Source organism: Eublepharis macularius, chromosome 9 (assembly GCF_028583425.1).
Source record: "Eublepharis macularius isolate TG4126 chromosome 9, MPM_Emac_v1.0, whole genome shotgun sequence".
Taxonomy (NCBI): Eukaryota; Metazoa; Chordata; class Lepidosauria; order Squamata; family Eublepharidae; genus Eublepharis; species Eublepharis macularius.
In genome coordinates, this window is record NC_072798.1 from 43,811,048 (window position 1) to 43,922,185 (window position 111,138).

The window sequence follows — 111,138 nt, forward strand, 5'->3', positions numbered from 1 at the left end:
GTCAGATCTTATGGTGAATGGTTTATCAAGGCCAGTATTGTCTACTGTGACCAGCAGCAGTCTCTTGTGATTTAAAAAACTGGTTCTATGACATGAAGCAGAGAGTAGGAATAAATGGACAGTTCTCACAAAGGAGAGAAGAAAGCAGCGGGGTTCCGTAAGGATCGGTGCTATTTAATTTGTTGATAAAAGGTGTGGAACTGGGGGAAAGCAGTGTACTGGTGTGGCCAACTTTGCAGATGACACAAAATAATTCAGGATGGTGAAAAACCAAGGCTGATTGTGAAGAGCTCCAGGAGGATCTCCACAAATTGGGTGAGTGGGCAATAATGTGGCAAATGAAGTTCAATGCAGGCAAGTGTAAGGAGAGGCACATTGAAACAAAAAATTCCAACCCAAGAATATGCTAATAAGTCTGAACTTGCTGAGACTGAGAGGGAAAGATACACTGGGGTCAGAGTGGATAAAGGTAAAGGCAAAGGTAGTCAAGCACCGAGTCATTACTGACCCATGGGGGGGGGGACGTCACATCACATTTTCTTGGCAGACTTAGGGCCAAGCTACAAGTGATGAATGACACTTGAACGGCAAGTGGATTGAGTGGAGGGCAAGTGAACAGAGGAATACACTCGCCATTCAAGTGCCATTCATCACTTGTAGTTTGGCCCTTAGTGGATAGCACAATTGAAAGTGTCAACTCAGTGTGCTGCAATGGTCAAAAAAAGCAAACCATGCTGGGGATTGTTAGGAAACAGACTGAAAATAAAATAGCTGATATTATAATGCCCCTGTGTAGATCTGTAGTGCAGTCTCATTTGGAATGAAGTGGAAAATGTAGATATGTAGGAGGCACAATATTTGCCCAACAAAATATAAAGCATTATAATGTAAGCAAATGTTGAACTGTCTACCAAATGAGTGACATTTGTGTCATGGATGCTAACACTGGAATTAAGAGCAAGATCAGCAAAACTTTGTCAGGATCTGTGAATGAAGGTTGGGGCGACCACAAACGGTCTCTGCAAATGAAAATAATGATGTGCAAGGAAAGTGGGAAGAGTCAACACAGACTTCAGGAGGAGATTTTCCCTGTTCGCCTTGAGCATGCCAGAAAAAAAAGTGACATATTTGGGGCATACCTTAAATGAAGAGGAGATTTACATAAAGAAATAGAGAACGGCCTAAACATTTTCTTGAGGTGTGATTTTATTTAGGTATTATTCCTATCATGTAAACTTTTCTTAGGAATTTAGCACAACCACTGCATACCTTGAATAACCAAAGAAAGAATTCCAGTAATCACCAGAATGGGACTTGGCCCTTTTGCACGTTAATAAAAAATCGTGAGTGTCCTGCATACCCACATTAAGATCCCATGCATCTTGGAAGGTGCTTCTGGATAATACCAATAGTAAGCCCAAGAAGTGTCCTTTCTGATATATCTGATATATCCTGTGCGTCTCTGAGTGTTTCCATTATTTTATTCCTTCCTTTTAAACAGATTTAAAATACAAGGCACAAGATATAGTAATGCAATCTTCTGTTGTGTATAGCACTTTTTGGATTCTTGCGTACAGCTTTCATAAAATCCTGAAAGAAGCTTAGAACTAAATTTTATATCATGCGTATAACTGGAAATCCCAGTTTAATTCAGGAGACCTGCAGAAAGTAACTCAAGCCGCATGGCCTGTATCCACCACTCTGCTCAGCAGAGTCTGAAATTCAATTAATGGTCTCTCTTGCTAGAGGATCAGCCACTTAATTTGGACGGAGGTATAAGTTGGAGGACGGTTTCAAATGACGCTGAGTAGAGTGGTAGAATACATACTAGGGTTGCCAGCTCCAGGCTGGGAAATTCCTGGAGATTTTGAAGGTGAAGCCTGGAGAGTGAAGGAGGGACCTGAGCAAAGTATAATGCCATAGAGTCCACCCTCCAAAGCAGCCATTTTCTCCAGAGGAACTGATCTTCATCTCCTGAAGATCTGTTGTAATTCCAGGAGATCCCCAGGTACCACCTGAAGGTTAGCAATCATAATACAGACCAACATATCCCCCCAAAGACTTTACAAAGTGACTAAAACTAGGCTAAAAGGTGTGGAACCAAGGAAGAATTGAGACCGAGATTACGCAATTCAGTCAAACAGATAGAGACACTGTAAGACAGAAGTGAAACCTCAGTCTCAGGGGACTCGGGGCCAGTAGCTTCTTTCTTTGGCATGAGCTTTTCCGATTTACTCAAGAGGTCAAGGACTACACAGAGAATTTCAGGGCTACAGCCATGAAGGGCAAAATTAAATAAACTGCCCTCCATCAACATTGTTCTCTATTCTTTCTTTTTGCCAGCTAATCCTCAAACTGGCTTATTGCTGCAAAGAAATCAACATGCAGTGACCTCAATGGCAGACCATGGAATAACCTGCAGGAATGATGTTTATCAATGTTTTGCTTTAAGCACTGCCCAAAGACCCAAAGCCAACTAAAGGAAAAATGCTGCTTCAGCAGATTAGCAGTCCAGGTTTGTTACTGGTGTGGTCTTAGATCCTTGTGTCAACATTCATTTCTGTGTCCTTTTCTGAATTCATTTTATTGCTGTTCTCCCATGCATGACTGTTGTGTTCATTTGCCCTGTGTCCTGGGGGCCGTTTGGGGCATGTTGGGAGGTACCGAAACCAGTTAGCAGCACAGAACTTGGAACCTATTCCAAATGGAAGATCATAGATATCTGAGGTATACAGTGCCTCACTGGACTCCTCCTTATAACTTTCTTTCCATGCCGAGAGTCCCCGCTCTTCCTGGCTCCCTGCCCAAAAAAATTGAGAAGAATGGTTAACAAAGGAAAGGTAATATTGCTTACAAAACCATTTTGTTTCATCTGCATGAATTGTCCTCCAGTACCACAAAAAGCATGACCTTGTATTCTCAGTGCAATTGTTTTAGACTACAGGAGACAAAGCCATTCACAAAAACACATTAACTCTCAGAAGTAATTATAACAATATTATGAAAAATAACATGACCCTCATATTCTTTCCTTTTTGAATATATGTAAAATAGTTTATATGAGTGTAATTATATAATATACTGCTGGCTCTGCATAAATGAAGCTCCATCATTCTAGTTGCCTATGTCAAGTCAATCAGCTGTTTTTGATTGTCACTTTCTGACATAAGAAATTAAGAAGTGCAGTATTGCTCTTAGCATCAGTTTGGTTTGTTCTAATCAAAAACCTCCTGGATTCTCAAAAGTGGCAGCCACAGCCTCTCTTCCTTTAGCTCCATCGCCATGAACACTTTAAATGTTACTCTAGACACATGGCTGACTCTTTTGTGAGAAGCTCCCACATGTCTGGAATAACAGTGAAATGAGCCAACCAACTGAATGGGGGGGCGGGATTTAATATGGGTCTTTCCCACAGAATTTGCACCCATTTCACTGCAAGGATTAGCTGCCAGCTCACTATGGATTAGCTGCCATCCGTGTGGTTGAATTACTTAAGGAGACTTCACTTGTATGACTTCAGTCACTCACAAAAAAAGCCACCCCAGTAGCTAACATAATGCTTTAAGACCCAATGTTACGGCCCATAGCAGATGACAGTTTAAGTCTATTTTTAAATTACAACACATCAATAGAGATCTCAGGCCTATTTGGATGACGCTCAGTTACTGTACAACTTGTATTTCTGCACTTTATGCAACAGATGCTAGCCAAGAAAGTTGGACATTATAGTAACTCCTACCTGGAATAGTGTTATCAAGGAAAAAGCCGAGGAATCCCCCAACAAACATTCCTGTAGTAAGTAGCACCTGGATTACTTGGTCCAGCTGCAGAATTCCTAGGAGAATCCATTTGATATTTATTTTTTTTAAAAAAAACATGAGACAGAAGAAAGTTCTTTGAAATCAGTACATGATATTCATCTTGCATTTGGAATAGTTTTAGCAAGATTCATATAGATCATATCACATGCAGCAATAGTAGAAATTGACACTGCATAGCAGTGATCAAAGCCTAGAATTGTACCAAGAGAATTACATCACAAAACTTCCATGTTCAAAGGAAAGACAGAAAATTATAGGAATAGTCCTGCTGAATCAGACAAATGAGTCAACCAGCTACATTAAAATTATACACTGGGACATCAGCGACAGCGTGATGTTACTTCCAGTAAAATCCCAGAAATGACATCATGTTTCTCTAGGAATCACTGGAAATTGGTGGTAAAACTGTTGTGATTTTGCCTGGAAGTGACATTCGTCCTCTCTACGAATCACCAAAAACGCTATGGAGTAACCATAGAGTTTCCGGAAATTCATAGAGAGGTCTTCCCAGTATGTGATGTCACATCATAAGCTCAACAGACATTTTTTTTTGTCCCACCACCACTCCAAGCAGTGGAAAGAAATGAGAGGTGAAGCCAGGGAATCTCCTGTTCCCACTGGGGGACTGGCAACACTATTGGAAACGTAACTGCAATAACCTCTCTGGACCCCCTCAATACACATTCTCCAATTCAATCAACCATCTCTCATAACAGAAATAAACAATACTAATTCATATTGTTTCATGACTAATATCTGGTAATTTGAAGGCTGCACGCTGCTTTTTTTTTTTTGCTCATGGCAAAATCTAGGCCTCTTGTATTATCAATATGTATAATTCTCAACGTGGCCCCATCTCTGGATACTTAAATCAGGAGATTGGGGCCATGAACAGATACAGTCTTTCTACTAACCTGAGAAAAGCCCCTGGTTTGCAGAAAAATCTGAAATTTTAAAAACAATTAGATGGGGGGAGGGGTTTAAACCCACCAAAATGATCGTAGAACCTGTAGCTTTAATAAATGAATGCTCTCGGTGGCTGTTGCTAGACAACCACTATATTACTGCCAGCCTTCAAGTCCTGTTTTCTGGCAGTAAAAGGCAGGGGGAGGGGGAAGAAGAGGGTCCTTTCCAGGGCTGTTTTCATATTTGAGGGGGGACTCATTGGAACCAGGCCCAGGAACAACCAGCAGCAGCTACAGGAAACTTGCTACCATGTGATTTGTGTGGCTCTCCCAGTATTGGCTGCTTGCTATTGTTTAACAGCAACCACCCCATGAAAGTCAGTGTGGTGTAGTGGTTAGAGTTTGAGATTAGGATCTGAGAGACTAAGGTTCAAATCTTCTCTCTGTCCATTAAAGCTCATTTGTTGATCTTGGGCCATTACACATTCTCAGCCTAACTTACCTCTAGTATTGCTGTGAAGCTAAAATGAAGGGGAAGAGAATGATGTAAGCTGCTTTGGCTCCCCATTGGGGAGAAAGGGGGGTATATAAGTAAATACATAATTAATATAGCTAAAGATGGGGGGAAGACAAAAGTTAAGTTGGTTGGTAGGTGGGAAAGAGAGGAGGAAGCAGGGAAAGCTGAGGATATGCAGGGTGCCAGGAAGAGGAGAAAAGAAATAGCATGGGGAGGTCGGATACAGAAGAAAATGAGATATCCCCCGCACATCCTTGCAGGTTTCCCACTGTATAACTAGTCCCAGTCTGGCTAGGTTGGCTGGCAGTCAGGAAGGAACCAGGGAAAGGGGAGAGGCTATGGGGGCTTTCAGGAAGGGGAAAGAGGCAAAAGTGTAGGAGGCAAAAATGTGGGATGCGATTCCCCCCTATAAATCCTTGCATGTCCCTTACTTGTTCTAATTAATTTCAACATGCCCCCTGCCAAATATCATCCCAAAAAGTGCATTGCTTTAGAATCACCATACCCTACCATCATTACAAGATACTTGTTTAGCTTCCCCTTCACAAACTCTACTGTAAATAATGATTATAACTAAGACAGAATGTTCTCCAATAGCTAAACTCAGCCTGTGGTTTAAAACCCATCTGACCCATTCCATAGTTCTAGTGTGCACTGATGTGCTGTATATGCAAGGATCTGCATGAAGGTACCCAGGGCTTTTTTTCAGCAGGAACGCGGTGGAACGGAGTTCCGGCACCTCTTGAAAATGGTCACATGGCTGGTGGCCCCACCCTCTGATCTCCAGACAGAAGGGAGTTTAGATTGCCCTCTGTGCAGCGGCGCGGAGGGCAATCTATTTTTTTTTTAATTTCTTATTGGTGAGTACATAATTAATACACACATTCCCCATCTTACCTAAATTATATCAACCCCCACCCTTTCCCTCCCCCCTCCTTGTAGACTTCCAACAGCTTTCCAACCCTTAACCTATCTTATTACTTAACTTGCTGTTTCCCAAAGTATGGGTCGGGACCCACTGGTGGGTCGCGAGCGGATATTGGGTGGACCCTGAAACTGATAGGGCGACAGTCGCAACACGTTGGCCGGGCCGTGTCGTTCGGCTGGCAACCGAAGGGTTACTAATAATTTAATTTCTCGCGGTGTGGTGTGGAGTGTGATCGTTCATCATGGGCGTGGGGCGGGGGCGAGGTGGCCGAAGGCAACTCGCAAGCCCGAGCGTCAGTCGTCACTGTAGTATTCGTCGTCGCATATTGTGTGTTTATTATCTTCTTAAAACTAAATAACGGACAAGTGGTTGAAACGGATAGCAAAAAGTACGCGGCCAGCAGCGGATTGTGTACAGAGCGATGAAAAAATAGAAGACGTATTTCGGATGACAAAAGTGACACTGAGCCTGACCTACTAGCTCCCTCTACGAGTTCACATGAAACGAAACGTCGAAAAGTTGTGAGAAAATATGATGTCGAATACCTGAAACTAGGATTCACGTGGAATCAAGATACGGTGGATCCATGCCCTCAATGCGTTATTTGCTGCGAAATATTGGCGAACGAAAGTATGCGTCCAAGTAAGCTGACATGTCATATAGAAACGAAACATTCCCATTTAAAAAATAAGCGAGTGGATTTTTTTCAAAGAAAATTATTGGATATGAAATCTTCAAAGAATATTGTTTCACATTTCATAAATATTAATGAAAATGCTACTTAAGCCTCATATCTTATTAGCTTAAGAATCGCCTGAGCAGGTAAACCTCATACCATTGGCGAGAATTTAGTGTTGCCATCGATTAAAGATGCTGTTGGAGTGATGTTTGGAGAAAAAGAAGTAAAGGAAATCGAACGTATACCACTTTCCAATAATACTGTTGCACGAAGAATTGATGAGATGTCCGAATGGGCAGAGGATGAGTTAATCCATAGAGTAGTTGGTAGTAAATATTTTACACTACAACTGGATGAGTCTACCAATGTGCAAAGCCTATCTCAGTTACTTGTTTTCGTGCGTTATATATGACAAAACAACACGCATGAAGATATCTTGTTCTGCAAAACAATTATTCGTGGAACAGACGAGTAAATTTTCAAAGAAATTTATTCTTATACAAAAGAAAAAGGGTTGGAATGGAAGAACTGTGTCGGCATATGCACTGATGGAGCTCGAGCTATGTGCGGCAAAAATAGCAGTGTGGTCACGAGGGTTCTTGAACGAAGTCCCAATGCTTCGTGGACACACTGTAGCCTTCATAGAGAAGCACTGGTTTCAAAACCATTGCCTGATGATTTAAAAACAGTATTAAATACCGCTGTGAAAATTGTAAATTATATTAAAACAAGACCCTTACAAACACGTTTATTTCAAAAGCTGTGCGAAGAGATGGGTAGTCTCCATAAATCTCTTCTTCTGCATACAGAGGTACGTTGGTTATCCAGAGGGAAAGTACTGACAAGATTAGTGGAATTACGCAATGAAGTTAGAGTTTACCTGGAAGGAAAAAATGAATATCTTGAATTTCTACTGGATGAAGAATTCATCCTCAAGCTCACATACATGGCGGATATTTTCTCAAAGTTAAACGAACTCAATTTGTAACTGCAAGGATCAAACGGATCCAATATTTTTGCAGTTCACGGTAAAATTCGAGCGTTCATGAAAAAACTTATGTTGTGGAAGAGATGTATTGAGGAAGGCAAGTATGATTGTTTTGAAACATTTGAAACTTTCATTATAGAAAACGAAGTGTAGCCAGATATCAATGTAGTGTCTGCAATTTCCACTCATTTAACAGAGTTGAAAAATAACTTTGACGCCTACTTCGGGGAAGAGATGAAAAAGTTCGACATGATGAGCTGGATTTGTAACCTGTTTCAAGACAACATACCAGCTGTAATGTCAACAAAAGCAAATGAAGAACTTATTGATTTATCAGAAGATACATTGCTGAAAAACACTTTTAATCGCAAGCAATTAACGAAATTCTGGCTTTCAGTTGCTGACACCTATCCCTGCCTGTTTGATGAAGCCATGAAAGTCCTCCTCCCCTTCACTACCTCATACTTATGTGAAGTGGGATTTTCAGCCATGGTTCATATTAAAACTAAATACCAAAATAAATTGGATGTAACTAATTCATTGCGATTAAAAGTGACTAAAATTGAAGTCGACGCTAAAGCTGTAATGGCAAGAAATAGGAAACAAATACATCCTTCTCATTGAAATATCACATCTTATATTTAGTAAGTAAAAATTTCAATTATAACTGGATGTTTTTCTTTTTTTCTTAATTGAACAGTCCTTCACATAGTTACGATATGTATTAACGAGAAAATGCTGCAGCAGCAATATAACGCTGCTTCTTTTTCTTCATGTTAGGCACGGGTGCGTTATATATGGTTATTGTATTAGGTGGGTCCCGAACTTTGAATTTTTTTTTAAATGGGTCGCGGTCCAGACAACTTTGGGAAACACTGATCCAATCGGTTCAAAATCCCTTCTTGAGTTGCTGAAGCTTGGGCATGAGGGTCTTATGCCAGAAATTGACTCCAGAGCCGCTGCAGAGATCTTGGCTACCCATCTACGAGTGGGACCTCAAGGGTGGATGGTGGATCGTTGCATAGACCTCCCCTCACACCCGAGATCAATGTACTTTCGAGGTCTTGAGCGTACTTGCTTGTTCTCCGCCTGAGAACAGGGGGCTATGGTCAGTTTGCACCCTTCCAGCCCCTACAAACAGCGGCACGGACAGCTCAGCTCCCTGAGCTGCGTTAGACCTCCATGGATCCCAAACCGGAAGTCAGCGCGGAGGGCAATCTAAACTCCCCTCTGTCTGGAGATCAGGGGGCGGGGCCACCAGCCATGTGACCATTTTCGCCAAAGGCAATTTAAACTTTAAAAAACTCCCCCCTTGTCCAGCTGACCCAAAGTGATGTCATTGTGCGGTCCTGAGTTCCACCACCTTTTCCCAGAAAAAAGCCCTGAAGGTACCAATTAAACAGATGGTTTGTATACTCAGTTTTGATAATTATATTTTCAGTCAGGAAGGGAATCAAGTGTAAATATACATTACTAAAGCAGTAGCAGTTGCCAGCTCCAAGAAATATGCGATTTGGAGGATGGAACCTGGGGAGGGCAGAGTTTGGGGAGAAGATGGAGCTCAGCAGGCTATAATGCAATAAAATCCACCCTCAAAAGCAGGGGAACTGATTTCTGTCAACTGGAGAGTAGTTGTGATTCCAGGAGATCTCCAGCCCCCACCTGCCCCCCAGGAGGTTGGCAACTCTAATTTCATGACAGAATCAAAAACAGGCAAACATATTCCTGCATTAACACCCTAGGCTGGAGAACATAACTGTTAACATTTTATTAATTCATATATATAACAAGCAATTCTTACGTCAGCATAACCAGATCTGTAAAACGGGATTGTCCTCTTTTTTAGGGAATGTTTTTTCTAATTACTACTCTATCTTAATCTTTTAATCAGATGAAAGACGATACGCAGTATAAAACCCAGTCTCCCTGTGTACCTGTTTTCAACGCGTCTGTATTATTCTTTACCCAATGGGGAATCGCCAAGCCCGCATATATAGAAAATCCAAAGATGAACAGGTTTCTTGAAGAGTTCATGTCTGCATACTGAATTTAAAAGAGGATATTAGACAATCACAATCAGATCTACAAATGAACTGATCTCAAATGATATTTGTAACTACACAACAGTGGCTGTGAACAACAGCCTGTTCTCATGATCATCTCAATCAGTGACAGCTATAGCAGCAGGAGCCAATCCAAGGTAAGATGGCTATGAGCGTACACAAGCATCCACAAAATCCAGCCCTTGTGTGGTTTTGTGCTTACCACTGCACATGGGTTTTGATATTTGCAGTGACATTCCAAAAGCCAACTTTGGCTGGCACATGCACATGCAGTATGTGTTGCTGTATCTTACTGTGGCTGAAAGTCAGCATGGGCTGATACGATTCTGTGTAAAGTTCTAGAATGCATCAACATAAACCCTGAGAATAAGAGTTAGGAGGATATGTACAAAATCTGCACACACTGAAGGTGCCGCGTGATTGTTTCAGCACATGCCCAACTTGCAATTCTGGCTGTACTTACCACCTCAATATTCAGATTCCTTTCAGCTGCTTTCAAGATGGGCACATGCTGAAGGGGTGGGGGGGAGGAAACAGTGGATGAGCACATGATTTACATGCAGAAAGTCTTAGGTTGAATCCCAAATACCTCTAGTTAAAAGGATCTCAGCTAGCAGGGCTGGGAAAGGTACCTGAAGAAACCTTGGAAAGCCATATACATAAATACATGCAGACAATGTTCTGCTTAATTCTCTTTTATGGAGTGGCTGCTTCTAGTCCATCCGACTGTAAATATAAACAAGTGAATGAAAGACATCTGAATTAAAGATGTGATTCACACATGAGACTACATCACAATGTGTCATCACTTAATTGCTGTCAAAGCTCTCTGGATTTTTTCATCTTCTTTTCCCAATTCATTTCAGTTAATTCAAACTTTACATAAGTGCTCATCATCAACCATTATTAGGAGGGATGCTTTTCAGACAAGACTTCTATATACTGATATTGGTATATATGTGTGTGTGTGTATTCCTTTCCTACTCTTAAGAGACTCAGTTGGAAGTGCTGAAATCAACAAGAATTTTTCCCCCTTTTGTTAATTGCTTCATCAACTGGAAATTTCTTATAACACATCTTGTCCCAAAGACAAAATTTCCTGACTGTTTTAAATTACTGCCTGAAAAATAAAGGAGTATAAAGATACTTCAGAACTATATGAATTTCTAATAATGATTATAGGAAAAGATTGGAATACAGAATATCTATTCTATCTGCAGTATATCTATTCATACATTCAGTTACAAATTCCTGACCTCCAAATAGATAGCAAAATGTATCACAAAAAATAATTTTGCAAAAGCAATAGGAACAGCTCTTGAAGTCTTGCAAGGATTTGGATGGCATTTTGGGTTGCCTTAGCAACCTGTCCAGATACTGTGAGTTCCACCTCCCTTTGAGCAAGAGGGCACATTACATTGCCCTCAGCCAAGGGATGATGTGTCAGGTTGGACTCTGATGCTTGGCCAAGCATACTGTTCTCTGCAGACAGGCCCTGTGACACAACAAAAACTGCATACCTTGAGATTTGTCAGTTGGCATGGCATCCAAAGCACCATCCAGAGTTTCACAAGGTCGTCTTGCGAGACTCTCTCAGCAACACTTTGGTTTCTGTACCAGATACTGAGGCCTCCTTGTAAGATGGAAGCGGGAGGGGAGTGAAAGAGGAGGAAGGGCTGAAGGAAGGGGAGAACTCTGCATGATTCTTTGTAGGTCACCCCATTGTGTGCATATAAGGGTATGATGGGATATTGCTACAGTTTTATTCTGAATAAAAAGGAGACTTTGTATTTGCAAAAATTCATCTTAAGCAACATTGATATAATAAACTAATAGAAGCACAGGTAATCCCACCTTTCTTTTGGGGTTTCTGAAAAGTGGAAGTGCTACTCTAGGCCATTTACCTTTGCATATAATATTTGCAAGTATCCCATGCACTATATATTTAAAATCTACACTCGAACAGAGATGAATATATTTTTATTCAACAAAAAAGATTATTTGATAAAACATCCATTTTGTGGTAACAATTTTACTGAACTAAAAGAATTTTAATTTAGACGATCACAGATTATCTTTTACTCTTATCTCATAATCTGTTGATAAAGGCCATTTAACTCATTACTCAGAAATATTACAAGATACAGGTTTTAAGCTCCTTTTCCATTTAGGCCGAATCCACACTTCCCTACCTTCCGCTTTTCATGTGCATTAATCGCACTGGATTCTATCCCGCAATGTCCCAGTCTGTGTTCACATCCCTTCTCTTACTGCCGCTGCCTCACACTATACTTCGTCCACATCCCTGGTAGAATCGCGCAATATGGGGCGGGTTTAGAGCCGACGTCGCCAATGATGTCAACATGTTCTTTTTTTCCCCATTTTTTCATCAGATTTCTGCTATAGCGTTTTTTTGCTAAATTGCTATGGCGAGGCCACACCCCTATGATGCCTGTGATTGGTTAATGTTATTCTATGCCTTCTTCTTTGAAATCCATTGGGCCATTATTCGGGCGGGCTAATTTGAACTGATATTTAAGGTGGGGGTGATCCAAACTCTCCAAACGGGCAGACTAATTATTTGACGCTTGAATGTACTGTTAGAATGACAGATTTCCACTATAACGGTAATTTCAACAGTTAAAAAAAATTAATTTTAACAGTCACCAATATTTCCGACTGTTCGGCATCCTAAAAATGACACGGAAATGGAAATGATGCCACCCCTTGATGTCTTCACGGGGATTTTGGAGCACCCCGATTAAGATTTATGGCCGGGATTGTGCAACAATGCTGGGAAAGTCCCCTTTTTAAAAAAAAAAAAGGGAAAGGGCGGGCAGGCAGGCATGCTGCAGAGAGAGTGGAAAAGCTTGATAATTGCACGGCAAAGAGGGATGGTGTTCCAGAAAGGCTGCAAACACGGAAGTGGGGTGGTTTGAAGGGGGCGGTCTCCTTGTGAAATGCTTCTATTTGTCCACATCCACGGTGAGAACCGCGCAAGAGAAGCATTTGAACGCATGACAAATTCGTCTGAGGCGCAACGTGAAAGACGCGAGAGAATGGCGGGATTGAGGTAAGAGTACGTGAACAGTCCTCTGAGAAGCGGATAATGGGCGGGAAAAAAGCAGAAAACTTGAGACGTGTGGATTCGGCCTTACACTGATCTGTTATTTCATTTTTATAGCAGAGTTACTGTTTAAGCGTAATGAGTTTGTTTTGTTTTTGTTAATCTTGTGCCCTGAAACAGCCATTTTTGATATAGTTAAACTGACTTTTAGATTTGTTTACTGACTGTTTACTGAAGAGCCCCGTGGCACAGAGTGGTAAGCTGCAGTACTGCAGCCCAAGCTCTGCTCACGACCTGAGTTTGATCCTGGCGGAAGCTGGGTTCAGCTAGCTGGCTTAAGGTTGACTCAGCTTTCCATCTGTCCAAGGTCGGTAAAATAAGTACCCAGGTTCCTGGGGGTAAAGTGTAGATGACTGGGAAAGACAATGGCAAACCACCCCGTAAAAAGTCTGCCGAGAAAATGTCGTGATGCGATGTCCCCCCCATAGGTCAGTAATGACTCGGTGCTTGCACAGGAGACTACCTTCCCCTTTTTTATTACCTGTAGATTGGACACCCCCACAGCAGTGATAACTCCAAACATCACAAGGAACATCCCTCCAATGATAGGAGTTGGAATGCTAGCGAACACTGCTCCAACTTTGCCGAACATGCCAGTCAAAAGCATGACACAGCCACCAGCCACAATCACAATTCTACTCCCAACCTGTGTCAAGAGGAACGAGAACAGATTACAAGCCAAAAAAAACTCCTTGAAGAAATATCTCTGAATGCTTATCTACATTAAGTTTTATGAGCTAGGCTACGTGCTCTTTTTTCCTGACAGGGTAATCTAGGCTTATTTGTGCCAGACCACATCAAGTCAATATAGCTGGTTGTTCTATGGATTTACCTGTTAAATTTTACACAGCGTTGCATTCTATGACTCCATTCCATTAACACAGAGCCTTCCTCTACATAAAAAGCCTTTTACTAACATGCTTTTTCTGATGGAGCAATTCTTCCTGCCCTGGCGGAAGGCTCCATGCACGGGGGAGGGTGCTGCTACTAGCAGAATGGAGTCATAGAATCCAGCCCAGTGCTTTTTCTTTACACTTTTTTGGTTTTGTTTTTTAAAGGTCCCAGTACTCATATATAAGGTTGCACCAATTTCTACCAATTCTTCCCCTGACACAGGCAAGCCTCCTAAAAAGGTACAAATACTCATTATTCCTTTCTCTTTCCTTTTATTGTTCAGCTCATATGACCAAAGGTCTTAAGCATAAAACCAGTACATCACAACAAGATAAAACAACATGACAAAACAAGCAAAAACAAATGGGGAACAATAGAATAGATGTATCTCAAAAGCTAAAATACATTAGATAGAATAAATAAACCTATACAATTTTTCAGATAAACAGCAGAATAAATTCATTTTAATTACATTTTGAGGAGACCACGATGGCCAAATATTTTGCAACAGATCAAGTTATTTCTGGATCAAAGTCTGCTAGCAATGAAGACACCACCCAGGACTCAAGAGGAAGCAGATATTGAAACAAAATGGGAGCAATCCAAAGGGTCTGGGGATAGTCCATTGATCCCAGTGCCACAAAAGATGGTCTACTGCCTCTATTGTGCCAGTTACACAGTCACAGAAGCAGCCTGAGAGAGGCCAAGGGACTCAAACCTCTCATCTATACACCCCTGCCAAGCACTTGTCTTCTTTTAAAAGGTGTAGAAGTTCCCCTCGGACATTAGGTACAGAAAAAGGGATCTTCAATCTCAGATTAAAGGCAGCAATCCAAGCTCTAGGCTTGAATGAATGCTGTGCAAGCTTTACTCTGAGAGCAGTTTTTGCAACACAACTAGGCACTCCTGCTATCCGCTGCAGGAACTGAAGACATGTATAATCCAACGAGATTCCATTTATCCAAATGGCTGCCTCGAATGTATTCAGTACTGGGGAATACCATCATTGCAAAAAAGAAAAGAAAAAAGTCCTGAGAGAAACTTACGCAGTAAGACCTGTCACTCATCCACTTTGTTCTTCTTTAAATCATGATAGCATATTAGACACAAATCTTTCCATAAGATCAAAAACACTCATTAAAATTTATCAAACTGGTCATACTACTACAATAATTGTTATCAGTTTCTGGCAACCTACTACAAAGGTAAGTGTGGTTTATTATAGAGGGAAACTATGATCCACAGAATTTTTTAATGAATCTATAAGTAACACAAAAGTTGTTCAAGAGTCTTAAGTCTCTAATAGTGCGATCCTATGCAGAGTTACAGAGTTGCTTAGACTGGAGCAACTCTGCATAGGATTGTACTGTAAATCTTACAGTTTTGCAAATTTGTTCCAAGGAACCCTAAAGTTGTTTATCAGGACTAGAAAATCAGTAATATGCAGATGAACTTCCTGAAAGACAACATGCCCCGGCCCTGCTCTCTGCCTGCCATGTGCAAACTAGATGTGTACACCACAACATATTTCAGAATCTTCTGCAAAATGCAGGGGTTCCAGGGCAGGTGTACAAATATTCACTATGAAAAGGGTTTCCTGGAGGAAAAAAAGTTTGAAATAATAAACTGATCTAATCCATATATGGTCATTCTTGCCTTATACCAGTAATTTCAAAACGAGTTTGGCTCTGGTTTGGGAATTACTACAATTACAATGTCCAATGATTACACATACTGAAGTAAGACTTACCCGGGTGATCCCCAAAGCACCAACGTTTTCACTGTAAGAAGTAGTGCCATTTCCTGTTCCCCAAGCCCCTGCTAGAAGACAGCCAATCCCTTCAACTCCAATTCCACGGTTGATAGCATGCTTTGGAGGGGGTGGAGCACCAGACAAACGTGCGCAGGCATAATAATCTCCGACTGACTCCACCATGGAAGAGATCACTCCAGCGATGATGCCAAATACTCCAGCCACACTAATAGTGGGAACTCCCCATTGACCTAAATATCACAAAAACCAAGAAACGTTCACACCAAACAATGATAAACTGCATAAACTCTTTGGAAATTGTTGGGGCAATTGCACTTTGATTTTGCTGATTAAGCTGCTTTAACTGAAGGAGCACACAATAAACATAATACTGGTAGCGTTGCCAGGTCCAAGTCTGGAAATTCCTGGAGATTTTGGGAGTGGAGCCTGGAAAGGGCAGAGTTTGGGGAGGAGAGGGCCTCAGAATGGTACAATGCCATCGAGTCCACACTCCGAAGCAGTCATTTTCTCCTGGGGAACTAATCTCTGCCACCTGGAGATCAGTTGTAATTCTGGGAGATCTCCAGCCACCACCTGGAGACTGGCAACCCTAAATACAGGAAAGTCAAGTGATATACAGGCAATCCCTAAGCAGGGCCAGTGCTAGAATTTCTGGTGCCTGAGGCAGCTTCAGGGCTGTTGTTCCGCCATGTGCGCACATATGCAGGGCATGCCGCTGGGATGGCACGCATGCATCCTCCCAGTCCTCCGGATCAGTTGCTCTGTACGCCACCCTGGCCACCTGCCATGCCTAGCCCGCAGTTGTGTGCCGGCGGCAGCAGCAGCAGCACAGGGCAACTGAGCGGGAGGGCTGGGAGGCTGCCCGCTCAGTTGGCCCGCGCTGCCAACACCAGTATGCGCTCCTAGCCAGGCGCAGCAGCTGCAGGCCAGGCGCAACAGGCAGCTGGGGCACCACACGTGCGTCCTCCCAGCCTTCTGTCTCAGTCGCTCCACACGCTGCCCTGGCCGCCTGCAGCACCTGGCCCGCAGCTGTGTGTTGGCAGTGGCGGCAGTAGCACGAGGCAATTGAGCTCCATGGCGTGCACCCCCACCCCCGGCGCTCCCTCCGGCGCCTTAGTGCTTGAGGCGGCTGCCGGTGCAACCGCAATGGATGCGCTGTCCCTGTCCCTAGGCAAACTTAAACTCTTCTAAGTCCTTTGTGGTCAATAGACTTCTACACTTGCTCCATGATAGCGACTGCCAAGAGATAAGCCTTTACTATTCACTGACATCTGATACTGGAATTCTGTGCTGAGAACTAGAGATGGTTAATTTAGCCCCCAAAGCAGACAATGTGGGCCCAGATCTGGACTGGGGATATGGCATTGGATTCAGTAGCATGATAATACCTGGGTAAGGAAATCGAAACCAAGGTGCCTCAGACAGAGCATTGCCTTTGCTATCTGTCCGAGCTGCGTAACCGTAATCTTTAGGATCCGAAGGGAAAACATTGGAGACGGTGAGAGCAAAACATACCAGCCATGTAATGGAGAGGCCAAGCAGCACCTAACCAATTACAGAAGACAGGAAATCTTTGTTAGTAACTCAGTTCATTCCACTTGGCAAAACACTGTTCTGTGGGTCAAGAATGTTCCCACTGAATTCACAAGGCACATCAAAGGTGTGGCATTCCCATTCAGTCTTTGCAATTATATGGGAGTTTAGTATTATTGGAAATACTGAGAAGTCTTGCCTGTGGGTGGAGACTATGTTCTTTCTACAGGACACTTGAAATAGCTTTATTACCCCCATTTTTTGCCCTTGACCCAAGGCTGTTTAACAAATATGTTGTACACACGTCTGTCAAAGATCAACATTACTTGGCAACAAACTGAGCCTAATAATGTTGCTGAGCAAGTAAGAATGGAAGGATGCAGTAGAAGCATCTATTGCTGTAGCTAGGCAGGGGAAGACCTGGTGAATCCCACAGAGCAAGACATGATATAACCTGAATAATAACTAAGTGTAGGGCTACTCATAAAATACACAGGGCTAGAGCCTCATGTTCATTCCCATAATGTGCAATTCACTGGCGTCTGAGCTACACTGGCTATAAGTTATGCCATGACTGGAGCAGGGACAGGGAAATGTTCAGCATTCTGACATTAAGGAAGCAGAAAAACATAGATAATATGGAATCCCAGGGCTATGCCTGTGCCTACATAAATCTGCAGGCTGGTTAAATATTATCTGCATACCAATGCTCAACTGGTCTGCCCAATCTGCTCCACACTATGGGCCAATAGACCTTGGCCACATAATGATGTGCAGGGAGTCCTGTTTGCGGGCAGGCAGGACCATCGGTGAGATTGATCCACCAGGGTCATGCTGCTCAGAGATTCTCCAACTCCAGTCCTTTCCTGTGATATACCTTATTTCTGCTACGTTGCACTTCAAAGACTAGAATGTTCAAGGAATGCAGGGAGTGGGACTAAGAACAGGATTATGCTATAACAAATGAGGCACACAGAGAGAGCAGAAATCCCCCTCAAAAATGGGAATGGGAATAAGCAGCACTCTCCGTTTTGAAATATACTTTAGACTCCTGCCAACTGCAAACTTATTTTAAATCCTCATTATGAGCCTGATAAACTGAATTTTCTCTGCATGTAGCAAGTGAGTCTTCTTGCAATGAGTGATCTGGTTACTCAATACAAAGGGAAGCAACTTACAGGGAAGATCTGGAAGAGGTAGATCTTTGAGAAGTGGCATTTCCTGCTTCTCTTGTAAGTCGGCACTGGAACAGGCACATTCTTCAGGTACTGAGAGAATAGTACTATGAAGAAAATGGTTCTAAGGTGGCAAGGAAAGAAAGAAAAACATCCTCCATATGTCTTATGTTGACAGTGACACACATCCAGATTCAGAATCTAAGGCAGTCTTTACACAAGTGATTAGTACCAGTGTGAATGCTGGTTTAACTTCATGTGCTTGCAAGTACACAATAATATGCAACACACATTATTCAGAGCTCATACGAAGATGCTCTTGTACTTTTATCCCCTACAGTTTTCTAGGATTGTTCATAGATGCAGAGGAGTTAGCCGTGTTAGTCTGTGGTAGCAAAATCAAAAAGAGTCCAGTAGCACCTTTAAGACTAACAAATTTTATTGTAGCATAAGCTTTCGAGAATCATGCATCTGACGAAGAGAACTTGATTCTCGAAAGCTTATGCTACAATAAAATTGGTTAGTCTTAAAGGTGCTACTACTGGACTCTCTAGGATTGTTCTTCAACAGTTCCTTTGCCGTCCAATTTTATTACTCTTTATTATCTGTAATATGATGGTTCATGTAATATGATGTTTCATGACATTGTTCTCCAGTCTTGTCATTCTGCTTTATTGTCTATATTATATTGTGTTTTCAGTGCATTGTTCTCTAATTCTGCAGGTTGTATGGATTATACTGTTCTTACTGCATAGTTTTGTAATCTGGTTTCAGTCTCGGCAAGCAAGTCAGACTACAAATGAAGGAAATAAATCCATAAACAGACCCTGATGAAAAATCCATTTCAAAACTAATGACAAAGGGAACAGATTTCATCTGTTCATACCACCACCACCCTTTCTGTTCACCATTTCTCATTCCAATTGTCATCTCATCCTCCTCCATCTCCAGTCCCTTGGCAGCAACATACAGTGATGGCCAAACCATGGACACTGGGCTGACTCCAATGGGAAATCTCATGGAAGGAGTCGGAAGAGTGGGTCTTGCATGCTTTCCCCTTCTCCCAAGCTGCCTATTGTTTGCTCTGAAAATCCTCTCTGAGGGTAAGGAGAGCCTGGACAAATAAAATGCACCACAGTGCAAGTGGCTGCAGAGGTGGTGGTGGGGAATCAGGTAGACCACCTCCTCCCTACTCTACTGGACGCTTGCATTGGCAGGGGAGGCCCGAGGAGACCATGTTACCTTATTCCCCTTGTTGCTGCAGCCCCACCACCCTCTGTAATACTGTGGGGCCTCCACTTCTGACCTTCTGACAGGATCTTCAGAAGGCTGCCAGGAGAAGGCAGGGAAAGATCCACTCTGCTCCCTACTCTTGCCAGTTTTTCTTCTGGTTCTCAAATAGTGTCTCAGTAGTAGAGCACTTGCTTGGGGTGTTTTTTTTCTTTTCATATTTGTGCATGGAAAGACAGTGATATGCAGCAATATGGTGGAGTGATCCTTATATCAAAACTGTTTAACAAAGTCAGACTTTCTGTAAACTAGGGGAATTGGTTGCGTTACAGGATTCAGCGTCCCGTGGTACAGATTTGGCTACCCAAGCAACAGCCAATACTTGTTAGATATAGACATATTCGCACACGTATACACATTAGTCATTGAATTATACATGTATACACAAATACACATTAGTCATTGAATTTTTCTCTGATTATCTCAACATGTATAAAATGGATCCGTAGGAAATTTAGACTCTTGTGTTCCTTCATTTTATTATTATTTTGTTATTTTAAAAGGAAGGCAACTTACATGGCTGCTATGCCCCAGTGTGCTCCTGCCTCATCCCCTGCTGATTCAAAGAGAGGCAGCGCCACCAACGAGATGGTCGGGGCAATTGTCAGAGGGCCAATGAACCGCATCAGAAATCCAATGAGACCGGAAAAGCCGACAAAGATTTGGAAGCAGGAAGCGACCATGATTGCGCCCTGCAACTGAAACAAAGAAGCGGAGCTTTAAACTGGGTTGATTTTAAGTTTGAGTTCTTATCTCTAAGCTGAAAGGTAGATACAAGGGCAGTTTTAGGGGCCCAACTGAAATTAAAATCAATCAAATGAGTTCAGTAGGATCTTTCATAAGCACCACCCCTCTTTCCAGCCACTGTCTTGCTCCTTCTCCTTCAACACTGAAGTCTTTTTAAAACACAGTGAATTTGGGTCACTGCACTGGTGAAAATACTCTAATACTTTTCTTAAGGAATCAAATCAGAAATAGATCCTGCATACCTGATGAAATGCTAGCAACTTCTGTGTATCAAGAAATTCCAAACATAATCTAGTGAAACTCGGGGCAGCAGTCTCCTCTCACAAATCTTTCTTTTTTCAGGGCACTCTTTCTACGTTCACTCATCTGCAGAAGGATCCTGAGAGTCTGCCTCAGAGCAGACTGTTGTAGAGGATGTCTGTGGACACTCTAGGACTCATCGTCAGTTAATCTGGGACAATAGCCCAGCCCACTGGGCCTCACTGTTGTCGGGCCTGAGCTGAGAGCCTTCTTCAGCAGCTGCACTTTTCAGGGGGAGAACTGTAGTGATGGGCAAGTGGTCTTTCAGGGCAGCATCTCTACCATTACTAATACATCCATTGAGGAAGCCCTGATATACTTCTGAGGAGTCCAAAGGTTTCCTGAAACATCTTTGAAAAAAACCAAAACAATAATTTTGGTAGAATATTAAACCACTTCGAGTGCTTTCAGAACAGTTCAGTTTTGCCCTCAATGATGTTAAAAGAAGTCTTCATGTGTTTCTTTTACAGGCATGCTTCCCAGACTCACGGGGTTGGCAAACTGTCCCCTGTGAAGCGCAAGAGTATGCCTGCCACCAGGCATGATGACGTCACTTCCAGAAGTGACATCGTCACACCTGATAACGGTGTGTGTGGGTTTAATGCGCACACAAGGAAGCCACCCCTGGTAAGTGCCAGGTCCCCCCACCACTAGGAGGGTAAGGGGACTTGGCAACCCTGTACCCATGCACAGCAGCTCATGATGCTTCATTAATACATCAGTGCAACTCCCACCTGGACCACTTGTGTGCTAAATGAGCATGTACTTAGAAGCTGCCTTCTCAAAGACTTGGCAAAACTACAAAATATAAATTAAAAAATAATAAACAGCTTAAATAATACAACTGGACGACACACATGAAGCTGCCTTATACTGAATCAGACTATTGGTCCATCCAGATCAGTATTGTCTACTCAGACTGGCAGCGGCTCTCCAGAGACTTATGTCAAGGTCTTTCACATCACCTCCAACCTGATCCTTTTAATTGTTGATGCCAGGAATTAAACCCGGGACCTTCTGCATGCAAAGCAGAGGTTCTTCCACTGAACCAACAGGTATCTCCAAGCAACAATGACATGTTTGCACTACCCATTTGCCTTCCCAGCTTCCTCCAGGAGACTGTTCCAGAGAAAATAGCTGATCAAAATTTAGTGTAGGGGGGATGGTGAGAAAGAGCTCCTTGGATGTACAGAATTGCTACATGGGGTCACATAGGCCTAGACCATTTGTATGAAGTGGTGGTCCTTGTCATGGGCTATTTGAATCAGCCGACTGAAAAATTAAGAGATTTACTAGTATATTTAGAAATGCAACCCCCACATGGGGAAGCAGTGTGACCACATAAACATCTTTGCATTTCACATACTTTTCTGATTCCAGTGGCTATCCATGCTACAAATGTAATTATCTGAAGCAAAGTATTCATTTCTGCTGAAAGAAATTAGTATTATGAGAAGATCAAGCCGAACAGATGGCTGGGTGCACTCAAACAAAATCACCGAGTTAAAAAAGGTTGTAATTCCTAAAACGGATACAATGAAACAAGGAGCAGAAAAAAGGCACAGCATGAGACTTTTGTCTGGGCCACTTATGAATGGTTATCATTTGCGCAGTAGCTATATTAGTGGTCCCTCCCAAGTGATGTCAGGCTTGAAATATTGCTGGCAAACACCAAACCGGGGAAACAATACGCAACAGTTACTGTATGATCGTGTATAAACTATTTATACAGTGCAAAGTGCAAAGTGCAAGATAACATACAGTCAATAAATAAATACAATAAATGTATATAATAATAAATCCAAAGTCTGTCTGACCATTTTCTATAAGTTAAGTAAGCTACAATGAGCCAATCAATAACCGAAAAGCAGAGTACTGGAGGTGCGTGTGCAAGTAGGTGGTCAACAGTTCAAGATGGAGATAAAGATGCTGCACCACGCGCCCGCTTAAGATAAGAATACAGGAGCATATTTCCTGTATTAGAAATAAAGTACAGGAAGCTCCTCTAGTATCTCATTATTGGATGAAACATAATGACATCAAATACTTTTAAAATTTCTGTGTTAGAATCAATCCAAGACGTTTTTGTCTCTGACTGTTCTAAGAAATTGTTACAGCTGGAGACAAAATGGATTTTTGAATTGAACTCCCTGGCGCCAGAAGGGCTCGACCATGAGATGGATTTTTCCTGCTTTTTAGGTTGAAGTGACCCAGAATAGTTCAACATTAAGTTGTGTGTTTTTCCTTTAAGGAATAGAGAGGCAATTAAGGATGGGATTATCCAGGTTTATTTAAAGGGTATTTGTTACAGCATCTTATAGTCTGTTATCCATACTGTCCAGTAGAGTACTATGGGAGCAGGAGCGTTGGTGTTGAGTGAGTAAGTAGGATTTGTTAAAGAACGCATTTAATAATGATTGTATATAACTTTGTACTTTTTGTAATTTTTGTGAAGCACTTTTAACAAAATATTTATGACATTTTATACTGTATTTATTGATATATTTTAATCTAGTCTTTCATAAATTTGCCCAGGAAGAAGTAACATCATGAAACGGGAACGGGAAAGTTGCAAGCACAAGCCCGTCGACTACATGCCCCTTGGCATCTTTATTTCCATCTTGGACTGTTGACTACCTACCTGCACACGCACCTCCAGTACTCTGCTTTTCGGTTATTGATTGGCTCATTGTAGCTTACTTAACTTATAGAAAATGGTCAGACAGACTTTGGATTTATTATTATATACATTTATTGTATTTATTTATTGACTGTATGTTATCTTGCACTTTGCACTATATAAATAGTTTATACACTATCATACAGTAACTGTTGCGTATTGTATCCCCGGTTTGGTGTTTGCTAGCGTATCTTGTGTACCGGTGGACCTCCCTTTGTTGCTCTTGAAATATTGCTGGAGCAATGTGGAATGGAGCCAAGGGGAGACAGTGCCGTACAGAGGTTGAAGCGTTAGACGAAGAATGGGGAGATTCCACTTGGAAGCCTATTAAATCAGGAATGTCACAGGATGATTCAAGGCCAGTCACTTTCCTTCAGCTTAAACCACTTAAACAGTTGTCATGAGCATAAAAAGAGGAGACACTCATGTAGGTCACCCTGGCCTCCTTGGAGGGAGGGCAAAATAAAAATGTAATAGATAAAAGAGTGGTAACCACAACATGTTACCCAAATAGGGGGTCTCCTTGTGAGTTGGGGAAATTAGCATACAAGAAGACGCAGCAAGAGGGGGTAATTAGGGATCTCTCCACCAGTGTATACCAGGATGGTTTCCTCAAAGGACTCTCTAATAACAGGCGAGTGTTCAACAGGAATGGCTTTTATTAAATGGAAATAACAAGGAAAACACTCATAGAACACACACAGCCCATACACACAGATATAACGAGGAAAGTAGTGGGGAAAAGGGAGCGAAATTCAGGGTCAAGTGATATTTACCAGTCTAGGAGATAGAGGATGTCCGTAGGGAGCAGCAGTTTGAGCTGCCAGCACTTAGCAGCAGGAAAAAGAAGGCTCAAAACAGACACACATCTGAGGGTGTACAAGTGGATCCAAGGAATACACACAGAGATATGGCAGAGGGCAGCCCAATTATAGTGTGAAATGTACCCTGTGGCAGGATGGCGTTTTCTGCCCCAAGAACAGTAACTTAATGGCTGTCTCTGGAAGTGAGACAATAAATTGCGAGAGGCTTGATTGAACATATCTGGGCAGAACTATAGGTAAAACAGGTGATTGAGGACCGTGATCGGCAGAAGGGAAGAGTTATCAGGACTCTGATTAACTCTGCTGAGGAACAGGGAAAAGGGAAGATCAGAAGGGTGTGGATGAAATTAACTCAGGAACTCCTGGAAGACATCTTTTGTCTTTAAATCTGTGGACATCTCTGAGGTGTGGGCAGCAGTGGCACCAGGGTTTTTGGCGCTTGCGGCCAGCTGGCCAGCTGAACACCTGCGCACCCGCACACACACTGGCCTGTGTGATGACATCATGTGTGACATCATCGGGGATGCACAGGCACGCTGCCAGCCCAATTATTGTGGCGGGCGGCTGAGACGGCGCGCAGGTGGCCTCCAAGCTCTCCCGCTTGGTTTCCCTGGGCTGCTGCAGACACCTGCCCACTGCAGCTGAGCCCGGCCGGGGAAGTGTTCTGGCGGCGATGTCAGCTCAGGGCGGGAGGGCTAGGAGGCTGCAGGTCCATGGCACACGCTCCCACCCCCCACGCCTCCTCCGGTGCCCTCTCCAGCACCCCGCACCCTGAGGCCACCGCCTACCTGGCCTCAATGGGCGCACCAACCCTGAGTGTGGGGCAGCTAGTCAGTCTTGCCTATGACTCACATTCCTGTAATTTTCCAACTCAACCGAGATGGGAACCATTTTTGCCTGGCCAGGCAGCGTGTCTCATGTTCAGAGCACATGAGGGGAGGCGGTTTATGATATTGCCATATTCATAAACTGCCCTTTCAGTGTGAGGTGGGGTATGATTGCTAGCAATTCCCCCCCCACACCCCCAATGAAGGAGACACGTACTGTGTGCAACTTCGTTCTACTTACATGGAGAGGCAAAAAGAATGGAGGTTCCATGCGAGGAGTAGGAGAGAGAGTTAGGGAAGAGGACGAGGGGCCAGAGTCATCAATTAGAAAAAAAATGAGTTATGGGCCCAAAATAAAAAGAAGCCAGATTTAAGAACAAAAATCTCTTTTCTTTCTAGGGTCAAGGCTGCTTCTCCACAGACAAGAGCAAGGGAAGGGAAGGCTTATAACTAAGATCATAATTAATTAAATGTAAAACCATAATGCAATATAAAATACATAGTAGCTAAGCAAATAATTAAAAAATAAACACAGCAACAAATGAAATGCTAATAAATCAAGATCAACCAAATAGACAAAATAAATTAAAAACAAAACTGAAATAAACAATGAATCATTAAAGCAATAAGCTCGGTACACAGCAATCAAATAACCAGTGAATGTAACTATGTACAGTTCCTAGGAAGGTTTGCAGTCTCCCTCCCAAATTCCAAGATAAGCGGTAGCGCAAACAATTTATGCTGGGGGAAAATCTTTTAATAATAATAATAACCACATTTGATTTATGTACCACCCTTCAGGACAATTTAATCCTCACTTAGAGTGGTTTACAAAGTATGTTATAATTATCCCTACAACAATCACCCTGTGAGATGGGTGGGGCTGAGAGCTGCAGAGAGCTGTGACTGACCCAAGGTCATCCAGGTGGCTTCAAGTAGAGGAGGGGGTTATCAAACCCAGCTCTCCAGATTAGAGTTACATGCTCTTAACCACTACACTAAACTGGATTTTAAGCTCCATCCCCTCCCATGGGTTCAGAGGGTGTCTGATGGCACAAGCTGTTTCTGCTGAGGTGTCCAGGAGTCTTTTGAATCTCACCCTCCCGCCTCCTGTGTCCTGAAGTGGCTGGGGCATGTGGCAGACTCCCCCCTTTGTAATCCAGGCTGGCACCTGGGGAATCAATGGGAAGTGTCGACAGCTGTTAGCGGCTGGCAGCAGCTGGCCAGTGGGGCTTGCTGGAAGGGCTGGAACACTAGCCTTGAAGCAGAAGGTGAGCATAGAGGAGGACAAGTGCAGGGCACTTGAGTTGCACAGGATCTACAGGCCGATGAGACTTAGCTGAGCACCTGCAGGTTTGGGTCTGGTTGAGCAAAGAACTTTGGGATTGGGAGGTGGCAAGTGGCAGCGAGTGGAACAGGGGCTGGAGGTCATGGGTCCCCGTCTGAGTGCCTGCAGGTAGGGAGTGAAGCTGGAAAAAGTTCACAGAGGGGTTCCATGCAGCATAGGTTGCATGACTTCATGACGATCCTTTGGAAGCAGTCAAAAACATTCAGGTTGCTAGTATCCTTTAAGGTTAAAACAGCAGCAGCAGCAGCAAGACTCAGTGAAAAGGCCAAAGCAGAAAGGTGCCACTGAGGGTCATGCCTCCTGCAAGGCATGCTGGCCATGCAAATTAGGCAACGTGTCCCAAAACATGGAGGAAAAAGGGTGAAAATGCTGCAAAGAAAAAGTTCTTCAATAAAAGCAAAATTGGAATGCAAAAAGTCATGGGAAAAGCTATTTAAAAAGTGAGGCACAGACATGGATCACCATGACTACTTGAACAAAGGAAAAATAAGGAGAGCCCTAGAAAAATGGGGCTGCTGTTACCCAGGGGCAGGCCTGGCCCCCAGAACCAAGCGAGGCAGCATGGCCAACAGCCTCACCTAGTGAGAACTCCAGATCTAGCTAGATATGGGATTCTGCATGGGGCCTCTTTCCCTTAGAGTCACAGGCTGGTATCCAAAGGAGGTTGCTGATGTATCCCTGTCCTCTCTGTGAGAGCAAGGGGAGATTAAAAGCTGGTATATCCAAATATGATTTCGCCTCCTATCTCATTTGGTTCTGGATGCTGGTCCCACCTTAGAGGGGCTCTTCTATGGAGTCCTGGGGAGCTCTGCCCCCCCCAATAAAAGTGAAAAATAGAAACAGGAAGAGAGGAGGAGGGACAGCAGAGGCAGGAGCCTAGGCTGACCCAAGCTTCCTGCATCAAACCACCTCACTCAAGGTCTCCAGCCTGATGAGTTGGCATTTCACCTGCTGGGTGAGAAAGTAAAAAGAAAACCAAAAATGAACTATCAAAATAAGCTCTCTGGATGGGTTGGGGGAAAAAATTGATGGCCAGCTACAAAAGTCACTACTAACTCTGTGAGGTAGGCCAAAAAGAGGGGGGGAAACAAAGGATACAAACGCCAACCTATTGGGCAAGAGAGCAGAGTGCCCTGAAAAGAAGGGCCAGAACTGTATCTGAAAGGCAAATTGTTATGCACAACACAAAGCAAGCACACACAGGAAACAACTAGTCTTCTGAGGCAAACAAACAAAAAAATTAAAGGGTATGACGCTTCCTTCTTCCCCTCCCTCTCTAGGTGGGAGTTGAAGGAAGGAGTCGAGACCTGGTTTAATAGGCCATGAACGTGTCGGCTAAATTAATCTGTGGCAGGGCAAATGTGGGACTCGAGAGACCTGCCACATCACAATGGAAGACACCTGTGGTGGCTGAGCTGGTGCCAGTTGGATGGAAGGAGTCAGGGCTTCGCGGTCCAAAGGTAGCTCTGGAGGTCACTTTCCCCCGTCCACTCTTTCAATTGCAGGAAGTGGAAGTATGTATGATGAATGCCTCCCTTATTGTGGAGTTTGATCTCGTAAACAGCAGGGCTGATTTTTCTAGTGCTGGGGACGGAGCCGAGCTATTTGGCTGTGAGGCCAAGTTCTTTTTCAGAAAACTTTCTGTACATGACCAGTTGACCTTCTTCCCATTGGTGGGGGTTCCATACTCAACCTAACCGTTTTTCTACTGAGTGCTGGGTGGAGCCTAGCTGAAGGGCAACTCTTTTGTGAATGGAGGAGATCTCAGTGATGAGAGAGCGCACCCCCTCATCATTAACAACTATAGCTTCGAGGTGTGAGGGTAGGCTGGTATCAAGCCAGAACGTTTCAGGGAAGAGCATTTTACATCCTGTCATGAACAAGTGAGGAGAGAAACCATGGACAGCTTTAGTACCTCAGAGGACCATAAGAATGATGGGCAGTTTCTTGTCCTAATATTTACCAGAGGAACGAACCATCTTGCACAGAGTCTCTTTAAGAGTGCAGGTTGTATGCTCGATGTGGCCAGAGGACTGAGGGTGCCTGGTAATATGGAAGTGTTGTTAAATACCAAGGGCTTTGCAAAGTTCCTGAGTAACCTCCAATTAAGTGGGGGCCCATGTTGGAATCTAAGTACTGTGTGATGCCCCACAAACTCCATTATTAAGAGAAGGCAGGCCATTGTGGTGGCTGTGTTATAGCAGCAGGGAAAAGCTTCTACCCATTTACTGAAGGGATCAATGATGGTGAGGCAGTATTTATTGCCTCGGATGGTGGGCGGATCTATGAAGTCTATTTGAATGCGGGACCATTGACCTTCTATTCTCTGGTGCTGAAGGAGCGCTTTAGTAACAGTTTGGTTGGCATTCAACATGGCGCAGGGGAGACAGTTGTCTACCTGCTCTATATCCTGGTGCAGGCCTGACCACCAATGAGCGTCTATCCAAAGTTAACTCTTTCTCTCTGTGACCTTGTTTGTGGACGAACTGAATCAAATCACCTCGGATCTCAAGGGGCACAATCCAGTGGAGGTTCTGAGCATGAGCTACAGCCCAGAAAATTCCATCCTTCTCCTGTATTGTATATTGACCTGTTGAATCTCTGCCTGCTGTGTCTCCCATTTGCAAAGTGGCGAGATCTAGGCAGGGTGTGGAGAGAAGTCTTGTCTATAACTCACATTCCAATAATTTTCCAACTCAGCTGATTTGGGAACTGCTGATCAGGCAGCATGTCTCCTGTTCAGGGAAGATGAAGGAAAGGGTTGATGATATTGCCATATTCATAAACTGCCCTTTCAGTGTAAGGTAGGGTACAGGCCCAGTGCGTCCATGGAGGCGATACCAGCAGCCGCCTCGAGCGCTGAACTCTAGAGGAGGCGCTGTGCCGGCCCCCGACACCCCCCCCCCCCCGACCCGGAAGCGGGCCACATCCCCGCTCGCCTCTCTGCCCCTTTGCTGCTGCCGCCTGCCTCAGCTCGGCTCCTGGCAAGCTGGGCGCCCAGGCGGTGCAGCAGCGAGCAGGGAAGCGGGCCGCCTCCCTGCCCCTTCGCCACTGCCACCCACCTCAGGTGAGGGGGACACTCCTGTGTGATGATGTCACAAGTGACATCATCATGCAGGGCTAGAGCGTGCGTGCACAAAGCGCACGTATGGGGCAAGGGGCACAAGTAGGTATCTTGCCTCAGGCACCAGAAACCCTGGCGCCGGCCCTGGTAGGGTATGACTGCTAATAAACACTCCTGCAATAGAAAAACTGGTTCCACATCCAGGCACCATCTAATCAGCATATAGCTAATCCAAAGAAGATTTGGATGCCAAATGTATCTCTGCTATATCTTTCAGATAAGAGGAAAATACTGACGATCTCACTGCTTCATCAAGAAAGAATCCCTGCAACATTCCCCAGGATTACCTCTCGCATTCGTTTCTGCCAGACCTCAATGAATTCTGGGGAAGTAGCATCCACCTGAGTCACATTTTGGGTCCATGCAGGGCATTTCCATTCAGGGAGAGAGAGCATAGCCAGTGAAGGAGTTAAGAAAGCAAAAGTCCCTCCTTGTAGAATAGGAAGCCTGCATTGGGTAGGAGGGGAAGAAAAGAAGACACATTGGCTTTTATGGACTACTTCATTGCTCTTGGTTTTCAAGACAGGACAAATTGCACCCTGAAACAAGTAAAACAATAATAGAAAATATAACAGTTGATACCACGTCTCTAAAGTTTGCTGACATGGCAATGGAACAGCATAGATCACCTGATGGGTGATCTTCTCTTTGTTGCACCAGCAATACCACAGCCATTGTGAAGTAAATGAAAAGATACGAGGGGAGATAACAAAAACAGAACAGTGAGAGCGAGTGACAACCCCATCTATTTGGATCTACATCGATAAATATAACAAAGAAAAATAATATATGTAAAAAAGAACCATGCTACAGATTATTTTATTTTTTTTTGGTAAAAATTTTTATTGGATTAGAAACATTCCATATCATTTACAATCACATTCCCTGAAATTTTCCAATTCTAACCCCCTCCCTTTCCCCCCCCCCTTTTTATTGACTTCCAACAGTTTTCCAACCCCTCATTCTATTTTCCCTTTACTCATATCAACTTTGATACATTTGTTAAAATATACTTTCAAATTCTTCTAAGCTTATCTATCATAATTGTGCTATTTCTATGCTCTATCTTATTCTTTCTAGTCTCTTCAGTACGGGACAAACAATTTTCCCCTCATTATGCATATCTTCTAATACTTCTATAAACATTGCATACATTCATGATAAATCAATCAATTTGACTTATATTCTATATGTTGCTCTTTACTTCCTTTTACATATCCTTTCTATCTTAATTATCTTATTTCACCATTGTAAAGCTATCTAACAAAAATAGTCAATATATATCCATTTAACATAAGTCAGTCTACTAAATCCACATTCCGTATGCTAGTCTATATTCATACTCCCTTGTACAATTATTATTTGCTTTCAGAGAAAATATTTAATGTAATTTCTATCCTTATAGTTCTTATAGTAATAGCACTACTAATACTCTATGTAATAATTAAATATGATATTTGCTTAGAATTATTCTGTTAACTCTCCACCCCAGTATAGTCACTTCCCTCTTCTTATATTATATTTCAGTAATTTTCAAACTGCCACAGTTCTCCTCCCACCTCCCATTTTTTCGCCAGATATTGTTTCAGCTTCTCCCAGTCCTTGTTAAACTGCCCTGGGTCAAGGTCTCTCAGTTTTCTTGTCATTTTATCCATCTCCGCCATGTACAGCAATTTGTAGGTCCAATCCTCGATAGTTGGCACTTCTTGTACTTTCCACTTCTGCGCATACAAAAGTCTGGCTGCTGCTGTCATGTAGAATAACAATGTCCTGTATTGTGCTGGAATGTCCTCCATTCCCAAGTTCAGTAGCAGGAGTTCTAGGTTCTTATTAACTTGAAATTGTAAAATCTCCCTCATTACTTTTACTATTTCCCCCCAGTACTGCCTAGCTACCTCACACGTCCACCACATATGATACAAAGATCCCTCATGCTTTCTACACTTCCAGCATTTATTAGACATATTCAGATTCCCTAGCGCAATTTTCTTTGGTGTCAGATACCAACGGTAGATCATTTTATAGACATTCTCTTTAATATTAGTACATGTCGTAATCTTCAAGGTATTTTTCCACAAGTATTCCCATGCCTCCATTGTTATTTCTTTGTTAAAGTTTATAGCCCACTTCACCATTTGCACTTTAACTACCTCATCTTCAGTATACCATTTTAACAGTACTTTATAAACCTTTGAGATTTCCTTTCTATCTTCTTGTAAAATTACTTTCTCTAATTCTGAATTCTCCATTCTTATTCCTCCCTTCGCACAGTCCGAGTAATAAAGATCTCTAATTTGTCTATATTGAAACCAATTGTAGTTTGGGGACAACTCTTGTTGTGTCCTTATTCTTATTTTAGAAAACTCTATTTGAGTTATCTCCTTATACGTTAAACACTGTTGTTCATTATCAACAGTTCTTGGATCAATTGCTTCATATGGAACCACCCAGGAGGGAGTTCCTTCCTGTAGGTAATCTTTATATTTCTTCCAAACTGTGAAGAGGCTTCTCCGAATATAATGGTGCAAAAACATAGAGTCTGCTTTCACTTTGTCGTACCATAAATATCCATGCCAACCGAACAGTTTTTTATATCCCTCTAAGGCCAGTAATTTGCAATTTTTCAGCGTTATCCACTCTTTCAACCATACCAGACAGATTGCATCATAATAAAGTCTCAGGTTGGGCAGTTGCATTCCACCCCTTTCTTTTGAATCCTGCAACACTTTCATTTTCACCCTAGGCTTCCTGCCTGACCACACAAAGTCCGATATTTTCCTCTGCCATTTTTCAAATTGTTTAGAGTCCCGGATAATTGGTATTGTCTGTAACAAAAACATCACTCTTGGCAAAACATTCATCTTAACTGCTGCAGTTCTTCCCAGCCATGACAGATTCAGTCTATTCCACTTAATCAAATCCTGCTCTATTTGAGTCCATAGTTTCTCATAATTGTTCTTGAATAGATCTATATTTTTTGCAGTCAGTTCAATTCCCAAATATTTTACCTTACTTGTTACTTCACAATCAGTTATTTCCATTAATAACTGTTGCTTTTGTTTAGTCATATTTCTACATAATATCTTTGATTTTTTTTTATTTACATAAAACCCCGCCAATTCTCCAAACTCTTTAATTTTATCCATTACCGTAGGCATGTTTTCGATTGGATCTTCCACAATTAACATTATGTCATCTGCAAATGCTCTGACCTTATAGGAAAAGTCCTTTATCTTTATTCCGCGGATTGCATTATCTTCTCGAATCTGTATCATCAGAATTTCCAATACCAAAATAAACAACAGCGGAGACAACGGGCAACCTTGTCTTGTGCCTTTACCTATAGTCAGTTTCTTAGTCACCTCATCATTCACCACAATTGCTGCACTTTGGTCTCTATAAATTTCTTTAACTGCTCTTATGAATCTTTCTCCCATTTGTAGCTGTTCCATAGTGGCAAACATAAAGTCCCAGTTCAAATTGTCAAATGCTTTTTCCGCGTCTACAAAGAAGAAACCAACCTCCTTATCACAACGCCTATCATAGTATTCAATAGCATTTATCACTGTCCTTAAGTTATCTCTGATCTGTCTGTTTGGTAAAAAGCCTGCTTGTTCTTCCCCGATAACCTCGGCTAACCATCCCTTTAGTCTCTCTGCCAAGATCTTCGCGAAGATCTTGTAGTCATTGTTAAGTAAGGAAATAGGTCTATAGTTTTTAACGTTAGTCAAATCCTGTCCCTCTTTGGGGATCAATGATATATTAGCTTCACTCCAGGTATCTGGAATTCTTTGATCTCTCAAAACACCATTGATCACCTCTTTTAAAAGTGGCGCCAGCTCATTGGCCATTACCTTATAAAATTTGGCTGTAAGTCCATCAGGCCCTGGCGCTTTTCCCAAATTTGTTGACTGTATTGCTTTCCTTATCTCTTCGTCTGTTATTTCACAATTTAATTTAGCTCTCCAATCTTCCGAAATTACTGGGAGTTTTACTTTTCCCAAGTATTTCGCTATTAAGTCTTTATTCACTTCTTTTTTCCTGTACAGTTTGGCATAAAATTTGTAAAAGGCTCTACTAATAGCAGTCTGTTCCCGATACACTTTATTGTCCTCACATATTTTATTTATTATCTTTTTTTCTTTTCTCTTCTTCAATTGCCATGCCAAATATTTCCCAGGTTTATTTGCACCTTCAAACGACTTTTGATTCATTCTTTTCAAGTTCCATTCCAATTCTCTATTATTCATTGCCGTCAACTGCTCTTGTAATATTTTAATATCCTGATAAATTTTCTTTTTCCCTGGTCTTTTCTTTAGTTGTATTTCTTTGGCTTTTATTTTCTCCATAATCTCCTGTCTCTTCTCCTCTCTTTTCTTTCGATCTCTTCCATTTAAGTCCATTAGTGTGCCTCTAATTACTGCTTTGTATGCATCCCAAACCTTGTTGGTTGGTACTTCTCGATTCATGTTGTGTTGTATGAAGAACTTAGTTTCCCTTCTCAACATCTCCATATTTTCTCCCTCCTGTAACAAGTCCTCATTTATTCTCCATCCTTTCCTCTTGGTTCTTTTCCCAAACTTCCACATGATTGGATTATGATCTGAGGCCACCATAGGCATTATTTCAACGTCCTTAGTCCAAAGCACTAAGTCCTTTGAGGCCCAGATCATATCAATACGTGATAGAGTAGAGTGTCTTGCAGAGAAAAATGTGTACTGTCTGCTTGTGGGATTCCACGTTCTCCACACATCTTCCAAAGTTTCCTGTTGCACTAATGCAAAAAACGTCTTTGGTAAAAGTCCTTTTTTCTTTTGTGCAGTTACTGATTTTTTGTCCTGTTCCAAATTTGTAATTCCATTGAAGTCTCCTGCAAGGATTATCTGGTCATATGAAAGTTCATCTAATTGCTTCCTTAAATCCTCAAAGAAGCTCTCTTTAGCACCATTTGGTGCATAGATTCCAATTACCAACACTTTTTTAAAATTCCATGTACATTCCACTGCTATAAATCAGGCTTCCACATCTCTAATCATTAATTTCGGCTGTAGCTCCTCTTTTATATATAATACCACTCCCTTTTTTTTCTTTTTTGAGGCCGCTACAAAATCCGTGCCCAACTTACTCACTTTAAGATATTTAACATCCTGATTTCTGATATGGGTCTCTTGCAAACATACAATATCACATTTTTGTTTTAGTAGCCAGTGGAAAGTACTTTTTCTCTTTTTGGGTGAATTAAGTCCATTTACATTCCAAGATAAAACTTTACACTCCATATTCATAACCTTGTTGTTGGTAAGTCCTTTTCATTGTCCCTCATAAACTTTTCCATCTCAAATTCAGATCTAATGCGCTTTTTCATTCCTCCAAATTCAAAAGATATCCCTTCCGGTAATTCCCATCTGTATCTTATTTTCATGTCCTTCAACTTCTGGACAAGCACTTTGTATTTTTTCCGATCAAGCAACACCGATCTGGGTAACTCCTTCATGATGATAATCATCTTGCCATCGACTACCAATGGATCTTGGAACTGTTTACTCACTATCATTTCTCTTATATTCCTTGTCGTAAATTGCACAATCACATCCCTTGGTAATTTCCTCTGGGTCGCAAATCTGGAATTTATTCGGTACACCACATCTAGGATAGCCACAACTTCCTCCTCCTCCTTTCCCAGGTATTCAGCTAACACTTCAGTCACCTGTTCTTGTGCTGTCTTTGCCTCTACTTCCGGCAAACCTCGAAACCTCAGCTGTTTCTCCATATATTTACTCTCCGCAACTGCCATTCTTCCCCTCATCACTCTCATGTCCGTTCGTTGCGTCTCAGTAAGATTCTCCATCGCTTTCTCCACAACATTAACTTTCTGCTGCGCTGCCTGTAGGTCGGTTTGTATTGTTTCCATTCCCTTCTTCACCTCCGCCAGTTCGTTTTTTACTGTCTCTTTGACATCTTTAACTTCTCTCACCAACTCCTGTTTTGTTTCCTTCAGTTCCTTTAACATTTCCAAAAATTTTTTGTCCAAGTTCTCAATAGCTGTTTGCCACTCTTTCTTCGACATCGTGGGGCTTGATTTACCTCGCTCCCACGAGTCTGCACGTTTCCTTAACTCCGTGGCGTCTAGATTAATGTCCCTTTAAAGTAATTTAAATGTCCCGGTTTTTAAAATAAACAGGAGACGTTTGCAAAGTCCAAAATGTCGGGCGTCTTTTCTCTATGGTTTTTCTATGGTCTTTTTGTAATCCAAAATGTCCTACTTCCGCTCCTGTTGAAGTCAATGCCCTTCCCTTTTCAAAAATGGCGGTCCCCTTCTTCCTGTCCTCCGATAAGGACTATCTCTCTCGAACAACTCTATCACTATTACGCACTTCCTGTTTGCCGACTCTCCACTGCAGCTCTCGCGATGATAGAAGTTTTCTCACAGCCTGCTATCACTTTATAACCACAGGTATGGTAAACAATTGTCTATTTTCTTCAATAACTTCGTTTAACTTAGCCCTTTTTCTGATCTAATTCTTGCCGGATCATTTCCTCAATATAATCCATCTGTTGCAGTTTAAAAGTTCACTTTAAAGCCTCGTTACTTTAAGCAATCTGTCCCGGTTTGAGAGATAGTGATCTTTACCTTTTCAAGCGTCTTTCTGGGTTGTAATCACTGCTTCGATTTCAAATTCTCTTCCGAAATTACTTTCCCCTGCTGAAGCTTGGGCATGAAGATCTTATGCCAGCTGCACTGGCCCCGGATCTGCCGCAGAGATTTATGCCGACCTGTTGTAGGGTGGGACCTCAAGGGACGAGAGAGAGTCCTTAGCGCAGAACCCCCTTTCGCCCGAGATCAACGCGCCCTGAGGTGCTTGAGCGTTCTTTGCCTGTTCCCCGCCTGGGAGCAGGTGGCCGCGGGCTAGATTTGCCCCGCCGGCCGCTAAAACGGCAGCCCGGTCAGCTCCACGATTAGAGCTGCGTTAGACCTCCATGGATCCCAAACCGGAAGTCACCATGCTACAGATTAGAGTTAAAGACAGGTCCCTAGGAATGAAAATTTTGAAGAACATTGACAGACGCCATCAAATGGAAATAAGTCTTCAAAGCCTTTCAGAAAACCATCCTGGTCCCTACTTCTACCAGCTTAGCTGTTCACTTCCTCTTGCAAAATATTGATATTGCTTCAAAAATTACACGTCAAAAAGCATGTGCAGATTGTCACTTGTGACAATCACACAAGCATTTTGCTGCAGTTACAAGTGAAATTGGAAGTGCAAGTACCCATCAGACACTCTGCTTTGTAGAAAGCACATTGCCTTAAGGTTTTCTGATAGATGGGAAGTTGAAGTTCTGTAATTAAATACAGCATCTGCATGCTTGCATCCTTGCCAAGCTTGTTCTTGTCGATGTATTGTCGAAGGCTTTCACGGCCGGAGAACGATGGTTGTTGTGGGTTTTCCGGGCTGTATTGCCGTGGTCTTGGCATTGTAGTTCCTGACGTTTCGCCAGCAGCTGTGGCTGGCATCTTCAGAGGTGTAGCACCAAAAGACAGAGATCTCTCAGTGTCACAGTGTGGAAAAGATGTAGGTCATTTGTATCTACTCAGGAGGGGTGGGGTTGAGCTGAGTCATCCTGTAAGAGTTTCCCAGGGTGTGGAATGCTAATGGCGGGAGGCTTCACTGTATCCTGAGGAGGTTCTTTTGCATATGGATTGGTACTTGATGTGCTAATCTTCTCTGCAGGGCTATTGTCGTGTATAGAGTGTTTTGTTAGCCTGGTGTTTTTCAGAACTGGAAACCATGCTCTGTTCATTCTTAAGGTTTCTTCTTTCCTGTTGAAGTTTTGCTTATGCTTGTGAATTTCAATGGCTTCCCTGTGCAGTCTGACAAAGTAGTTGGAAGTGTTGTCCAGTATTTTGGTGTCCTGGAATAAGATACTGTGCCCTGTTTGCGTTAGGCTATGTTCAGCCACTGCTGATTTTTCTGGTTGTCCAAGTCTGCAGTGTCTTTCATGTTCTTTTATTCTTGTCTGGATGCTACGCTTTGTGGTCCCGATGTAAACTTGTCCACAGCTGCAGGGTATACGGTATACTCCTGCAGAGGTGAGGGGGTCTCTACTGTCTTTTGCTGATCGTAGCATCTGTTGTATTTTTCGGGTGGGTCTGAATACTGCTTGAAGGTTATGCTTTTTCATAAGATTTCCCATCTGATCAGTAATTCCTTTGATATATGGCAAAAACACTTTTCCTGTAGGAGACTGTTTTTCCTTGGTTGTTTGATTCATCCTGGGTTTGATTGCTCTTCTTCACACTGATCGGTACTTACACAAAAACTCCAATCACCACCCCCGACAGAAAAGAGGCATAATGAAAACATTAGTGGATCGTGCAAGACGGATATGTGAGCCGCACTTTCTCAGTGAGGAAATTAATCATCTAAACCACGCACTTCAGGCAAATGGCTACTCCAGAAATGAAATCCGAAGAGCAATCAAACCCAGGATGAATCAAACAACCAAGGAAAAACAGCATTTAAAACATCTAAAATTGGAGCCATACAAGTATCATGAGATATTTCCTGGGACATCACTAGTAACGACTGACAACTCTTGTCCTTCTGCTCTACATTTTTGGTGGCTGCAAGTTCAACCAAAGGGCTCCTTCCATCTAGGCTGCTTCTTATGCTGATTGTCCTCTATTTGTCTATATAACGCTGTTACTAAACGACACATTTGGTCGAATGTACATTATTTCAGCGCTATTTGCAGGGCTTTCCATCCTATTTACATGGTTAATACAAAACAATATGCCTGAAAACTGAGTGTGTGACGTTCATAGCAGATAAGGGGGCCACCTTAGTGATTCACAAAACAAAAGACCAAACAGCACTACAGCAGACCTTCCAGTCCAGATTGGCTAACTTTCATAACTAGACGAACTAGGATCTTGAAAGGGTTTGTTTTGTTAAAGCTAATTAGCAGCACTGGAATACTGTTTGGAAGACTGTGGAGAGGTCATTAAAAAGGGAATGCTGAAATATTTTCTCCTCTGCCTCTATCACAATTTAAATTTCTTTCATTCTCTCTCTCACACACACACAAAGCGGTGAGGGAGCTAGCTATGCACTTGTGTCCCCCCACCCCCAGCAGAACTAAGTGCAACTTTGCATGGGTTATTTTAGTAACAGCAAATACAAAACAAACAAAATACTTGGCCATGTTGTTCTAGCTATTTAGCAATGCTACTTACCTGCCTCCAATTTTGAGATTCTTACCTGATAATTATCAGAAGCAAAACAAAGTTTTTTATTTTAGGATGTCCATGAAATTAATAGAAGATAGGTATATCAGTGACTACTAGTCATGGTGAGTAAAGGGAACCTCCATATTCTTGAATACCAGTGCCAAAGAGTCGACTTCAGGGGAAGGCTTTGTTCTACACATCCAGGTCACCCAAGCGGTGGGGGGCGGGGAGACCTGGTACTCAACTTCTTCTATGTCTTCGCATGCACATTTCTGGGAAGTAATGTCATCATACAGGGGCTGGGAGCGTGTGCTTTGCAGCAGGCGGATTTGGGCCCCAAACGGGCTCAATTCAGCCCATTTGGAGTCCAAAGCATCCTACTGCAAAGCGCAGGAACGCTCCCCATGAATCAAAATCTGATAAGAGGCTGTTTTTGTTGCTACACCAGCTCAGTATATATGCTGCCAACTAGAATGGCCATGCCATAATTCTACCCCCTCTGAGTCTTGGAGCCTGATAGTGTCAAGAGTGAGAGGACGACTCCTCTAGTGATGCCCGTATGGTCTTCAAGCCCACCTTGGAGCCTTGCAAGAGCAGGAGTAGGACAGGGATGTGCCTCCTCTCATGCAGGGGCAAAGGCTGTCTTGAAGCCTGGCAATTGCACAAATAAGGGGATACCTTCTGCAATGCTGCTCTCACATGCTCTATAGCAGAGTGCAGTGCCTCTGCAGCCTGTTTTGGACCCAAGCTGCATCACAGTGAGTCTAGTGGAAGATGACAACTGGAGTAAGCCACACTGGTCACCTACTCCCACGCCATGCCAGTGCCTCCTGCCAGTTTAGCTGATATAGCAGTGGCAAGAAATGCGATGTTTTAGGGACATCTATCCAGGACGAATGCAAACATAGTAGGGGGTTTTCAAGAAATGCTCCTTTATTCATATCCAACTTCCACTATTCATTCCTGAAACAGCTCTCTTTTGAATCTCTAATATCAATAGTGTGTGTGTGTATTTTAAACATTGCTCCAAGGGATGCTATATTTTATTTAGGTAATGAACAAAGCACATTACCTAAATACACACCCCTTCATCTTAATTACAGTTTACTTGAGTCACAGGGCTAGTTAATATTTGCCTTCAAGAGACTGCCCATAGGCCTTTCCACCTTGAGATCAAACTTGAGATAGGCCTTTGCAAGGAAAAATTATCAAATGTTACTGCACTGAATGTACCTAAGACTTCAAAGGAAGAGTTGTTGCTATAAACTTGAGCTCAGTAATCCTACTGGAAATAGTGAGAGGTTACTTTCTGAAGTATTCATTGTTCCACTTATTTGACAATCAGACTAAAACCACAAGAAAAGGTTACAGTAATCATTCATTATAGTGGCTAGATGTGGGGAAAATATATTTCGGAAATGGTTTTCTTCTTATCTCAAACTTTTCATTATATTGGGGTAATGTTGCTGTTTTGTTCTGCTGTCACAAGTGTTAGCGGTAGTCAAAGACATTAGCAAAAACTTTGTTTTGGATTTTACATCATGATTTTGTAATCTGCTGGAACCAAAGATAATTTTCCTTCTTGCATTCAGAACCAAAGTGAGGACTTAGACCTGGGATGCCTGGAATCAAATTCCTACTCACCCATGAAGAAAATTCAGAGATATCTGGCAAACTTTCAGCCGAAATGACTTTAAAAGGCTCTGTTGTGAGGATAAAACAGGGTACGCGTACATAACATATGACCAGGTACACATGGTCCATGGAGGCATGCCAGACACCCCAGTCAGCAACCATAATCTGTATCCCCTTGTATGAGGCTGGGGGATGCTGTGGCATGAAAGAAATTCACCCTTCCCAGGTGGGTCTGAGGCACTATGGTCAATCATAGCAGCTGTAGCCTCTCAGATGGCTCCAGATATCTCACAGAAGCAGCCCACTTCCCATGAGACGTCCAAGGCTTCCACTGGAGCTAACTCACAATGTGGTTGGCTGCCCTCCGCTGGGAAGAGATGGGTACCAGCAAGATGAGGCCCAAAAGGCAAGGCCACCATAAAAACTGCAGGATCTCAGCAGGCTCCAGAGACAGTCTTAGATGTCTCACAAGAGAAGCTTACCTCCGGCAAGACATCTCATTCTTGCATTATAGCCAGCCAGGGCACTGATGTTGCTGTGGTGACCACAATGCCGTAGTGTTTGCACATCTCACCCAAGCTCATCTTAGCGTTTGTACAGTGAAGGTAGGGTTAGGGGAATTGCAGTAGTGGTGGCTGAGCTGCTTTGGGGCTTGGGAGAGCAGTTCTTCATGCTGCTGAGACCTGGCTGGAGTCTCCCCTCCACAACAGGGGTTACTGCTAGTGGTCCTGGGATAGAAGGTCCATCTTGCCTCAAATTGTCAGCAGTGCTCAACTGAACCTCAACCTGGGGCACCTGCAGCACAAACTCTTGCTCTGGTGAATGTTCCCCCTCCCATTGCAAAGCTCCCCTCCTCTCTCTTTCTTGCAACTCCCCCTCACATCCCTTTACTCAAACAGTTCAAATGTATTCTGCATTCAAACCTATGAATTCTTACTTAAGAGTAAGCCCCATTGAGTAAACTAGAACTTACTTCTAAGTAAGCATGCATAGGTTTGCACTGCAAATTACCCTGTTTGGAGCTATGGTTGGTGTCTAAGCCACTAACCATGACTTAGTGACAGACTATGTGCAATGCTCAGTTGCGGGAATATTTTCTTCCTCCTCCTTCTCTCTCTCTCTCTCTCTCTTTTGCTCTGAATGGCTGTAGGTAACTGTAATCACTATCAGAAGCTTGTACAGGGTTGGGGCATGGTGATGTCACAGGGTGGGGCTGAGGCAGCCCACTTAGCTACAAACCAAGGACCATTCTGACCCATTTAATTGTTTGGTTTGTGCATCCCTGAAGTAGGACAACCAGTACATCAGCCAATCTGAGCTCCTTGGGTGAAGGGCAGAATAAATGTAATTGATGCAATCCAATGAACCAATTAGTCTAATAACCTGAAAGAAGTGGCCTCAAGCCTGATTAAAGTGATCTGTATAACAGAGGGCCTTGCCTAGCAAATATGCAGTGGTGCAGTCAGGAAATGTTAGACTCTGGACTGGATAGCCTAAAGGGCCTCTCTTCTTCATTAATGCCAGGGCTCTGGGAACAATTCCCAGGCTGCACTGGGAAAGGAAGTGGGGAAACAAAAACAGAGGTTGACCAACTAGTGCTCACTAATCTCTAGCTATAAGCTTGCATTTCGGGCCCATCCTGCTGAGCCTGGGGGCCAGAACAGGAAACTTGAAAACACCCCCAAATTATTTAGTGTGCCAGATTCTTGACTCTAGGGTTCCTACCTGGCTGACATTTTACTGGTTTGTCTGATTTTTTAAATCTCTGGGTCAGTAGCTAGATCAGCCAATAAAAAGAGTGCAAAACCAAGAATCCAAATGCCCCCCCTCTCTTTAACAGAGGAGCCCTTTTACAGCAACAGCCTCTCCTACCTACATTGAAAGGAAGCTCTGATTGGTCCAGTGTTCTTCCTGTACCCCACCAGCCATCAACAATACTATAGCAGCACTGAGGCAAATGCATAATATGAAACTGACTTGCCCCCTTAAATACCATGAGGATGCTTCAAGGAGCATAGACCAATAAAGCTTGTACCAAAGTGTTTAAGGAGGCACATCTGCACTGTCACCAAAGCTCCTGTACTGTCCAATACCCCTTCCCTCACCTGCACCATGATCATCAATTCAACCCCCCAGCATGAACAGCTGGTAATCACAAGAAATAGTTATACCACAGGGCCCTTGAGAGCTTCTGCTTGGGCCTCTAAATAACTGCTATATACTGCATAAACATTGTTAAACGCAGGTACATTCCATGTAACTTAATATGTAATTATTTTAGAAAGATTCATCTGAGTGGCTCTGGACACTATAGCCAGCCCAGAGCAGAATCAAAAGGGCCATTGTGAAGTTGAAAAGCTAGTTGGGCTAGTGAGGGGCAATGAACTCTTAAGTAAATTAGGATCTTATTTTACTCTGAACAATCTGTGCCCTTGGGTTAGAGTTTCATTATTGAGAAAACAAACACATTGTTATTTTGCATAACTGTTTGTTTTGCTTCCATTCTTGAAGCCTGGTAAGAACAAAGACATACACAAAAACTGTAGGTGTTCCTTCCTTTAGGAGAGTCTCATGATGCTGTACAAATGCTGTTCAAAAGAAGCTCTGTCAAAATCAGACCCTGGAATTGCTTCCTTTGGTGATGCTGGAATGCAGCACTCCATGACAGGTTTATTTTGAGTTTGCCCCTCTTTGACCCACCAGCAAGCTCTGCATATTTCTCATACGTGCCTGCCTTCCTTTATTGAGTTTAATGCCATTTAATTCTGCATACTCCTCTTTTCCTATTGCCTTCCACCTTTCCTAGCACTATTGTCATTTCCAGTGAATCTTGTCTTCTTGTGATGTGACCAAGATATGATAGCCTCAGCCTCGTCACTTTAGCTTCTAGGGAGAATTTAGGCTTGATTTGATCTAGAACCTACTAATTTGTCTTTTGGTGATCCGTGGTAACTGTAAAACCACTTTTCAAATTAATCAGCTTTCTTCTTTTTTGGTTTCTTCACTGTCTAACTTTCACATCCATAAATAGTAATGGGGAATGTCATAGTATGAATTATTTTGATCTTGAATGATGCCCAGAGACACATCCTTATTCTTAAGGATGTTTTCTAGTTCCTTCATGGCTGCCCTTCTAAGTCTTAATCTCCTGATTTCTTGGTTGCAGTCTCCTTTATGATTGATGATTGAGCCAAGGAATAGAAAATATTTAACATACTGACGAAACTTAGGTTCCCATGGAGCTATGTATAAAAAAAGGCATTACAAACATAGCAGAAAAACAATAGGTTCTCGTTCTTGCTTTTGCATAGTCATGAACTTGATGTGCTATCATATAAAGGCTTATTGAGGAATTCCATGATTTCCCTAGGGCAAGGTAAAAACCACTTAGTGTCCTGTTACAATTAAGACTACTTGATTTTACTCACAAAGATTGTGAATAAAGAATGGCAAAAGAGTAGATTTCCCCCCTTTATTCTTTGTGTATGGATAGATATAGAGTAGTATTTATTTAAGACTGATCCAATTCAGGGTAAAAACATGATTTTATCACATTCCTGCATTCAAAGTAGGCTTGCCAGGTCCAAGCTGGGGAATTCTTGGAGATCTGGGGAGTGCAGCCTGCAAAGCACAGGGTTTGGGGATGGGAGAGACCTCGGCAGGCTATAATACCATAATCTCCACCCTCCAAAGCAGCCATTTTCTCCAGGAAAACTGATCTCTATGGCGTTACGATCAGTTGTAGTTCTGGGAGATCTCTAGGCACCACCTACAGGCTGGCAACCCTAATTCAAAGAAGAGCCAATATAGGAAATTAATCTAAGCTGCGTGGCAAGGAGACAGTCATTTCCTTAAAGGGCTATTTCCTATCCCTTTTAAATATTCCAGGGCTGAGCAAACAACAATAGGTGCTGCTTTATATGGAATTTTGTAACAACTGTCTCAAATTTCATCTTATTAGTGGAAGAAACTGCTTCCTCAGAAAATTCTAACTTTCACATTCCGTACACTACAACTCACTAGGATTTGCAGTAGACATAAGGTGATTATTGGTGATCAGACAGCTGATTATGCTCAGTAACCATAAGCATGTGGTTGGTAGAAATGGAAGAGGGGCTCAAAGAAGCAGGTTTTTCATCCCAGCTACACATAACTATAGTCCATCCAGCAAAATATAGAGTAAGAAATCCACAGAGTAAAATACTGCAATTTAAGAATTCTTAGTTACATAATATATAAATAGGCCATTAGAAAAGCTAGAGATCAGCAAAAGGCTAAGAGCTGATGTTGTTCTTTCCCTATTACAGAGAATGTTAATTAATGGATTATTCTTACCTCAGGCCTCAGATTAAACTAAATTCTCCCTGGCATTATTCTCATGCCTGTTCAAACTACTGTTAAAAACTGTGCAAGGTAGGAAGCCTTTCTTGGGTCCTGATGGAGTCCTTGGGTGCTCTTTTGCATGCTGTTGCTACACTGGAATGCTTTTTGATGATATGAAATGGCCCCAATACTGTTACAGGCACAACTTTCTGACAACATCCAACCTCCACAGAAAACCCACCAACAACTTCAGCATGAATTAGGAATGGCAGATAAGATTCTGTGTACTTCCTGAAATGGTCAGCTGATGACCTTTCACACTGGTTCTTTAGATCAGTACCAGAAAAAAATCTGGAACTTGGCCACTGAAACAGATTCTCTGGAGAAAAATCTCATGATTATTAGCTATAGAGAAGAAAATTGAATGACAGTAAAGAGATTAAGCATGAAAGCAAAGATATGGAAATAGTATCCAGGAAATGTATAAACTTATTTTAGTAGAATTAATCAAAATCTGAAGTAAAATAATTAAATCCCTGCTCTTACCATGAAACTCACTGAGAGGGCCAGTCATTCTCTCTCAGCCTAATCTACTTCACAAACAGGAAGGGGAGAATCAAGGGCCTGCCCTGAACCTCCTTGGAAGAACCATATGACAAAGATGTGACCAGGATCCTGACCCCAAGTCCATTGAAACAAACAGATAATCTTCCTGTTGATTTTGTTGTTCTTCCAGCAAATATGGCTACTAATTCTCATTCAACATGTACTGTTCATGCTAACCAATGGAGATGTATCACATCAATCTCAGTCTTATAAATGCTGCCTTGCAACTGTAATGCTGCATTTCCAGACATGCTTTTCTACCTGACTCCAAAGATGACTTGAAGGAGAGTGCAGATCCCCGAGACAAAGAAGATGGTGCTGATCAGATGACTCTGTGTCAGGATATCATGTTCCAGGCAAAGCCCTCTGGAGAGAATGATAGGAATGGCAACAAGACCTCCAAGCGCTGTCAGGTAGTGCTAACAACCAGAGGGAGAAAAATAGTCTGAGGAAAAAGATCTCTCTTCATCCAGTACAACAGCACAATATTAATAGTAGGAGAAACTCCCTAAACAATATTTGGGAAGTGAAAACCACACCAATAAACAGCACTCAATGCCCTCTCTTAGTTTTCCACTAGAGGTTAGAATAGACCCAGAACTTGACTAACCCATATCAACATGCAATAGCTGGCCACGATGGATTTGGCGCTAACATGAAGCATATCTTTCTTTAACTATTTATTCTCAGCTATATTTTTGCTCACCTTGTCACTCACTAAACTCGCACCAAGAACCTCTAAGTTACTTGTTCTTTTGTGTCTCACCTGAATCCCCAAAAAGATGCAGAGGTACCATGGTGGGATATCTGTGACCGAGTAAGCAAGGTTGCTGCAAAGACATTTCTGCTTTTCTTCACAGCCTGGAACTGTGGCACCAGCATCAGAAAAGTTACAGTAATGTCCTCCATCATCAATCTTCAGGAGACAAGACAAAACATTCCAGTTAGTGTTTGAAGGGGAGGACAGGACGCCACTATTCATTTCCCTGGGAACTATTTACAAATCTTGCATATAGATTTTACAACTACTCCACTTTTCCTGTTGCTTTTATTTCATTATTAAAATAACATCCCATTAAGCCTCTGTTATGGGGACAGGATATTATTTTCTCCAGGCAGATGGCAACCGCTATGTGTAAGTCAAGGAATCTAGCAACCTACTTCACATATTTGTTCTGAGCAGAAAGATGAGAAAGACCGTAAAGCATCCTACATGTTAAGTAGACTATATAACAATAATCATCATGAATTAGTAAAACAGCTTCTTATCTTGAGAACCCCATGTATACTCTGATGAGCTCCTTGAAGGAGAGGGTAGGATTCATAGGTAAGAGTAATAATAAATCTTACTAGTTCAGTCACTACTCATCTACATAGTGCATTTTGTATAATGGACGTGCATTTTTGTTCATCGCCTAGTAGTGAGTTATTTGCCTATGGTCTGAGTACTTTCTAAGCAGCAACAGCAGGAAGTTTTGATTTACAGGATTAACTACTGCAAAGCAATTTAGTATTGGAAGCCTAAAAGGCACAACCTCCTCCAACACTGAGAATGGACCAGCTTAAGTACCACAGAACCTTGAATAAATGCACAATCATGTTTAAAATGAGAAAAGCTGACAAACAAAGCTTCCTGTCTTAATAAGACCCTATGGTCCATCTAGCCAAAATATCTTCAAAGGTCTTTATGGTACCTTTTCCACCAGAGATCCTGTAATGAGAGATGCTGGATGTTGAATTTGGCGCTGTCTACTTAGAAAACACAACACATACACTCTATTGGAGCCACATCCAAATGAGAATATCCATGCTCTCCATACATCCCCCTCCCTTTTATTCCTCTGAACATTTCTACCATTCCTCTATGAGGACAGCCTCATGTTTACTCAGAAGCTAAACAATACAAAGTAAAGAGATCTATGTGAATGTATATACTTTTCTATTTATTTAGTACATTTTTATTCCTCTCTCTTAATGAGCTCAGGGGGGTGTACATAATGTTATCTTCTCCAGTTTAACCTGAGAACAATGCTGTGAGGTAGGTTATGTGAAAATGTGACTGACCCAAGAAGTCAGACAGTGAACTTCATGTCTGAATTGGATTTGAACCCAAGACTCTGGCTCTCCACTGTCTACTCATTCATAGTGAGAGCAGGTTTAAAAAACAAAGCGCTGAATCCAACAGGCAAGTAATTTCTGAAAGCAATGGAATGGCAGCCAGAAAAGGCAGGGTACTGGGCAGGATTTGGCTTTCTTCACTCACACACTCGTTGTTAAAAAGAAAATAATTCCTCCTTCAAAAAATTACCTCTACTGATACTATCAGTCTGATAGACTGGTATAAGTGAATATAGGGTTTTACATTGTCAAAATTAATATATTATAGTAAATTGGCTGTGTAATCCTGAGACCCACTGGTGCCCGTATAACTGCGTTGCCGCTAGTCCACTCCATAAGGACTTTGTTGGGAGAGCTGTGCTTTGGTGGCCGGACACAGTAAGGTGCAGCAAGGCCACTGGTGAGAGTGCCTGCCCTGCCGTTCCCCTGGCAACGCCATCAGCATCCTCCAATGGCTGTGCCGTCCCTGACAAGCACACAAGTGGCAAGTAAAGACACAGTCAGTGCACGGGCCGTGATTCCCTCTGCCTGCTGACACCTCCATCCTGCCCTGGACAAAGCACCTGCAGTCCAGCAATGCCATCCTGTGCTGGCATTACATGGCCTGCTGGACAGGGCTGGTCGTCCTTGCACGGCAGCACCCATGTGGCTGTGAAGGAAGTGGTCCACTTGCTGCCCTCACCCCCTGCTGCCATGGAGGGGTGTCCATATGCAGATGAGGGAGCCGTCAACCAAACTTGGTTGTGCCCTACCAGGGAAATGCACATGGCAACCATGTACTGGTGACTGCCATAGCCAACCTGGGCCCCTCACAGCTGCTGGCTGGCTCCCTCATGCTGGGACAGACGGGCTGCTCACTGAGACTGAAAGGGCCCCCCAGAGATAGTGGGTGGGTGGGAGTAAGCAAGGGGCTAATCCTGTCCATGTGGCCATCCAGCTACCTGGGCCAGTCCAATTGGTACTGTGAACCCTGGAAGCACCACCAGGGAGCTGGTGTGTGCCTTCAGCACGACATGTATGTTCCTTCCTCCCTGGGCTGGTATTCCAAATGGAAATGCCAATCCAGGGGTGGCCTCAGACCTTCAGCCACCTGTTTCTTTCCTTCGGAAATCCCTTGGTTAACGGTCCTAGTTGGAAAGGGGGACTGATGGGCAGCCACATGTCTGGAACCCCACTCTCTCTGGTGAGAAGAAGAACCCCCATGGGTGCATTGCTCCGTCCCTGTGGCTGGTTGCGGCAGCAGCCCCCACAGAACTACAGGCTCCCTGGAAGGTAAACGGCAAGGGGCTAGGCCTCGCATGAGCCATAGCTAGGTCTGCCTCATCCTGGGAGGGTGTCCGTGGCCAGGGGCAGCAGTGGCAGCTCCATCATCTCAGGTGCTGTCAGCAACGAGATGATGGATGCCCCTCTGGTGGGAAGGTGCTTGTCATCTGCATTTGGCTGTTCCATTCCTGTGGATGCTTGGGGTGCTGATCTTGTGAGGGAGACAGTCAAGAGATTTATTGTCGAAGGCTTTCACGGCTGGAGAACTGTCAAGAGATTGTGTGTCCACCATCACGAGTTAGTTGCCAGAGTAAGTACCCAGTCATCCCATTCTGCGGTTGTGCTCTCTCCTCTGCCCAAGGGGGGGGGGGAGCTGACCAAGGGGGTGTGAGCAGTGCCCCACCATGAATTGATTAGAACCCTCCCCTTGAAATAGCTGCACTGAGCACAACTCCCTGGGCGGCTGCCTCTTTGGCAAGCATCCCAGGGGCTGGTGTTTGGGGGGGCACGGGTGAGGGGAGGGGGGCTGATGTGAACAAGCGAGCTGGGGCTATTGCCTCCCAAGCTCCTTCTAACCTGTTGGTGTGCACTTGCCCCTCCCTGAGCCGGGCCTTGGGGGATGGATAACCTGCAGAGGAACCCGGGTGTTAATTGTTAGTCAGACATTCCGGATGTTACTCTCCTCCCACATGTGAGTGTGAAACATGCCCTGGATTTTGCAAAGTCCCCTCTGCACACTCTTCTTCCAACACCACAAATGTTCTCCACCACCTCGTGGTCTGTCTGCCTCTAGCACAGCCTTTGGCCACCTCCCTAATTACTTGGGATCATGGGCACCCCAGCTGGGGCTATGTAGGGTGCCTGGAGAGCTGATTGGTGGAGGGAAGGAGGCTTCGCCACTGCAGGGGTGCAAGCGGATTGTCCCCCGGAGTAAGCTGCATCCTCCTCTGCTGGGTCGCTTGGGCAGGGCTAGGCACGGAGAAGCAGTCAAATTTCCCCATAAAATAGGTGCCTATGGGAAACACCATTTTTTTAATGGCATAACTTTCCGCCGCTGCTGGGGCATTCCTGAACCTGAAATGGCTTAGGAAGCCTATTAACTCACACCCCACCTGCTGGCACGCCCCCTAACATACTGGTGTAGGAACTTAAACCATGATTATGTGTGTGCCTGGCTGCCACGACTGAGTACAGGTAAACGACCCAGTTGAGTGGTGCTGGGCTGCTGGGCCAGCGTAGGGGTGTTTACGTCAATGCTAGTCCAGCGTACACCAACATAACTCCTGGTCGGTTCCCAGAGCACTTTGGCCCTTCCCCTCAGGATTGCGCTGTTAGAGTAAATTCTGGTAATAATAAATTTATTGAGAAATGGGAATTATTTATAATGTGCTGGAATCAGTCATTCCAGGATAAATTACAACTTTTTTTTAATCATTGTTATAATTGGAAAATATGGTTGGAAATATGAATAGTAATTAATTTTTAAAGGATAGTGGAGAACCAATAAATATCTAGTAAATGCACTATTGGCAGGTATAATTTTTAATCAAGGCATTTAAATAGCTTTTAAAACATCATTTCATATCTTATGGCTTGGAAATATTTTACTTCAGCATTTTATCTACTATAGTTCTCCCCTACATATATGGAAATGTATACAGTACTGTAATGACACAATGAAATGTAATATTGTTGCAGTTGTCTTTCACTTAAAATTAAAATATTGCTACTATCTGGGATGTGGACAGCTAGAAATCTTTGTTTCAGGAAAATAGATATATATCTTTTGGATTGTAAAGCAAGACTCAATATCTGGATAACTTGCTCTGTTTTTTCTCTTTCTTCTTTTTTCTGGTTGAAAAAAATAGCAGCCAGTTGAGAATTGTTTATTAAATTATTCTGTGCAGTTCACACAGGGCTGGATCTAGGGTTGCCGGTGCCCAGGGCAACCCTAGTCCGACCCCTTGTGTGCACACACAGCGCCCGCGTGCACGCTCCCGGCACTGCGTGATGACGTCACTTCTGTGATGTCATCACACAGGATGGAGTGTGCTGTCCACGCGGTGTGCCGGCGGATGAAGCGTGCAGGGCTGGGAAGCCGCCCGCGCCATTCGCCTCCACGCAGGACAGGGGTTGGCTGGCCGCCCCCTGTCCTGCAGGGAGGCTAATGGCGCAGGCGGCCTCACAGCCTCCCGTGCTGCCTTTTGCCTGCCTCGCAGGACAGGGGGCGCGTGGCAAGCTGGCTGCTCCCTGTCCTGCGGGGAAGGCGAAAGGCAGCGCAGGAGGCTGGGAGGCTGCTCGCGCTGCCTCCTGCACGCTCCCGGCAGCTGGCAGCTGCTCCCGGTGCCCCCTCCCTGGCGGCACCGGGGGCAGACTACCCCCCCTGCCCTCCCTCAATCCAGCCCTGAGTTCACATAGTATGTACTTGTTTGTATGAAAATGGTTAAATCTATGTATTTACTGATTTGATTCATATACTAAAAATTCTGAATAAAAACAGGCCCTCCTCATCCCTGCTTTAGACATATACACATGCATCTCCCTGTCATGTCTAGTTTGGCCTTCAGAGGGTATGGAAAGCAGGTAGTGAATTCAGGGTGGTAGAAGAAAAAAGCAAGAAATACATAGACAAGACACATATTGTACTATTTTATCGACAGTCCAACATCCTTAAAATGTTGTCTTAAAATGTTATCATTTGGAGTATCAGTGAAACTGCAAGTTGTAGCAAAGATTTATGTTTTTAAGCAGAGAAGTTAAATGACTTTGGACCAAATTATAGTGATATAAAATGTATAACTTGTAACCATTCTAAGTATATTGACTTCAGGAGACTTTGTAGAAGGGTGTGACTCTGCATAGGACTGCACTGTAAGATATATATAACCAACAAAACATTACTATTGAACTGGTTCTAATGCCTCAATAAAAATTAATTTTACAACAAATCCAAGATACTTGCTTTATCACAAACATAGCATAACATTGTCCAACCTGTCCCTTCTTTCTTCCCCCTTACCTACTGCAATTTTTTTCTTTCTTCATTGAACAGGCATTGATTTAAAAAGTAAATACCAACTTACTATGAAATTGGGGTTGTCAAGTCCATTGGGGTCTTTATCTGATGAGGGCATCTCCACTTCAAAGTTTCTTCAGTGACTTCCTTGAAAGAGCAGAGAAAATGGAAAGAGGAGATTTCCAATAAAAACCTCATGCTTCAAATCCTGAACAAGCTGCAGCAGCAGAGAATCCAAAGAGGCCTGACTGCTGGGACACAAAATACATTTTCAGTCATTCATGTGAGAAGTATTGCAAAGGAATGTCCTCTTTACAGGCATGCTGAAAGCACTCTCTCTCTCTCTCTCTCTCTCTCCCCAGTGATTACAGAAGATCACGTGGACTAAACTGCATGTTGCGCAGGACCTCTGCAATTGCATCTCCTGCTTTTATTTTTATTTCAGTATCACCATGCAGGCTTTGGATTTGATTAGAACAATGATACTGGAGGAAGGGTGTGATTAACACTTTCTCTCCCATGCTGTTTTTCCAGTCCAAGTTGTTGCTAGATATTGTTTAGACTTTAGACAGATTGTTTAGACAGATTTTTTAAAAAGCATATCACAATATCCATATTTATCAAACATTATTTTCCCCACATTAATACACACTTCATTATTAGTAACAGATCTACTTTTTGACAATATACCACAACATTTGCAAAAAAGGCGATGGGGAGGGAACATGAACAAAATTTGCCACTTACTATGTAAGTGGGGAGAGGAAATTCAAATATCTTTTAATCTTACTTGATAATTTAGCATTAAAATTATTACACTTGAGAATGAACCAGTGGAGAAGGATGTTTCTTTGTTGTTCCTTTAATTGTACTTAATTGGCTCATGCCTTCTGGCTTTTTTCTAAAACTTATAAATCTAACAGCATTCATTATTACTAATATTTAAAAAACCATTAATAAACATTTAAATTTTGGTATATCATTTAAAATCAAAACTGTTTAATAAAAATAACTGCACTTATATACCACTCTTTTAGACAGACGAGTTTCACTCAAAGCAGTGAACAAAATCAGTGTCATTATTATTTCCATAATACAGCTGGAAAGGAGTGGCTTATCCAAGACCACCTACTTAGTTATGGCACTGGGATTCAAACCAACAGAGTGCTGATTCACAGTCCAACTCTTAACAATTATGCTACAGCAGCTCTCAATTTACCCTGAAATAACGGCTTCAGCTCCAGTCTGCTATTCTTCCAGCAAAGCAAGAAGTGAAAGGGAAGGTTGTTGGGTACGTTGTTTGTATTTCTCCAGTCAGAATGCATGCAGCATAAGGCAACCCAGTGGCAGCCTTTATTATGAAGCCGATTATCCTAACAGCACTCCTACAAGTCTACTTGGTTGCTAAACTGGTCATACATTTGTAATCCAAGCACAACCAAGCCTCACTTCAGATTTCATCAGTAGGTTGCTTATTAATGCATGGATAACATTAAGATGACCTGAGGTTTTGTAATGGTGCAGTGATACTGTCTTAAAGTTTACATGATGAATGTGAAACAGAAGTCCAGTGGCATTTTAGAGCTGAACAGATTTTATTCCAGCACAAGGCTTCATACATCAAATCTGACTTCATCAGATGTGTGGGATTCAGTGTATTGTGCACAGTGTTTAGTATCCTGATCTCACTAAGTAAATGTTAAATGTTAAATAGTAATAATGAACTATTGCAATTTATCTGGGATCCAATTTGAAAGAGACATCATGCACAACACGCCCATCAGTGTTCCACAAGCCTAGCTTCACACTGAAACTGGGTTCTCAGGCACTAAACATGCAACAATTGCATGTCAACAAAGCAGTTGCCGATGCCTCAGATCTCTGGCATGCCAAGCCTGCACATATGGGTGAGTGACCCAGTTTAAACAAAGTGCCTAGCAGCATACATGGGGTGCTGCATGGCTTGCATTTTGGCATCCTGTTTAATTTAGGCCATCAAACTCTAGTGGCAAGTTGCTGTATCAAAAGAGCGAGAAACAAGGGCTTTGCAACACTCCTATCTTAAGTCACCCAGAAACTATCACCCAATGAGTTCCACTATACATGTTACAACCTAACATTTACTGTTTTGCAATTAAGATGAAACATTCTGCTAAATCAATCAAGAAATCTAGCTGCCCATTACTTCTTCTATGCTATTATATGAACTGGGAGGAACTTGGTGCCTACAGACTCCCAAGAACCCTTTTGTTACTTTGCTTCTTCCCCTCCCCCACCCAAGGGTTTCAGCTCTAATATTTGCATACCCAGAGGTCATCATTTTTTACATCAGAGATGAAGATTTTGTAGGCTTATATCCTACAAGGGAAAGTCTTGTAAATGGTTAATCCAGTTGTTGTAAATTGACTACAGGCTCCTGAATGCTAAGAGGTCACCCATAATAGTCTGCAAAACCTGTTTTCAGCGCCAGATGAAGAGATCATAAGCAGGTCTACCCAAAGTCCCATTTTATTCAGTGGGGCTTACTCCCAGGGAAGTGATGTTAGATTTGCAGCCTGAGTATACTGCAATGAGACTATTAAAAATGTGTAAACATTTTTATACCATCTCTCCACCCAAATAGGGTCTCCAAGGCATCAAACATTAAAACAGCATTAAAAATGCATAATTTCTCTTGATTTGTAAAATTTATTCTGGTTTAGTTAGTCATGGAAAGGGCAAGAGTACCAATCACCAAGAATCTTTTTCAGCCACCTCTCCAGTTCCAAAAGAGAGAGTCACGCAAAGCAAACTAAATAACAAAAAACGTGACCAACTGACTACTAAAGCATGAAAAATAAGTAAATCCGAAAATAGTAAATTTATAATAAACAAGCTCGTAAATTCAGTCAATTACACTCTTAACAGAAGCCCCGGTACACACCTGAGCCACCCCATGAAAAAAGCAAGGGGGGGAAAAAAGGCTACATAAGAGTAAGGAAAGGCTGTGAAAAGCCCAAAACATACATAACATGAAACAGTTGCTTAAACATAAACATGTGCAACTGTAGCAGCCCGAAGGTTGTTTAAGGATTGAGACCGACAAGAGAAATCAGGAAGGAATGCAGGTTTATTAGCCGGCTAGGAACTCAACGTGACGTTGTCACAGAGAGCCCCCCCCTTCTCAACTTAAAACCTCTTTTTATACATAAGTAAAAGAAGCTAGAACAGTTTAATCACATGGATACATCACATGAATACATACCTTGCCTCTCATTGGTTACAAACAACACTAGGTTACAACAGTATTCAGTTACTTGCTGATTACATGTATTTACTTCTAATATTTGGCAGTTACAAGATACAGGATATAAGATACAAATTGGCATTAAGCCTTAACTTGGTTCTTGGCTCTATTTCACTATGAGCTATGAATTACTATGGGTTGTGAAGCTATCTTTTGAACAAGCTACAACTTAGGCCATGGTGACCAGCCAAGGAATGTACTTCCCTTCACTCCTTTCCTGTGCTGAACAGATACGCGTTGATTGAAAACAACCTTTTGATCATTATTACTGTGACCAGCTGTTTTATTGCAGACTATCTAACACAGCTTCTCTACATTACCTTTCTCTTAGACTGAGGGAGAAATGGGCCTGCTTTTTCTTTAGGAATAGGTATGGCATGGGCTATGTACCTTATGGCATATATGCTATTTTGCTTAAATCCTGTCACACAACAAGTATTACATGAGCATAAGACCAAACCAATAAGGTCATATACTAATGAATCCAATCAATGAAATAAATGAAAGTAATCAAAATGTAACCGCAACGGGTTAGCTAGCAATTGACCATCCCGTATCGGATTCTCCTTCTTCCAAGCAGTTACAGCTGCAAGAAATAAGACTAATATAAATACAATATTCAAATATTGCACATATTCCCATAACATCTGATTATATCATACTCACATCGAAGAGCAGTTCTCAACACACATAAATCAAATCCATAACAACAGCTCGCTCTCAGGCGTAAGCACAGCCTCATAGCACGCTCATTCTTAAATACCGTCAACGTTCCAAAACTTTAAAGTGCCAGGATCTCCAGACATCCTGGATTATACTCCATTGGCTAGAAATATCAAACAAGTGATCTTCAAATACTGGCCCCTGGTGGAGGGATTACCAGGATGCCAAGGGAGACCATTAGTTGCTTTAAGAAAAACTAGGAGCCTTAGGGACCATCTGACCAAGACTGACATCGTTAGGGCTAAACCATCTGCTAGTTTACCGGTGGGACACTTCAAATGTGGGAGATGTAATACATATGATTTTGTGATGTCGCCCCTTCAGTTTAAAGCCATGGGGTTATATTGGAAAGCCTTTTCGACCTGTAATATGCAGAATGTAGTTTACATGATTGTGTGTGTGTGTAAATTGTTGTATATAGGATGTACTAGTAGACAAATTAAGACAAGGATTCAAGAACACCGATCCAGGATACGCCGCGAAGTGGAGGACGCTCCGATGGTTTTGCACATCAAGGAAAAGAAACATAAGGACACGGACTTTGTTTATTCTGTTCTTCATGTGAGCAACTTCAAGGACCCTCTTCTTGCACAAAGGGATCTTCGCAGGAAGGAAGCATGGTGGATCCATAGACTTAGTACGGTGGAGCCTAAGGGACTGAATGTAAATTGTGACCTTTCAGCTTTCTTATGAGGATGTCTGGAGATCCTGGCACTTTAAAGTTTTGGAATGTTGACGGTATTTAAGAATGAGCGTGCTATGAGGCTGTGCTTACGCCTGAGAGCGAGCTGTTGTTATGGATTTGATTTATGTGTGTTGAGAACTGCTCTTCGATGTGAGTATGATATAATCAGATGTTATGGGAATATGTGCAATATTTGAATATTGTATTTATATTAGTCTTATTTCTTGCAGCTGTAACTGCTTGGAAGAAGGAGAATCCGATACGGGATGGTCAATTGCTAGCTAACCCGTTGCGGTTACATTTTGATTACTTTCATTTATTTCATTGATTGGATTCATTAGTATATGACCTTATTGGTTTGGTCTTATGCTCATGTAATACTTGTTGCACATATTTATGTTTAAGCAACTGTTTCATGTTATGTATGTTTTGGGCTTTTCACAGCCTTTCCTTACTCTTATGTAGCCTTTTTTTTCCCCCTTGCTTTTTTCACGGGGTGGCTCAGGTGTGTACCGGGGCTTCTGTTAAGAGTGTAATTGACTGAATTTACGAGCTTGTTTATTATAAATTTACTATTTTCGGATTTACTTATTTTTCATGCTTTAGTAGTCAGTTGGTCACGTTTTTTGTTATTTACCTCTCCAGTTCCTACAGGTTCTTCTACATGTCTTTGCTGACATGAGGGCTTGCAACTCGTTTTTTTAACACACATTGAAAACTGCTCTTTCTTATTAAATTTAATCCCAAACCCATCACTCACATTTTGCTCTTGCAAAATTGCAGCATACACACAGCCCTGCCTGTACTGCATGTTATTGTCAAGTTAATAAGCTTTTATAAATAAATCTTTGATATATAATCACAAAGTAACGTACGCTTGGCAGATAATATTACTGACTCATGGTTCACTTAGCTAGCTACGTTGTCACAGGACTGAGAATATTATTTTCTTGTTTCTAGTATATAAATGGATTCTTACAAGTATGAGATATGATTTCCTGTCCTACAGCTACTCACTGATATATATAATGGGAGCCATAATTCCCTTATTATTCTTACTGTAGAGAACTGAAGGGCCCTTTCAGCCAGCAAATCATACAGATGAGAACTGAATGAAGCAATGAGGGCTCCATAAGAATAAATGGAATTGATTTGCAGCCTTAAACAATTAATCAATAGTAAAACCGGTTAGGCAGATTGCAAAATCAGCCATGGCAACACCAGAAGCAACACTCCACCAGATAATGACATTATTTTCCAGGAAGTGCTTTAGTTGCTTAGATTCATCACCTGTATTTCAGAGGATGGTTTATAAGGCTTCATGAACGTAAGCTTTCATGCTAAACTTTCCTAGCTCAGTCACTATTTGAAGTATTTAGATAATTTCAGGTCATTTTAGGAATGCCAGACATCTAGAAATCCTGCTCAATTGTGCTGGTTTTGCAATTTCTGAAAGCCAAGCACCTCATTATTTCAATATGCATAAACATATCTGGACATGTGAGAAAATATTAATTCTATCCTTTCCAAATTTATTGTCCCACAAGTATCACTTTGTATCTTTAACTGTTAGAGATGCTAACACTGAGCCATGGAAAGAAATCCATTGTAATGAGGGAAAGCCACCTCAATGTCACCCTGCCCTACAGAAATTAAAGTCAGACTAGGAGACGGCAATCCAGGCATTGACACTTCTGTACATCACAAAATTGGCACCAGACCACCCAAATATGAAGTCTGTCAACTGACTCCTACGCAACACCCATCATATAGAATCATAGGGGTTGGAAGGTACCTCTAGGGTTATCTAGTCCAACCCCCGGCACGATGCAGGAAATTCACATATACCCCCCTCACACAGTGACCCTTACTCCATGCCCAGAAGATGGCAAAACATCATCAGGATCCCTAGCCAAACTGGCCTGCAGAAAATTGCTACCTGACCCCCAAGGTGGTTATCAGCCTTACCCTGGGCATTTAAGAAGGGGCTACGAGAACTAAACACTGATGTAACCCTTCCTGCCCTCCTTCTCATGATCTGCCTAGGTTCACAGAATAAGCATTGCTGTCAGATGGCTACCTAGCCTCTGCTTATCCCACATTTATTCTATTCATCTCAAAATATAGTTGGGCTTTGTGACAGGTTCACTGGAATTCTGACCCATAACCCTGAAGGGGCAGGGCAGAAATAAGAGCAAAAAAGAAATCAGGCATCTATGGATAATTATCCAGAATATGGAATCCTACTCCTCACGACAAGTCTCTGGAAATGCATCAGGCACATCTGCAGGCAATCGATGTATGATAAAAGGAAAGAGGGAGGCAGACAAGAGAAAGGGCTGGGTAGTTCAGGGAGGTTGAGGCTACTCACTTGTTTTGTCACTGCAGATACAGAGGACTCTGAAAGGCCCTATAGATAAGGTGTTGTACTGCCTTTGGTTATTGATGATCCTTCGAGATTGTGAAAGGGAAGGGTCTATCACAAACTTCCAAGACCTTGGGGAAAGTCTAGCAGGAGTTCCTCTAGGACAGAGATCAAAGGAAGTCTGGTGTAAGGAAGAAAGCAACAAAGAAAAAAAACTACAAAGCTAGAATACATTTTCAGAGTTCCTTTCTACAGTTAGAGCCCAATCCTTATAGCTGGATTAATGTGTTTTGGTGATGTACTCCTGAACCTGTTATACTGGAAATTTCCCTAGTTTCTTTTAAGCATCAAGCTAGAAGTGATGGCATTCTGGTGTCCAACACAAGATGCTGCCACAATTTTAAAAGCTAAAACTGGCAGTTAAAAATTAGGTGCAATAAGGTGCTTATCTACCCCTACCCCTACCCCAGTGCACTGTGGGCCCAATGAGGTTCAGGGCTTTGTGGCATTTTTAATTGCACATTTTAGGCTTTAAAATGGAAGTGGCATCCAATTGTATGGAATACGAAGACCCTGTCACATCTAGTTTGTCCCTAAGGAGAAATGAGTCATTACTATGTGGCAAATTAAAAGGACCTCCCAATAGTCCAAGTTACAATGCTGAAGAACATGTATATGTAAGACATCTTCCAAGACTCATAACTGACTTTGAGCAAACTCAGCACACAAAAGACCCGTCAGAGAATCGAAAACTACAGGTTTGTTGTTGGAAAGCATTCAAGCCTGAATAAGCTACAGGGGCACAGGCAGCAGAAATTTGTGAAGTTAATCTGATGTCTAGCATTAAAAGCATACATCTGAGGGACACATCATATGCCTAAAATCACTGTGGAAGAGGTGTCACTAATGAATAATTACTTGGCTGCAGAACAAAATCCATTCCAACTCATGGCCTGCCCAAATCTCCATGACAGCAGCAAAGAAAAAAAAGGCACCCACAGTGACTGATGCAGTCCAACTACAGTAATCTCAAACTAAATGGGGTCATTAACCTATGTATTTCGTTCTGATGCATCAATGACATATTAAAGTTTGATACATATCAGATGCCCCAAAATAATAAATTATATTTGTTTTCCTAGATTTAACAAAAGGATACTAGCAGATCCCCCTGACAGACAGATCATGGGAAAAGACAGTAAGACAAGTAACCAATTAATAAGACACGTGATCATGATAATTCCAACAGGGTAAATAAACTTAATAAGCAAGATAAGATCTATAATGATAATGACAAAGCAGATAACGGTTAGATGATGGGGAATTTGCAGGATCAAAGAAAGGTTAACATTTTTTAGCTTAAAAGATAAGACTAGATATTGTCATCAGCTGGGCCAGCTGAGACAGGTGGTACTTACAGACTCTATTATAGATAGAGAACTTGGAAAGTCACCACCACCCTTCTGTGGCTACCTGACCACCTTGTTGATCCTTATATTTATCAGCTAAAACCATATTCTTGAAAAGTCTATGACTAAAGTACATGAGATCACTAGTTAATTTAGAGGTGAAATCTTAACCTAAGATGACACCATCATGTGCAGATTGATCCAAATATTCCAACTAAATAGTATGTTCCTAAATAGTATGTTTATATCAGCCCGGGGGGAAGCTTTGGCTCACCTTTGCATTTTTTAAGTTTCTAATATCTGGAACATATTTAAAAGCTTTCACTGCAGAACTACCTACACATAGACCTTTATACCACCTGTCTTCCAAGAAGCTCAGGGTGAAGTATAGGGTTGCTAACTCTAGCTTAGAGGTTTTGGGGCAGTGCCTGAGAAGGGCAGAGTTTCAAAAGTGGAGGGAAATCAACAGAGATGTGAGACCATAGTTTGCCTTTCAAAGCTGCCATTTCCTCTGAAGATCAGTTGTAATTCCAGGAGAACTCCAGGCTTAACCTTGAAGATGGTAATCCTAGAGGTGCACATTGTTCTGTAGTCCTCCATTTTGTCTTCTTAGTAATACTGTGGGGTAGGTTAGGCTGAGAGAGTGACTGGATCAGGGCCATTCAGTCTTTTGTAATCCACCTTGAGAAAGGTGGGCTATAAATGAAGAAAATAAAATAAACAGACCCTCTCTAGTACTTTAAACATTATACTAGACTGGTTCCAGATTAATTATCTGACTCTGAGGTCTATTTATATAACAATCTTATCAGCCTTCATTTTCCATCTAGTCTTTTAATTGTCAGGTACAAAGTACTTCAAAACCAAAATGGCTGTTCATTTATTTGAGGCAACCTTTGCCTTTGTGATCTTCAGCAATACATCAAATATATGTGTAGAGGCCATCTTAGTACAAGAAGCAGATGGATATAAAAGATCCATTGCCTTTGTGATCTGGAAGATTTAGTGAACAAACGTATCATGATAAAGATGACTGCAAATCATGCTAGAGGAGGCAGGGAAACAGATTTAGTGGGCAGTATGGAAGTAAGGCAAATGAGCAGTAGCAAGGCCTGGGGCATTTATTATTTTATGTATAATATTTGTACATACATTTATACATTATTTATACACATATTTATACATTATTCATATAATGCACATATCACATTTCTAGATTGTCTCCCTCCCATGTACTCACCAGTTCAGACTAGAGTGGCCAGTAGAGTTGCTAACTTCCATGTGGGACCTAGCGATCTCCCATCAATTACAGCTGATCTCCAGACTACAGGGGTCAGTTCTCCTGGAAACAATGGCTGCTTTGGAGGGTGGCTTTGGAGGGCATAGCATTATATCCCAGCTGAGGTTCCTCAAATCTTGCCCTCCCCAGGCTCTACCCCCAAACATTCAAAAATTTCCCAAGTTGGAGTTGGTAACCTAGCAGCCAGGCTCAACATGGTGATGAGGGAGAAATGGGAGAGTCCAATTCAGCACCACACTGTTGCCACAATGTAACTTTTAGTGTGAACTGGAAGTGATGTCATCATGACAGCATGACATTCTAGGACTGACCCAAAACTCTGTGCTAAAAGTGATGTTGCAGCTACTTGATGCTGATCAGGTGGGTTCCTTCCCCCCACAAAATCTCCCACCAGGTGCCAGTGCTAGGCTGGCAACTGTAGTTCAGACTGTGGTCACTTACAAGGGGTATGTAATCCAGAACATAGAATAGCTTTCTTAATAAGAGGGAAGTTTTAATTAAAAGATTTTATTTCAGTAATTTATATTCTGCTTTTCTCCATATAGATCTAAAGCAGTTCAAAAAGGCTGAAGTAGTGATATCCCATCTGAGAACATGGATGGGGAAATGAAGACAAAAGCAAAAGGTCTGAGAATTATAACAAATAACAGATTGAGCAGATTTTTAAAAAATAAATTGAACCTGTAGAACTCACTGGCAGATGTGACTATGTTATTAATCTGTGTACTGCTTTTACTTTCTTAATGGATTTATGTTTTGTGTCCTTGCAACTTGTTGTTACATTATTAGCTGCCTTGAGTCCAACAAAATAAGATGAGATATAAACACTTATATAAATAAATAGAATTATGTTTGAAGCAGACCTAAATATGAATGTTATCTTATATAGTAAAGTAATATACTCTCTAACAGTGGAAGCATATTACTGGTAAGAAAATTAGAGTACTTTCATTACCCTTACTATTCCATCAGCTATTTATTAATCCTCACTATTTCATTATTATTTCCAGTTTATACATAGGAAACTGCAGTTAATATTTATTCATTTACATTATTTTTAGTCCATCTTTCTGACTGAGGCTTGGTAGAATATTATGGCTGTCCTAGAGCCATGCAATATTCCAGCATCTGAGGGTTTCACTACACAATACATTTCTGCATTGACATGCACTGGTTCTGATGTGCTCCCTGCTGCCACATGTCATCTGAGGAGAACTGCTTCTTTTTTTTCTTTTTTTTTTAAAAAGGAGAGCTCAAACAAGCTCAGAACAGCACCACAGAGGGAGGAGAGAAAGGCTCCTGCCCTGCCCAAATGCTATTTTCTTGCATGAAAGCTGCTTGCAAGAGGAGTTATTCCACTGATTTTACAGCTGCATGTGGAGAATCTGTGCACAACAACACCCCCTGCCCCCCCCGCACTGTTTTTGTACAGGAAAAAGGCTTGGGGGAAGGCAGGAATGCTCCCTCCCCTTAGGGTTCCATTCTGAGCTTGTTTGAACTCTCTCTTTTCTTAAAGAATCAGTTCCTTTCAGCTGACATGTGTCTGCAGGGAGCATATTAAAACCAGTGCATGCCTGTGCACAATGCCCTGCATTAGATTTTAATGCCCTGCGTTGGATTTAATCCAATGCCCTGCATTGGATTTTAAACCTAGGCCTACTGAATAAAAAGCAAATTCACTACTCACTGAACTATGTTCACTTGCTACCTGTGACATCTTGGATAGATGTTTTATTTGATCATACATGACTGGGAAGATGGCTTCAGAATGACAGGACTCTGATTAATAATTAGGCTTTATCAGGAACCCGAACAACACATTGGGCTTCCCAACTCTGAGAGGATTCAGGGTCCCACCCTCAGTGCCCAAGCACCAAAGAAGCAACACAGGTAATAACTTTTAGGCAAAGCCTGCTGCTCCGTTGCTTGACAGGGACTGGCCCTTTAACAGCCCACTGCTTGATGATCAGCTGGGAAGCAGCCTTGAGTCCGGGAGGGGAAGGCTGCAGCCTCCAACAGGAATTGCTCAGATCCCGTGGGAGTTCTAGTGAGGTGGAGCCTCCAAAGGGGCTGGCCCTAGGAGGAGCCAGCCTCTTCATAAGACAAAGGGAAATAGGTCAAGGAAGACACACCGGACTTTGTGGCTGAGACTGAAAGGAGCAGAGGCAGGAGAGAAGCAGAGAACAAGGTGAAGGAACCTTCCTTCCCTCTCATGTCTGAGAGCCAAGCTACAAGTGACGCCTGACACAGGTTGGACACTTGTCAGCTTCCCTCAAGTTTTGATGGGAAATGTAGGCATCCTGGTCTTGCAGCTTGGCTCTCTGACTGCTGTCCAATGGACTTTTCAACTGTCACTTGTCCAACATTCCACCAAGCTGCCTACATTTCCCATCAAAACTTAAAGGAAGCTGACAAGTATCCAACCAGTGTCAGGCGTCACTTGTAGCTTGGCTCTCAGACCTGTGGGAGGATATGGAGCGTCCCCAGCAGGCAACCCTCTGCTAGACCTGGGCAGACCTTCTACAGCCTCTAAAGTGTTCTCTTTTTTAGTGGAATGGTTGCTACAAGTTTGGGAGGACACATTCCTTTGAAAATACTAAATGTGATGAGTTAAAAGTCATAATTAATCATGATTTGATTATAGATAAGATTAGATCTAATATTTGCCTCTTAACTTTCTTCAAAGAAAACTACTTCTCATTGCTATGAGAGAAAGAACTATCATGTTGATTAATGTTCTCTCAGAACATCAGGATGAGATTCTCTGAGCAAAACATTCAGGAAAATAGAGAACAGGTCAAGATCATAATATTGACGTTTCTGTTATGGCTATTACACAGACCTGTTTACCACTGCTAATATTGGTTCCTCTACTGCTCAGAGAATTAGCTTATTTACTGTAACCCCACCTTCTGTACTATCATAAATTTGTTCACCTTTAATGTGCTACTCAGTCTTTATTCTTATATATAATGTATTGCTATGAGACTGTCTCAATTAATATGAATGGATCAGTTGCTATGGTTTTACCTGGCAACACTGTGATGCAGCCAGGGAAAAGATACTTCATGGTCTAGTTACAGGGTTTCCAACTTTGGGTTGGGAAATCCCTGGAGATTTGGGGTGGACCCTGGGAAGAGTGGGGACCTCAGCAAGGTGCAATGCCATAGGGTCCACTCTCCAAACCTGTCATTTTCTCCATGGGAATTGATTTCTGTAGTATGGAGATGAGTTGTAATTTCAGGAGATCTCCAGGTCTCACTTGGAGATTGGCAATCCTATCTAGATATCTGTCCCCTTTTTTTCAAAATGTGATACCATCAGGATAGAGAGAGGGACAGACAAAAGTAAGAAGCAGTGGCAGTTTTCAGTTGAGAGATTTACAGAGAAAGCCCAAGGCTGAGAAAGCAGAGATTTTATCTGGATCGCTAGCGTCAGGATTGAGCCTGATGAGTCCTCATTGGAGGATGAGAATGCCATGATGGCTGATCCCATGGAGGCTGAAATGCTGGCAGGTTCTAAGGTTCCTAGGGGCTTCTGTCTCCTGGGGGACATGCAGCCAGCTGTGGTTGCTGGGACAGAAGCTCAGATGGCTCATGAGCAGAAACTAGAAGTAGAGACCGAGATAACAATTGCCAGGGTGTGCCACAGTCACACCAAGATCTCTAGGAGCAGAGAAGGCTGAAAGCCCAGGTGGAAGCTCCACTCAGACAGTGGGGTGTGTGACTGGCTGCCCAGAGTCTTTCCTCTGCCTACCAAGCAATGGAAGACCAAGCTCCACTGTGAGGCTTTGCAGGTTGCTGGTCCGGGTCTTGCAGGAAGTGCCTGCCATCTCCAGGCCACTTTTAGCTCTTAGAAATACTGGGCTGAACAGTTCCGCAAGATGATGCTTCGTGTTGCAGTGTGCCTCGCCTCTTACCATTGGGTTTTGTCTTCCCCAGACCTCTTGGTACAAGCAGGGCAGCAAACAGTTCAGGTGCAGCAGAGGTCCATGTTGGCTGTTTTGCTAGCTGGCTTTGGGGGGGGGGGGAGGGGCGGCTGCTTTCAACAGGACTTGCTTGTATATGTGTAAAGAGACAAATATACTGTGCTGTCAATAAGTGTAAAAACGTCAGTGTTCACCTACCTAAAGGAAACTCACACCTTGTAAAATTCATCTTTCATAGCTCATGGAAGTACATAGTGCTTTAGAAGGTTTCTTTTAATTTCTAAACTTAATAGGAAAGAAAGCATTATATATTTTCCAAAAGAAAAGAACAAGGTCCAGTAGCACCTATAAGACTAACAACATTTGTGGTAGGGTATGAAGAAGTGAGCTGTTACTCACAAAAGCTCATACCCTACCACAAATTTTCCTACTCTTATAGGTGCTACTGGACTGTCACTCTTTTCTACTGCTACAGACTAACATGGCTACCCATCCTGATATATTTTTCAAGTAATTGTAATAACATAAAATTAACACTTGTGACTAAGCCAAGAAAGCACAGACCTGTCACAGCATTATGTCTCAAAGGAACTTAATTAGCTGGAATACTTTTTTGCCTTGCTGCTTATATGTATTCTTTGACCATGTGGCTGTGGCATATAATTCAGCATAGTACCACCATTGTTTTTAAAAAGGATGTTTGTTTTGAATGTTTTTATATAGCATTGCATTGTTTTTCATGGTCTCCAGCCATGTGCCTATTACTGGATTAGCTGTCCCCACTAAAACATACGCAGATTTTTGAACAATGCACAACCCTCTTAATTATACAAAGGCAGACACATGTGAAATTCTCCTTACTTTAATACAATTTGATCCACTAGAAGATATTACTATTACTCAAATACTGTGTTTGCTTAGGTTTTAGCAACAGGATAGCATACGCAGAAATATTGATACTGAAAAGCTTAAAAATTGATATTTGCTGGATTGCATTAAAACCACGTGTGTACTGCGTATTAACCTGCCAAGTCCAATCTATCCACGTCTCTAATAGCTAACTCCTAATATTATTTTGTTCAGTCATACTGAGAAGGTATCAGAGAAACAGAAGGCAACCTTCTGAGTGTATGTGAGGGGGAGGTAAGAGTTAAATCAAAGGAGGTGAGAGGAAGAATAAGGGCTGGAGCATTTCCTTCTGGCTGTCACAATTTATGGGTCTCTTTAGTCATTTCTTGTCTCAGCTTGAAAAATCCTCATTATTTTATTTTATCCTTTCTTCACAGGGAAGGTATTTCATATACCAATTATTTTTGTTATGGTTCTTTACACCTCTGCAGAACACTGTGAAAACAGAGCCACTGAAATAACACTTTGTATGAAGATCGACCATGTGTGAAATGCAGAGTTAAAATTCAACAGATCTTTCTCTCAGGTGGGAATTCAAGGGGGGAAATAAGAAAAATCAGTGTCTCTGAGCAAGAATATGATGTTAACCTCAGTTTTTCTTTGTTTTCAGTTTTTTTTTTAAAAAAATACATGATTTAGAATTGATTGCAAATCTGGCTTGGCCATGGCTAGGATATGTAATTCCATCTCCTGCTTTCCTCTTGGATTTCAAGAAATCAAACTCAGAATCAACCGGGCCCTATGTTGATATCGGGGAGACAGTAATTTCTTCAACATGTAATGTCAGTGGTAGAACTTCCAGCACTTAAATGACTTAGTAGATCACCCATTATATGATCCACAATATGTTTCAATGAATTTGGGGTGGCGTCCATGACTCCTTTCCCCTGCTTAACACGCCTATGAAGTAGGTTAGAGATAATACTTAGCTCAAGAGCACCAAATGAATGTTACAGCTGAAAAGGAATATGAGCCCAGATCTCCACAGATCCCAGATATCATTTTGACTTTCAATATGTAATGTTAACCCTAAGCATTCTAGACACTTAAGTATGCTTCCCCCATTCCCTGCCATTTAGATCATGAAAAGGCATTGCACTTGTTTTGCTGCTGTAAAAACAATATATAACTGATGTACAGCTCAGTCCACCTACACTGTATCAGACACTGTTTAGCATTCTGCATTATAACTCTGGTTTGACTCCTCCAATTTTATCTATACTTCTAATTCCAAATCCCCAGTTCTCCTGATGGCTTGTTGCTCACTGGTACCCCTGCTTGAAACACATCAAGCCCCATCAATCCTTTCTGTTTACTCATCTGATCAATTTGACTGCCACCTCTATGGCAACAAGAACTTGATTTGTCAGTCTGCCTTTTCCTACCTAGTGCTCTCTGTTCAGATTACCTGTTGTATTCACCCTGTAGAAATCTAGGTGTCTTTCCAAGAACAAACAGGGCTGGGGATTACTTCTTTTAATTTTTTATCCGATGGAGGGAGGGAGGAGAAAAAGTTAAGGATGAGTACCTGAGCTCTTCAATCAGTGCTCTCTCTGTCCAGTTGGTCTTGGTCCTCTAAGAAAGGCGCTGACGAGGTGACTGCTTTCCCCCAGGCTTATGCTTTTTGGCGTCATTGAAACTGTTCTGGGCTGGAGCACAAGAATAAATTGAAGAGCTGCCAAGATGTCAAAACCAGGCACTTTATACGTGGGCGTAGGTGGCACTTAGTCAATGAAAGGAGGAGGTTAAAAAAGACTACTGGGGATTAAAGAGAGTTTTGGCTCATTTACTATTGGGATGGGCTGGAGAAGATATCTGTGCTATTTACCCCATCCTGCCACAGGAGGGAAGCGTCATGCTCCGCTTCTTAAAGCTAGAACACATCAGATGCAAGCAGGAAGAAGGAACTGAGTTAAGCATGACTGAAACAAAATGATGCATGGGAGCAAAAATAGCTATGAACTAGGGTTCCTGGTCTACTAGTGAGGGCAGGGAATCCCCCGCTCCCAGCCTCTGCCCTCCACTGCCTTTTCCTTGGCTGGTGGGGAAAAGGTTCAGAGAGTGGGCCTGGGAGCTCTGGAACATACCTTCATTATCCTTCCAAGCATGACATTGTTCCTGGTACGATAACAAAGACAACCCCCCCCCCCCACGGAGGTATTTTGCTTAAGCAAAATACTCCTACGGTGGGGGGAGGCTTCCTTTTGTTGTCATGCTGGGAATGATGTAATTCCTGCCACAACAACAAAGGCTCTGGAGCATGCACATGCTCTGCGAGTGCATGGTAAATCACCCCCACGCATGCCCCACCCTGTCGTTTGGACCCTGGAGGACTTGGCAACACTACTATGAACATATCAAGCTGCTTTAACACTGAGTATATCGTCAAGTGTTGTTTTCTCTGATTGTCAGAACCCACCCCACTCATACGCCAAGGTATCAAACACAGGCCTTTCTATTGGAGAGACTACAGGTTGGACCTGGTCCCTTTCCAGGACTGCCATCCTAGGGAGGGACTGCTGTTATCTCTCCAAGTACTAGACAGTAAAAGATGAACAGCAATATTCGTAGGTAATGTATTGGGGAGAAGTCTGCTGGGGCTATACCTTGTGAGTAGAAAGCTATTGAAAAACGTAGTGCCAAGCTTAAAGAAACGGTTTCCAACTTACAGAGACTAGCCCTTCTTTTAAAAAATTAAATGTTTTGCCCAGTTTGTAGTGGCACTTGTGGATGACCTTTGTAAATCCAAGGAGTTAGTTGTGTACCACTTTTTCTCCATTTTGTGCCTAACCTGTCTTCTGAGCTAGGCATGAATATTCTCTACTGTCTTGGAGATAGGATTGCCATCCCCCCACCCAGCACCCTTTCCCCCCCCGTGCCCACTCATCTGGGTGGTGGGGGGGCACATTCCCTGGGGTGCCCCCTCACCGGGGGGTGCGGTGCACCCCCACTGAGGGGTGCGCTCCCATGCCATGAGAGCAGGCAGCGGTGGCAGAGAGAGAGCAGGCGGTGATGGCAAGAACAGGTCGCTCTCACCGCCACAGCTGCTGCAACCCGCTCCCTCGCTGCGACCACCACCGCTGCTGCTGCTGCCCCTGTGCAGCCCGTGCCAGCAGGACAAGGGAGCAGTGGCGGCAAGCTGCAGTGGCCGTGGCCTGCTCTCTCACCGCAGCTGCCACTGCCCCTGTGCAGCCCGTGGCAGCAGGGACAAGGGGCGCGGCAGCGGCGAGAGAGCGAGCTGCCTGCTCTCTCTGTCCCTTCCCGGCGTGCATGACATTGTCATGCAGGGCGCCCTTTGACCCTGCATGATGATGTCACTCTCGGAAGTGACGTTGTTACACATGCCAGGAGCACACACATGAAGACAGACCCCCTGGACAGCCACAGGGTAAGAGCCAGCATCCCAGTCTCCCGCCAGGAAACTTGAGGGACCAAGCAACACTACTTGGAGATCTTTTTCTCTCTTAATACTTTGTTATTGTACTTGGGAGTGGGCTTGTTTCATGTTAAACTTAAGCACCTGGTACAGGGATTTTGAGGAGGATAGTATCACTCTCTGTATTGGACGTGTTGCCACATCCACTGCTTATCAGTTAGCCTTAGAGGCATCATTCCTCTCCCAGGCCAGTTATGGGAAAACATGCACAGGTGAAACTAAATAACCTAAAATCCCTCCTGGTTGTGGTGGGGAACCCAGGGCTTATATTTTGCTGTTCTTATTGCACTCTTCATGCAGACACAAAGCGTATGTGTGCCCCCACGCCTACGCAATGTCACTTCATGGAAGTGATGTCATTGCACAGGCACAGGGGTGCATGCCTGCTTTGCAACGGGCTGATTTGGGCACAAAACGGGCCCATTCAGCCTGTTTTGGGACCCAGTTGGTGCACTGCAAAGTGTGGGAGTGCTCTTGGGGTGGCGTGATGTCATCACTACTGGGAAGTGACATTGTTGTTTTTTTTAAGTAAAGGTTTTGTTTAAAAAGAAAATATAGAAATGACAGTAGAAAGTGCATAGAAACATAAAAAATGCACTACATTTGAGTTACATTTAAGCTACAACAGAAAATATATTCTAAGTATGTAATGGCACAACTAGATTATATAATAGTTCTCTCCCCTTCTCCTTAATTGCTTATACCCAAACTTTAATGTCAGTAATTTTTAATCAGTCATCTCTTCTATATTTTGTCTCTATAATATGATTACCTTAATTTATCTTAGCTTCAACCTAAGTGATCAAAGTAATCTTTCCATTTTTCCAGAATTCCGATATTGGCCTGTTGTGCATATAGGAAGTTAATTTAGCCATTGATGCATATTCATACAGCCACTCAGGCATATCAGGGCATGGATCTGTTTTCCATTTTCCTGCATATAGTGCTCTCATGGCTGTCACCATATACCGGAAAAGATCTCCCTGTTCTTTTGTAACATTATTCAGTAAAATATTTAATAGCATTTTTTTTCAGGTTCAGCTCAAACCTGAACTTGAAAATCTTCATGTATTTTTATCCAATATCTTCGTGCTTCCTTGCGTGTCCACAACATGTGATAAAATGTTGCGTTCATGCATTGGCATTTCCAACACTAGGAAGTGACATTGTTGGGCCACTCCAGGAGCATGCCCAGGAAGCCCATTCTCATACCTTCCCCCCCCCCCCCCACTGGCCAGGTAAGTGGAGGGTGGAAGCAGGGAATCCCCCGCCCCCACTAGGGAACGGGATCCCTATGTAAGTCCCATGGGACTACCCCAATAGGGACTCTTTATTGCAGTCTAGACTGCTGCTGCAGCACAGTGCTGTGCATTTTGCCAGAAGGAGGCCCATCCACTGCCATTCTTCAGGGATTCCAAGCAGCTGAAGCATGTATTATTCACCTGCATTGACTCTTCTGCAAATATGATATATTTTCTGTAAACGTCTCTAGATTACTTAAATAAATCTCTTTCATTTCAAGAAGTGTTCATTGTTCTCTATATCACAAAGAACCATTATCCCTTGGCAATACGCAGTTAACCCAGGAACTTCATCAGGTGTAAATACCTTGTTCTTACTAACTGCCTCCTGCATCAATGACCACTATCTCCTCCACTCAATAACCCCAGCTACACACATACTTGCATAGTTTGGTGTAGTAGTTAAGAGCGGCAGGACTGTAATCTGGAGAACCAGATTTGATTCCCCACTCTTCCACTTGAAGCCAGCTGGGTGACCTTGGGTTAAGTCACAGCTCTCCGGAGTTCTCTCAGCCCCATCCACCTCACAAGGTGATTGTCGTGAGGATAATAATAACACACTTTGTAAACTGCTCTGAGTGGGTGTTGTTGTCCTGAAGGGTGGTATATAAATCGAATGTTGTTGTTCTCTCCCTCTACCCTCCTGAAAATGGCTGCTTTGAAGGGTAGACTCTATGACATTATACCCCACTGAAGTGATTCCTTCTCTAAACCCTGTCCTCGTCAGGCTCCACTCTTAAATTTTCAGGAATTTCCAAACTCTGAGTTGGCAGCCCTATGTGCTATTGAGGCCTTGTGTCCATCAGGCAGCTCAGACACTTGAAACTTGTCTTTCAGATAACAGGAGATTGTGAGCCAAGGAATTCAAAGAGCGCAAAGATGGTATCAGCTATGCAAGCCTGTCCTGATGTAAAACCTGGATGCTTCCTCTGCCCTGTTGTCACACACATTCCTTTTACATAATTTGACTTCCGAAACAGGGAACATTTTATTTTCTGTTATATTACAAGACCACTAACACAAAAATAGACACGTATATGTGGGATCTGGGTTCATATAGCTGAAAAGGAATATGAACCCAGATCTCCACAGATCCCAGACATGATCTTGACTTTCAATATGTTAACCCTAAGCATTCTAGACACAATATATAACTGATGTACAGCTCAGTCCACCTACACTGTATCAGACACTGTTTAGCACTACAATCCCCATTTTACTGAGACTGAAAGAGAGAGAGTGACATCCAAGATTCCACAGTGGAAAAATAAACGATGACCCTCCTTGTTATTAATAAGAACAGCAGTTCTCCAATTTTTGTTCACGTATGCTCCTTAAAGGCACTCCTATGAGCAGAGCCTATTCACAGCCCAGCCACACCATGCCTATTCACCATGCCTATTCACAGCCCAGCCACAGGTATGCTCAGGCTGTTCCCAGATTCCCAGCCAAACACTGCTTGCCTCGTGAGTTGATGTGTATTTAAATCCTCCCACATTATTTTTACCCAGGCATTAAAACTTGGGGAAACATTTTCCTGAACAAAAAACATTGCATTGTAGAGATGGAGGAAATGAAGGTAATCTAGCTGCTTCAAGAAAAATAATTGTTATATTACTCCTCCTCCCACTTTTAATTTTAAATATGAGTTTTGAACCATCTACACAGCATTAACATCATGCCACGTCTACTATCTTAATCATGAGAATTTATTTAGGATAAATCACAAAGCCATTGAATATACTTTGCATAGCATATTATGTTCACATTAATATCTCTAGATGCAATGTAGGAATGTTTGGGGACAGCACGAAATAAGGACTCCAAGTAAACTATCTGCTTTTTAAAAAAGAATGAGAATGAAAGCTAATGAATACATGAACCTGCCTTATTCTGAGTATTATGTATTTTTTGCTATTTGCTTATATATGTATACTCTGATGAAGGATATCAAACAGGACTGAATCTACCTGGGAATCCCATTAGTCAAGAGTCAAGACTTATTAGCACATACAAGCTGCAAGCTTTTTTCTTGGTATTTCCTTCACAGCCAACAAGAAGCTTTGACCTTGTGAAGTTATTTTGTTATATACAAACTATAAACCTTGTTTGATAGCATGTCTTGTTTTACAGTCCTTAAAAGACATTTTTTTGCTGAGCAGTGTTTCTTTAAATTTCTAGACATTTTTTTATTAACACATTACACGGTGGAGTGATTAGAGCTAAATGCTAATATATAAATTAGGTTCTGTAAATTGTATTTATTGCTTTATTAGTTAGTCAAAATATTTTATTGAAATATGAGCTGTTTCCACACTACTCGCCTTCATCCGGAATGCTGCGGAACATTGCGAAAAAAACGTGGACGATAGCGTCTTCTCATGTGACATCACGCAAAACTCGCACGAGAAGACGCTATCTTTCGCGGGTTTTTTGTGACGTTCCGCAGTGTTCTGGATGAAGGTGAGTAGTGTGGAAACTGCCCTAGTAAAGTGTTATTCTAATTGTTTTATACATAGTAGAGTTGTTGTTGTTTTTGTCATTGGACACTGTATTGCCTTGTAGTGTTACATTATTCTAAGTCAAGACATCAGTCTATCAAAGTCAGTTGACTGGCAGCTGCTCTCCTGGGTTTCAGGTTAAGGTCTTTCATAACTCCTGCTACCTGATTATTTTAAATGGAGATGCTGGGGATCTTATGCATGGAAACCAAGTGCTGCCACTGAACCATGGCTGATCCCTTCCCACTATGAGACTTTTCATTAGAAGATAAACAAATGGTGACGATAAACTAGTCTGGACTGGTGAGCTTCATAGGCTGGGCCTGGTCAGCTCTTCCTAACCTTTCCTGTGATTACAAAGCCTCAAGTTACATATCCCTGTATTTTGAACTGCCTCTCCACAGTGAACTGGGGCCTGCTTTGGGAAAACTTAGGGCATGATTATCAAAACTCAGGGCATGATCCAGGTTATCAAATTCTTGAACATATAACATAACTTCAAAAAGCATCACATTCATCAGTGCTAGGAAAGGACTTAAAAACAACTTTTCCCACTCTATCTGTGAGCCATTTCCCTGTTCAAAACTGCCCCTTTCTGTCAGGTACTCTTATTTGTTTGTTTGTTTATATTTTAACTATGTTCTTTCCAGGGACAAAAGTAAATTGCTTACCAATACTGGCTAGGCAGCTTGAAGCAGATGATGGAAGGTACCAGTTCTGCCACTTTCTTACGGGTGCTCCATACCCATTTAGCACATAACAGCATACCACTGCTTTTTCTATACTGAGGCTAAAATCCTGTGAAAGGCCAGGGGGAAAGTGTATATGTGGGGTATAGTGCTGACAAGATAGGGGGACAAAAATTCTCAAAGCTACTTGTTACCTTGAGAAACAAACAAGGTGCTGCTAGCATACAGCTTTAAATTTAGCAGCCCCTTTACTGAGAGGAAGAAATGAGAAAAGGACTAGGACTGCTGCGTGTCTGTGTTTTCTCTCAGGTGTGAGAACAAGGACATAAACATGATGTCTGCACACTGAAGAGCAGAGGAGGAGAATGAAGGAGGGGGAGCATGAGAGCATGACAGCAGCTTTCTAATGGATGTTTTCAGTTTGGCAATACCAAGAGGAGTGCTCTGGCTGAATTGCCAACCCTCTCCAGATTACCCCCTTTGCTCTGCTTTGCTCACCAGAGTCAAAGTGAATTCCCCTCCCCTCCCCCTCCCTGCAAGTTTCAGTTGTATGCTTTTTCAAATAATCCTATGGGTACTTGCTCCAAAGTCTGATTTTATTCAATGAGACTTACATATTATTGTGCACATATTATATCCGCTTTCATTGTTTCTCTAATATTCCACCCCACCCCACCCTCAGGTTGGTACCAGTGGTAAGAGCCGGAATGCTGGTTGTACAAACCATATTAGGTGATGGAACAGCGTTGGTGTCTGAAGGACCCATTTATGCACAGTGTACAATATTCAGTTTTCATTTGGGTTGCTGAAGCCAAACAACAACCAGCAACTCACAGCCAGATCCACCTGTACTTTCTTGTCCATTCTGGGGCTATAAAGGACAGCTCCTGCAACCAGCCTTTTATAATTGGAGAAGCTGATAATAGATATGTTATGCATTGGAACTGTTAGCCTCTTGGAGGACTGAGGGCCAAGCTACACATGACGAATGACACTTGAACAGCAAGTGTATTTCTCCCTGTTCACTTGCCCTCCACTCAATCCACTTGCCGTTCAAGTGTCATTTGTCATGTGTAGCTTGGCCCTGAGAAGACACAGATTCAAACAGGAAACACACCAGGAAACACACCAGATGACATTGGATGAGCAATTTTCTCACTTTCTCTATCTCACAGAGATGTTATAAGAATACAACAAAGGAGGGAACATGCAGCTTGCCCGAAACTCATTAGATGAAGTGTGGGATATAAATGTGAGAAAAGAAATGGGGGAAGTGTATAGGGTGAACAGACAGAGGAGCTTGCTGTTTACGCTGAGGTTCTGCCCAGTGACTCAAGAATGCCTCAGAAGACAAATAATTACCTTAAAAAGTTTTGGGGGAGCTGTTAACATCACAAAAATTGATAATTATGGATATGTATGCTTTATAAACCTAGAATAATTTAGTAAATTAAGTTTAAAATGGAATGGGCAGGAAGGTGTGCCCAGAAACAATGTCTAAAACGTAATTCTGTTTCAGTTGTATTTCCATGTAACCACATACTTTTATTCCTTTCTTCATTCTTCCTGTGTCTTTTACTCTTCTTCTTGCAGTCTTTTACTCTTTATTTCAGCAAACAGCTTAATTTACTTTAGTTAAAATTATGAAGTCTGTGTCTTTATTAATAGTCTACTGTGTCTATAAAAGGACTTCATTTTTAGTCAGTGGTGAAGGGAGGCAGATTATTTCTTTCCCCAGCAACGTGTCCCTAATCTATAACAACAACAACAACAACATTCGATTTATATACCACCCTTCAGGACAACTTAATGCCCACTCAGAGCGGTTTACAAAGTATGCCATTATTATCCCCACAACAACAATCACCCTGTGAGGTGGGTGGGGCTGAGAGAGCTCCAGAGAGCTGTGACTAGCCCAAGGTCACCCAGCTGGCTTCAAGTGGAGGAGTGGGGAATCAAACCTGGCTCTCCAGATTAGAGTCCTGCACTCTTAACCACTACACCAAACTGGCTATCTCGACAGTCTATATCACATCCCACCCCCGATTACTTCTCTCTGAGAATGATTGTATGGCTTGAATCCCTGTATCAGGGTACTCCAATGTGGTGGCTGCAATTACTTCCTTTGGCACCTGCCAGACTTTTCAGAAAGTAAGTGGGGCTATTGTAAGGCTGGGCTTGTTATTGGCTGTCCTAATTCAAGTGAAAAAGATTTTCATGACTGCCTGCAATAGCAGTCACAGTCACTGCAGTATCAAGAGGACTGATAAGCACACAGGCTTTCCTTAAACATTGGCCGTTTCCACATGACTTACCGGCCTCTGGAGCATTGTGCAAAACATGTGGAAGATAGTGTCTTCTCGTGTGAAATCGCACCAGGAAGACGCAATGTCACGCAAAACTCCCAGATGATAGCGTCTTCCTGGCATGATTTCATATGAGAAGACACTATCTTCCACATGTTTTGCACAACGCTCCGGAGGTCGGCAAGTTGTGTAGAAACGGCCATTGTGTGACTTCATCTCTTCTTCAACCTGACTAGGGTTGCCAATAGGGTTGCCAGCCCCAGGTTGGGAAATTCCTGTAGTTTGGGGGTTAAAGCTTGGAGAGAGCAGGGTCTGGGGAGGGGAGGGACATCAGCAGGGTATAATGCTATAGAGTCCACTCTTCAAAGCAGCTGTTTTCTCCAGGGGAACTGATTTCTGTGGCCTGAAGATCAATTATAATCCCTGGAGCTCTCCAGCCAACACCTGGAGATTGGCAACCCTATGCTACTGCCTGCCATCTCCCCCACCCCCAGGTCGTTACCGGGGCAACTTGGCAACTCTGGGCCTAACTGTTGCCACAAGCTTCTTTTGCAAACCAGAGTGAGAGCTTTGCTCAAGAGAGTTGGAGTATAGCATGAGGGGAGTTAAGTGTTCAGGTGTAGAAGTACAGATAATACTAACCTTGACAGCCCAATGGTCAGACTCTAAGCAAGGCAGATTCATGTGTTCAGAGTGGTTACCATGTGATTCCTCTGCAAATTAAAGAGGGAGGTATTGTGTTTGGATCTCTTTCCAGTGGCAGCCATTTTGGGTTTGGCTCCATCTCCTGTGGCAACCATTTTGGAGTGGTGCTCACTACACCCTCTCAAAATTCCGAAGGTGCCCACAGGCTCCAAAAGATGGAGAACTCCTGTCCTATATCATGTGTAACTTATTCCTTCATGACTAGGATTGCTAGGTCTGCCTGGCAACTGGTGTGGGGGGCAGAACTTACCAGTCTTCATTTTCTTAGTGCATGTGCTCTTGGCTGGCACATGATGACATCACTTCCAGAAGTAACTGGCTCTTTGCATGGGGCTGATTTTTAAGAATTGGCCTGTTTGGGGCCAGAATTGGCCCTGCCGAAGCATGGGAACACTCCCATGGCCAGCATGATGACATCACTTCAGGAAGTGCCCAGCATGTGCTACACATTTGCCCATGGTTTAGGGTTCCCAGGTGCCTGCTGGTGGTGGGCAAACTCCCGGGGATTTGCCCCTTCGTCTGGCAATCGCCCAGCGATTGGCAGGAGGTAGCAAGCCCCCCGAGAGGCAGGCACTCAGAGAACACTCCCTGGGTTCACAGCAACATCACTTCTGGGGCACGCAACAAGAAACCTCGTGCCCAATGCAAGGTAAATGCCAGGAAGCCTACCCTCCCAGCGGGAGGGAAGAGGAACCAGGCAACCCTACCAGGATACCTCCTGGTGGCAGGCAGTTGAGGGGTGGTTTACAACTCCTGCTGATTGCCAGTGATCAGCAAGCCTCTGGGAGTCTGCCCACCACTGGTGAGCACCTGGGAACCCTACCCAAGGTAGATAGTGATGTTTAAATTCAGATCTTTATGTGTTATATTCTTCTAGGGATAAATAATAATAATTTTTGCATCTAGTTGGCCCCAACTGTGTCTTACAAGCAATGTGACCTATCCACTCTTCCCCCATCTACAACCTTCACAACGTAGACTATCCTACATTCCAGAGTCGCCATCCTCCAGGTGGGACCTGGAGAGCTTCTGATATTACAACTAACCACCAGATTACAGAGATCTGTCCCTCTGGAGAAAACAGCTGATGACATTATACCCCATTGAGCTCCTTCTTTTCCCCACACTCCAGGAATTTCCCAGCCCAGTGTTGGCAACTAGAGATGGGCACGAACCGCATTACGAACTTCAAAAACTCACGAAATTGGCGATCGCGCAATCGCGATCTGGCGGTTCGTGATTGTCCACGGCAAACGAACCATCGTTTGAGAGATGCCTGGTTCAGTGCGTTCGGCTGTGGTTCGGGAAGCCAGACAGTCAGGCACCAGCAATCAATTCCCCTGGCAATGGAGCCGGGGGAATGCCTGAACTCTGTCTGTGCTCCTTCTGTCACCCTGGAAACCCGAATGGAAGCCCAGCTTACCTTGATCGGCAGGTCTTCCTTCCAACCACGGAGCTGCAAAGTGGTTACAAGTTGGGAGAAGACACCCAGGGGAGGGAGGGGGAAGGGGGTGTTCTGTAGCCACGGGCACTCCAATCTCATCCCTGCAAACCCTGATAGGCAACTCTGACGGCCAAACACAGACCTCGTGCATTGCTCAATGGGACCTGTGCTTATAAATAGCCGTGGGCTCCCAGGCTGGGTTTCACTTTCAGCGAGTAGTGGAGTGGGACAGAGCTCTTGCTTGCCACTTGCTAGCCTTTGGGGAGAGAAAGTGAGAGTATAATTGAACTTGGATTTTTGTGGGCATTTCCTGGGGGCCTTGGATTGGAGAGGGTATAACTCCAAGATCCCTTTTGCAATCTTGTCCAAACTTGGGTGATAGCTGTAGGAGAGCTTGCAAAACACTCCCCGGGAATATGGGCTCTCTAAGTGCCACAGGGGCCGTTCCGTGCCCAACAAACTGCAAACCGCGAACCGGTTCGGCAACAGAAAATGTTAGTTGCGGTTCGCGATCTCGGGATTGTCGTCGGCACTGAACCGCGAACCGCTGGTTCATTAATTTTTTTTAGTTCATGCCCATGTCTATTGGCAACCCTTCCTATCCCACAAGGAGAGAACAAGGGCAATACAGCATAGAACTTACAGAGCTAAGGCTTCCCCTGCTTTGATCCAAGCAAGCTGCATGATAATTGGGGCAGGACCTGCAGACAATCCTACTTTATTTACACCTACCTACCTCTTATGAGCCTTAGGTAGAAGTACTAGTCTATAAAGTTTGAGTGAAAGGGAAATATTAGCTTTTCAGAAAACACGACAAAGGGTGGCATTAAAGACATGGGCCAAATGCTCATGAGTAGAATAGCACCTGTACAATGTCTGAGACGGCTGCTGCAGTGTAGTACCAGCCCCCAGGGGTCATTTCATAGAAAAAGAGCTGGAGGAACTCATTAGCATAACTCATTAGCATATGCCATACCCCTTGACATCACCGGAAATGTGTCATTAGCATAATTGATTTGCATATGCCACATCCCCTGACATCACCTATTCTGGCTGTTTTGGACCCAATCCTGGCCATTCAGGGCTGAAATTGGGCCCAAAATGGCAAAAAGGGGATGAAAATGGCCAAAAAGGGGCCCAAAATGGTCAGGATCGGGCTGCTGCTGAGTGGGAGAGTGATCCACCACCCGTCAGAGGCCTGATCCGGGCTGTTTTGGCCCCAATCCAGGCTGAAACGGGCCCAAAATGGCCAAGAGTCAGGTGGGTGGGACCACCTGTCATGTGACCTCTTTGGGGAACTACCGGAACTGCGTTCCTGCGCGTTTCCCCTCGAAATGAGCCCTGCCAGCCCCTAATAAGACCAGTTGCTGGAATGCAAAGATATGGAAGAGGGGAGAAGTGATTCAGGGACCAGGAAAAGAACCTTCTCTTACTAGCTAAAGGCCCATCCAGAATAAGACCAAAGAAGTCAAGGCACTATGAGCCACATAAACTTTCAGAAAGGATGTATAATGCCCTATTTCTGGGTTGGGGATGGAATAACTTTACCTAGGATTTTAATTAAGATTTTCCATTTATAAAACTAGTCTGCTTCTAGTGTGTTTAATTAGGCTTCTGAGTATTGTTTTATGTTGTTTTTGCACCCTTTGCTGTATGATTGGTTGTTCTTTTGCTGTCGTTTTATTGTGTTTACTTTGTGAGGTGCTTCCAGCTCATCTCTGAAGAGCCAGCATATGCATTTTCCAAATAAAAATACTCCTGGGTAGCTTGAAAGAGATGGAATGTTGGGAGAGAATGAGCTCTTCATTTGATTGATTCTGACCTGGACTACAAAGAGGTCAGTTTTGCTTGATGAGGTAAGAATATTTTGTTTTCTTCTTGCTGTGAGCAAGCTATCCAATAAACAAGCAATGCATTAAATAACCACAGGTATTTTAAAATGATATGACTGATCTACATGTGCTGTTCAGCCAGCTCATCCACTTTCCTGACTTAGCCATGTTTTAATTGCTTCTCATCCAATTAATTACATAAACTGGTTGGAAGGGTTCTGTACAAACTCTCTCCCCAGCTTGCATGCCAAAACTTTGTCTGTACAGTCAAGGTCATCTTCACAGGACAAAATATTGAAACACATTAAACGAGACTCTCAGTGCCATTCCAGGCAGAATTGCAGCCTTCAAAGTAAACTGAATCAATGGGCTGAAAACAGAGCTTAGGGTGGCACAGGCAGGTGGAACTTTGATGTCACTTTAAAGGATGTTCTTTTGTTCTATTGATTTCCACAATTCCCACCCCAGAAAAATCACCACCTTCAAGCTGGTTTTACCCCTCTAAAAGGGATACAGGAAGGAAAAAGCCTTAGATGGCATGAACTTTTGAGTCTTAATTCCAGAATAACAAGCCTTTGTTCTCTTAATTGTTATAAAGAACATTTTGTAAGAAAAAAATGCATGCAATGATCCAATCAGCATTTTCATCCTCAGAACACCACCAGCCCGTGTCACCCAGTGTTAGCTGGGCTGGAGCCCTCCAAACATGTGACAGTGCTCAGCCTTGGCTGCACAACATACAGCTTAATTGAAACATGCTGTCCAACAATTTTAACGCCAGAAGATACTTAAAAAGGAGAAAAAAAGAAGTGGCTTTGGAAGTTGTCGGAAGTGTGTCATCACAGTAGCACCGGGAGTGCACACACTCCATCCAGGTCCAGTAGTTTGAGGAAGGAGTTTTTCTGTTTCCTCACACAACATCATGGAACAGTCATGCACCTCTTGGCAGTTCTCCAGATTTTCTTCAGTCTTTCTCAAACCTGGTTTGCTCTGAAGTTTTGAGAAAGAATGCAATAAAGCCTGGGTGGCTACTATGTGGGTAGGAGAATCTGGATTTTCCCACCCACATGGCAGCCATTTTCCCTAACCCTGTCCCTGCAGCAGTCATTTCCTCCTCTTGGCTGTTTTTTTTCAATAAAAATCAGCACTAGAATTTTGTTATATCCAGGGCTTTTTGTGACAGCACTCACTGGTATTTAGTACTAGCACTTTTTTTCAGGGCTCTCCCAAATCCTGAGGATGGAATTGGTGGAAATCAGAACAACCTTATGAGTATTGGCAACTTTTTTAAACAAAAAAAAATTGTCATATTGGTATAATGTTATACCAATGTGTATCAGAAAAAAGGTCCGCAGAGAGAAAACACGTTCTTTATCTGCGCCTCATCACAAAAGATGTTGGTGCTTTCCTGCCCAACTTTCCCTTTTTTTAAGCACATGCAGAATTGCACTATACCATTGTCTTGTCTTTCAGCTTTTGTAGAAACTGGGTATGCATAGTACTCCATTCTCTACTGTTGATTTCCCACTCAAAATTTTAAATGCAGAAGTGTTTAATAAATATGTGAACAGTAGAGCAGTGTGATCATGCAATTCCATAGCCTACTATATAAAAGGCAAACCATGTTCCCCACCACTCACTCCTTATCCCCGCAGAGGTGCAGTACGCAGAGATAAGAAGTGAGTCATGGTAGCAATGCCCTTCCAAGCAGTGGGGGCACTACTTGGCCCTTTCAGCAGCAGGGGCAGGGCTCCCCACTGCCTCCGTGGGGCCTTGGGAGGGCTGCGCACAAGCCAAGTGGCAGCCGAGAGGTCAGAGGAGTAGGGCCCCCCCGCTCTCTTCCCTGATCCCCCTGTTGACTGATGCTGTGGTGGGAAGATATGGGGGGAAGTGCTGCTAGGACCCATTGTATTTTTGCACTTTAAACTATCTAAACTCATGAAAATCTTGTTTCTTTATCTTCATTTTGTTGGTGTTTGTATGGCTTATGGCTTCGGCTGGAAAAGCAATAAACATATTATATTATATATTATTTTTGCAAGCAACAGGCCTTATTGCTAGTTTAAAATAAAATCAGAAATGGCATTTGGTTCTCAATGTTGTTCATAGACTGATAGTCTGATTGCTGAATGATCCAGTGTAGCAAGCACTACAGTATGATTCCCTTTGTATACATCATAATAGTCAAGGACTGTTCAGAAAAAGTAAAAAAGGGGGCGAATTATACGATTGCACATGTGAGCCAGATGCATGTGTGGGAGAAGTAATGGTGAGAGGAGGGATCAGAGATTTGTGGGAGGGCACTTCAAAAGCACAAAAAGTCTCCACATGCATTGATATGGTAGATAATCGCATGGAAATAGTGGCATCAAAAATAAAGACGGACCAAAACAGGTCTCATAAAAAACGTTTAAAAATCGGGATCATCTTGACCTGCTCGTGCATGGGAAACTACAATGGCATGTTAGAAAGCCATTTCCTCACTGTTTCACATCCCTGCTCTTTTTAACATGGGTCCTCTTTATGAAACAAGCATTTAGCTAATGCACTTCAAGTAATTTACCAGAGAATGCAATGAGGGATTTGATAGAAGAGCTGCTATAAACATTCAGCAACAGAAGGGAGTAACTTAAACTCCAGACTTCTAATGACAGCCAGGGGCACACACCTGGTCTGGTTGAGACTAGGGGGAAACTTACAAAACAGCTTTATTAATGGGTCATGGCGTCTGATCTACTTTTTCCTGGCCTGTAAATCTTTGACACTATAATTTTTTAGTTTAAAAGTGCTGCATGTTTAATTACAGCACACAATTTCAAAAGTGCCGTGTGCATGTTGTATGATTTTCTAAAAAAGAGATGCACTCTATGAATCAGTTAAGATGTACCAAATTGTGATTTGGGGATCAATAGGACCACCCTTGGCTTGTGCACTCCTTCCTCCTCCTACCTTAGTTTTTGCTATTTATAATTTCCCATGATGTCTAAGTTGGCAACGTATAGTTAGCACCTTGATTCCAAATTCTGACTTGAAACTCTGAAGTCTATTTGCAAATCATGGTTTTGGGGTAAGAGGGTTAGGGTCAGGACCATAGTATCTCACCACAGTGTGAGGAAAGAGGTCATGGCTCAGTAGCATACCTGATTTGCATGCAAAAAGACCCAGAGTTACTCCCAATCATATCCTGATAAAGAGATCAAGTAGGTGGTAATTTGAAAGACTTCTGCTGGAGACCCTGTTGCCTATCAGAGTAGACAATACTGAATTCGGGATAAGACAGCTTCATTTTGGCTAATCATATGTGATAAGTGAAAAGTGGAGGAGAGAACCCAGACTACACCCAACAAGGAAGGAAGGATTAATTGAGGTATTTCTGATTGCCAAGCCATGATTTGCCTTTACATTTGAACCGTGTCTGTGTTTTCAGGAAAAAGAAAAGTTGTGCATTCTACCTGCTTCTGTACTAGATGGAGGAGAAAAATACTTGCTTTCTAATCACCCCCCTGCACTTCCCCACAGAGCAAAGTCACCCTATAGAGCAGAATCATTCATCCCAAGCACCCACTCCCGTCTTAACAGAACAAGGCAGGTGCGTTGTATATCATTGCCTAAACACACATCAAAATTTGTGTACTAGTACTGAGGCAGGTGGATCTCCCACAACGAACAACTGCTGTTGCCCCAGATCCTTCCCAAACCAAGTCCTAGGAATCATGCTATCACCGTATCATGTGATAACCAGCACACTCTCTGGAGGTATGGGAATGGAGCTTCCTCCCCTGACTCATGGAAAGCAACAGTAACCAAACAGAAGCACAACAGCAGAACTTTGCAGAGATCCAGCGAGATATACAAGGCTAAATGTGGAAATACTTATTAGAGAAAACCTTAAAAGTGAGAGGTGCTAGGATTCAATTCTTTAAGTTATATCCTCTGACCAGAAGCATCCCTTTGTCCCCACCCCATCCCAAACCCAAGGCGATAGGTCTTGGTGAAGGTTAAGGGGAAAGCGCTGTGCATGTGCAAGCACACATACCATTTAAAGGCCTTTTCTGTATAGGCAATTTATTCCTCTCTTTTTGAGTGTTCACTCCTCAAGGATCAGATTTATTTTAGCGCCTTAACTTTCCTTGTGCTGCTTTTAATCTTGTGTGGGTGCTGTCTCTTTTTGTCCACACTGCCATAAAATAAAGAGTATTATGTGGTGAGGTGTGGACGTCATTGTTGGTATCACTATGGGCATCATATCACCACCACCCTTTTGTTTTATCTTTGCATATGCCCCATCAATGTTTGTTTATTTATTTATTTAACTTCTATACCTCCTTGCCACCATGGCTAGTGCTCCAGGCAGTTTACAACATAGGTATACAATACAGTATTAAAATATAAATACAAAGATTAAAAACCAACACAATATAATAAGTATACAAACATTAAAACCCTATAGTGCGCATGCCAATCTTTTGCTGAGATCTGAGTAGAGGTGTGCATAAGGAGCTGAAAATACACACAGAAATCACTGGTTCAGCTCATTAAAGTGATTTCCATGATGGCAGAACACGGTCAGGAAATAGGGCTGTAACAAACACCCTCCCCTGCCAAAAAGTGTGTGTGTTTCATTTCAGTTCTTATTCCTGCAGTGGCCTTGCAGGCAGACTAGTGGTGGGCTGTCTGGCAGCATCTTGTTTTCCTTCATGGCAAGTCTGTCTGCACTCATCATGAAACCAATTGGATCCAAAGGGGAGAGACTGAGCCCTTAGGGTTGACTCTGTTGGCTGAAAGGGCAGCGCGCATGAGTGCGTATTTTCTTCAGCACTTCCTGGGCAATGGCATTTGCATTGAGTGGCCTGTAGAGATCAAATCGCAAAGGTCTGCTTTGCCCCATGGAGGAGAGCAGCAGACCACTTGGCACCATTGGCACCAGCATCGCCATCACCATCCCTTTCTGTATGCTTTTATGCCCAATGCCATCCTCCCTTTACTTCCCTTCCAGTGAAGGAAAAACCAACATCTAACACTTCCTTTCTGCATACTTTTACACACAGTGCAAGACAGGTGGTGGCCAGTGGGTTTAAAATAGGGAGTCCCAGGTTGATGCAAAGCAGATTAAGGTAAGGAGGATTTGCCTGTGCCTTATTGTGGAAACCAAACTACAAGGCAAAGGGAAACATGGCATAACAGAAGGCTTTGTCACTAAAGCAGGAATATTTGTTTTACATTTCACTGTGCTGTGCCAGTTGGCAATGGAGTGCTCTCCTGCTTGTGCAACATGCCGGTGTCACTTTGCTAGTAAGTTTCCCGCCATTGTGTGCTCCCACCAACACTTGCCTTCTTTGGGGTCTAATTGTGTGAGCTTTCAAGTGCTTGTGGACTCATTGGATCAATGGGTTTTTGGATGATGTGGTTTATGGTTAAGCACAAATGGAGCCTAGTTTTCCCAACTCCCCCCCCCCCCCGCCCCTTGAAAAGAACAGTGTGTGCATGTGTGTGCAGCTGCCCTGTGCAACACTCTCCTGGATGTGCATCTTCCCCAAATATTCCTTAGAGTTCATAAACACAGAACCCCATTGTTGTGTGCTCTCAAACTCAGTGGGTTGACGGTTTAAAGGGAGGGTTGTGTTCAGTGCCATTGCATGCAAAAACAGCTGCCCCACAGCCTCATTCTCCACCCACCCCTGAAAAGAACAGCATGTGTTTGCACATCTGCGACCAATGCAGGCACAATAGGCTGAAACTCATGAAAATGAAGAAACAAAAACAAATGGATCAGATCCAAGCTGGCACGCTCCACCAGAACAAAGCAGTAATGGAACAGAATTCTTCAGGAATCCTCAGAACTGAAACTGAAACAAAACACGCCCCTAGATCTGAGCCTCCAATAAAGTGGGGATCTGCCTAAACCAAAGGAAACGAGTTCCCAGAACCAGGACTCCCTCTTATCTTAGGTTGCTAGATCTGTTCCCGCCATTGTAATTTAGCAAAGTCAAGTGCTATTATGTTATGATGTTATGACAACCAGAATTACCCGGCACTAAGACATTAGCAGTAGAAAAAAAGCAAAAACAAAAGAGAAATGAAATGGAAAGGGAACCCAATATGGCATGCATGCAGTATTGGTGCAGAATAACTTTAAACACAGAACATTTTACCCAAAAAGTATCGATAACTAATTTTTGAAGTGAGATCCATGTAACCACAACAAAAAGTAACTCTGTCATTATATTGTTACATTGTTATGATGTTATAACGTCATTATGTTTGATTTTTTTAAAAAAAATCCCCTTGATAAACAGCAGACATGGTCTGACTAGACATTTTTATAATTTAGGACCCCCTCCCCCCATGGTCCAACTGGGGAGCCTGACCAGGCTGACTCAGCTGGGAAGCAAAGTCCGGCACTGGTGGGGCAAACTGACAAAATAATAGCAACATTACAGTGTAATAATATCATTAAGTTTTCTTCCAAAAAAGGTGAGCCTTGGGAAAGTTGGAGAATGAGAGGAAGGAGGAGGAGGAAAGAGGGAGGGAGGAGCTGAGAAGAGGATGGAGACCAATCAGCGAGAAATGGTCTGCAGATGGAGGGGACAGCAGAACACAGGGGGGGGGGGGAAGGAAAATTCTGTGTGGTTGAAAAAGACAACCAAAACTGCATTGAGAAGAACATTAGGGAATAAGCACAAGAAGAAAATTTGAAGAGAACCCTTGAAAATGCTGCTCTGAAATCTGAAAGGGGAGTTAATCATGCAGTATGGGGCCTGAACCAGCAAAAATCGCCTGTGTGGGAAAAGCCTAACATTTTACTTTCATGTGCAGACTGAATAACGGCCTCGTAAACAGACTCCTGGTTTGCTTTAGAACATGTACAAGAGACTTCCTGAAAGGACTGTTGCATGCCTGTGCGCCTTCCTTTTAGCTCTGGGGCAGGGAGAATCCCAGGCTGGAACTCTGCTAGGTGGGGGAAGAAAGGACCGTGTTTTTGCTCTTTTCCCTCTGTTGCCCCACCTTTTTGCATCCACTCAGACATTTGCTTTCTCGACATAACAGCAGGGCCTGCAGGAGCAAACCTGCCCAGGTTTATAGTCAAACGAGCTTGCTCTGTCTTCTCCTGTCTGTGCTGGAGACCATTATGAAAAGAGTTGAAAAATATATTAGCCAATATCACAATGTCCTTGTGCATCTATTGTCCACCTGAGTTTGGAATACTGAGTTACAGGTCTGGCTATCATTTTAAGCTTATTGTAGTATGGGAAATGGAGGGTCTAAATGGGGCTGCACATCTTCTTTATAAAGGATGCTAAAGAGTTTGGGGATTTTTTGGTTAGGGGAAAGATGATTAAGGGGTGTATGATAGACATTTATAAAATTATGCATGAGGAGGGAAAAGTGGATAGGGATACATTTCTCCTGCTCTAGAACTTGGAGCACCCAGTGAAGATGGGCAGCAGATTCAGGACAGACAAAACATGTGCTTCTTCACTCAAAGAGTAATTCACTTGGAGAATTCACTGCCGTAGCAGTCACCGATTTAGTTGCCTTTAAAAGATGACTAGACAATCTCATAGAGGTTATGTCCATCAATGGCCGTTAGCCGCAATGACTACATGGAGCCCCCATGTTCAGGGTCAGAAATCCTCTAAACACCAGTACGTGGAGCAATAAAGGTGGCTTTTGACCCATAGGCATTATTGGGGCATCTGGTTGAGAAACAAGATGTTGGACGGGAGGAACTATTGGTCTGATCCAGCCCCACAAGAAATCTCACCAGAACAACTCAGAACTGAACTGGGCCAGCAGGATTGAACTAACCATTTAGCTCATCAGGAACATTTCTAGTGAGTTGATATTGCTGCTGCTCCAAAATGTGGGACCAGCCATCCGTTTCCCTATCTCTTGTTGTAGAGCAGTATGGGGCACAGTTGTGACAAGGGCATATTTTGCTACCTCAAATGTGTCCCCCTCCCACATTGCCTGAAGATAGCAGAAGCAGATGTGAGGGGCATACATGCCTCCTCCCATAAAGCCCATGTGGCCGCCAAGGTTACCACTTTCCACGGCAGGGTTACCACTTTCCAAGTGGGCCCCACAATGACAACTGATCTCCAGATTACAGAGATATTTCCCTGGAGGAAATGGCAGCTTCAGACTCTCTGGCATCACATCCTCGTTGAGCTCCCTTGCCCAAAGTCCACCTCCTCAGGCACTGTCACCAAATCTCCACAAATGTCCCAACATGGAGTTGACCACCCTATGGCATGGAGCCCAGTGGAGACATGAGTAGGGATGAGTCTCCTCCCATGCAGGCTGCACAGGTGATCTACAATCTATTTTGGAATCCAGTGGCGGCAGCAGAAGGGAGAGAAATATGACTCTGCCTATGCCAGCTCCAAAGTGGGTCACAGAGCTGGTCTCTTGGGTATTGAATCAGCTGCCTGGACATGATAGAAAGAGATGCCCGCATGATGCTTTTTCCTGGACTACCATGAACCAGCCAACTTAAAGACATTACCAGGAGCATGATTGCCCCTGTAACACAGTGAGGAGGAGTAGAGGCCTTTATGACATTTACAGTATTAGGCATGCAGCCAATTTTATCTTTGATTTTCAGCCTATGTAAAAGCAGCTTCCTTAAACACTGTAGTGGCTGCTATTTCTGTCTCCCTTTCCCTCCTGATATAGCTTTAGCCAGAGAGAGAGAGAGAGAGAGAGAGAAGGTATAGAGTGCTGCACCTTTATATTTTCTATTGGCTTTGACTTTGTCCCATAAGATCTGTCCATGAGCACATGGATGCCACCACTTCACTCCGTTGATCCTGTCCCAGGTTGGTTGGTCCTTGGTTGGGCTCTGTACCTGGGGGTGGCTCACCCCTTTCCAGATTTGTGAATTCCAAAAGATGACAGCTCTAAATGCACAAACATCTTCTTACGTTTGTCCCTGGGAAGTCTCTTTGCCCTTGGCTTTAAAGCTCCCTCACCTGCCTGCTGGATTATGCCCACCTTCCAGCTCTCCTACTGTGTCTAACAGCAGTTGACGTAAACTGTGTACACATGCTATAGCAAATGTGTATATTTCATGTACTTGCCCTGAGCATACGTGCTCAGTAATTGTGAAGAGAGGGAGAGTGGGCATGAGTGCAGCGGCCCTGTCTCCACATGAACACTGGCCCATCAGCACTGTGCCTACGCATGGAGGAAGCGTACACACACATATTCTCTCCCCATGATGGATGGTATTGTTTTCAGAACATTCCTGCTCCCCATGCATACTTCCTCTGCACATGGGCACAGTGCTGATGAGACTGCAATAGCAAGGGGTGGGGCAAACATGCTCATGCCTCTTCTCCCTTTCTATGTGTTGTGTGCCCAGTGCTACAGATTGCACACTCATTGAATTACAGTACATTCAATGATTGTATGGCAGAATGTGCAATGTAGACCTCGTATTTTATTCAGGAAGTGGTCTTTCTTACAAACAGATGTGCACACACTGGAACATGTACAGAGGCACAGAGAATTTAGGCAGGAAAAGTCTTCCCCTATTACTTGATCTTCATCTGCTTGCTTTCTTCATGTAAACTACTATGGAAAAGCACAGGAACAGAAGGAAAACTGAGCCTACATGCTTGTCCAAATCTCATCCCCCCTTCTGTTTCCAGAGTTGCTATCTTTTTCACCAGCAGGGCTTCTACAAATTGCACAATTGGAAGGAACATAACAGCTGCAGCCTCTCTCAGCATACACAGAGAGGGGAAACAGCAGCTGCCAGTTTTTAAAAGCACAGAAACAGCCAGAAAAAAAGTCCTTATAATTGTATCGTTTGTCATCTCACTTCCAGCCTCCAGTTCCTCTCCATATTCTTCCTTCCAGTTTTTCCTGAAGAATCTACTTACTATCTTTTTATCCTCTACCTTGCCTCTGGGCAACTTGGGATGGGCAACTTGGGATTTTTCACCCTTGCCAAGGCAGTTCCTCCTGCCTCAAGTCAATCTGAGATAGTTCCAGTCAAACTAACCCTTAATTTACCTCAGAAGATAATTCTTGTTTCATTATTTCAGCACTTAGCTCAGTTCATAGAACTCAAAAGATTGTTGCTAACAGCACCAAAAAGCTCTCAGAATTACTGTAATGTACTTAGTTATTATCACCTAGTCAGCTACAATATTTCATTTTGTACATTTTGAAACAAATGTGTCTTTCAATGACCACTGATAGCTTCTGCCTATTTTATCCTTACATAGTGCCTCATCCTTTGCATATTTCTCTTGCAAAAAGCCTGTGTAATTGTAAGAATGACAAAACCATCAGGTTATCTAACTAAATCCACTTCCCCCAAACATTGGACCATAATTTGTTATTAATACAATTTAGTGTACTATAGCAGGTGTGACCAAGGTGCAGCACACCAACCTTCTCTGCAGAACGGATAAATCTAGATAATCAACTGAGCTTATCGCTGAAGTTCAACAGAGTTTCCTGTAGAGCCCCATATGAGGCAGCACTGTCTTAGGGTGTGTCCACACCAGCTGTTTTCCACATAGCATGCTGGGTGGAGTCACTGATCAGTGTTCCATTTCCAAGTTCTGTGGTAGGAAAACCAGTCTTTCATTAGCGAGGGGATTCATTAGTGTGTGACGTGTGAACAGATATGGGAGTGTATTCAATTTCTCAAGAGCAGTTCCGCCAACTGGGAAGGGGTCCAAGGCTGCAGTTTCAGGTAGCAGACTGGCTCTCTCCCTGCTAGCAAATTCACACCTGAATCTTCCTTTACCTTGTTCTGTGAAATGGCATGCTATAGTGCTGATTCATTTGTAAATCTATAGGCAGGGAGGACTACAGATTTCTTTTCACAACAACAGGTTTGTTGCCTTCATAAACAGCAGTTTTGCTCTCAAAGACAGCAGCTGGCTGATTCCGCTGGCTGATTTGGATTGATAAAGTGCATTGAAAGTGCATCATCCAACGTGTGCGGAATCTGTTTGAAGCATAGTAGGAGGCTGAGGAAAGTAACAGCTTGCTACTTCGGGGCAAACATTGAGCCATTTATATCGGCTTGAGAGTAAACCCACCAATTTGTTGCCATACACAGCAAATTGGTATACTTACTCACAATTAGGCTTGTCACAATCTCCTTATTTAGTATTAAAATGCAGCTTTCTTATTCAAGTTAATAAGGAAGGCAGATTGTTCTTTTTTGCTGTGCACATGTTCTGGCACACTTAATACCTCTTTAACACTTTCACAAGAGGTTTCTTATTTTGGAGTACTTCAGGTGGCAAGCCTACTCATAAACAACTGTCTTATTTATGAGTATGTAATGTGTATGGATACATACACACAGAGAGCAGCAAAAACACATTGAAGGAGAAAGAACAACAAAAGATAGCTTCTTTCCCCCTACTTCTGGAAAAAATACACCCTTAATGTAGGTAAGTCCTGCAAAGAAATGTACTCTTCTTCTACAGGACGTCTATTCCACATACACAAAAATCTTCAGTGTATCCAATGCAAATGCTGATGTGCTCTGAATTAAAAGTGATCATTCTTCCCCCTCCCTGCTACAACATTTTACCTGATCTCCAACAAGCAGATTCCCCCAACATTTCCAAAACACCCAAGGGCTAAAGAACCAGGCTGGTATTAAAACACCTTCACCCGACTGGCCTCTAGCCATCCCCAAACCTGCCTATGACAGTTTGGAGCTGTAAAAAGTGGCAAAACATATTCAGGACAACAACCTGGCCGTTTGCAAGTAGAAAACTCAGAACATCTCTGCATTATTGGTTTTCTAGTGAGACAACACAGTCTATATGTGCGTCTTCCCCTGCAATCCACAGAGAGTGAATGTTGTTTAGGTTTTTACATTCCTGATTTGCGGACACTTATTCAAAATAAATCTTTTCTAATAATAATACCAGCACTATTTAGCATATATAAATGCATGTGAGGTTTCCAAAAGATAACACTGTTATCTTTCATTTTGTAAGTCCTGTTTTTTCAACAATAGAACCAAGTCAGCAAGTAAAACACAAAGATCTACATTGCAGGGAGGAGGAAGCAAAATATTAATGAATATTACACACCACTACCAAAAAACAAGGAAAAAAGTGGGTTCAACGTATTAAGAATCTGTTAAACAGCAGCTGGTTTCTGGAAAACATTCAATAGGCTTTCTTCCTAAAGCCTAAAATCCAGCTTATTGCTGCCTGCCCTGCTTTTGAATGAACAAGAGGAAAACATACACATATATTTTGGATATTTTTTGGAGAACTACAGGATGCCCCGGTAACATGAAGAAACCAAGGTTCCGAGAATATACAGCCCTTTGCCTACTAGCTTGGTGTTGCCTTGAATTTCCCTTGAGTGAATCTCTTGAATCCACAGTCACCATCTCTGGAGAGGAGACTAGCATAAAGTCATCCTTAAGAGAAGCTGCAAATGGGACCACTGCACAGAGCAACCTTTCAGGTACCCTTCAGTGTCTGTGTGTCCTCAGGCCTTGCCATCATGGTGGAGTGCATCTTGCTAAACTCTTGCTAGATCATGTAAGGTACTACTGACAATATTTACAATATTAACATCTAACTGTCAAGTGAGTATCGCAGGTATACATTTTCTCAGACTCTCTACACAAGTAGAATGCACTTTTTAACCAAAATATTGACTCTGAATGTTGGAGGTGGCAGAAATGATTTTGTATTAACGGCAAGTCCAACTATGATCTTGGGTAGATATGGTGCAAATCTGCTAGCGAACATATTACGGAATTGTCACCTAAAAACCTGGTCTTTATTAGAACAAACAATACAATTTATTTTAGAGATGCAATTTAGTTTTTCTTTTTTAAAAAGCAGTATTTATTATACAGGGAGTTTAAATTCATGTACCATAGCATTTTTCCTCTTATGGGAGATACTGATACTGAGAGTCAGTTTGGCATAGTGGTTAACAGCATGAGACTCTAATCTGGAGAACCGGGTTTGATTCCCCACTCCCCCACTTGAAGCCAGCTGGGTGACCTTGGGTCAGTCACAGCTTCTAGGAGCTTTCTCAGCCCCACCACTGCACAGGGTGTTTTGTTGTGGGGATAATAACAATATACTTTGCAAACTACTCTGAGTGGGCATTAAGTTGTCCTGAAGGGCAATATATAAATCAAATGTTGTTGTTGTTATTATATTTTAATAAAGTATTGAGGTGGTGAATAACTGGCACTAAGGTTGCTTCCACAGAAGCATTTGCAGGGTCAATGGGGCACCTACACAGAAATTTTCCCCACACTTACCTTGCCTCAACACCTGCTTTAAAAAAAATCTTTAGCCCTTGCCATTGTGGATACCCACTGAAAAGTCCCCAATGCCTTTCCCCTTGTATCACCCTAATGAAAAGAGGTAAAGGCTTTTAAAAAATAAAAATTGAGGATTCAGATGAATTAGATCATGACAATAAATTATTACAAAACTATAGTAATCTGTGAATTTCCAACTTCAAAATAAGTGTAAAATCCTTTGGTGGCATGGGAAATGGCGGTGGAGATAGAGAGGAAGGTAACAAAATGGAAACAATTATTAAGGACCTGAAAAAAATGTGCACCTTTCAATTCACACAGCATGCAAGCACACTATCCAAAAGGAACATAGCAATTCAGGTTAAGGATAGACTGCAGCAAAGAAGAAAAACAGAAGCAGGATGAACAGAGGATTATGTCATGTGGATGCTACAACCCCCCCTCCCCAGTTTGAACATCAAACTGGATCACACCTGCATGGAAGCAGCCTGAGAATGGAACGCTCTACCCTAATGAATTCCTGATGAAGTGTATTAACATCACACATTGCCACTAGGATTTGGTTTTAATTTTTATATCTTGTATTATATTATTGATTTTATATTGTGTTTATGTCATTATAATATTATTAAGGTTGTTGCCTGCTCCTGAGCCTGGTCGTGGGGAGGACAGGCTAGAAATGCAATAAACTATATTAAACTACAGGAGGAAAACCTAGGATTTCCAAACTCCTTTGTAAGGCAAATGCAAGGACTGCAAAGCAATTGAAGGGGGGAACTGATGGGCTAGAACATTTCCCCCACCAATCCATTTTTATTACAAATATCCTCCCAGAAGCTTTAATAATTTTCTCCCCAACCAGACTCTAAGTGGTCTTGGATCGGCTTGCATTGAGATGTATCTGCTTCTGCATCTAACTGCTGATTGTCCCTTGCAAGACTCATCCCCCCCCCCCCACAACACACTGATATTATCTCTACAAGCATGGCTTTGGAAGCAGGTCTGCAGAGATAATATGAACTACTTCCCCTGAGGTGTTTTCAAGACACCAGAATGTCTCCCCATTCTCCCCACCATACATACCATTGTAAGTCTGTCCTTCTGGCACACAGAGCACGGCTGGTAAGCTACGGAATCTGCTAACTCTCTTATGAGCGCTGTATTGTTAAGGAGTATCATCATCACCATTTATTATGATCAAAGATCAGCCAACATAACAGCACAGTCTACACACGAATACAAAGACAATAAAATGTAAAGCCTCATACTGATATGGAGTATTTTTCCACTTGTGGGGAGGGGGGCATTATTTAAAACACGCTCATGGAAAACAAAAAATCTCTTTGACTGTTTTAAAGCAATGCATTAACTACTAAACAGTCAGACTCTGTGAAGAATTATCAGCCTGTTGAATGAACATTCAGTACAGGTACCAGTCTAATGACTGGCTTCAAGTTAAAATCTGCAATGGCACCATGCTCACACCAATACAAAAACTTCACTTGTCTGCTATTAAAGCAAGATTCCCCTTTTTCTAATTTTATCTAATGTTCTTTATATATTTGACTTTGTCATAAAAGAGTCATATCAGGGAAATGCAAGCATCGGAAGAGGCACTAGTTGAAACAATGGGAAAATCAGCTTTTTGCTAGAAAGTCCAAGATCTTGGTGTCATTGGATTTATTTTCCTAACTTTAGAAATGAGACCAGAGAAGAGAGGGCATTGGAGACAAACACTATATATACCTTTTGTTTTTGCCTGTTCCCACTGCTCTGTGCAACAGACTAGGGGGGTTGTGGAAGGCACAGTCTACACTGGGGGGAAGGCAGCCCAGACACGCCACTTCCTTTTCTAGGTTCTGTTTCTACATACATACCTAGTTAAGTGTAAAAAGCACCAAATCAGCAGCAGCTTCCATACAGATTAAGACTGATCCCACACTAGCCTGTCCAATATGATTTTGCTGGACTACATAAGACATGCATGCTCAATGCATCTATCTTTATAGATTTGTGCTTCTCAGTAATAATCTATATATTTCCACCTTATTTTATCATAGCTCAATGCACAGCTCTCCTCCCTCCAAACTATGGATTTCTTTATATTGACGAGGGCTCCGGCATCTCCCTGGGTTCAATTGTCATCTACTGGTGTAGAGAGGGATATCAGCTCGTGGGCAACAGGAAACTGACTTGTTTGCTGAAAGGAAGCATCTCTTACTGGAGTCATCCTGCACCACATTGTGAAGGTAAGCTAAATTCAGAGCTTATCTCTTGGGCTTTGAAGACAAGCCACTTCAAGCCATCAAAAAGCTGATCAAAAAAAGCTTGCAAACATTCTCTGTGCTAGACACTTGTCATTCAAAATGAAAAGGTCAGTTCCAAAATCCATACCAATTTCATTTTAGTCTGTTGCAGTAAAAGTAAAAAAAGGAGTCTTGTGCTGCCTTAAAGACTAATAGCATTTTATTCTAGCTTAAGCTTTTGCGATCTAAAGCCCATTTCTTCTGAAGGATCGACTCATAACAGGCTCACTCTGTTTTCATTGCCCTAGTGATCCCACAGCCGCTGGACAAAGGTTTCCAAGTGGCAGTCATAGCCTCTCTCATCAGCGGAGTGATCATTATTACTGTGTCCATCTCATTTGCTGTTTGTTGCCTGCGAGACCGAATGTTGAAAGGAACTGAACATGGTAATGGAAACAGTGATGAGTAAGTAATTCTGGATTCCATACATAACTCGGATCAGACCCAGTCACTAGAGAGTCTGGGTTAAAGCTTGTCAAATAAAACTGATCAAGGAAGAATTGCTAGCTATCTGGGCCTGATCCAAACAGGCCAGGAATGGAATGCTTTAGCCAATGTCCAGGTAATATATATTACACTGTGGGTTTTGGGCTGCTTCAGCTCTGGATCTCAGGTCTTTCCTCTTTAACAGTATTATTATTACATCCTATCTAACGTTCAGGGAGGTGACCAATACATCCTTCTTATTGGACTGTACATCATCATCATCACAACAAAAACAACAACAAACTTATATACTGCTCTTCTAGACAGATTAGTGCCTCACCCAGAGTGGTGAACAAGTTAGTGTTATTATTATCCCCACGATACAGCTGGGGAGCTGGGGCTGAAAGGAGTGGCTTACCCAAGGCCACCTACTGAGCTCATGGCAGTAGTGGGATTCAAACCAGTAGAGTGCTGATTCACAGCTGAACCACTGTGCTACAGAACACGTGAAACTTGTAGTGCATATTGAAAACTTGTGTGTCTGGAGGAAGGCTTCTGCCACCAACTCGGATGTACACTTGCTTCTAATAGTGATTTGTTCAAAGGTGGTACAGCCCTAACAGAAGACAGTCCTTCGTGCCTCCTTGAATTGGTCATTGGTCCAAAGGCAATGAAAGCATACGGCTATTATCTATTCCCATTCTTGCATGATATCCTCATTTGTAAGTTCTAAGTAGACAAATATTTACTTATTGAGATTATATTGTTATATTCTGGTTGTTTTGTTATATTAAGAATTTTTTATGCTGCCTTTCATGGGGAACTAGCCAAGGCAGATGACAAAATAATGTAATAAAATACAAACATTAAAAGTTATACATTAAAACCCAACCTTAAAAACTCCAGCCAGAGAATTAAAAACACACAAACAAACAATTTGGCCTGGAAATCTTTGAAATCCCTGCAGTCCACTAAGAGACCCCTTTCACTGCTGTTGCCATCATCAGTGCCCTGGAATCTTTATCTGCCAATCCTTAAGCCTCTCACCATCCCATTACTAGTCACTATGTTCCTTAAGAACACAATGTATGCAAATGTTCTGTAAATTATATATATAACTGAGGACGATGGTGTTCATAGGAATACAGAGGCATAGCTGAAGTGGGTGCTTAGGAAAGGTCATAGGACAGCCGGTCAGAAGTTAGGACTGGCTTCCCTGATCATTTGAATGATAAATGGTCACCAGTTATTTTTTGCTTCTGGAATCTGTCTGTGGAACAGCCGGGCTATTTCCAACCTTTGACCATTAAAGTAAGTGGAACAATTGAGCTGGAATAGGGGAGGGGTGTTGGGAATCCCAACAGCCAACCACCAGGCATTTCCAGTATTGCTGCTGTCATCCCTACATAGTACTTCAGTCCCATCTTAGTCGTCTATTTTACCTGCCCAGGGATTAAGCCAGCTTGTTCACAGTTCCTAGGGACCCAGCTCTGTATCTACCTAACTTCTGGACTTGGGGAAAGGAGTGGGCAGGGCTTGGCCTGGAGCTAGGGCACACTCAGCTGTGGTTTTTCCTGGTTTTGGTATACCAGAAGTTATTTAACCCAGCATTAATTCTGTGAAATGGGTATTAAAATAGGATTTCACCAAATATTCCTTCAAGCATTTATGCGCACCGTACTTGATTTACAATGTGAGGAATGTGTGGAATACAATCGTTCTCTGCGGTTTAACAGAGTTCATTATTGTTGTTCTATTCTTTCAAGATTTCATTTACGAGCCCCATGGCACAGAGTGGTAAGCTGCAGTACTGCAGCCCAAGCTCTGCTCACAACCCGAGTTCGATCCTGGCGGAAGCTGGGTTCAAGCAGCCGGCTCAAGGTTGACTCAGCCTTCCATCCTTCCAAGGTTGGTAAAATGAGTACCCAGTTTCCTGGGGGTAAAGTGTAGATAACTGGGGAAGGCAATGGCAAACCACCCAGAACAGAAAACATTGTGATGTGACGTCCCCCTATAGGTCAGTAATGACTTGGTGCCTGCACAGGGGACTACTTTTACCTTTAAAAATAGCTTGCTATTTCAAACTATCAGTTAGAGAATCACAGTTCCATATATACTGGGTTGGATACCATGAACTACAAAGCACAAGACATTCATGGAAATGGATCTTCTCAGACTTCCCCTTGCCTCAGCAGGGGGACCACCAAGAAGCAAATGATCAGAGGACCATTATCGACAAAATAGCCCACACAGCGTTGGAGGCTGAAGCAAGGGGGGGGGGGCGGAATTTCGAGTTGCCTCTCTTCCATTTGAGAATGTGGGGGGGAGGGGAGATGATCCACTTCTGTAAACACAAGGTGTTCATGGTTCGTAGAAACCAACCCATACTCACACCCCTCTATCAAAAATGTACATTCAAATTGCTTAGCCTTTTCCTGCTTCAGAAAAATTACTGTTTCTTAGGACTTTTCCATTGCACTAGTATTAAAGTTGTTCTAATAACACCTCTGTTCCTTTTCATGATCGGTGTGTAGTGTGACCTAAATGCATGTACCTATATGGGATGACATCCAAGAGCTGCTGTGGCATAGCAGTTAAGTGGGTGGACTGCAAATCAGCACGCTGCTAGTTAAACTCCCAGTGTTGCTATGAGTTCTGCAGGTGGCTTTGGATCAGCCACTCCTCTCAGCCAGCTCCCCAGCTGCATTGTGGGGATAATAATAACACTGACTTTGTTCACCTCTCTGAGTGTAGCACTAAGTTGTCTAGAAGGGCAGTATACAAACACATAGTTGTTGTTGTTTCTTAGCAGAGCTCAAGGTGCTTGCAAAGGCTTTCATACATACACTGACAAAGAAATTTGTTTTACTTAAGCAGCTCCACTGACACCAAGTCTGGGAAAATTCTGCAGGATATTGTAGTCCCATCATTACCAAACAACCATTTTCACATCACTGCTGGGAGAATAAGTCAATACTGGGTGCTTGTTTTCATCTTTTACTTTCTTGGTTACTGCAGACACACTGTAATTGTATTAAACATACAGTGCTTTTTACCCAAAACATTTCTTCTAAATGCAACTTACTGAACAAATACTAAACAAATGCTGCCACCTGCAGGCAAGCGGCTCAAAGTTGAAACTGAGTTAGAGCTATACACCACCTGTAGAGCTTATCTACACTGACAAATATATGAAAGTCACTAAATATATATTTGTAGAAAAGAGCAAGAGTTTAGTAGCACCTATGAGACTAACAAAATTTGTGGTAGGGTATGAGTTTTTGTGAGTTATAGCTCACTTCTTCAGATAACAAGCTGTGACTCATGAAAGCTCATACCCTACCACAAATTTTGTTAGTCTTATAGGTGCTACTGGACTCTTGCTCTTTTCTACTGCTACAGACAGACTAATACAGCCACCCATCTTGATCTAAACTTATATCGGTAACACTATTTTCTGATGGCTAGAGAACTGAAGGCTTACCAAAAAAATCGGGAAGAAAAATTCCACCCCAATTTTTAAAAATGATTTCAATGTGAATTTTTTGGAGGGATAATGAAAAACTCCAATTAAATATTTTATCTATTGTAATGAATTAAATAATTTTCAAAACAAGATTTTACTCAACGATATTTGTTTATACTAATTTTGTCTACAATTAATTTGCAATGTGTATGATGATGTACTGCTGAAGAGTTCAATGTTTACAATCTTAGAAAGTTTAAGAACTTGTGTTTGTGACCATATGAAATTTATTGTTCCAATAATAAGCTTATTTTTTGTTCACTACAAAATTTGTGTTCTCTCTTTTCAACTCCCCACCACACCTTCACCACTCAAGAGAGCAAAAACTAAGATGCATGTGTTAAGGTAGCACAAGATGCAGCAGTGCGCAGTGCTCTCTCATAGTACTGGGTGGGCACATTCACAGCTTTGTTTATTGAAAAATCCTTTGGAGTCCACCTATTCAAAAGAACAGAATAAGAAATAATTTTTGTCTGTTTGAGAAACGTGGATGTCTCACTTTTTACTCACGGCTTCGAGTTAGGAAGCTGGGACCCTGGTCACTTGTTTCCTGCTCTTTGCCTGAAAGGGAATTAAAGATATATCACCTCTTTTACTTCTGCACACCAACGGAACAGTGAACTACGCGGGAGTCTCCAGTGTTTGGGTTAGCGGTATTTAAGAGAAGAACAAACGTTAACTACATCAATTAAGAGACTTTTTCTCAATCACTCAGAGACTCTACTGGAGGGATACAGTCTTTGTATAACATCTGTATATTTATCTCTGAATTTGATGGAAATGTATTTTTGTATATGAATTGATAATTTTGTATTTTGAGTAATTTATGATATTTATCGCACTGAGCACTCTGAAATATAAGAAGATTGTTGTGACTTAATGTTTACTGATTAGTTTGATTAGTCCCAGGTGTTGTTTTTGTTAGTTAGGCCAATCATTGTCTCTCAGCTTCACCAGTCTTACAGAACTGCTGAGAGGACAAGGTGCTTTCCAAATGCCTTTACACCTAACACTGAAGTCAGTGCGAATGACATCAACAATGGAACAGGCTTTTTAAAGTCGGTGTTGGGGGGGGGGTTATTGCTAGCATTTCATTAGCATAGTCACATCAAACAAATCTATTAACTCTTCCTAATTATATCTCATGGCACTGCAATTTCACATTTTCCATATGTGTATACATATACCAATGTCAGTGGCATTTGGAGAAGCAAACACTGAGGCACAAACACACTCAGCAACATTACAACAGGCACCTCATTCTACAGAATATTTGGCCTTGCCATTAAACCAGACAGACAAACTTGGCATAACAAGGCAATGCTGCATATCTAAAACATAACACTATCACAAATTTATTGGTGGGTACATGTGAAGTTGTAAGCTACCCCAAAATTTAGTCATCAAATCTTGCATTAATGTAGCCTTACTGCTAAAATAGCGTCACCACATTGCATATTTTCTTGTCTTTTAGGCAACAGCAAAGGAGGAAATTTAAGATTGGAAGAGCCAGCTCTGCTAAGCAGGAAAAGAAGAGGCAAAGGAATCACTTTGGGAAACTAAAGCACAATCGCAGGCTTCACTATCGTGCTTCCACCCTCTACAGTTGTGCATATCCTGGGGCACTGGCAGGATGTAGCAACCAGGGATTTCAAAGGTACTGGGCCAACATTTCTTTCCATACAAACTTAACTATATTTGTAAAGTATAACATATATGTTACAGGTGGTCAAGATATAACTAGTTAAAACACTTCCTTTACCTACTGAACTTGTTTGTTCCAAGCTATTATCCTTAAACTATATAACAGAAGGTCTGGGACACTTCGGTTTCACCAATCATAATTTCACCTGTGCACTACATAGGGGCCATCTGGTGATTCATCTGAGAGATCTGAGGATGTCATTTTACACTAAACCTGAGTCTTTTGGGAATGCAATTGTTCACTGCTAACCCACAGCAATCGGCATAGGAGGTACAACTATGGTGGTAGTACCAAACCAATTTCAACCGGGAGAGCCAGTTTGGTGTAGTGGTTAAGAGTGCGGGACTCTAATCTGGAAAACTGGGTTTGATTCCCCACTCCTCCGCTTGAAGCCAGCTAGGTGACCTTGGGCTAGTCACGGCTCTCTGGAGCTCTCTCAGCCCCACTCACCTCACAGGGTGTTTGTTGTGGGGATAATAATAACATACTTTGTAAACTGCTCTGAGTGGGCACTAAGTTGTCCTGAAGGACGGTATTATAAATCTAATGTTGTTGTTGTTGTTATAGTTCTGCAGACTTGGCACTATTGGAACCACTTCCTCTTTGAGCCACTCAAATAGTGGATGTTTAGAATAAAGCATAGCTCAAGAAATGCTTTAAGTAAATAATCAAATAGACTTTATAACTCCAGCTACATCTCCTACTATTGTTTATGTGCTCTATTTATAACAGGAGTCAAGAAAATCTACAGAAAGAGGCGGCGCAATCCTTATGCTCTGAAATCCACATCTTCCCACAGGTTGTTTTGAAACCAGGCACAGTCCCATCTGCCTCTATGTTTGTTCACTTACCTCAGAAACAAGGAGACATTCCCTTGACCATGAAGCCCTGCCACCCCAATCTCTCCCCAGATTTGCCTTCTGCTTATTATAGAAGATATGAAGGACTCCAACTCTTGAACAAGCAGTGAAGAAGGGTATTTTGGAATCAAAGATGTCACTTGGCTAATTATAAATACTAACGCCCCCAGATTTTAGCAAGGTTCATCATTGTCATGCAAAGTTCATTCAACATGAATTGCCCACACTAATTTGTTGCCCATGCTGAAAAATCTGAGCGGCACATACTTCATATAAAAAACATCATCAATATAACCCACAACAGATTAGGATTATCTGGGCTATGCAAACTCTGATACAGACAACTTGTTTAGGACAAAACTAGATTGAAAAATGTTTGATAACGCACAATTATCTATGTAGCAATAGGAACTGTACAGGAAAAACTGGGCTTTAACATGTACTTCCCTTGCATGGATTGTTCTGGGGTACAGTCCCAATTTTATGTGGAATGCTGCTGCAGCCAAGAGATGGCAGGTTTGACAGGCCAGGATTAAGCAGCGCTTCTCACTATGTTGCATAGAGCACCCTCTCACAACCTGAATATGGACTTTGTATGAGCTAAGCATAACTTGGTACAGAGGCCAATATGATGCATGAAGAAGGGAACGTCCTGGGACTGGCCGGGCACCCCCTGGTCAGTACCCACAAGCAACCCTCGCTGCAAACACTCTGGAGGAGTCACTCTGCACCCAGATCAATGTGCCTGCTTGCCAAGATGCCAGCCACCATTGAGACCCCTACAGCAACTGGGACCAGTAGAGAGAGAGTTTAAAAGGACAACTATTTTCCTGTGGAAGCCATGACATGTCAGCTTCTTGTCACGAACTGTTTTCCAGATGTGCCTCTTGATATGGAGATGCCAGGAACAAAAGGCGCCTCCGGGCTCTGGTAATCCTGAATCGAGACAATCACCTCCATCCATCAAGCAATGGATTATCATAAAATGCAGATCATTCTCCATCCGCTCTTCCTCCCCGTTCTTTCATCCCTCTGGAAGTGTCAACATGGACTATCATAAAACTCAATCACTTCCCATCCATCTCTCCCTCCACCCTCCTGTCCCTCTTGAGGTGTCACAAAGGAAAACACTAGATTCTAAATTATCCATCTGGGATATCTTGTGTCCTGTCAAAGTGGCACATTAATTGCTTTTGTTAAATTTCCTGAGAACCATTTGACTGGGCATGAAACCCACCCCAGGTCCTGCCCAAGGACAGAAACTGGCTATTTAAGGGAGATGCTCAGACCCCTCGAGGTCCCTCCCCTACCCATCTCTCCCTCCATCTCGCTCCTCCTACCCCATCCCACCTAGTGTGTTGCTGGCATCCTACTAGACATTCTGCACTTCGCTGCTGAATCTCTGCTTCTCGCCAGGACAGGTGTGTATTGCCCACCAACGATATTCCTGCTAATGCAACTGCAACCATCTCTATATTTTTCCCACTTATATTTCCTAGTCTTGTAGTGAATGTGTGTATGATTCTTAGACCCTGTAAGCTTGAAGATTTCTTAAGTAAAAGCTTTGATTCATTAAAGTATTAGTCTCCTCCCTTGTTGGGCATGGTCCAGGAACTCTGACCCTGGTATACACAGGTCACGATCCCTTAATATATGCCAATTGCCTATTAATTCCCCATCTTTGAGGCAGTTTGGCTAACACTTATTGCCTCCAGATGAATCCTCTCAGAAGGTAGGAAGCACATTTATAGTAGATCATCCCTCCCCCATTTCTTATGGCTGTTACTCCACTTGGACATTGCAAACTGTATGCTGATCCCATCCTGCAACTGAGTCTGTGTGTGCCATATCTTCACTTCTAGAAATGGATTAATAAAGCAGTTAGACTATTTGAGGAAAAACACCAGAGGTTAAGTGTGAGAATGACAAAGAAGTAACTATAAAAGCTGCACAAAGAAGTAGGATAACCCTCTAAAATTGCTTTTTCCTACAGCTTTGCTACAGAAATCCCTTTTATTGTGTCACAAATAGCTTTAAATCATTCTTCAGTAGTAGATGCCAGACAAACACATTGCCCCCAAGTTTAGATAATGCATCTCTAACTGGCTGACATTTGGACTAGCAACAGATAATTGGCAGAGGCATATCCTTATTGTAAGCTTCATTAGATGTTTAGTGAGAGGCAGTGTAGTAAGAGGGTTGGACCGTTTTATTTTTTATTCATTGTATTTAGAAAGTTTATATTCAGCATCTTTGTAGACTAGCTTGAGGCAGTTTACAACAAAAGCCATTAAAAAACAGCCATGTAAAAACAGGCAGTTCATTTTCCGTCTTCTGTGCAGTCCCACATGGGACTGTGCATGTGCAGGCTAGCTCATTGGTAGGATCATGTAGCTTTAGAAACATGAAGGGGGGGACTTTCCCCTCCCAGAGCACTTACACGGATCTTTCCTACCCAACAACCCACACTCCAGGAGGGGCAGCACCTTGTTTCCTCAGTTGTTCTCTTGCCACCAATCTAAGAGGAGCATGTATAGCAACTTCATCGTTCAGGAAGTCTCCTTCAGTTAAATTCTTTGATTTTCTGCTGAAACTGTAAGGAGAGAGAGATTTTTTTATGGCTGACAAAGCCTTCTTTAAGAAGTGCTCAAAATGCGGCATGTAAATGACAAAGACTAATGGGCACTCACTTTGTCTTGTTTGCATTGGAGAAGGCCATAATGTGAAGGCATGCAAATGCTACCAAAAGCTCATGCAGAGAATGCCACTTGTTTGAAAGCAATCTTGGGGGAAAGGGCTTTATCCAGCTCCGGTAGTCTGGCAGCAAAGCTATCTGCCCCCGTAGAGCGCATGGAGAAATCAGATCTGACACCTTCAGGCCCGGGGACATCAAACCATCCAGGCCCATCAAATGTGGCGTTGGATCTGACCCTGTTCCAGGTCAAGGCAGCCCTCTGAGTCAGCCTCCAGAGCCCCATCTTCGACTTCAATGCAGGTCTAATCACAGTTGGATCTGTGACCGGGGTGGTGCTGCTCTCTAGTTACCAGTGGCCCAACCCACAGTGTCTCCAAGCCTCTTACTAAGACCACCAAGATGAAATTGAAGCATCTCAAGAAGCAGAAGGCAGCGACTTCCCACCTGAGAACCGTAGATCCAGAGACCATGAGTGAGGACCAGGGCCGGCGCGCCTATTAAGGCCAGGTAGGCGGTGGCCGCAGGCGCGGGGTGCCGGAGCGAGCGCGTGCCACAAAGCACCAGCCTCCTATCCCTCCCACTCCGCGCTGCTGCCGCCGCCAGCACAAGCCCCCGGCCAGGCGCAGCCACCGCGGGCAGGCATCTGCGGCGGCGCAGGCAACCGAGCGGGAGAGCTCGGAGGCCGCCCACCGCAGCAATCGGGCCGGTGGTGGCGCGCGCGCTCCCGTGATGACGTCACGCGTGACATCAACACACAGGCCGGTGTGCACGCACGCGCTCCTGCGCGTGTGGGGGCGCCCAGCTGGCCGGCCGCGAGCGTGGCAGACCCTTGCGCCGCCCCTGGTGAGGACCTAGAGGTTATCAAAGTACCCAGGACACCCTTGATCTGGTCTTGATCTCCATCCTCTACATTATCAGGAGATGAGAGTGAGGTGATTCAACCTCATTTGAAGTTGGGTCATTGGAGCCATAAGCCCTCTTCATACCAGGGCCATTGCTCTCATCAGTGCCCTTCTTGGTATTCCTATTATTTGGCTCCCCCTGTACCCTCAACTTGTGAGAAGTATACTGCCTGGGTCCATACAGTTTCACTTTGGTTCAGACCTCAGCAAAAGTATATTAATGCCCTATGTCACAGTGAATACCTCCTTGATCCTTGGCATCCTTCCAGCTTTTGGACTCAAGAGACTGAGATAGATCCAAATGGAGCCCAAATATGCCATTGGATCCATCCCCTGATGACAATGTTGGAGATAGGGAGCCAATTTCGCCTACAGATTACTTCAGGCTTTACATGGAACAAATGATGAGAATGACCAAGTTCCTTAACATCTGTGTGTCATCATCAGAGCCCAAGCCAAAGGACAAAATTCTCCAGCACCTCTACTCAGGGAATACCACATTCATGGAGCTCATGAATGGAAGAAGTGACCTGTAACTCATGAAAGCTCATATTCTACCACAAATGTTGTTAGTCTTATAGGTGTTACTGGACTCTTGCTCTTTTCCATTGCTACAAATTATGCAGTCAAGTTTCCTGCATTTGGGAGGTCAGCACACCCAGAATACAATGGATGAGCCTCACCCTGGAAAAACCACCTTCATGATCACAGTGTCTTCCCTACCAGGAACAAAACAAAAAGGACAACTTCTGCTTCCTCTTTATGTATCCCGCTCCATCCTCTTTGATAGTGGAGAAGATGCCCCGAGAAAAATCGATAGCGAAGATATTGGAAAATTCAGAAATGGACAAACTAACTTCATTAATGAAAGGACAAATAGAAGAAGATTTTGCAGCCCTATGGACACCATTTTATGAATGGATAAAAAATAAATATAGTGACTTGAATGTAGTAACTATATGAAGACACTACTGTAATGTATTATTAACAATCACAGTTAAATGTTTGATGAAATGTTATGATGAAAGGACAAAGATAAGTAGAATTCTAACTCGAGCAGACTCTATGATATATATTGGATATTCCCTCCCTACCTTTTCCCTTGTCCTCCCCTATTCCTATATGAGAAAACTAATAAAAAGCTATTTTAAAAAAGATAGTGGAGAAGATGCAAGCTAAGCAAAGACAAAGTGCTCACTTGACTCCAGTGAACGAGGAGGGAAAGAAGTGGAAAAATTTTAAAAGGGTGGTAAAATTGATATTAGGCATCTTTGGAGTCAATCCACAATAAAGCCTTCTTGCTCCTTGAAAGAGCACATAAAGTCCATAGTGGGTCTCTTGTCAGTGGGCAGGTCTCAGTCAGCACTAAAGATCCAGACACTACTTGGTTTAGGGGATAGAAGATTACAACTTTGGTTCTTAAGAGTGTCTAGTCCTGTGAAATATTCACAGGCCAGGAAATGTTTTATCCAATGGGCTATAGTAAAATCATTAAAGTGGTGGTTGGAAGATGCTCACCTGCTTCAAGGTGTGGTATCTGGTTCACCAGGTATCAATATCACGATCACGACTGATGCCTCTCTGGAAGGATAGGGGGTCCACTGCTAGCAAACCTCAATTCATGGGACCTGGTTAGAGAACAAAAGATCCCTTCACATTAATGTTCTTGAGATGTGTGCCATTCATTATGCCCTTATCTTTTTCTCAGATTCAGTATACAACAAGGTAGTTAAAATCCACACTGACAATTAGATGGCAATGTTCTATGTAAACAAACAAGAGGACATGACATCATGAACATTATGCATGGAATGCTTAACAGTTTGGGGAATGGGCCATAAGACGTGAAGTGGTAGCAGACAGATTAAGCAAGCTAGGGACTTCCTGTCATGAATGGTTGTTATAAAGACTGTTATCTACAGTCTGTGTTCAGCCAATGGGGGGTACCCAATGTGGACTTGTTTGCCTCAAGACACAATGCCAAGGCCCCTCTGTTCTGCTCTCGAGAAGGGACCAATGGGTTGTCCACAGGGGATGCCTTTCAAATCAAGTGGATGGAAATCCTGTTCTACACCTTCTTGCCTCCACCTCCGATTGCTTGAACACTCAGCAAGATACAGGGGGAGGGAACCAAGTGCATTGTGTTGACACCATTTTGGCCACGACAACCATGGTTTCATCAACTATCAGTACTAGCCAGGAATCATTATATTCAGTTTCCTCTGGCCCCAGAACTCTTGCAGTATGGTCAAGTGAAACACTACGACACACCCAGACTGAAACTTTCAGTGTTGCTACTATCCCCCTAGGGATGACCTTTTCAGACAGGATAGCTGAGGTACTTCTGAACTCCAGGAAACTGACCACAAGACTGTTGTACACACAGAAGTTTGCAACTTGGGCTGAGACCGAAGGGGTTTCATCCTATTCCGGCTCAATTGCTTTGGTGCTCGAATATCTCCTTAGCCTTAAGCTAACAGGCCTGTCTATCTCATCTGTCAAAGTGCATATGGCTCCAATTTCTGCTTCCCATTGTCCAGTTAACAACAAAATTCTTTTCTTACACATGTTCAAAATTTTCCTTAGGGGATTGACCAACTTGTTCCCGCCAACATTGCCTATCATGCCACAGTGGCCCCTATCACTTGTGTTAGCCAAATGGATGGCCACACCATTCGAGCCAATGGCTACCTGTTCACTGAGGTTGTCGTCTATGGAGGTGCCATTCCTGATAGCAAGCATGTTGGCAAGACATGTCAGTGAAATGGCTGTTTTAAGGATGGATCCCCCTTAAGATACACACTAAGAAGGTATTCCTTAAGAGTAAGCTTACAATTCCTGCCTAAGGTAGTGTCAAAATTTCATACCTCATAAGATATAATACTGTCATTTTCCCCAGGAACTTATGTGTGGAGAGCCATTCTATTCTTATGCAACATCTTTCTGTACAGTCAACTTTTTGTATGCTATTCAGGAGCTAAGAAGAGCAAGGTGGAATTATCTCCAACTGTTTTGAGATGGTTAGTAGACTATTAGACTACGTTATGGGTTGGCACAATTACCTTGCCCTTTGGAAGTGCACGCACATTCTACCAGGTCACAAGCGTCATCTGCAGCTTTCCTCAAGGGGGTATCCATCCAAGACATCTGCAAAGCGGCTACTTGATCATCCGTGGACACATTCATGAAGCACTACGCAGTAGATGTCAACACCAGGAGGGATGCTGCAGTGGGACAAGAGGTTCTGCAATCCGTTTCAGTGAAGAGCATCACCCTGCCTCCTACGGTAAGTGGCTTGCTAGAGTCCTATGTGAGACTGCAGCGTGTTGCTCTTACCTGTGATTGTTGTTAATTGAAGTCTTCTGCACCCTCCCTCCTGCCTTGCTGTGAACTGTTCATCTGATATTGTAGTGTGGAGACTACAGTGGCACAGAAGAACTGAGGGAACGGTTGTTGCCCCACCCAAAGCACAGGCAGTTCGCGTGGGAAACAGCCACACAGGTGCTCTGGGAAGGCACCTCCATTGTGGTTTTAAAGCTACACAATTCTACTGATTGGCTAACCTGTGCATGCACAGTTTCATGTGTGCCTGCACAGAAGACTTCAATGAGCAACAGTTATAGGTAAGTGCAACCCTGTTTTGCCATTAAAGCACAACAGAGTGTAACAGCCTAAAATTCACACTGTGCAGCCTAAAATGATGTAGATAAAATGCTTGAATATCTCCTTAGCCTTAAGATATTCAGGTCAGAAGCAGAACATAAACCCTTAAAAGGTAATACTCCTTACTATCGCTTGGGTAAAAAGGAATATTTATCTTGGCAAGTAAGGTAGGTGCCAAGCAAGCCTCACCGGGGAGGCATTCAGAAGGCAAAATACCACCAAAAAAGCCCTTTCTCTGGTCACCACCCATCTAACCTCTGAAGGCGGCGGTGGGGGGTGGGGGTGGGGCACAGTGAGCAGGGTTTCAGAAGAGGATCTTAACTGAAGGGCTGGGCCATATGGGAGAAGGCAGTCTTTCAGATATCCCAGCCTCTAGCGAGTTAGGGCCTTATAGCACCATGATTTGTGGCCAGAAGCAAATGGGCAACTAGTGCAGATGTTTCAGCACAGGAGTGATACAACTAGGAATGGGGAGATCTGGGTTCAAATCCCACACAGCCATGATCTTGGGCCAGTTGCTTTGTCAACCTAACTTGCCTCACAGGATTATTTATTTAGTATATTTTTATCCTGAAACCCCTCCAAGGAGCTCAGTGTCATACATCCCCTCCTCCATTTTATTTTAATAACATAACAACAACATTAGATTTATATACCGTCCTTCAGGACAACTTAATGCCCACTCAGAGCCATTTACAAAATATGTTATTATTACCCCCACAACAAAACACCCTGTGAGGTGGGTGGGAGTAGAGAGCTCCTAGAAACTGTGACTGACCCAAGGTCATCCAGCTGGCTTCAAGTGGAGGAGTGAGGTATCAAACCTGGTTCTCCAGATTAGAGTCCTGAGTTCTTAACCACTATACCAAACTGGCTCTTTTAGTCTGGGGGTAATTGGCCCAAGCCAAGTGTCATGGCAGAGAAGGGATTTGAACCATTACACTACACTGTTGGAAAGAGAAAATACCAGAGGAAGAGCCATATAGCCCTGCTCAGAACTCCATGTAGTAAGAGAAGAATGAAAATGACTCAAAGTTTGATGGACCATTGGTGAGCCCAGGCATTTATTCTACTATTCTCAATCATAATGTTGCTGGTGACAATTCCCAGACACCCCAAAGAAACATTCTGCCCAGAGGGAAACATGCAGACTTTTAAACTGTGCAATACTTAATGCCTGCTTTCTGGAGCAATAGGCTCAGTGGTGCACTGAGGAA

The 111,138-nt window shown here is 42.8% G+C and overlaps 1 protein-coding gene across 3 annotated transcripts; it reads right to left on the reverse strand.

Annotated features, from left to right (window-relative positions):
* Positions 1 to 464: 464 nt before the first annotated feature.
* LOC129336188 (solute carrier family 23 member 1-like) lies at positions 465 to 94,976 on the reverse strand. 3 transcript variants are annotated; one of them, XM_054989237.1, is made up of 14 exons: positions 94,922 to 94,976; positions 67,868 to 67,988; positions 51,802 to 51,881; positions 46,104 to 46,253; positions 45,599 to 45,756; positions 29,832 to 29,991; positions 20,211 to 20,392; positions 18,408 to 18,528; positions 17,085 to 17,241; positions 15,673 to 15,926; positions 13,510 to 13,674; positions 9,773 to 9,881; positions 3,740 to 3,835; positions 465 to 2,800 (listed from the first exon to the last, which is right to left on the reverse strand). In XM_054989237.1, the coding sequence occupies exons 3-14, from the start codon at positions 51,850 to 51,852 to the stop codon at positions 2,535 to 2,537; spliced, it is 1,869 nt and encodes a 622-aa protein (XP_054845212.1). In that variant the 5' UTR covers positions 51,853 to 51,881; positions 67,868 to 67,988; positions 94,922 to 94,976; the 3' UTR covers positions 465 to 2,534. The 3 variants fall into 3 exon arrangements, with proteins under 3 accessions (XP_054845212.1, XP_054845214.1, XP_054845213.1); XM_054989239.1 differs by lacking the exons at positions 67,868 to 67,988; positions 94,922 to 94,976 and adding an exon at positions 58,800 to 58,880; XM_054989238.1 differs by lacking the exons at positions 67,868 to 67,988; positions 94,922 to 94,976 and having other exon boundaries at positions 51,802 to 52,016.
* Between the last annotated feature and the right edge of the window lie 16,162 nt (positions 94,977 to 111,138).

What these genes read in the sequence shown, in the direction of transcription:
- LOC129336188 (XM_054989237.1), bottom strand. Translation starts at nt 51,852, where the DNA reads ATGCCCTCATCAGATAAAGACCCCAATGGACTTGACAACCCCAATTTC. An exon ending in TTGACAACCCCAATTTCATA is followed by an intron (nt 46,254 to 51,801) that starts GTAAGTTGGTAT and finishes TGTCTCCTGAAG; the next exon opens with ATTGATGATGGAGGACATTA. An exon ending in GGCAGAAACGAATGCGAGAG is followed by an intron (nt 20,393 to 29,831) that starts GTAATCCTGGGG and finishes TCTTTGTTTCAG; the next exon opens with TTGCAGGGCGCAATCATGGT.